This window comes from Amblyomma americanum, chromosome 1, assembly GCF_052857255.1.
Source record: "Amblyomma americanum isolate KBUSLIRL-KWMA chromosome 1, ASM5285725v1, whole genome shotgun sequence".
Classification (NCBI taxonomy): Eukaryota; Metazoa; Arthropoda; class Arachnida; order Ixodida; family Ixodidae; genus Amblyomma; species Amblyomma americanum.
This window is the reverse complement of record NC_135497.1, coordinates 498,479,300-498,623,478: the sequence shown is the minus strand read 5'-3', so window position 1 is coordinate 498,623,478 and position 144,179 is coordinate 498,479,300. Positions and strand designations below refer to the sequence as shown.

General features: G+C 47.7%; 1 protein-coding gene across 1 annotated transcript; it reads right to left on the bottom strand.

Moving 5' to 3' along the window:
• Nucleotides 1-75,073: 75,073 nt before the first annotated feature.
• On the bottom strand, nt 75,074-136,506 carry LOC144105466 (organic cation transporter protein-like; the record flags this gene model as incomplete). Its single annotated transcript, XM_077638591.1, has 10 exons — nt 75,074-75,281; nt 79,829-79,968; nt 84,549-84,733; nt 89,544-89,758; nt 103,231-103,319; nt 106,230-106,377; nt 111,417-111,585; nt 114,960-115,114; nt 124,142-124,245; nt 135,994-136,506. Coding segments are annotated over 10 exons (1,782 nt in total), but the record flags the coding sequence as incomplete, so codon positions are not given.
• Nucleotides 136,507-144,179: the final 7,673 nt, after the last annotated feature.

The window sequence follows — 144,179 nt, the reverse complement described above, 5'->3', positions numbered from 1 at the left end:
CGGGTCCAAACACCGACTCCGCTGACAAAGGAGGGCGGCCGCCTGCATGCTCTCTTTCAAAAGGCGGGCGCAAGTTACCTTGGGCTGCGGCCCACCCCGACCGTTCATCGACACGGGGAACATTTAGCGAGGCCTGTGACTACATTGTACGACGTTATTGTCTCAACTAGTCAATTTGAGCGCATTTGTTACTTAGAGCAGGCATCTACGTTAATCTCTCTGAATGGTAGACAGCAATAGTCGACAGCCATTAAGGCACGTCACCACATAATGCCTCTCAGCTATTTCATACTACACAGTACCACTTTGCAGTCTCCCACTTCAGCCAAACGAAGGAAGTCCCCCGGAGCACCCGCTGATCTCAAGCAACTTGTGTCGTCCCGGTCATATAGACCGTTTACAGTGCGCAGTTCTTCAGTTTGAGACCAGATGGCACCACATACGCACTCGGAACACGGCCCCATTACGGCCCTCGAAAGTAGCCAGCGTGTGCCCCTCGACGCGGTAAAGGAAATGTCTTGGGTGGCTGCCGCAGTGTTCCTTCTGCGAAGATGGGGGAAGCCAGAGGAAATACGTACTGTGTTGGGAATTGCAAGAATTGCGGCAGAGAACTGAAGGTTTGGGATGCGATCGTTTGTGACCTTGACGGAACCTAACTGCACAAGGACGTACTGCCCCTGTTCGCCATGCACCCTTTCCGAACGTTCGAACGCGGCAAGAACGTTCGCCAGCGCTAGATACCCGATATAGAAGGAAACGTTACGCTCTTGGAAAATCTGCGAGGGTAAGTGCACAACATTGCCGCATGAACAAGCTGTTACATAACCTAAACCATCACTTCGTGCTTTCAGTTGCTATGCAGTTGTGCCTGCGCGTGTAGCGAGACCCCATTGCTCGTAAGTTAAGGTGGGCGGCGATTATAGTAACAGCAACGCCAGAGGCCGAATTAGGAACAGAAAAGAAGGACGACTTACGCTCCTACATACCGCTACTGTATATCGAGCAGTGCACAGCCGTTCGAACGGACAACGCTTACCGTCCGTGTAATGTATGCCGTTTTTGTCCTAGTGTTGGGCCTCGCTCCAAGTAGCACGGTTTTCGTGGTTCACATTCGAAATAAAGCATTTGCGTTACTGCTACTGTGCTGGGCGGCTGCCACTTCATCGCTGTCCATGCGAGAGAGCCACTAAAAGTTACTCCGCATTCAGGCCAGCGCTCAGAGGGAAACTGATTACTTACCACCAATGAGACGTCAGGCATTTTTATGCCCGCATATCCAGCGTGGAGCGTTACGCAGTTTCATATGTGAGGCGGACATATTTATGAACTTCGTGTAGTGTGAACGCGTTGCCATGTGCGCGTTATAACAATTATATCGCGGAATCTTCCCAAACGATAGCGCGCCCGATCGTGAAGACTGCTTTGTGCATGGTTCTTCTACCAAGATAGTTAACATTTGTATGTATTAATTTTTGTCGCCTTTCTGTGTTTAGCAAACCAGTAGAAACTATTTTGGGGTTCCTAAGCACCGTTGACAGGTTGTAAACAAATGCGCACGATGTGCGTGTGAGCGTTTCAGAGCAATGTCTGCATGCATGTACACGATACTACAACGATCTGCGCTGCCATCGGAGCAGTAAACCTTGCCGTTTTAGTTAAAAACAATAAAAACATTTAGCAGAGACAAGCATCAGGCGATCCATCCGTTGGCTGGCTCCGCGACATGAAGCTTGACAGAGTTCTCACGCCTAAAGTGACCACACTAGGGCTCTCACACTTCCTTCGAATCTCTGGACAAACCATAACATCTTCTGCCCACTCCTTTAGAGCCGTATCAGCCGAAACACTGCCTTTCGAAATCGAACCAACAGACGCGGCAGCCGTCGCGACGAGGCCCGTGTCGAGCAGTAAGAAGGCGTGTAATGGCGGCGCGCTCACGTGATCAAATATGAAAACCCCCATGATACGGCGCTGTAAAGCATCTATACGCGGAAATATACGCAGGGTGTAAATATTTGCGCTGATCTCGCTTAAAATTTATCTCGAAGTCAGCACTTCCTGTCTTTGACGTTACCTTGCGTGTATTTCAACGCTCTTTGTAGTATACAGAAAATTGTGGATAATGTAAAGAGTCTTATTTTGCTAAGCCTGTCTTCCTATCTTTTGTCTTCCCCCTTTATTGTTTGTAGCAACCTCCTTTGCTGGCACAACAGGTAGCCAGGGAGCAGTGCCTCTCGTCAGCTCCGTCCTCAAAGAATGGAAGTACCAAAGGCAGATGGAGATAAATGAATAAAAGAAGCTTGCATACCACTGCCCTTGTCGAAATATGCAGCCATCGACTTTGTTCGTTCTTGGAAAAAGAATCCCGGGATATCCAGACTCGACACTACAGGTGATGGTGGCACGGAGGCCGCTACCCAGCGCCCTGGATTGTCGTCTCTACCTGGGCTCGGGACGTCGAGGCTCCTACTCAGCTTTTCTGTGTCGCGAAATGTGACGAGGGAGGGACTGACCTTTTGTCAGAACACAGAGCAGCGGATTGCACACGACAGTAAGCGAGTCGCTTGAGGGGTGGTGGCCGCAGAGCAAGAAAACCTGCCCTGTGACAAGCAATGCTGCTGGACCTTCGATGCCAGGATGAAACCCGTACGATTCGACGGGTATTTTGTTGCGAAACCGGTGCTACGCTGTAAAAAACAATTACCCTTTACGCCAAAAGCTGCTAGGAAATTATTTGCGAAATGGCATCAAAATTTTATATCCAGCAGCGTAATGAAACTACCTCGTAGGCCTACTTTACAAATACACTTTTGAACGATGCACTGACTAGTTCCGTTCGCAGGAATTGTTCAAAGGGGTGGGAAAGAGGAAGAAGGTAATTGTTTCTGATAGTCACAAAAATGTTTGAAATCAAAACTTTTATCCCTTTTCTGTTCATGATGAAGAATACTCGGGTGTTGCTTTCCCGCGTGCTTTTCATTTTAATTACCTGAGTACAGGTGAATAGCCACCCGATTCTTGGCTGATCCGCCAGTGTGGGTATATGTCATCTTTTTATAGGCTAATAACAACAACAAGAGCGTCCATCATTATTGCACATGCCGCGGTGCTGAAAGAGGCGTTATGTTTTGTTCCACCGAAGCTTCACACCCTGAATGCCATGCAAGCCACGCCGTTTCAACTTCGAAGCGCGCAGACGGTGAGGCGTCGGCGACTCTGTCTCAAGATATGGATCCAACAGCGGCAGACGGGGTGCCGCCGTTGAAGGCAGCGCCTCCGTCACTGCCTCCCTAACGTGTTTTCTCCGTACCGCCAGAGATGCAATGGCTGCGGCGCTGCAACGGTGAGCCCTTCGTACAGCCCGAGGGTGATGATGTGGATGTGCCGAGGTTGGAGCAACCCTAACAACCGTGACAAAAGGCGACCTAGAGTCCCCGGTAACCTCAGTCCCTGCACCAGCTGTGGAAGACCTACTGCGTGCATCGACCGTAGCGACCACTGTGGCTCCTCCAGATGATCAACGGGCATCGGTTCCAAGCGCATTCGTGGAATCGGCTTTGCCACATGGGCCATGAGACCAGCAACAAAAAGCTTTAAGCTCTGAGGCCACAGAGACAGGACACCGATCTGAACGAAATTTCCCGTCGCACACAAGGTTTCCAATAACCCCCCCATTCCTTTTGCTCATGAATAGCCGGAGGCTATGGAAGCTTCACCTGGGGATCACAACGCCATCTGCGATAAGATAGGACAGCTGAAATCAACGTTTCTGTGCTCTTGGAAGGGAAGTGGAGCTGACAGAATTGAGAATCCACCACGAAGGCTTGCCTAGGAGGCAATAATGCATAATGAGGCTCACAGCACCATCTGGAAGAAAGCCCCAGGCACTTCTGGAGATGAACAATCTGGGTGCAGCGATAACTGCTGCGGAGCGGCTGCCGAGCGGCGGCGGCAGCGGTGTGAACAAGAGGTGGAGACGCTGTGCGCAGAGTTGTACTCGATGATGGAGATGCTGGATGTGATTAGTTTAGGCAGGGCGCTGCGACGGTCAGTCTGCAGGCAGCAGGAGAAAGCCAAAAGGGCGGCTGCCGTTCATTGCCCGGCCGATGCCTTTGGTCGTGACGCAGCCTTCCTGGAAGAAAAGGTGAGTGGCAGTTTTGCGGTGTCTGGTATAAAACAAGCTTCGGAGGCATACTCCGGCGCTTATAATAACACCATCACGTGTGTCAAGCGCCATTAGGTAAAGTTATTGCATTAATTCAAATGAAGCATGCCTCCACCCCCCCCCCCCCCCTCTAGCTACGTGACTGGTTCCTGTACAGCCTTAGAAAGAGACAGCGGACAAAGGGTTTTGTTCTGCGGAATGCTTTGTGTTTTGCTTGTTGCGTGCGTTCAGCATTACAAATCTCTCAAAACTAGTAGCGACTCTAACCCTGCCTCCTGGGAAAGTAAACACTTCTCCTGACACTACAAAGGCCTCGATGCACGTCTCAGAAGGAAACCCAAAATGGTATTTATAATTTCAACAGAGAGAATCCATGATGACGAAGGAAGAATTTGAGGTTAAGCTTTACCGAATATTTTTTTCAAGAGAGCAGTTAGCGTTCTGCCATTCAGAACAGGAAAGTCGGCCAGCCGAGAAGTTGAACCCATGAAGCTTGCTCTGCGCCAGATGCACCCCGTGCGAGATGCACAGAAAAATGCATGTGCTCTGGGCTTCCTACGAGTGCGTCGAGGTCGGTGCCTGTGAGCGCACACTTTTCAGGTGTCTATGGGGATCAAGCCTTTACCATTTGTGCGCCGTTGGGCAGGCTGCGCACAGCAGTTCAAGACCAGGGCGTCACATTCTACTGCTTTATTTTTTATGAGCATCCGATGTGACTCGCTCTTCTTGGCGCCAGACGCATCTGTGAGCACGCCGGATGATGCTACGTGAACGTTATAAGAGGAAATTGCGGTGTAACGTTACAAAATTGTGATTAAGCTTCGTGGCGCGAGAGGCGAGATTTAATTCAGTTGTGATTTGGACTTCAGCGCAGACTAACACGAAGTACATTTAAATCCGATTTATAATGTGCTGCCACCTGATGAATAGAAAAAAACTGTTTCGTATAGTTCTTAGAGTTGTCACCTGAGGACAGAAATGTCAGAAGGAGAAAAACTGTTCGGAATTTCGCATTTTCCAATTTTTGCCCAAATGCCTTAAGCGCGCTGCTTGTTCTCAGACATGCTTGGTAGGTTTCTTCGCTTCCAGGGCTTGATATCAGTGGTTTCAAGTTTAACGAAAAAAATACTAGTGCTAGAAGGTAATCGGTACTGATAAAATCAGGATTACAGTTAAATTGGCGCGCTTCAGCAGACAACCTACATGTCTTTTCGATTGCTGCTGGGCCACCAGCTAATCAACGGGAACATATCTAGGCTAGAGCTATGTACTGGCCTCATTTCGAGGCCCGTGCCCGGCCTGAGCTCGACACTCAAAGCTAGAGCAAGGACGTGGCCTTGGTACACTGCCTCATGGCTCAAATCAGTCTTGGCACGGATTACCTAGCCTGACGTCATGGCCGGCCCGGTGCCGATCCCGCAGTGCCTCAATAGGTGAAATGCTCACTATGTGCAGGTAGACTGCTACGGCAGGGGTAACGAGATGGCCGGAAACTCACTGCAATCGCAGTAATGCTTGAAGAGATGGGTTTGATGGAAAAACAAAGACGAAAAAGATGCAAACGTAAGGCATGTTCAGTTATTCGGGTTTTTAAGCCGTTACCTTGTGTCTGTTTCAGCCAGACGTTCTGAAAGCCAAATAAAAATGGTTGCTCAAACCCGGAATAAACTGATTTGCAATACTTAAAGATTGTAAACCCGTCAATGTTTAAAGCCCGGGATGCTCAAATATTAAAATGGCATCGAAGTCGCGTAGCCGCGTTGTTTATTTTTGAGAGAAAACCATTTTACAATGTAAAATTACGGTTCTAGCTGCCGCGTTTCAGTGCATCTATTTCTAATATCTATTAAAAGCGTTGTTTTAAACGAACCAATGTGGATGTGTTTTCGGAAGGCGAAGCCATGCAATCAAAGCAAATGGAAGAAATGGAATGAAGGTCCTGGAGCCGTTCTTATGACTCATCAAATGATCGGTGGTTAGTGTTTCAACAATTCTGGGCAGACGCGAACCGCCTTTTGTTGAATTCCACGGCTTGTGTGCTCTCCGATAGGAGCAACAACCCGAGCCAGCAGTGCCGTGTGCGTCACTAGTCGAACAAACTCGCGCAAATGAGCTGGGTGGGAGGCATTACAACGCTCCCTTAAGGGCCATTCCACGCGGAGCATCGAAGACCGCAAAAGCGACCAGGGTAGATGTTTTTCTTTTGTGCTACTCGGCGAATACGTGAACGCAGTTTTAGTGATGCGTTTTTCTGCAAGAAAAGCGTTTGCTCACGTCAGCGCCGTTTGAAGTTCACGCAAAGAAGCAGAAGTTGGGTGGAGTTAAAATATTTGACATAAATGTAGTACATGTTACAATGTGAAATTTTATTCCTAAAATATTTCACGTAGTTTGTTCTTTCATGTGATTTGATTAATGAAGCCATTCAAGACTTTTTGTGTTTTTTTGGCTCAGAAAATAAGGCAAAAACGACACCGGGCGACATATTTGTGCGACATGTTCAGAATGGCCGTGGCTGGCAGGAAACATTTTTACCTGACATTATTTATGGACGCTAATTTACTTAAAATGTTCGTAATTGTACTTAATGTATCCGTTTACTCAGGATAATTCATGGGGGAACAATTTCCACAATATAGTTTTTATCCTATAGCGCTTTAGAAACAGTATAGCTGTTGTGGCTGTACAACGACTTCAGTTGATCGTTGTGTGAGGCAAGCATTCCACGCAGCGCCGGCTGTCTCAGTAAAAGCTGACAGGGACCAGTGTTCTCGAGACCAGGCTCGCAGCGCCTAGGCAAACAATCTCAAACAAAAGAAGGTGATGAATCGCAATCCTCTCTTGTGTAGGTTATTCGCGGTGCCATGCCATTTGAACGGAAAGAGCCGTGTCCATCGATGAAGCAGTTTGCGTAAAAACGACATGCGATCCTGAAAACGGAAAGATGCTACGAAGTTGGCGAGGGGTGTCTAGAACGCGTCCCGCTGCGGCCACTGGTTTTATGTGTGATGAGCGCGCCGTTGCCTTCACTATGTATTGATTATTAACTGGCTGCGGAATCTGAGTTATTTGCAGGTAAAACACACGTGTTCCGCCACACTTTCTTTAGCGTAGCTCGGATAGGCGGCTTTAGTTGTGTCTTTTTCTGTGCTGATACTCTTTGTGGTAGCTCAGGGAACACATGTGTGGTGGCCCATCGAGCTTTCCTTTCTTCGCTATTTCATTATTCGTTTCACACTTCTCTTAAAGAGTGCACTTAAGGAGGAGGATGATGATGATGATGATTATGAGGAGGAGGAGAGACTTCATGAAACAGGAGAGGCCTGCTTGACTGTTGGCTTGGCATGCTACTCCAGGTGAGGATGAAAGATTAGAGAAAAGGAGGGAGAAAATGAGAGGAAAAAGGAAGGAGATGGTGAAATCAAGAAACGCACGCACGCACACACGCACACGCACACACACACACACACACACACACACACACACACACACACACACACACACACACACACACACACACACACACACACACACACACACACACACACACACACACACACACACGCACACACGCACACACACACACACACACACACACACACACACACACACACACACACACACACACACGCACACACGCACACACACACACACACACACACACACACACACACACACACACACACACACACACACACACACACACACACACACACACACACACACACACACACACACACACACACACACACACACACACACACACACACACACACACACACACACACACACACACACACACACACACACACACACACACACACACACACACACACACACACACACACACACACACACACACACACACACACACACACACACACACACACACACACACACACACACACACACACACACACACACACACACACACACACACACACACACACACACACACACACACACACACACACACACACACAGTTATCAAAGAATGTCCACCAAACCCGTGTCTAATAAACGCTAAAATGAATTTGTCCCGTGCGCACCGGAAGCGGCATCACGTCAGGGTCGAAGGACATGGTCTAGGTGCACGTGGCAGTCCTGATGGAGTCCTGAAGCACTTAAAAGTGCCTTGCGATGATTGTTGAAGAATTGGCAGCGGCAGATCAAGCGTGGAAGATCCTCTGGCCCACCACATGTGGGACACAGAGGGCTTCTTGATGCACCAATTTTATGTACATAGGATTTAGTGAAGGCAACGTCCAGGCGAACTCGGTGGAGGCAATTTCTATCACGCCTATCTAAAATGTGCGGCATGTGGAAGTCACAATTGGAGTCGATACGAAAAAGGGGTCCATATTGACGCTGCGGATCACACCACGAAGAGCGCTGCGTCTCCCAGGATTTTGTAGCCGGAAGTCTCGCGCCATCGATGCGAGAAAATGACATAGGTAGGAGCAAGGAGGTGTCGCCATGCGCCACCTCGCTGCACCGTCAGCGTGACAGTTGCCTGCAAGGCCACAGTGAGCGGCTAACTACTGCAGCAGAAGAAGGTGGGCAAGCTCACAGGCCTCGGAGAGGAATCGGTTCAAGTCATCAACGATGTACGCTGGGCTCTGGGCGTTGTACTTGCGCTGCACGGGCGCTTTCCAATTTGAGCGAAATGGCCGGCCGTAATTCGAATGAACAGGAATTATGGACGGCAAGGACGACAATATGAGAATAGTTTCTTTTTTGTGCTTTTGATCATATATTCAAATATACATGTCGATTACTATGGATTTTAATTTTTTGTTGTAACAGTTGTCTGTGGTCTTGTGTTTAATGAAGCAAATATTCCCTTACCGAAGGAGAAATTAATGCTCCCAGGTGTTTGATTACAGTGGAAGCCGGATAGGAGATGGCGTCTTTTGGACCTTATTCACGTTAAAATTGCCGACTGTTCCCATCTCAGAAACACAAAGCCCTGTTCATGCGGATGATATGGCAATCGGCTGCTTATCAGGGAATGTGAAATGCAAAAAAATCGCTTAGCTTTCGCTGCACGTAAAAAAAACGTGGCGGTGTGAGAATTTATTGGTAGCTTTCAGCTACATCATGCCTCCAAGCCCACTGCGTTGATGTACCAGAGGAAGCACCCTCAATGAATCCGCTCAGCAAAACGATTCCTACATTAGTGCAATCCATGTTCATGGTACAAATATAGCTTTGTTCTCTATCGTATCAGCATTTGGCGCTGGTCGTAATAAGACAAGGCGCAGCGCAAAGCCTCAGTTAGCTTTCTTCACATTCCGATCATCAACCAGCACCGTAGCCTCAATACAGGGCAGTTTTCTCGTTTAACCCCCACCTAAGTGCGGGCACTGCTTCTGGGATTCTAACACATTGTCAGCAGTGTACGCAAGCCACTGAAAAGGCGCTGTAATTCGTGAATGTAAAGGCACGATGGCCATGATATGGCTCCTGGGAAGTCATTTAGCACCAACGCCCCTATATTGTTCCTACCCAGGACCTGTCGGGTTGCACCCAGAAGAGCAAGAAGAAAGCGTCGAGTGGACATATCTCCATGGGTGACTCAGCGGCTACATAAGGGCGTCAAGACTGCAGCATCGCAGTCTGTTCTAGGCTGACCATTCCGCGCCCGCACCCTCCCGGCATCTAGTGCCGTGCGTACTCTGAGTAGCCTCAGCCGCAAATAAATTCTCGTCCACTCAGTGGTTGAGCTTTAACGACTTCGTGGTGACAGTTGTGCTTTGGGGCCCGCCTGAGTAATGCGACACCGTGTCCTCAACTGTTGTTTACTTTTTACAGCAACATCTGTACAGGAAACCTGCGCTGTCATATCGTCGGGGGCGTCGTTCGCGCACATTGCCCTCACTCAACCACTCGCCACCGACCCCCATTGCTGCTTGGTGCACCAAGCGACTCAAGCACTGTCGAAATTGCACTGCCCCCTCTTCCATTTACTGTGCCCATCCATCTGGAAGGATGAGCTACCTTGTGTGCCGCACGCCTGCCTTACACATTACCCCTTTAGTTATAAACACAACGTCTACATAACCATTTCCTACCATTCCAGCTATGACTGAGGTATTCCTTACCACAGAAGCTAACGCTCGGTCAATTTTTGTAACGTTTGCAGAGTTTGCAACTACCTCTCAAAGAATTGTTAAAGAAAATGCCCTAAGATGTACCGCTCGGACATGCATTATCAGTCTCTTGCGGACCTTTACTGAAGGCCCCGTATGGGCCGCCAGAGAAATATAGACCATAGTAGATTCGAAATAGCTTAGTATACTGAGATATGAGAAATAATGCGAACATAAACTGACAAATAGTTTTTGGTGATAACGTAATTAATTTGTAATTAGATGTTAATGAAAGTACAATAAGCCAAACGGCAAGTTTATGTCATTTTGTGTCTTGTATCACCTGACCTGTTTTATTCCCTGCGATATCGGGAAGAATTTTTCAAGAGTGCTAGCTCTTACTGCATAGGGTTGCCAAGGATGCATCTGTCTGCATTGAAGCCAAATTTACCGAAAAAGTTACCGCGGGACCCCACTCTACCACATAGCAAAAGCAGGCGTGTAACAACTCAATTATTACCTGTACTGTCGATCCGTTATACAGTCATCACCATCGTCATCAGGCTGACTACACACACTGCAGGGGAAAGGCCTCTCCCATGTCTCTCCAATTAACCCTGTCCTTGGCTATACAGTATATATTCCCGTATAGCAGCCATGGAAGTGCGATCCCCCCGGGGACCACCATTTGCATAAAATTTAGAGCCACCCGCTTTTTCATTTTTCACTGTACGAGAACCTGGTATGTTTTACCGCCCGAGCACTCGCTGTGCTCCAGATGCTTGGCTAGTCAGGCGAAACGGTCGGGAGCTCTGAGATGCGCCGAGGCGTTCAGCTCATAGCGATAACGCGACCAGCACGCTGCTGCTGATGCTAATGATGCATATGATCGAATTTCAAAGGGCGCCATGAACCACCTCCCCCGCGTGTGTGGCACACCGCACGTTGGCGATGGACGTCAAGGTCGACGTGCAGGAGAGGTGGGGAATGAGTAGCTCCAGAGCGTAGGCCTCCGTGAGTAGCTGGACTCCCGCTTCAACTCAGGTACATTCAATCGGGTCCTACTTTCGCGCGGACGAGGCATGAGAGACGAGGCCGGTCATCCTCCTGCCTCACTGTACCATTTTTTTTGGAGGGGGGGGGGAAATAACGATTAAAATCCATCCACATGAAACTGTCTTCCTACCACCTCCCCTGCCAGCCCCTTTAACCGAAAGCTGCAATAAATCCAGACCAATTTGCATTTTTATGCACATAGGTGCTATAGCAGGCCTTCATGTAGCATCTCCAGCTTGTAAATAACCCGAAAAACGTTACCAAGGAGGCGGAGCCCTGATCTATCTCTGCGCGCGGAGAAAACGATGACTTTATTTAGCAGAACTTCGTTCAACATTTTATTTTAGCTCCTTTCTATACACTCCATTTTTTATGCACTTACAAATCGGCTCTTCGTCCTATAAAGACACCAAGGGCGCATTTTCTGCGCAGCATTAAAAAGACAGCGGCTTTGCTCATGCAGCCACCTGACTCGGTAGGGCATCCTCAGCCAGATGGCATTACTAGGGAGCTCTATAAAATATTTTACACTTGCCTAGCGCCTGTATTGATGGAGGCTTTCCAGGCTTGTTACGGTGTTAGTTTTTTGACCGCCCCCACCCACCCACTTTCTATTCTGGGCATACTGTATTAATTCCAAAAAGCGCAGATTGAAATCGGTTGGAAAATGTTGAGGAATATCGTCCAACTTCCCTCTGTAATGTAGATTACAAACTTTTTGCAAATATTCTTTGGAATCATCTCCAGGTAGTTGTTGCTCACTTAATAGGCACGCATCAGGTCTGCGGTATCGGAGCCCGCAGCATCCAAAGCCATATTCAGATTGCGCGTTCAGTAGTGGAAACAGTGCCAGATGAGTTCGGACAAGGAGCTCTCATTCAGATTGACTTTGCCAAGGCCTTTGATCAAGTTCGTCACGATTTCTTGTTTGCGATCTTAGAGCATGCAACTATTGGAGATCTTTTGCTTAGGGACATAAGACTGTGGTATAAAGAGTCCTATACAAGGCTAATTGTTAACCAAGAGCTAACGTAAAGAGCTAAATAGTAGTACCTAATTATCAACCTTAATATGCCAGAAGTAATTAGTAAACGAAACGTCTAAAAATTGCATGAATGTAATCACAATAGCAGTTTACTTGAACTGCAGGTATTAAAGGACTAATTAGTGACACCTATTTTCCAACCCCTCATTAGTGAAAAGTGACTAATGAAGCTGTGTACATGATCTGTAGGCCACTGTGCAACTGACGACTGAATTTTGGCACTGGCTCGGCCCAAATTTGGGTGCGGCCAATTTTGGGGTGTGGTCCATTATAGTTGCATACAAATTTTGGTGTCATTTGGCCAAGGTCAACTTTTGGGTCGATCGTGTCGAATTTCGGGGGTAGCCCAGGCCACCAAATTCCTAGTCATTGTCGGGTCATGACTGACCTCGGAAGTATCTATCATGTATAGGCAAAGTGTAATCACTATGCTTGGCTAAATGTTTCAGGGTTCCTATGCAACCGCAGCTACGCAGTTGTTTTACAGATAAGCAAGACAAGATTTTTCTCGGAGTAGCAGCCTCCGGATTTGTACTTTCGCTCCAAAAAACGGATAGAAATACTTTCACAACCTGAGTCGAAGGCTCCGTCCACTGCTTAGTAGCAGGCGTCAATTAAAAGCATCCGCGAACACTATGCAAATCTGTCAACAGAGTCTGTACCTCAGCCAATAGCAATTAAACTGCAACCACCACCCACTAATTAATGGCAGCGGTATTCGAGGCAAATGTAGCAATAGGAGATGTACAACGTGGAGTAGCTAGCGCTGATCATCCCTTTATTTCGCGTGAGGGATGCAGATATCAGAGAACAAGCTTGAAAAAACTCCTCTGCAAGGCATTGTTTGGGTTACAGTAAAAAAAAAAAACAAAAGCTTTCTAACATGTTCAGGAAAGGTGTGTTCAAGCTCATGTATTCAGATGCATGCTGTTCACAGTACAAATCAGTATCTACGGTGCTGCTACGCTGTTCGTCGTTTGCCGTTTGACGACGCCGTTTGCCTGCGTAAAATTTCTTACTTAGAAGAGTGGGAGGCAGTCGGTCCCCCCCCCCCCCCCCTTTTTAAGATAATCTGTCCTTGCTCAGACGCCATACGAATGCGTCAGCGTTGAGGAGCTTCAGTCGCAGAAAATCCGGCGTTGTCGTCGTTGACGGTGAGCGAAAAATCCACGAACAATCCTCAGAGTAGTAACCTAGGAGGCAGGTAGGCCACATGGGGCACGTGACCTTGTGGCATCATCTAAACCTGACAACCACAATTGTGAGCCAACTGCGCACCATGGCAGGTGGCAGGAAAAGTAATTATAGGTCGCGGCAGGTTGCCCTTCGTGGCCAACCTGGGTCGAACAACCTCCAACAATGCGCAGGGCACTGAAGCATAACTTAATTTACCGCTGCGCAACTTCTCCAGGAGGGGTCTGAGGACTTCGAGGGATCTACGATTGTTCTGTAGAGGATGACCAATTCTACATATATGGGCATTAAATCATAAACGCTAAATCATACCCTTGAGGCGGGCTTAATTGTCCACTCCATCTTTTTTTTTTGTTGTTCTTAACAATGGCTTGAGGTGCTGCTCTACTTGAAAGGTGCAACTCATTGTTTCCCCAAAACGAGCCATTGTTCGCATGCGCATGGAGGCAATTTTCTTAACAATTCTCCTTTTATATGCAAAAAAAATAGAAATTAAAATGTGCCCAGCTTGAAATTTTTTTTTTACTTTTTGAACATTGCGACGTCTTCACACTAGTCTTGGCAAGTCGCTAACATAGGGTTTCCCTTTTGGAGAGCAACGTAATCATTAAAGTCATAGCCGTGCAAATACCATAATCAAAGGGTGAGATCGAAACCGCAAAAGGTCTTCCGATACTAGGCGTCGCTGTATGTGTCCTAGAAAAGCTCGTCCACTGGGCGCACTGCGAAGCCAAAACAGCAGCCTTCGGGAAGATCACCTCGTGTACTGCAACGCTCTGGTGAGCCTTCGGTCTTCATACAGAAATGAAGAAAACATACGCCGGCAACAGCAAACCGACCACACTAGCCGTCATAAGGAAGTTTAATATGGAGAGAATCGAGCATGCTCTAAAGAACAGAGGTAGCATAATAGCGGTGAAGAGGAAACTAGGCATGGGTAAAAACCAGATGTATGCGTTAAAAGACATGGAGGGCAATGCCATTAGCAATATGAATAAGGTATTTAAAGTACCCGATATGTTCTACACAAATCTGTACTGTAGACAATGTAATCATAACGTTAATGAGACAGACAGTAGACACAGAAATAGGTCATCCCGCCATTAACGAAAGAGGAAGTAAAGAGAGATATAGGGGCAATGGAAAGGAGAAAAGCATCTGGGGAGGATCCGGTAACAGCAGATATGTTGAAGGACGGAGAAGAGATCGTGCTGTAAAAACTAGCCACTATGTATACGCAATGTCTTATGACCTGGACCGTACCAGAAGCTTGGAAGAATGCGAGCATTATCTTAATTCATACTAACGGAGACGCCAAGGACTTGAAAAATTACAGACCAGATCAACTTACTGTTCGTAGCCTACAATGTATTTACTAAGGTAAGCGCTAATAAAGTAAGGACAACCTTAGAGTTTAATCAACCAAATGATCGGGCAGGCTTTCATAAAGAGAACTCCACAATAAATCATATCCTCACTATCAATAAAGTGATACAGAAATGCGGGAATACAACTAACCTCTATATATAGACTTCATTGACTACGTGAAAGCATTCAACTCTGTTGGAACCTCAGCAGTGATACAGGCAACGCGTAATAAGGTATACAAGCGCCTTATGTCAAAATACTGGAAGATATATATAGCAACTGCACAGTTACCATAGTCCGCAATTAAATTCCAATAAGGAAGGGCGTCGGGCAAGGAGACACAGTCTCGCCATGCTATTCACCGCCTACTTACAGGAGGCATTCCGAGGCCTGAATTGGGAACAGTTGGGAATGAGAGTAAATAGAGAATACTTAAATAATCTGTCATTAAAAGATGACATTGCCTTGCTGAGTCACTCAGGAGGTGAATTGCAAATCATAATCCATGATTTAGACAGGCAGACCAGAACGCTGCGTCCGAAAATTAACATGCACAAAACCAGAGTAATGTTCAACAGTCAAGCGAGGGAACCGCTGTTCACGATTGACAGCGAGGGGCTGGAAATGGTAAAATATTACATCTACTTAGGGCAGGTAATGACAGCTGATCCGGATCATGAAAGGTAAATAACTGAAAAGATAAGAATGGGGTGGAGCGGATATGGCAGGTTCTCTCAGATCATGAATGGCAGTTTACCAGTATCCTTCAAAAGAAAAGTGTACAAGAGCTGTAACCTACCGGCATTCACTTACGGGGCACAAACATGGAGGCTAACGAAAGGGGTTCAGCTTAAGTTAAGGACAACGTAGGGAGCCATGGAAAGAAAAATGATAAGTATAACGTTAAGAGACCGGAAGTGGGCAGAGTGGGTGAGTGAACAAATGCGGGTTAATAACATCCTAGTGGAAATCAAGAGGAAGAAATGGGCAGGACATGTAATGCGAAGGCAAAATAACTTCTGGTCCTTAAGTGTAATGAAGTGGATTCCAAGAGAAGGCAAGAGTAGCAGGGGGCGGCAGAAGCTTAGGTGGGCGGATAAGATTAAGAAGTTTGCAGGAAAAGAGTGGATGCTGCTGGCAAAGGGCAGGGTTAATTGGAGACGTGGGAGAGGCCGTTGCCCCGCAGTGGGTGCAGCCAGGCGGATGATGATGATGATAAAATAAGTCTGTACCGGAGTAGAAATCGTTGGCTATACAAGGCAGTCGACCAGTTGTTCCGAATGAAGTCCAGATCGAAACGATCCCGGCGACAGAACTTTCAGGAACCCTAATCCCTGTGCACTGCGGCCCCTCGGTGGCTCTTTTTTGTCTTTCCTGGGGCGTCGTCACAATTCAACTGTATCCAGGGTGAAGCCAACTTCATGGAACCGCCCAGAAATGGGGAATGGCGACGTGGTGTTCCTGCTTTTCTCATGCTCATTAAAAAATCTGAATCTTTCCGTTGTCTTTACATGACTCGGTATTCGTTGTCGCACAAAATGAATACAAGACGTGACCCACCAGTGACTCAATAAAACGGAGAGTTAAGCTAGTTGGTACATTGGGAATAACAGCGCTGACACGAGGGTCAAAGAAAAAAGAAGACAACAGGACCGGCGCACGCGCTAACGGCCAGAGGCCAATTGTACAGGCGTCTGCTTAGAGATTCGCTTATAAGAGCTTTAACTGCCCCCTTCTCTCTCTGTAATCTTTACAGTGTCCTACAGACAGCTTCTACTCGGGGGAATTGCAGTGTTTAATGAAATTCTGCGGTGTTGTGTTAACCTTACTGCGTGCTCTCTTACACTCAGCAGATGCCCATCGGAACTGGCAAATCCGTCAGATAAAGTCAAAGTTTCCTCGCCGTGAGAACAACTAGAGAAAATTGTCGCAACTGCCCCCGGGAGCAGTCACTGGTGGATGACAAGACAGGCGCAACGCACCCAATATTTTACTTTTGCCTTTAAAGTGTGACTCGCCTAGTCTGTGGATAGGGAATAAAAGTTTTTTTTCTTTTTTTAACGCTGAAAAATGGGGCGAGTTATTACGTGCCCATTTCTTTTTTTTTCGTCACCACATAATGATGGCGTTGGTGTTCGAAGGTTCCCAACGGTTACGCAGGTGTGGCGCGTTTCAAGAAAAGAAAGCGCTGCCAATTATTCGCAAGTGTGCAGTCTCCACACACGGAGTTCATGGAATCTGAGCTTCTACAGTAAAATGGAGAGTTGAGCAAGGTTGTGCATACTTGAAGAACAAAAACCGCGCAGCAACAGAGACAAGAAATCGCTGGACAGGCTGCTAGACGTGTTTCCTTCTGATCGCTTTACGACGTAACAGAAACAGAAACAAATGCCGCACACTGACAAATATAGCCTTCCTACCGCTCACGGTATATTCATACTCTGTTGTGCTCTCTGATCACAGCGTGAACACCAACACTTAACCAGGCGTACTAACGGCGCATTCTATAGTATTCGAAAACACGAACTGCAGTATTCACACTGTCATTAAAATGTGCACCATCGGGAGCAAACGTAACAGAACCTCCTCCCTATCAGGTTCCTACCCGTGCCACTATGCGTAGGGGCGCCACCTGGGAGAACTTCTGTCAGGCCCGTCTTTGTGAACGGGCGCACTGCGCCGGTCTCGCACCAGAGGTGTTTTGTCAGGTGGCGCCCCCATGCAGAGTGGGACGGGCCGAAACTTGTAGGGGAGGGGAGGGGGTCTCTTACCATAGAGTTTCTTACTATTAATTGTAAGAAACTCTATGTGTGTTACGTTTGCCCAGTCCCGATCATACCTATAGCAAGCAGGCTGGGAGCTCTAATCAAAAGAGACAGAAACGCTGCTCACGGGCCAGGTATGCTTGAAACGCTTCCACTGACCAAGGGTCTCGAACAAAGATGGCCAAATGCCCTCTATGTCATCTTGCCTCCCCTATTTTTAACTCTAATAAATATCTTAATAAATCTTCAGCCCTCACTCACCCTCACCCTCATTTCGTGAAATGAGGTGGTCCTCCCTCACATCAGCAGTCTTAACGTTCTGCGTTCTGCCTCCCCCCCCCCCCCCCCCCCCCCTAGTGGGCTGCACGAATCCTTCGAACGAGGGCCATGTGCAGGGGAGTAGGCATGTAAAGCAGACATCTAAAGAAGATATGTAAAGCACTCACTCTAAGTCATGTTTCCTAGCAGAGCTTCGGAATGTGTGTCCCTGGTCACGCTGCTTGTGATCCTCCTCTCCCCAGACCACTTCGCAAAGTCGAACGCCCCCTATCAGGGGTGGGGGGAATTGCGTGTTTGAAAATACGTTTTTTTTTAGTAGCTTTTCCCCCTCAAAAGCCTTGCAGTGGACAAGGTGCTCGGCCTTTGCATGCTTATGCTTTCGCCTGGGACACCTATAGCCCCTTCTCGGTGCCTTGAGTGTGTGTGCCCGAGCCCTAGACTAGATGGCATGCGCCAGAGGACATCGCCACATCATCGGGACTCCCGAGGCCACCTGCGCTGGGCTGTACGCTACAGTGCCTGGAGAGCTTCGCAACTGCTGTTCGACTACATCGGCTGAGTTGGTTCTCAGGACCGACTCCCGGTCCCGTTGAGGATAACTCGGCCCCGGCGCCTAAATGCATCGCACTTTCTCCGGCGCCCTCTTGAGCACGTTATGAACCGTTGAGGCCGCGCGGACGTTTGCATGCAGCTTTGCGCATGTGTAAGATTGAAATGCTGCGTACTTGCACAGTGTATAGCTCCTAGTGACCCTTCTTGAAAATTTGTATATTGAAAATGCTTTCGTCTACTTCTTGCGTGAGATTCCAGCCTTTTCCGCACTTCCAGCCCTAGACACACTTATGCGACATTTCCAAGGACGTTACAGTTTGAAAACACTAAATATGCGACATTATATAGTGTCGCTTGTGTAGTATTTTCTAACCGTAACGTCCTCGGTAAGGTCCTGTAAGTGTGCTTAAAGATATAGAGACGCATGTTTAGCGTCTTCTAACTGTAACGTTTTCGGCAATGTGGTGTAAGTGTGTTCAAGAGCTGGAGCTAAGGCAAAATGCTGTAAGCTCATTGGAGCATGCTAGTGCAAGCAGTTTTGTGCTGTGTTTGTTCCGTGCGGCATTTTGTAGTTTTTAGTCCGCTATAAAAGAATATATTATACAAAAAGAGCAGAAATACACGCAAAAAGCTGTTTCTTTGAAGACAACCGCCCCATCGCCTAAGGGAGCTGAGCGAACGCCGCTGCTGCCCGCGATTGGCTGGGTCCGTCGTGACGTCATCCACGGGGATCTCCGGACAGCACCGACGGAGTTGCTGCGTAACGCGTTGCTTCAGCTGGCTTAAGAACTACGTTTTAGAAATTATGAATAATTCATAAAGTGTTGAGCAGTTTGAACTCTCACCATACGTGTTCGAGCAATCATCGGCTCCAGAAAACGGCGGAACCAACGAAGCCGCCGAGTGCGCCGGCAGCGAAAGTCAAGTCGCGACTTTTTCACGTGCTGGAAATCTCCATTTGCTTTGATTTATGGAAGTTTAACTTCCCAATGCGGCTCGTGTTCTGAGGGACGCCGTAGCAAAATACTCCGGGAATTTTGGTCTCCTGGGGTTCTGTAACGTTCACTGACATCGCAGAGTACACAAGCGTCTAGAATTTCGCCTCTATCTAAATTCGACCGCGACGGCTGGGGCCGAACCCGCCTTTTTCGGGTCGGCAGACGAACGCCATGACCACTGAGCCACCGCAGCGCTCGACTGATACATATGTTTTGCGTCGCTTCATGTGCGTGCATATCTTTTCTGCAGGTGCAAATTGCAATAAAAGAAAACGGAAATTGCGTCGAAACGTTGTGTGTGCATTCGTCAAGTTCACTAGGTTGATATTTTTTCTCATTGTGCTCCCATTCCCAAAAGTGCTTCTTGAATGTGCATGCGAATGTTTTGCTGTCTTATAACTTTTGTTATCAGTAAACGTAGAATTGAATCCTGGTCCTAATACTCGCACGGCTGGTTGATTCTGAAATTACTTGAAAAAAAAAAATTCGAAAAAAGCATTGAAAAATTTCACGAGTCAGATGACCCATTACGCTCAATACTAGAACACGACCAGTCAGTATTAGAGAAATTGAAATCACAAAACAGAAAAACTGGTAGTACATTAAACCTGGTTTAAAAAAAAAACCATCTAAAATGTCATGAAAATCGTGGCAGAATCCGATCGGTGTAGAGGCTGCGTGGTAGCAGGCGCAGATTTTAAACTTTTTATGGTTGATTGTTATCTGCACACAAACAAATTCTAAGGAGGTGGCAACATTCACATGAAAACGTTCGATGCATTCAGAGGCTGCTAGTAATACGCTGCCACCACTGCCTGCAGCGCGGTCAGAGCGAAATATCACGTAGTTTTTCTGCGAAGAAAAAAGCCCGTTGTAGCGTAAAGAACTGTGCAGCCAAGTTTCCGTCAGTCCGATTATGTCAGATGATGTAGTGTCGGATACACAAGACAAAGAAACGCTGTTATATATGACACCCTGTATGTTAATAAAAGGAATAGAGATATTTTTGGGCGTTCGTGGGCGTTCATGCGCATTGTCGGTCAGCTATGCAGAAGGGCTAGATTAGGAACTGTTGGTGACAGCACGTGCTCTATTTATGTCTCGGATACTATCATTGCTTGAGCAGTACACGTAGCACTTAATGTTCAGAATAAGTTTGTTATATCGGAGGCTAAATTTTCCTTCGGGAGCTGATTCTATAGCAAACTCGATAAGCTTTTTACGGGCATTCCTGGTAGATGGACAGGAATCTTCAGTGACCGAGATCTCTAATCCATTCAATGTTGACCTAGTGTTGAAAACATTTTATTTCGTTTTGTAACTAGCAAAATTGACTATTATCGGCCTCGGCTTTCCTGAAATGCTTGCACCTATCCTGTGAGCATGCAATGTCTTAGTCCTGTATATTTATTGACATATTGTGTATTGCGTTTTCTACCTTTTCTTCGGACGGCGCCCATGACTCATTTGGTTCTTCTGAGATATTGTAAAATAATAGATTATAACTACGGCATCTATCCTCTACATCACTAAGTCGTGCCTTGAGCGTCTCAGTCTCCTTCATTATACTTCCAGTGGTTTTTTCCACAGAGGCAATGATCTTTTGACATCATCCTAATACCTCAAGCTTATTTTCCACCGAATCTAGTCTGGCAGAAATTTTTGTAATTTTAGTTATTAATTGTTTGTAATTGGTTGACAAAGTTTTAATTGAATCAAAGATGCGCGCCTGGCCAGTTTTAATACTAGCAGTTAGTTCGTTGAGGTCACGAAGCATTTCAAAAATAGCGGTGATAACAGTTCCTTCCGGTAAATCATTTTTAGCAGTTATACGAGTATTAGGGCCAGGTTCAATTCTACGTCTCCTGATAACAAAAGTTATAACACAGCAAATCACTCGCATGCGCATACAAGAAGCACTTGCGGGCATAGAAGCACAATAGTAAAAAATATCAACTTATTATACTAGAGGAAAGCAAACACAACTTTTCGACGCAATTTTCGTTTTCTTTTATTGCCACTTGCACCTGCACAAGGGATATGCACGCGCATGCAGCGATGCAAAACATACGAATCAGTCGAGCGCCGCGGTGGCTCAGTGGTCATGGCGCTCGTCTGCCGACCCGAAAGACGCCGGTTCGATCCCAGCCGTTGCGGAAGAATTTTGATAGAGGCGAAATTCTAGAGGCTCGTGTACTGTGCCATGTTAATGCCCGTTACAGAACCCCAGGTGGTCGAAATTCCCGAAGCCCTTCGGCACAGCATCCCTCATAACACGAGTCGCTATGTGAAGTTAAACCTCCATAAATCACAGCAAACGGAGATTTCCAACACGTGAAAATGTCGCGATTTGACTTTCGCTGCTGGCGCACTCCACGGCATCGTTGGTTCCGCGGTTTTCTTGAGCCGCTGATGGCTCGAACACGTATGGTGAGAGTTCAAACTGCTCAACACTGCTCGAATTATGCGTAATTTTCAAAACGTAGTTCTTAAACCAGCTGAAGCAACGCGCTACGCTGCAACGCCGTCGGTGCTGACCGGAGATCCCCGTGGATGACGTCACGACGGACCCGGCCAATCGCAGGCAACAACGACGTTCGCTCAGCGCCCTCAGGCGATGGGGCGCGTTGTCTCCTAAGAAACAGCTTTTTGCGTCTATTTCGGCTCTTTTTGAATAAGATTTTCTTTTTCAGCGAATTAAAAACTGTAAAATGCCACAGGGAACAAACACAGCAAAGAACTGCTTGCGCTAGCATTCTTCAATGAGCTCTCTGCTTCATGCCGTAGCTGCGGCCCATAAACACAACTGTGGCGTCCTCGGTAATGTCGCGTAACTATGCTTAGGGCCGGAGGTTCGGAAGAAGGCTGGAATCTCACGTAAGAAGCTGACCAAAGCATTTTCAATATAAAAATTTTCAAGAACAGTCACTAGGAGCTATACACTGTGCAAGTACGCAGCATTTCAATCTTACACATGCGAAAAGCAGCATGCATACGTCCGCGCTGCCTCAACGATTCAGAACGCGCTCAAGAGGGCGCCAGAGAAAGTGCGATGCATTTAGCCGCCGGGGCCGCGTTATCCTCAACGGGACCGGGAGTCGGTCCTGATAACCAGCTCAGCCCATGTAGTCGAACAGCAGTTGCGAAGCTCTCCAGGCCGCGATGAGTACAGCCCCGCGAAGCTTGCCTCGGGAGTCCCGCTGATGTGGCGATGTCCTCTGGCGCATGCCACCGAGTCTGGGGCTCGGGCACACGCACTCTAGGCACCGAGAAGCGGCGACAGGCGTCCCAGGCGAAAGCATAAGCATTCAAAGGCCGCGGACCTGGTCGACTGCAAGGCTTCTTAGGGGAATAAGGCTACTGAACAATAAAAAAACATATTTTCAAAGAAGCAATTCCCCCCACCCCAGCAAGGGGGCGACCGACTTTGCGAAGTGGTCTGGGGATAGGAGGATCACAAGCAGCGTGACCACGGACACACATTCCGAAGCTCTGCTAAGAAACATGATTGGCAGTGAGCGCTTTACATGCCTTCTTTACCTGCCTGCTTTACATGCCTACTTCTCCCCACACGGCCCTCGTTCGAAGGATTCGTGCACCTCGCTTGGTGGGTTTGAGGCAGAACGCAGAACGTTAAAACTGCTGATGTGAGGGAGGACCACCACATTTGAAGAATTGAGGGTGAGGGAGGGCTGAAGATTTAATAATATATTTATTAGAGTAAAAAATAAGAGAGGCAAGGCGAGAAAGACGGCATTTGGTCATCTCTGTTCAAGACCCTTGGTCAGTTGAAGCGTTTCAAGCATACCTGGCCCGTGAGCAGCGTTCCTGTCTCCTCTGATTAAAGTTCCCAGCCTGCTTGGTATAGGTATAATGGGGGGCAAAAGTAACGCACACAGAGTTTCTTACAATTAATCGCAAGAAACTCTATAGTAAGAGACCCCCCTCCCCTCCCCTACAAGTTTCGGCCCGTGCCACTCTGCATGGGGGCGCCACCTGACAAAACACCTCTGATGCGAGACCGGTGCAGTGGGCCCGTTCACAAAGACGGGCCTGACAGATGCTCTTCCAGGTGGCGCCCCTACGCAATGTGGCACGGGTAGAAACTTAAAAGGTAGGAGGTTCTGTTACGTTTGCTCCCGATGGTGCACATTTTAATCACAGTGTGAATACTGCAGTTCGTGGATTCGCCTACTATAGAATGCGATGTTAATACGCAGGATCGACAGTTGGCGTAAACGCTGGGATTAGAGAACACAACATAGTATGAATATACTGTGAGCAATAATAAGGCTATATTTGTCAGTGTGCATCATTTCTTTTTGGTTTTGTTACCTCGTGAAGCGATCAGAAGGAAACACGTCTAGCAGCCTTTCCAGCGTTTTCTTTTCTCGGTCGCTGCATGGTTTTTTGGTCTAGTGTGCACAACCTCGCTCAAGTCTCTGTTTTACTGTAGAAGCTCAGATTCTATAAAATCCGTGTGTAGAGACTGCACACTTGGGAATAATTGGCTGCGCTTTCTATTGTTAAACACCAGACACCTGCGTAACCGTTGCCAAACTTCGAACACCACCACCACCATTAAGTGGTAAAAAAACGAAATGGACATGTCACAACTCGCCCCATTTTTCAGCGCTAAAAAACGTTTATTCAATATCCACAGACCAATCGAGTCACACTTAAAAGGCAAAACTAAAATAATGGGTGAACTGTGTCGGTCTGGTCATCGACCGTTGACTGGTCCAGGAGAAAGTTGCGCCAATTTCGAGTAGCTGTTCCCACGGCAAGGAAGCTTTCACTTGAATCTGACGGAGTTGCCAGATTTGGACGGCACCTGCAGAGTGTAAGAGAGAACGCAGTAAGGTTATTTCAACATCGCAGAACATGATTAAAACACAGCAATTCCCCCGAGTAGAAGCTGTCTGTAGGACACTGAACAGATTACAGGGAGGGAAGGGGGCAGTTAAAGCGCTTATAAGCGAATATTTAAGCAGACGATTGTACAATTGGCCTCTGGCCGATAGCGCGTCCGCCGGTCCTGTTTTCGTTTTCTTTCTTTCTCCATCGTCTCAGCGCTTTTATTCCCAATGTACCAACTAGATCAGTCTCCGTTTTATTGAATCTTTATCGCACTCAATGTGACGCCAGTCACTGGTGGGTCACGTCTTGTATTCATTTTATTCGACAACGAATACCGAGTCACGCGGAGACAAGTGAAAGATTCAGATTTTTTTATTCGCTCGAGAAACGCTGGTACACCAGGTCGCTATTGCCTATTTCGCGGTGGTTCCATGAAGTTGGCTTCACCCTGGATACATTTGCTTTGTGACGACGCTCCCTGGAAAAACAAAAAAGACTCATGGATGGGCCGCACAGCACAGAGCATAGAGTTCCAGAAATCGCTGTAGCAGGGAAAGTTTCATTCTGGACTTCAGGCGCAACAACTGGTACACTGTCTCATATATCCAACGAATTCTATTCCAGTACAGACTTATTTCATCACCATCATCATCCGCCTGGCTGCACCCACTGCTGGGCAACGGCTTCTCCAAACTCTCTGCAATTAAACCTGTCCTTTGCCAGCCGCATTCACTATTTGCCTGAAAACTCCTTAATCTCGCCCGCCCACCTAACCTTCTGCCGCCCCCTGCTACTCTTGGCTTCTCTTGGAATCCACTAAGTTACCCTTAAAGACTTGCGGTTATCTTGCCTTTGCATTACATACCCTGTCCATTTCTTCCTCATGATTTCAACTAGGATGTCGTTAACTTGCATTTGTTCACTCACCCACTCTGCCCACTTCCGGTCTCTTAATGTTACACCTATCATTTTCTTTCCATGGCTCGCTACGTTGTCCTTAAGCTGAACCCTTTTCGTTAGCCTCCACGTTTCTGCCCCGTAGGTGAATACGGGTAAGATACAGCTCCTGTACAGTTTTTTGAGAGATATTAGTAAGCTGCCCTACATGATCTGAGAGAATCTGCCATATGCGCTCCACCCCATTCTTTTCTTTTCAGTTATTTTCTTTTTATGATCCAAATCAGCGGTCATTACCTGCCCTATGTAAACGTATTCCTTTAATAATTCCAGCCCCTCGCTAGACTGTTGAACATTACTTTGGTTTTGTGCATGTTAATTTTCGGACGCAGCGTTCTGCCCTGCCTGCCTAAATCATGTATCATGATTTGCAGATCACCTCCTGAGTGACTCAGCAAGGGAATGTCATCTGCGAACCGCAGATTATTTAAGTATTCTCCATTTACTCTCATTCAAAACTTTTCCCAATTCAGGCCCTGGAATGCCTCCTGAAAGTAGGCGGTGAAAAGCATTTGCCAGATCCTGTCTCCTTCCTTGACGCCCTTCCTTATTGAAATTTTATTGCGTTCTATGGAAGCTGTGCAGGTGCTATATATATATCTTCCAGAATTTTGACATAAGGCGCTTGTATACCCTCATTACGCAGTGCCTGTATGACTTCTGAGTTTCCAAGTGAGTTGAATGCTTTCTCGTAGTCAATGAAGGCTATATATAGATGTTGGTTATTTTCTCGCATTTCTGTACCACCTGATTGATAGTGCGAATATGATCTATTTCGGAATACCCTTTACGAATTCCTGCCCGATCATTCGGTTGATTAAAGTCTAAGGTTGCCCTGACCTTATTAGCGATTACCTTAGCAAATACCATGTAGGATGCGGACACTAAGCTGATACGGTCTGTGATTTTTCAAGTCCCTGGCGTCTCCTTTCAATGATTTAAGATAATATTCGCATTCTACCAAGCTTTTGGTATGGTCGAGGTCATAAGGCATTGCGTATACAGGGTGGCTGGTTTTTCTAGCACGATCTTTTCTCCGTCCTTCAACATATCTGCTGTTTCCGGATCCTCCCCAGATGCTTTTCTCTTTTCCATTGCTTCTAAGGCTTTCTTTACTTCCTCTTTCGTTAATGGCGGGATGACGCATTTCTGTGGCAACTGTCTCTCTCATTAACGTTATGATTGCATTGGCCACTGTACAGATTTGTGTAGAACCCTTCGCCTACTTTAACTATCTTATCCACATTGCTAATGACATTGCCCTCCATGTCTCTTAACGCTTACATCAGGTTTTTACATATCCCTAGTTTCCTCTTAACTGGTTCTACGCAACCTCGGCTCTTAGAGCATGCTCGATTCTATCCATATTAAACTTCCTTATGTTGGCTATCCGCCCCCCCCCCCTCCTTGCGCTTATTTATTAACTGCGATAGCTCTGCCCTCATGATTTGGCGTTTCTTAATCAGATCTTTCGTCACCTGAGATAGCTTGTCGGTATGCTTTCGAACCGTCCTACTGTCTACTTCTACTGCGCACTTCATAATGATAGTTGTGAGATTATCTTTCATTGTATGAACATCAAGATCGTCCTCCTCAGTTACAGCCGAATATCTGTTCTGCAGCGATATCCTATATTCCTATACTTTCCCTCTTAACGCTATCTCGTCAATGGACTTCCTATTCTTTAGCTTCTTCCATTCCCTCTTCAAGTCTAAGCTAATTCAAGACCTAACCATTCCGTGGTCGCTACAGCGCACTTTTCCGAGGAAGGACACACTCTGAACAATGCGAGGTAGAGCTCATAGTATGAAGTCGATTTCATTTTTAGTCTCACCATTGGGACTCTCTCAGGCCCTCTTCCTGTTCTCTTGTTTGCGGAAGAAGGTACTCATGATCTGTAAATTATTTATATCTGCCAATTCGCATAATAACTCTCCTCTGGTATTTCTACAACCTATCCCATAGTCGCGTACCGCCTGGTCGCCCGCCTGCATCATGCCCACGTTCGCCATGAAGTCGCCCATCTATGCAGTATAGTGTGATTTTACTTTAATCATTGCCGATTTTACGTCTCATTAGAAGCTTTCAACGTTCTGGTCATCATGGCTGGATGAAGGCGCGTAGGACTGCACCCATTTCATCTAATAACTCCACTTCAGCCTATTTGCAATAGCTGCTACCCTCTCATTAATACTATACTATTCCTCTATGAAGCCAGCTATATCCTGATTAATGAGGTATCCCACGCCTGGTTCTCGTCAATCTGCTAATCCACGATAACACACTGTGTCCGACCTATAGTATTGTATATGCCTCACCTGTCCTCCTAATTTCACTAATTTCTATGACATCCCATTTAATTCCCGCTAGTTCCTCGAAGAGCCCTGCTAAGCTAGCCTCACTAGATAAAGCTCTAGCGTTAAACATTGCCAGGTTCAGATTTCAATGGTGGCCTGTCCGGAGCCAGAAATTCTTAGCACCCTCCGCTGCGTCACAGGTCTGACCGCCGCCGTGGTCTGTTGCTCCGCCGCCGCTGGGGACGGAGGGCCGAGGGTTTATTGGTTTGTTCACTGAAGGTTTATACAACACTTATTTGCCTGCTCAGAACTATGTGTCAGGAGCAAGAGCAGCAATGCAACTTTTTTTCTTGTTACAACTTGGCTATAAAAAACGATTTAACCATGCCACATTCACCGAAGAAGCTTACATGATAGCCACCACATCTTTTAGCCCGGACTTAAATTGAGAAGACCGCAAAAAAATTCCAAGTGAACGCAGGGATCTTGCAAAACCAAGCGTAAGCAATCAGGTGCCTCACACACATAAGCGTATAGCCACTGCGTGGAAAACAGCGTGATTTCTGATTGAATACCGCAACTGCAAACAGAAACATTTCCAAATCTAAACGATAACGCACGCTTACACCAATCGAAGCGCACACCTTTAGCTGGACCTTGTTCCGTCCCTTGGCCCCCTTGGACGGAGCGGTAGCTACACTTGTCCCTTGCGCCCCCGTGTCCAAGTCAGGCCGTGCTAGGTGCTGCCGAGGATTTGAGACTTTTTTGGGTGCCGCCGAACCACCACCTTTCGCTCGGGAGGCGTTCCTCAGCTCCTTCAAAGCGGAGCGGCCCGTGTCGGCGTCAAACTTCGGTTTCCAGGGCTTGCTGGCCTCCGACATGGAGTCATCCACCTTCTCAATTTCCTTCTTGAATCTATCCTTCTGCGACCGAGTACTCGGCGGTGAATACAGGTCGCCCGCTCCTGTCGGCGCCTTCCGAGGGTTAGTGGCGTTTTCAGAGTGCTTGCTGGTGTTCGTCGACTGCTTGCTTCCTACTGCTTCTCCTGCTGATATCGCTGTGGTCGGTTTGCTGTTGCCGGCGTATGTTTTCTTCATTTCTGTATGAAGACCGAAGGCTCACCAGGGCGTTCCAGTACACGAGGTGATCTTGCTGAATGCTGCTGTTCTTCTGCGCGGTGCGCCCAGTGAACGAGCTTTTCTAAGACACATGCAGCGCCGCGTAGTATCGGATAACCTTTTACGTTTTTGATCTCACCCTTTGATTAAGGTAGTTGAGCAGCTATGACGTTAATGATTACGTTGCTCCTCAAAAAGAATATCCTATGTTGGCGACTTGCCAAGACTCGTGTGAATATGTCGCAATGTTCAAAAAGAAACAAAAATTGAAGCTGGATACATGTTAATTTCTATTTCGCCTCCATCGAAATTCGACCGCCGCGGCCGGGACCGAACCCGCGTCTCTCGGGCGAGCAGCCGAGCGCCGTAACCACTCAGCCACCGCGGCGGCTTAATTAAGCCCGCCTTAAGGGTACTGCCCTATAGCGTTAATGGGTTAGTGCCCATATATGCAAAATTGGCCATCCTCGACAGTACATTCGCAGATCCCTCGAAGTCCTCATACCCCTCCTGGAGAAGTTTCGCAGAGGTAAATTATGTTATGCTTCAGTGCCCTGGTCATCGTTGGAGCTTGTTCGATCCAGATTGCCCGCGAAGGGCAACCTGTCGCGACCAATAATTAGTTTTTCTGCAACCTGCCGTGGTGCGCAGATGGCTCACAGTTGTGGTTCCCAGCTTGAGATAATGCCACAAGGTCACGTGCGCGATATGGCCTACCTGCCTCCTAGGTTACTACTCTGAGAATTGTTCTTGGATTTTCCGCTCACCGTCAACGAAGACAACGCCGGATTTTCTGCGACACGAGCTCCTCAACGCTGACGCATTCGTATAGCGTCTGAGCAAGGACAGATTAGCTTAAAGGGGGGGGGGGGGGGTGTACTACTGCCCCCCGCTCTTCTAAGCGAGAAATTTTACGCAGGCCATCTGCGTCCTCCCGTCACCCCCATTCTTTTTGTAGCTTTAGCTGCACTAGGCTAGCAGTTAGAGCCTTCAGCGTGGCACCCCTTGAGCTGCGATGCTGCCCTTGATCTCCGTGGCGGCGCCGTGGTTGGTCATGTGGTTGGTCACGTGGTGCGGAGCTGCTGCTGCGGCCGGCGGCGCGGCTCTGGGCGATGCCGAGTGTGGGGATGGGGGAGTGGGGAGGAGAGACAGGGGGAGAGAGTGAATCCACGTCCAGGGGAGACGATGAAAAATAAACGCCCAGCATATTGGAGCGGCGAAAGACTGAGTTGCAATTCTACTGAGCCAGTTGCACTAGGCCAGATGAAGCTCTCGCGTCACTCAAGGTTTAAGCATAGCTAATCCACAGCGAATTCTATTCATTTATTGTTTGCCCAAGGTCACCCTCAAGGTCAAGCATCACACAAACCAGTGAGCCAGTTTGAGCTCGTGAAGTAGTGCTCTCGCACCTAAATCCCCAGAGGAGCAACCTATGTGGGGTTAACCACGTAGATGGAAGACGTCGCCGAGGTGACGTGGCCTTGTGGCGTCTTCGCAACCGGCCCGCCGTGGCATGCGGCAGCTTAATTAATTATTGGTGGCGCCAGGTTCCTCGAAACCTGGGTCGCAGAAGCTCTACCGGTTGCAGCATCTGCCATCGCAGGGCAGTGTCGCATGCCTTAACAACTGCACTACTGTGCCAGGACTGGTATGGGGACTCCCAGGGATCCGTGTATGTTAAGTAGGGAATGACCAATGCCGCATATATGGATATCAACCCATTAAAGGTATCGCGTCATACCCTTAAAATGTAGCGTTATTGTCTTCTGCATTTTTTTTCTTACTGCTAATCGCAATCTGTAAGAATTCACTTCTCCTGCGGTTACACCCAGCTTTTGCTGGATACACCTGCAATTCTAACGCGATAACGTTAAAGGGCCCGCTGTCAAGAAAATACGGCACCAAATCACGAGCGTGACTCAAGCAGGCGGTGCTAGAGAACAACCTATAGTCGGATACAACTTAAAGAGTGCCTGACAAGGGTGTTTGAGGTTGTCTCTAAAATGCCCGTATTATGTAGAGTACAGGCAGGCGAGCGTTCACGTCACGTACGAGACCTCAAGAGCGAGCCGATAATTTACAACAAAATTTTTAGAGCTCCAAATTCCGCGGCTAGCGGCTACCTGCGGTGCTGGGCTTTCGCCCGAATCCGCGCTCGTTTCGTCATGTAGCGCTCGATACGGCATCAGCGCACTGCTGTCGTTGCCCATGGAAACGCGCGCCGCTTGTGTTTTTCCTCGTGATGTTCTTTTCGGCTCGCGCCATTTTTCGCCTGGCCTGGCCGCAGCAGACGTAGCACGCATTGTTTTCTGTGCTATGCGCTCGCGTTATTCCTGGCTGCTCTGCACTTAACTGCAGTAAAAGGCGTAAGGACGGCTTCGCCGTTTTTATGATCCCGCAAGGAGAGCGCGCTCGCTTGAGGATGAAGCAGTGGCTTCACAACACTCGCAGAATGGACTTCGTTCAGACGACGAACAGCGTAGCTGCACTGTAGATACTCATTTTTACTGTGAACAGCAAGCATCTGAATACATGAGCTTGAACACACCTTTCCTGAACATGTTAGAAGGCTTTTTTTTTACTGTAACCCAAACAATGCCTTGCAGAGGAGTTATTTCAAGCTTGCTCTCTGATATCCACATGCCTCAAGCGAAGCAAAGGGATGATCAGCGCTAGCTACTGCATGTTGTACATCTCCTATTGCTACATTTGTCTAGAATACCGCTGCCATGCATTAGTGGGTGGTGATTGCAGTTAATTGCTGTTGGCTGAAGTACAGACTCTATTGACAGATTTGCATAGTGTTCGCGGATGCTTTTAATTGACATCTGCTACTATGTAGTGAACCGAGCCTTCGACTCGGGTTGTGAAAATATTTCTGTGCATTTTTTGGAGCGAAAGCACTAATCCGGGGGGTGGTACTCCGCGCAAAATCTTGTCTTGCTTATCTGTAAAACAACTGCGTAGCTGCGGTTGTATAGGCACCGTATAACATTTAGCCAAGCATAGTGATGACACTTTGCCTATACATGATAGACACTTCCTGGGTCAATCATGACCCGACAATGACTTGGACTTTGGTGGCCCGGGCTACCGCCAAAATTCGACACAATCAACCCAAATATTGACCTTGGCCAAATGGCACCGAAATTGGCATGCAACTATAATGAATCACGCCCCAAATTTAGCCGCACCCAAATTTGGGCCGAGCCAGTGCCAAAATTCAGTCGTCAGTGCAATGTGGCCTGCAGTTCACGTCCACACCTTCATTAATCACTTTTCACTAATAAGGGGTCGGTAAACAGGTGTCACTATTTAGTACTTTACTACCTGAAGTTCAATTATACTGCTAATGTGATTACATTCATGTAATTTTTAGCCGTTTCTTTCACTAATTACTTCTAACTTATTAAGATCGATAATTAGGTATTACAATTTAGTTCTTTACGTTAACTCTTGGTTAGCAATTAGCCTTGTATAGGACTCCTTATACCAGTCTTATGCCCCTAAGAAAAACATCTCCAATATTTGCATGCTCTAAGATCGCAACCAAGAAATCGTGACGAACTGTATCAAAAGCCTCGGCAAAGTCATTCTGAATTAGAGCTCCTAGTCCGATATCATCTGGCACTGTTTCCACTACTGAACGCGCAATCTGAATATGGCTTTGGATGCTGCGGGCTCCGATACCGCAGACCTGATGCGTGCCTATTAAGTGAGCGACAACTACCTGGAGATGATTCCGAAGAATCTTTGCAAAAAGTTTGTAATCTACATTACATAGGGAAATTGGACGATATCCCTCAACTGTTGTCAGCCGATTTCAATCTGCGCTTTTTGGATTTAATACAGTATGCCCAGAAAAGAAAGTGGGGGAAAAAACCAACATCGTAAGAAGCCTGGAAAACCTCCATCAATACAGGAGCTAGGCAAGTGGGAAATATTTTGTAGAGCTCGCTCGTAATGCCATCTGGCTGAGGATTCGCTACCGAGTCAGGTGGCTGCATGAGCAAAGCCGCTGTCTTTTTAATGCTGCGCAGAAAATGCGCCCTTTGTGTCTTTATAGGACTACGAGCCGAGATGAAAGAATATAAAAAATGGAGTGTATAGAAAGCAGCTAAAATAAAAAGTTGAACGAAGGTCTGTTAAATAAAGTCATCGTTTTCTCCGCGCACCGAGAAAGATTAGGGCTCCGCCTCATTGGAAACGTTTTTCGGGTTATTTACAAGCTGGAGATGCTACATGAAGACCTGCTATAGCACCTGTGTGCATAAAAATGCAAATAGGTCCAGATTTATTGCACCTTTCGCTAAAACCGGCTGGCAGGGGAGGTGGTGGTATGAGACAGTTTCCTGTGCATTGACTTTTATTGATTATCCACCCCCCCCCCCCAAAAAAAATGGTACAGTGTGGCAGGAGGAAGACCGGCCTCGTCTCTCATGCCTCGTCCGCGAGGAAAGTGGGGACCGATTGAGTGTACCCGAGTTGGAGCAGGAATCCAGCTATTCACGGAGGCCGACGCTCTGGAGCTACTCATTCCCCACCTCTCCTGCACCTCGACATTGACGTCCATCACCAACGGGCGGTGTGCCACACACGCGGGGGAGGTGGTTCATAGTGCCCTTTGAAAATCGATCATATGCATCAATAGCATCAGCAGCCGCGTGTTGGTCGCGTTATCGCTATGAGCTGAACGCCCCGGCGCATCTCACAGCTCCCGACTGTTTCGCATGACTAGCCATGCATCCGTAGCACAGCCAGTGCTCGGGCGGTAAAGCATAGGAGGTTCTCGAACAGTGAAAAATGCCTGCTGTAGAGGGGCAATGATGTGCCATCATTCAATTACTCTTCTCACTAATAATGAAATATATGGCTCTTTCTGGCTAGGATGATGTTTGCCCGGCAGCAAAATACACATTTATTGCCCAAAAAGTTGTACTTGAAATATTTCCGCCACTCGATTGAAATTCGTGGCGCCGATGCGAAAGAGGACTCCATGATCGTTGTCTGAAAATGAGCAGCTATGTACCTTGGCCTCAGAGACCTGCGTATGAACTGACAAACAGCAGTTTGCTTGCGAAAACAATCCGCACTTGGTGATGGCTGTGTTTCATATCTTAATATTTTCCTTGTTAAAAAGGCTCCACTCTGAATTAAATTTGCCGATTTGTGATTATAACCTGGCACTCAATCGACCCTGGCCATTTTTAATTTTGGACGTAAACGTCCCTCTCAAGAGCGAATTCTGTTTGCGTTCTCCGCGAAAATTGTTCAAACACAGCCCTTGCGAAGTCTGGTTGCTCAGCGATATTCGCGATGTCCTCAGGGCGCCATGCGACAAACAGAAAGAAGCCGGAGTGTAGAACAGCTCTGTGCAAAGGCAGCCCTTCCTCATCAGGCTTCTCCACTCGCTGTAGGGGTGACAGAATAGCAAAGATACAAGCTCTGTGCATCAGATGAAGTGCCTTGAGATGCTGGCTTCCCGCATTCAACGCATCAGCGATGTCGGTTCAGCTGACTCCGCCAAGATGGACGCAAGTCTTCATGTACGTATGGTAGAAAATATAGGGTCGGCATGATTGAACTATAAATATTGTTTAGCCCCGGCTGAACTTTTTCAAACGCGCGTTTTGTTCTGGTGAAAAAAAAATTCGGAAATCTTTTTCTCCATAATTAGCACCCCTAATTTCAGAAAACAACATGAATCGCTAAAAATGTAGAAATCACTGACGAAAAAGGAATCGCACCCTTATTCTTATAATAAATATATAATTGCATGACGCTGTACAAATATTTAATTCGCGTAACATCTGAATAGCTTCCACAAAGAAAACTCAGATAACAATGTGCTTTCATGAAGTATTCCGCAGCGCTAAAATCAAAAAAAGAAGCGACAACACGACACAGCACTTCCTTGGCGGGCCGTAGAACTTTGCAACGTCTGTTTTATTCCTTGTTCTGGGAAAGCAATTCTTTTTCTATAGACGAAATTGCCCTGCCATGTATTCGGTTTTCAAATGTAGCCAAAATGACTCCAAAATGTTGCCAGCGTTACTCTCTTGGTGGTAACAGTGCTATACGCTTTGAGAAAATGTCACAAAATTCGCTTGCACAATCGTAGACGCCGTGCCGAATAGAATTATGGCCTGATAGCGACGCAGGTTCAGTGCGCTTAAGGCACAATAATAGTTTCCTGCGATGGCCAGAATTCCGGGGTAAGTGGACGGACGGATGGATGGATGATTGGATGGACGGACGGACGGACGGACGGACGGACGGACGGATGGATGGATGTATGTATGTATGTATGTATGTATGTATGTATGTATGTATGTATGTATGTATGTATGTATGTATGTATGTATGTATGTATGTATGTATGTATGTATGTATGTATGTATGTATGTATGTATGTATGTATGTGTGTGTGTATGTGTGTGTATGTATGTATGTATGCATGTATGTATGTACCGACGGACGGACGGACGGACGGACGGATGGATGGATGGATGGATGGATGGATGGATGGATGGATGGATGGATGGATGGATGAATGGATGGATGAATGGATGGATGGATGGATGGATGGATGGATGGATGGATGGATGGATGGATGGATGGATGGATGGATGGATGGATGGATGGATGGCGGTTTCCACCATGCTCAGATTTTTCCCCTTTCTTTTTGTTTAACTGTGTTATAAGTTAATAAAATTTGCAGTTTCCCTTCAATACGTTGTCTTAAACTTTAAACCTTATGTCGCTTCTCTACTTTTGACCCACCAATCTTCCAATAGCTTTTTGCTAATTTCCGCCGCAGATTTATTGACGTTACCATTGTTATCTCTAAACCCAAGGGCCTCACGAAGAGTGACTGCCTGCGTCGACATCTGAATGCATACCATCACATTTTAGTATGAAGTGTTCTTTTGTTTCTACAGATTTTTCACACACAGCACATGTGTCATCTTCTTCGTTAAATTTCTTTTTGTAGCTGCGCGTCTCTAGACACCCTGGCCTAGCTTTAAAGAGTAGAGCACTGCCTCGTGAGTTATCATCAAACGCTTCCTTCTTGATCTGGCTTTTCCAGTAACGATATAGTTCTACACTATGATTCTTTTCTAATTATTTATCCAATTTTTGCCTTCCGCGGTTTTGAACCTGTCGTCTAAAGCTCTTTCATTCTCCGTCCACGTGTCTGGTATAATTAAGGGTCAGCTTCGTAGTTCTTTTCCGCCAATGTGAGTCAACGCTGTTTCTGTATAAGTATTTAAATAACTTACCTATCCACCTGTTATCATCCAATTTCCTCAGGCGTTCTTCATATCGTATTTTACTATGAGCTTCCCGTGCTTGGAACGATGCCCAGCCCATAACCCTCTGCACTGCCTCCTTTGTGGTTTTGCCGTGGACACCTAGCGCTAATCCTCCAACACCTCTCTGATTTACTTCAAATCACGTTTCTACTTCTGCCCTCAAGCAGAGAAGCGGATTCCCGATAGTAAGCCCCGACACCTTTATTCCTTTCCAAATACCTCTCAGTACTATATTAGTTGTAGCCCCATAATGCCTTGTGTTTCATTATCCCGTCATATTTTCGCCCTTTTGCCATAGTAGACTGTTGCATGCTTTTCCGTTTACATCTGCCTTCGTTTACCCATTCCCCGAGATAGTTTCATTCGGCCACTCTGGGTATATCATGGCCTTGTATTGTAAGCACCTGATCACTTGTATCGTTGTAAATCATCACACCTGACTTAGTTGCGCTAAAACCTAGAGTGTCTCCTTCGTCTCCACAACAATAAACCAAAGTTTGCAAATCTTCCTGGCTATGCGCTAACAGTACAATATCGTCCGCATACAATAAAAACGGTAGTCTTTGCTCAAGAGCCTTTCCACCTGATCGGTACGGCAGATTGTAACCTAGATTCCTTCCTTGTAGCCTTCTTTTTATATTAATCACATAAAGCATGAACAGCAGCAGTGATGGAGGACAACCTTGTCTTAATCATTGCTGTACCTCGACCAGTTGTCGTAGTTTTAATCCCTTCCCTTGTAATCTCAACTTTGTCTTATCGGTGTATTTCTAGCAGAAAATCAATTAGGTCATAACCGATACCTTCATCTTTTAATATGTACCATAGGAGTTCCCTGTTAACGTTGTCGTATCCATCACTTATGTCCAGGAAGGTTAAATACAGAGATAAGTCTTTCGCCTTTGCTATTTATATGCATTAGGTAAGCAAGAACAGGCTATTATCTAAGCGCCTACCCCTCTTGAGCCCGTTATGAAGTTCTCCGAGTAATCTATTACTTTCTACCCAGGAGTGCATTTTTAAATTCACCGCCTGCATCGTCAGGCTGTGTATAACTGATGTTATCTTATTCGGCCGTAAGGATTTTAAGTGTATTGTGTCTGTTTTCTCTTTAAAAATCAAATTAATTTCACTCTGTTTCCGGCTGTGTGGAATTTATTGGTTAGTACCGTCTGCAATGTTTTCATTAGCGTTTTCTTGCCTCTTGGCCCAAGTTCCGTGCGTATTAGGCGCCATCTGGGGACGTACTAATTAGGAAATTTTGATTCAGAAAAAAGAATATTTAATAAACTTTCGCGTACTGTTTTCATCGGCGACTGATTGTAATCCTGCACAAGATTTCACTAGTTTCTTAAGCATTCAAGTATAAATGAGTAAAATGCATACTTTTCGTACGAGGTCATTTCACGACATTGGGGTCAGTTGCCTGAAGGGGCGAAATTACTACTTAATTCCAGTCTTGATGGACAGACCATTTTAAAGGATACCAGATAAGCAATTGTCTCGACAACAGGTCTTATTCAGTGAACGAAGTAACAATTTCTAGTGCCGTGCACGCAAGCAAACATTTCTCGTCGCAGCTGAAAATGATTATCCTCATAGCACGTACGTTGATTCTCTGCTTTTCCTGACAGTTTGCACGAACTATAGCAGAACTCAGAGCCCACTAAACAAGTTGTATTTGTCGAGTAGGGGACCTATTTGAACTTGGTGCTGCATAATCCAATACAAACAGTATGAAAACAGTGAGGAAGAAGGGACAACTTCACACCCGGCAGGCCCAGAAGCGCGAATCTCTGCCCTGCTGAGGAGCCCTGTCGCAGTGAATGAGAGTTCGCTCCTTCAGCGCAAAGGTTTCTCGGCCAAAGGAACAACTCTCCGCGCTCAGTGAGCGTAGGAAAAATCCAACCGTCCGCATCGTTGGACTCCTCAGAGATTGTGAAATCTTGCACGGCAAAATTTACATGTATTCAACCTCGTAGATTCTTCCTGAAGGCTACGTGTGTTTGTAATTGTGAGTTCAGGAGATTACTTTGGCACGGCCGCTTGATTGCATTGCTTATCAACCGGCTGTGACTATAGCCATATCTCTCAATGCATGCGCAGCCTTGACAGCAGTTGATATCCCCTTGATGGGGCGAACTGTATTCGACTTAATTTGAAAGCAGCGAATAGTCACTGCAACTCAGGCAAGTATAGTGGAATGTATACTTTTTAATGTTGATTAAGATGGTTGTTATTTGCGGAGTCATTTTAGTCGTAGTCTCGATATTACAACGATTTAGCATAGCGCAATCCGGGGCTGCTACCGCGATATGCTTTTGAGCTGCACCTGTGCGCACGCGCAGATTAGTCCCGACGCGGCTGGCGCGCAAGGTGCTGGCTGGCACCTGGCGTCATCTGGTAGCTTAAGGGCGATATGCGCATGCCATTAGCACCACGCGGTAGCAGAGCGCGGTAGTGGACTCGCATCGCGCTACGCTGAATAGTTCTGTTGTTTTTGAGATAGCAGAAGACAAGATAACCACGTGCCACTGATGCAATCGCACAGGGTACTCCACCAAAGAAAATAGAGCTACGCATATCGCCCTGAAGAAGTACTTGCTCAATGCATCAACATTACTGTGGCAATCAGTACTAAAATGGGAGCAGAAACAGTCACTCTCATATTCCTCAAAAATCATTAATTAGCCTAGGGTTTTCGGATATCGGTACTTGCATTTTGGGATTAATTTCGTCAGTAATATCGTTTAGCTTGTCGGATTAATTCTATTTTTCGCAAGCTTAAACTTCCAACACTATAACGCGTACTGAGCACGGCATTTGGACAGTGCCAATAGTGAACCTTTTTTTCGATTGCTGGCAGTATATTTGGTGGCATCGATTTGTTTCCAGCTTTGTGTTTGTATTTTTCACAGCGGACGTAGCTCCGCTTTGAAAAGCCTCGAGTAGTGTTAGGAGCAGTTGCTCATAATTATCTGTAGGCCGTACAGTCAATCAAAGGTTTCCCAGCGGAACCACTTCATTAGTTCGTCGAAAGGTTTTCTAGACACTATCGAAATTTTTTTTCTCAACTTGTATCACAGTGAGGTGTGTTCGGTTGAATTGAAGTACTGCACAAGGAAGCAGAGGTCCACAGTCTTTCTCACTAATACAGATATAGGATTTTTTAGCTCTGAGCATGAATGTAGCGTGGTCAATGCATGCCGCAATTAACTTGCGTGACAAAATCTTTGCCCTGTGTGGCTTCATGTATCGTGGTGTCATGTGTCTAATGGGTAATATGTTGAGATAGTCTCCAACCTCAGCTGATGAATGTCGCATTGCGTCTATATTTATCACCTAACTGACAAACATAATCATGCAGTGTAAACATTGACAGCGCAGAAAAAAATTCTGCGATAACAAGACGACGATTGGAACGTTGTGACATCTCAAAACATAACAGGGCCAAGGAGAGCAACGGTGTGTACAGAGACATAAGGCAGTAACTTCGGCTTGTATGAATAAAGCAAGTTCGGAAACTGACTAGCAATCTTGTACGAAAGAGCGGCGCCGCCGACCTTTTGCGCGGTAACATGCGGGAGAAAATGACAGACAACCAGGACTAGTGAACTGGCAGAAACAGCTGACCGGAAATATACCCCTGTTAGAATGAAAACGTCGACAGCGGGGCGGCAAGACGCTGCTACGAAGCGCTTCTAGATGCTGCGTATATTTAAATGAGAAGCACTGAAAGCATTTCCCTTTCAGGTAGAAAGAAGCTAAATACTTATCAAAAAGTGGAACAGCAACGGATATCAGCACCACTCATGTCCATACAATCTTCTGGATGCCATCCGTCGTTTACACACGGATAAGCAATGATCAGCTTTCCTGGCATCCCGGATACCCGAAAATTCCTCATCAATGTGCGAATAAATGTGTTTTGTGCCTAATTTTGTGAATATTCGAAATCACATCTCCTAGCAAGGCTGGTCTTTGCACTAAAATTGTTTGTTTCGCAAAATCTATACTGCGGCCGCAGCTGTTTAATAAATGAAAATTGGGAACTATACCGTCCCGAAGCTATACATGGGCTATATAGGGGAGGCCGCGGTGCAGTGCTCCGAATTAATTCAGACCACCGGGGATTCATCATTGTGCGCTGGCGTAGCACAGTGCACACGGGCGCCATTTGCGCTTCGACTCCATCTGAACGAGATCGCCGCAGACGGGAATTGAACCCGCGTCCTGCAGCAGAACAGCCCACCTCTCTGACAACTTAGCTACTCCGAGAGCAAAATTATGGAGGTCGCAATGTCTGTAAACCAAACAATTAGTGCTTGTAACGGCGCTATGGACCCTCGATTGTCAATCAGTTTAACTCTTCACTTTCCGAACGGCCTTCTACGTAGGCACGCTATATGCGAGATAGCATGCATGGTAGCGGACAATTTTCCACCGGCTGTGCATTTTGGTGCCATAATACACGGTGGCATGAATGGCAGAATATATGCCGGCAAAGTTTGTAATACAGAAGGGTAGATACTTGGGCTTGTTGGTTCATTTTAAAGGTAGAATTCATAGCGCAAAAAAAAGACAGGGACACAGGAAGACGACACCACAGAGCGCTATTCCAACAAAGATTTATTTCGTAAAAAAAGGGTGGTTTTTACATACTGACTTATCATACAATTACTATCAAACCACAGCTAGCAAAGCATATCAGACCGATATTAGAGCTCCTTTGGCAACAGAGCTACTGGAAGGCTACTGTGACGTTCCTTGTGTGTGCTACGAGGTTCCGCGTTCGACGGCGCGGCGTAGACGGAGACCCAGATGACAGCGGCATCATCAATTACCCAGCCATGCTCTTTGAGAGTGACGACCAGAACGAAGGGGTTTAAGCGCAACCGGACCCAACCGGACCCGCCGCCGCCGCCGCGGGGAAACGGGCTTTATCCTCCCCAATTGCCGTGGCGGTTCCAGGGGAGGCCTCCCGAGCACATCCCAGGACAAGGGACCACTTTCCCGGCCGGTGACCCGCGGGAACTGTCAGCAGGCCAGAGCGCGCCTTACCTTGAGGAGCGAGTGTCAGTTGATGGATGGAGAGCGGAGGCCGGTGACCCGCGGGAACTGTCAGCGGGCCAGAGCGCGCCTTACCACAGCCGACGCTATGCGCTACCTCGAAGACAACCTTCTTTCCCTCGGACTCAACATGTGAGGGGGGCGAGACCATAAGTGCGGTGGTATGTTTGTGCGCCCAAGTGAAAGCCCTAGCTCCCCTCCTTCCCCTCCGGCGTGGGCGTCCTCACCCTAGGGAGTGTGGAGAAGAGGATATAAAAATCGACAAGCAGTACGGAAGACGCACGCTCAGGACGACATCGTTCGCCAAGAGGGCCTTCAGCGCCGAAGCCCGACGGCGTGCAGCTTCTGCCAGCAACCGTTCGAGCCCAACTCCGGAGCCACTCGATCGCCCCCATGAAGTCGTCGGCACGTAAGCTCGGACGCCCCAGCCTCTGAATCTTAATCATGTATAATTATTGAATATATCTGTTTGTTTAAACTGAGCCATACGGTGTCTCTTTGCCTCTCCGTCCCGTGTGGACCTGCGCATTATGGGGGTCATCACACTGGTGTCAGAAGTGGGGTCTCAAAAGCAAATGTCCTCTGAATGCTGCGAGAATCATGACTTCAAAATTGTAATCAAAAGGGAATCACGGGACTGATTGTGGGACTTTTACCCCCATTTGAGAGGCTTGAGGCACCGGAGGGCTTGAAAAAAAAAATGTCTTTATCTGAGGGAGCTCCCACTCCACAGCCGTCGCTCGGAGCAAGCATGCTGGCATTAGGAAGCGTCATTCCGACGTTTACAGGAGATAAGACAGGGGTTCCAATCTGCGATTTCTTTTCCATGCTAGAAGAGATTGGGAAAATGGGGGGATGGTCCGATGCTCAAATGCTGGGAATGGCGAGGTGTAAGATGGCAGGAGCTGCTCATGATTTTGCATGGCGAGACGAAAAAGTAAAATCCACAAAATCATTTGCGGAATTTAAGAAGCTCGCGTTTGAGCATTTCGACACTGAACCACGTCACGTGCGGGTACAGAGGTTCCGTGACGCCGGACAGATGGTAGGGGAGGACGTGCGAACGTTTGCGTCACGGCTTCAGCGCTTAGCGCGCGATACGTTAAGCAGGGAGGAGGAAGGAGACCAGCTAAAGAAGAAATACGCGGAAGCGGTAGCACTCCCAGATCAGAAGGCAGACACAGTTGCAAGAGCATTTGTCGAACAGATCGTGCTCCGACATGGACCCCCGAGGCAACTCTTGACAGATCGGGGAACGAACTTCGTGTTGCAGCTATTGAGGAGAGTTTGCGAGCTGCTTAAGATCGCTAAGAAGCAGACAACACCGTACCATCCGGCTTGCAACGGCGCGGTGGAGCGACTGAACCAAACCGTGGCCGGGTTCCTGTCGCATTTTGTTTCGCGCGACCAGCGAGACTGGGACTTGTGGCTCCCGTATGCAATGTTTGCCTACAATTCCGCAGCACACGAGAGCACGGGCGAATCGCCATTCTTTCTTCTCTACGGCCGAGACCCGGACCAGCCTAGTGAAGTGCCAGAGGGCCCCCGTCGTGTCCCATACGCTTCACTGGACGACTATAAGGTTGAGCTAGAATCGCGCTTGCAAGTGGCGAGGGACATCGCAAAGGAGGCCTTAAAGAAAGCGGCGAAGCGCAGGAAGGAGGTGCACGATCGCAGTGCTAGAGACGCGCCGTTTGATGTGGGGGACAGCGTGTACATTGAAAACTGCCAAAGGCAGATTGGGCTAGCTCGTAAGTTCCAGACGAAGTGGAGAGGACCGTGCGAGGTTGTCGAGAAGCTTTCTCTGGTAAACTTCAGAGTCCGAGACGTGAACCGGCGCTTGATAAGGATACACGCAAATCGCCTCAAGTCGGCACCGGTTCAGTATTCACGAAATGAGGAAAGGGAAAGCGCGGATTTTGATGGGGACAGAAGTGAAGCGGAGCGCGCAGATAGTTCGCAAGAAACGCCCTCTCCTGCATTTGTTCGGCAGGCGCCAGAGGTGACGGCCGGAATGCCACCGGATTTACTTCATGCATTGCTAGAAGAAGAAGCGCGCGAGGTTGCCGCGCAGATAACGCCAGGAGAGGCTCCTGCCACGAGCCCTCGCGAGTCCCAAAGCACACAAAGGGTCACAGACTTACTTAGTATGACTCATGAAGGCCGATATCCGCTGCGAAATCGGAAAGCTAAGTCGGACTAATGGCGTAAACAGAGCGGAGTTGTGAACTGGTTAGAATTGTGTAATGCCACAGCTCATAACATTGCTATGTGCTTATGTGTTAAGTTATCGGAGTTGGTAGTTAAACCTTTCTGTCATTAAGTAACACCTTCACAGGAGAGCATGCGGAGCGCATGCAGAACCTGCCCTACTTCCTTTCGTTATCTATATTTTTGTCTGTGCCGTGATCGTGCTAGAAGTGGGAGCTCCTTTGTAACTGTGGTAAATTTATTTCGTCCAGTTTGGACTAGAAAGGAGAGGCTTGGGTGCTCAGTTTCATGTTTATCTGTAAAAGAAGATCAGTGCTGCCCCTGCAGACGCCAGTTATGACAGCGGAGGCATATGGTGTTGTGCAGTGGTGTTGAGTGCAGCAAAAAGTGTTTTGTCGGACGCACTGTGCGAGGCGATTCAGAAACACAAGGGGAGCTGCATGGACTCAAATGTTCGGAGAACATTCTTCTGGAGGGTGAGCGAGTGTGACGTTCCTTGTGTGTGCTACGAGGTTCCGCGTTCGACGGCGCGGCGTAGACGGAGACCCAGATGACAGCGGCATCATCAATTACCCAGCCATGCTCGTTGAGAGTGACGACCAGAACGAAGGGGTTTAAGCCCAACCGGACCCAACCGGACCCGCCGCCGCCGCCGCCGCGGGGAAACGGGCTTTATCCTCCCCAATTGCCGTGGCGGTTCCAGGCGAGGCCTCCCGAGCACATCCCAGGACAAGGGACCACTTTCCCGGCCGGTGACCCGCGGGAACTGTCAGCGGGCCAGAGCGCGCCTTACCTTGAGGAGCGAGTGTCAGTTGATGGATGGAGAGCGGAGGCCGGTGACCCGCGGGAACTGTCAGCGGGCCAGAGCGCGCCTTACCACAGCCGACGCTATGCGCTACCTCGAAGACAACCTTCTTTCCCTCGGACTCAACACGTGAGGGGGGCGAGACCATAAGTGCGGTGGTATGTTTGTGCGCCCAAGTGAAAGCCCTAGCCCCCCTCCTTCCCCTCCGGCGTGGGCGTCCTCACCCTAGGGAGTGTGGAGAAGAGGATATAAAAATCGACAAGCAGTACGGAAGACGCACGCGCACGCTCAGGACGACATCGTTCGCCAAGAGGGCCTTCAGCGCCGAAGCCCGACGGCGTGCAGCTTCTGCCAGCAACCGCTCGAGCCCAACTCCGGAGCCACTCCATCGCCCCCATGAAGTCGTCGGCACGTAAGCTCGGACGCCCCAGCCTCTGAATCTTAATCATGTATAATTATTGAATATATCTGTTTGTTTAAACTGAGCCATACGGTGTCTCTTTGCCTCTCCGTCCCGCGTGGACCTGCGCATTACGGGGGTCATCACACTACTCACACAGTCATCTTCCAAGAAGGAAATTCATTCCGCTTCAATTATCTCTCGTGTTAAGCGGTTTTTGTGCATTTTCAAGACCACACATTTTTTTAGGAGTGGTATACAATGACACACACGGCAATGGGCTGACAAACCTTTCCCACGCATATGACTAACGTCACGCCCATGTTCCCGAAGCCTATCATTCAGGCATCTGCCTGTTTGGCCTACATACTGTTTGCCACAGGAAAGAGGTATCTGGTAAACGACATTTTCAATGCAGTCAACAAATTTATTTTTATGTTTCTTAATACAACCAACCGCCTTTTTGGATTTTGTCAAATTTTTCGAGCACAAATAACGTAACTTTTTAGGGGCTGAAAAAACCACTCTGGCTCCCGAACGCTGGGCTATTTTTTTTTTAAGATTATGGGAAAGCCGATGAAAGTAAGAGATGACAGCATCTTTTTCTTTCTTAAGCTTAGCCTTTTGAGCTTCTTGCCTTTTTTTCTCTCTGTGGTGTCGTCTGTGGACACAGAAAGCGCTCTGTGGTGTCGTATTTCTGTGTTACTGTCTTTTTTTGCGCTATGAATTCTACCCTTGTTTGTAATAAATATGCTGGTGTATAATTTGCACTACTTTCGAATGGTCTGTGGAGCATTTTTTAGCAGAGCATTACTAAGGGCGGCAAGGTCCCTTCAGCAGGCGCATACTGCCATTCTTCGGAACTGACATCCACCAAGTCGAATAAGTTTAGAGCCTCAAGTATTTTGCCTTTTCGCGTGCATGCCGTTCCAGCTTTCCTTGAGATCGTCAGACGCTCAACAACGTCGGAGTCGGCGGAAAAGACGAACTCGGCGGGAGGAGCACCTGGGGAATTTTCGCACATCATTGTCACGTTTCTTAGCTAAAAGTGCGCTGCACTAGACACTCAAACGTCGCAAACGTCTCCACTAAACCGTCACACTGATGGTTTAATTTCGGTCTCGCCCCTCGCGCGTATAGCGACGGAGTTCTGCTTCCGAGCACGAGAGCGCCTGGAGGGAGTATTTGTGATGCAGGTGGAATGCGTAAACGCCGTTGAGATATCTGTGCACATCAAAGAACCCAGGCCATCGAAGTCAACTCTTTGCATTGTGGTTCAGATATCACCACAGCGTCGGCTGATTAGACTACTAAGCAATGTCAGGATGTAAGCGTATAGGCTCGTTGCCCCAAGTGGGGAGCGTGTGCGTTGAGGCCGACCGTGTATCTTTAAGAGGCGTAACAGTTAATCATGCTCTCGGCAGTCGTGCGGATGAAATAAAAACCTTGCAATGAGTGTATTTCGGCTCAGAAGCACCAAAGCGCCGCATCGTCGCTCTGTTCCGCCCATTCATGCAGCCCCAGCAAATAAAACACGAAGTAGCCCAAAATGATTCGATGTCGACAGCAGTTGCAGTCCTTGTTCCGTACACTCCGCGTCACCAAACGGTGGCGAAACATCTGGCGCCATCTCTCCGCATTTTACAAAAGCGCAAAAAGCGACGAACAAGGTCTTGGTGCGCCGCCGGGCGGAGTATCGACACCCAAATACATTCTTACATAATGACCTGCCCGAATCTGTGAGTTGGCGCCCGGCATGTACTTTTAATTTACACTGTCTCCTGATTTAGCAAAGATAGTTTTTCGGTAAAAATAACATTTTTTCATCAGTCCACAATCCCCTAACATTGCCCTTTACACACATTAAAAATTGTTCCCCGACAACACTCCCTCAGTGTTCAACTTAGGAGCGTTAGCTACGAGAGCTTCAAGTGTTTACATCGGTGCGCTCAGAAAACATGGAAAAGACCAAATCCAGGCATCCACAGATGTTTCCTTACCGAGAAAATCCTTCGAAGTCTGAAGCAGCGCCATCTACCCCATGGATTTTTCCACTACTATTGTGACTTTTAGCGACCTTCGCTAAATCCGGTATATTTAATTCTTGTATCAGTTATAAATTTTATAAACGTGTGCATCACAACACGGTGGATCGTGTGATTTCATCTGGAACCCCTGCGGCAAATAGTTCGGCCGTAGTGTCCGTCTGAAGGTCCTCGGAATGAACGTTTTGGGGGCGGAAAGGTCGTCGTTCCGAAACACGCACATATTTTGGGCTTCATCTCAATTAGGCATTGCTCCATTAAATCCTTCTCCTCCTCCTTTAATTTGTAATTTTACCTTCAGGAATATGCCAATTCATTTAACACCACTTGAAACATTCTGCGTCAAACGAGTGGCCCCCAAATTTTATGCAAATGGTGGTCCCGGTGGAGGGGGGGGGGTGAGGTCGCACTTCGATGGCCACTATACTGGCACATATACTCTATAACGGATCTACAGTACAGGTATCAATTGAGGTGCTACGCGCCTACTTTTGCTCTGTGGTAGACTGGGGTCACGTGGTAACTGTTTTGGTATATTTGGCCTTCACCGCACACAGACGCGTCCTTAACGAACTTAAAGGGAAGCTGAAACGGTTTTCAAATCGCATCAAACGCTGTGGTTGGGAAGAAAGGACCTTGAAAATCATGTGTGTAATTTTTTTCCCGATTCTGTCCGCAAACAGAGCTCCAATCACTTCTTAAAGCACGCCGCCGGCACGCCCTCGTCGCCTCCAGAAGCGCCGGGTGGGGGGGGGGACAGCAGAGAGGGAGATCTGGTGGAAGTTACGCCATTCACGGTGAGTCGGCCGGCCGTCCGGCTGCACTTGCTTCGCTGCAGATCAACGTAATCTTCTGCCAGTGCCGTTTACTTTCTCACGCTCGAGCGTTCCGTGTAATGGTTGAAGCCTGTATATAAACCAGTTTTGGCATGGTACTTTTTCGAACAGCGTCAGCACACAGCTTGGTAGAATTCGTTGGTTGTTCTTCTCACCCAGCCTCTTCCTCGTTAACCAGACAATCTGGTGGTACGCAGCATACCGAAACTGCCTGCACAAAATATGTGCATCATTATTTCTTTTTTGGTAATATTACTTTCTTACCTGTTTGTAAACTCTGCCTTTTCCAGCTGGTTCACATCCATGCTGAGCTAAGGCCACTTCCAGCACTGTCTTTGAGGCACAACTCTTTTAAGCTCGTTACGCACTGTGTGCCGTTTTGCTTTTTCCTGATTGCTTGCACGTCATGGCAGCACAAGCAATTCTCGAAATCTTTGATCAGCGCGCAGCAAACGCAGCTGCACCTAGCTTAACAAAAACGCGATTATATAAGCTTAGTATACTTAAGCAAAGCAAATATTTGCATTGATGAGCGCTTGGTCATAGTTGACGATCGACAATGGCGCCAGAATTCATGCTAATTTGTCCTTGAGTCTGAACGGCAAAGACTTCAGCCGCGTTACGCATACATGTATGTCATCCACAAGTAATTCTGCTGGTTATCTCGATACGCAGCAGCAGCAACTACATCTCGCAGCACACTAGTTTTGATGAGCAACACGGCGAGCTCCGAAACGCATTCATAATTATTCTTCAAAAGCGTGTTCAACATGAAAAAAAAAACAACGTACGTGGGTAAGTGCAGAAGTTTCATGGCTGAACAGTAGCCCGAACATGCGACAGGAGGATAGCGCACACGGGAGCTTCCGCCCGGTCGCCTCGTCTCTTCGCGCTGCAGTACAGCAGTGTACCCACTCCAACTGATCCAGTTTGGCATTCTTTTGTATTTCTAAGAGGCCTTCGGGAGTAATAAGGCAAGTAACTATAAATAAATGAACAAACTTATGTTTTACCTCGCGCGACTCGTGTAAGTGTGCCGGTGATCTGCTTTAGATCGTGCTTACAGGCGTTACAAGAAGTTCGTGAAGAGAAAAAACCCAGCGTAAGAAAGACACAGGACCAGGAGAAGACACACACAGATTGTCGCCGGAAAGAAGTTGGTGGCCAGGCTTTTATGCTGCAGCGGTACAGAACAATGTTTCAGCGCAAGTTCATTTTGTTCCATTGCTACTTGCACATGCACCTACACAAAAGATATGCACGCGCATGCACCTACGCAAAACATACCTATCAGTCGAGACTTGATTTTCCTGTTACCCAGGTAGGACGTGAAAGTACCATACTGAGTTAACGAAATTGCCGGCTTGGAAGCGCCGCGATGTGGTCGCTTCTCTATTACTTAGCTTCTTATACGGCGGTGGCACCACTTTTCTGTTTAGTCTGTAGTTCTCAACGATTCCGGAATGGGTTTGAGCGCATTAGTCCAGGTTCCGAAAGTCCGGCGGTTCCACGGTTACCCGGAAGCAAATAATATGGGAATGCGCTGACTACCCCGGAGTCGACGAAGATATTGATAGCCGAGAAAGCTGGGAACCCCTGCTGCGGAGCGAAGAACCCGCTCGGCAGAGGCAGGCTACTCCGCCTGGCGGCTGAGGCCGCGAAGAGATAAAATCTCTTCGTTAGCCTTTAGCCACGGAGGGTCCGGCCACCGCCCTCCAGGCCTGCGTGCCGGGTGCGGTAAGTAGTTAGGTGTCTCCATTTCCAGTGGAAATAAAAGCTGTCATCCATCCATGTATTCAGTCGAGATTTCCAACACGTGAAAAGGTCGCGACTTGATTTTTGCTGCCGGTGCAACCCTGGCCGTCATTGGTACCGCCGTTTTCTGAAGCTGCTGATGGCTCGATGTTGAAAGACTAATCTGTTCAACACTGCTTGAATTATCCATAATTTCTAAAACGTAGTCACTAAAAGCCAGCTGAAGCAACGCGCTACGCAGCAACGCCGTCGGTGCCAGCCGGAGATCCCCTTAGATGACGTCACGACAGTCCCGGCCAATCACAGGCAAGAGCGGCGTTCGCTCGGCTCCCTGAGGCGATGGGGCGCATTTTCTTCTAAAAAACAGCTTTTCACTTTTATGTCCGCTATTTTTGAATGAGATATTCCTTTTCAGCGGACTAAAACCTATAAAATGACGTAGAGAACTCATTTTTTACGAAAAGTTCTTCAGCTTTCTTTTAACCACTAAGAGTGAACTCTCTTGAAAAATTCCTTTCGCTCTACAAAGTACATACAAAATACATAATGCCATAAAAGTTGTTTCTCTTAGTGTACTTTCATGAACAACTAATTACATACTAATTACGTTATCACCACAAAATATTTGTCAGTATATGTGCGCATTATCTCCCATTGCTCTGTTTAGCCGGATTCTTCCCCTATTCAGCCGCACAATTTTCTGCAGCCCTCCAGTGATGAAGCCCAATCGACTACGGTCTATCGCTATGGCGGCCCTTAACGGGCGATCAGTAAAGATTCGCATGAGATTGATAATGTATTGCCTAGCTGTGCATCTCAGTGCATTTGCCTTAAGAGTTCTTTGAGAGGCAGTTGGTAAACCCTGCTGACGTTAAAAAAATGGCTCTGGGTTAACTCTAGCTAAACCTGGAGTGACGGGATAGCTCCTGGCCGAGTGGAACTCGCTCAGTCGAATTACAAAGTCAGTCTTTCTCAGCTGCGTCTCGCTGGGCGTTCCTTCTTTATCTTCGTACATGGACGTAGATTCACTCTGTCTCCCCTCTCCCTCTCCACTCCTCTTCCACTCGGTTTCGCCGGCGCGCCGAGCCGCTGGCAGCTGCCATGATGGCCAGGGCGCCGCCGCGCTGAAGGCTCAAAACACGCGACGCGCACACCAGCTGCGTGCTGTTGCGATTGGAGGCCCCGACAGCGGGAACAGACGAGCCCGGCAGGCGCCATCGAACTATGTTTGACCAAAGGTGCTGTCGTCCTGAGAAGAGGATTAGGAACGGCTCCTGGCGACGGTGAGCTGTGACGAAAGACCTCTCATTCCTTCGTCCGGAGTATGGAATGCGGCATTCTCCCGAACTGCGCCCTCACGTGGACCGGCAGAAAGACCCGAACAAAGGCGCCGGACTCGCCTCGCTCGCTTGCACTTGCGCGGCCAGACAAAGCGGGGGCGGACACGGCTGATTCATCTTACCCTCTGGAATGCCCGGGGCCGTCAGGACGCATCTTTCCACGGAGGGGATCACCGCCTACAAAGCCAACGACCTTATGCACATGGTCAACCCGTCGGAAACCACATTCCAGGACGCCTCTTTCCCACGGAGGGGATCACCGCCTGCTAAGCCAACGACCTTATGCACCTGGTGAACCGGTCGGAAACAGCATTCCAGGACCTCAAGGCGCCAGGATTCCTTATCGCCTGTGCACGTGTTTGGGGGGGCGGAGCGGTCACGGGGTTAGGGAAGAGACTATGAAGAGTGTGTCTGCCCATTGGACGCTTGATCAGCCACCGGTTTCCCTAGCTTCCCTATGTAGGTGCCTAGGGAATATCCACTGTATTTAAGCCGCGATTTGGCTGGTTTCACGGCACTTCATCACTGACTTTTGGTCTCCCTGCTTCTCTTGTAAATATGTAAATAAACCTTCAAGTTTACCAACCCTCCTGAAGGCTTCCCTCCGTCGTCTGCAGAGTTCATCGTCATGCGGTGAAGACCTCGGCCCCGATACCCAAGCATATCAACTGGTGGCAGCGGTGGGATGGTCTGCGCCTGGTCCTGACTCTGGTATGGTAAGTGCGCGGTCTTTCTCTTGGAGCATTGCCAGGTTTTACAACTTTGGAAGATTGTTAGCCTAGGTAATCGAAGGTTGGTATAAGAGGCAGCCGGGGCTCCTCTGACCACGTGAGTAGAGACCTGCTGTTGCTTATAGTCATGGACTGGAAGAAGCTGCGCAAACCAGACCTAGTTCTCGTATGCGGGGAATTGGGCATTGATTGTGGGTCGATCCGTAGAAAACCTGAATTGATTAGGGCAATTGAGGATTTCGGTGCGGACGAGGAGGAGATAGTAGAATGTTGGGAGCTAATTAAGGAGGAGTTGGAGAAGGAAAGGGAACAAAAGAAGCGAGAGGATGAAGAAAAAAGGAAGCGCGAAGAGCACGAAAGAAAGCGCGAAGAGCAGGAAAGGGAGCACGAAAGAAAGCGGGAAGAGCAGAAAAGGGGGCACGAAAGGAAGCGCGAAGAGCATGAAAGAGAGATCGAGAAAAAACGGCTCGATCTACAGATAGCTCAGGCTGCACAGGCAAAACGCAGCAGGCTAGAGGTGCCGAACACAGTGGCAAGCCAGGCAGCATCAAAAATAAAAATAAAAGACCTCTTGCAACCCTACAAACTTGGAGAGGTCATAGGGCTCTTTCTCGAGAACTTTGAGCGGGCATGTGAAAATTGCGAGTTCCCGACCGAGTCTTGGCCGCAGAAACTTCTGACCATTCTTCCATGTGAGCCGTCCCAAGTACTCGCTCGTCTGGCAAAAGAAGAGGCGGCAGACTATACTAACGTAAAGGCAGCACTCCTAAAAAAGTATCGCCTGTCCGCAGAGGCCTTTCGGCGCCGCTTCAGGGAAGCCAGAAAACAGCCTAATCTCTCATTTCCGGATTTTGCGTATAACCTTAAGGCAGACCTGAAGGAATGGCTAAAGGGAGAACAGGCTTACGGAACTCACGATAAAGTAATAGAGGTGATCTGCCTGGAGCAGTTTTTTGGGAGAAGAAATGCGCGTGTGGGTGCAGGACAGGCCGGGAAATAAAACCCTAGAAAGTGCAGCAGAGCTGGCCGAAGAGTTCCATGCCAAGCGCGTAGCAGAGGGTGCGCGTGCCCCCGTAAGCACCAAAGTAGAAAAAAAATTGCCACGGATCCAGACAGGAGGGGCAGCAAGCCGCAACTGGGAGCGGAACGAGGGCCACAAAGCAGAATCAAGCAACCCCACAAAGGGGGCGACCGAAAAAGAGAGGGATAAGGCTTTTGAAGCCAGAAAGAAACCAGTGTGTTTCCGTTGTCTCGAGCCCGGTCACTTCGCCCACGCTTGCAGGAAGCAGAAAATCGTTCTCTCCTTGGTGGAGGCGGGCGATGAGAACATGCGCCTGCTAGAGCCATACCTGAAAGACATGCAGGCTAATGAAAAACCGTGCCGGGTTCTGAGGGACTCCGCGGCCACCATGGACGTAATCCACCCCACGTACGTGAACGCAGCTGATTTTACTGGGGAATGTGCAGGGATTAGGCAGGTGGCCGAAGAGAATAGCGCGTGCTTGCCGATCGCACGAGTTAGAATAGCGGGCCCGTTTGGCGTTCTTGAAACGGAGGCAGCGGTATCACCGAATCTGCCGGAAAATTTTTCCGTACCTCTTTTCAAATCGGTCGGAGCCGATGCTCCAAGAAGAGGGTCGTAGTTTCGGCGATCGAACCGTCCAGGCGCTCACTCGTGCGAAGGCTCGCGAGATTGCAGCTGAAGTAAATCGTAGGAAGAACGAAGGCTCTCCCACGACGGGTCAGGCAGGGGCAAACCCAGGAGGCGATGCTTCTGAGACGAGCGGAGAGGCTCGCGGCAGGAACAGATGCAACGCCGAGTACAAGGACTCAAAGGGGGTCCAGTTCGATCAGCTCGTGGTGCCGCAGAAATACCGCGCAGGCATCCTTAAATTGTGCCATGGTGGGTGTTGGTCTTGCCACCTTGGAGTGAAGAAAACTAAAGCTAGGCTTCTACAGGAGTTTTATTGGCCTGGCTGCTTCAGGGATGTCGAGCAGTTTGTAATGTCCTGCGACACCTGTCAGCGCGTCGGAAAGCCAGGGGATTTAAGGAAGGCTCCGATGAAGCTAGTGCCCGTGATTAGCGAACCCTTCCGTCGTTTGGTGGTGGACGTAGTCGGTCCTCTACCAGTGACCCAGTCGGGCTACCGCTACCGAAAAGGGCGTGAAAACGGGAATGCCGACGGTCTCAGTCGTAGCTTTCCTGCACAATCTGGTGCAAAATGCCGTAATGCTGGAGAAAAGCTACCGTATCCTTTTTGATTTGTTTTTCTTGCTTCTCCGTACCTACCTCATTGGGGAAAAAAATTTCTTACCAAATTTCAGACGCATGTCTTTTGCGAAAAAGGAAAAACAAAGAGAAACTAGTTTTGGTTCAGCAGACTTCCGAGCGTGAGCTGTTGCCGAGGGTTAAGTCATCCAAAATTTGCAGCCATATTGCTCTGTATTAAAGACCTGGCAATGTTCTGAGGCTGGCCGCGTGCTGCCTAGCTGGAGGTAGGGGCTGAGCTCAAATCTGATCGCTAATGCTCCGTTGAGGACCCTTGCCAGCTGTGCAGGTCAAGTGGACTGACTACTACGAGGCCGACTGGGACTCTGACGCCCATTCGTGGTGCACCGACCAGCTGCAACCACTTCATGGCGTCTTCTTGGCGGCGGACGGGTTGTTGTGATCGGAGGCCCCGACAGCGGGAACAGAAGAGCCCGGCAGGCGCCATCGAACTATGTTTGACCAAAGGTGCTGTCGTCCTGAGAAGAGGATTAGGAACGGCTCCTGGCGACGGTGAGCTGTGACGAAAGGCCTCTCGTCCCTTCGTCTGGAGTATGAAATGCGGCATTTCTCCCGAACTGCGCCCTCACGTGGACCGGCAGAAAGACCTGAACAAAATGCGCCGGACCCGCCTCGCTCGCTTGCACTTGCGCGGTCAGACAAAGCGGGGGCGGACACGGCTGATTCATCTTACCCTCTGGAATGCCCGGGGCCGTCAGGACGCATCTTTCCAAGGAGGGGAACACCGCCTACAAAGCCAAGGACCTTATGGACATGGTCAACCCGTCGGAAACCACATTCCAGGACGCCTCTTTCCCACGGAGGGGATCACCGCCTCCTAAGCCAACGACCTTATGCACCTGTTCAACCGGTCGGAAACAGCATTCCAGGACCTCAAGGCGCCAGGATTCCTTATCGCCTGTGCACGTGTTTGGGGGGGCGGAGCGGTCACGGGGTTAGGGAAGAGACTATGAAGAGTGTGTCTGCCCATTGGACGCTTGATCAGCCACCGGTTTCCCTAGCTTCCCTAGGTAGGTGCTTAGGGAATATCCACTGTATTTAAGCCGCGATTTGGCTGGTTTCACGGCACTTCATCTCTGACTTTTGGTCTCCCTGCTTCTCTTGTAAATATGTAAATAAACCTTCAAGTTTTCCAACCCTCCTGAAAGCTTCCCTCCGTCGTCTGCAGAGTTCATCGTCATGCGGTGAAGATCTCGGTCCCGATACCCAAGCATATCAGTGCTATGAAGTCTCTCCGCGCATGCCCACAGCTGGCGGAGTGGTAGTGCAACGGCTCAGCGCTGCCGCGCTGACCTCGCGATGTAGCTGGCGTAGTGTATAGCTATCGCTACAAAAATTGATCGAAAGATAGCCTCTGCGGTAATATCTCAGTCACAGCTAGAATGGTGGGAAATGCTGATGAAGAAGTTGTGTTTATAACTAAAGGGGTAATGTGTAAGGCAGGCGTGCAGCACACAAGGTAGCTCATCCTTCCAGATGGATGGGCACAGTAGATGGGAGAGGGGGCAGTGCAGTTCTGGCAGCGTTTGAGTTGCCTGGTACACCAAAAAGCAATGGAGGTCGGGGCGTGTGTTTGAGTGAGGACTACATGCGAGAACGACGCCCCCGACGATATGACCGCGCAGGTTTCCTGTACAGATGTTGCTGTAAAAAGTAAACAGTTGAGGACGCGGTGTCGCATAACGCAGGCAGGCCCCAGGGCACAACTCTCACCACGAAGTCGTCAAAGCTGAACCACTGAGTGGACGAGACTTTGTTTGCCGCTGAGGCTACACAGAGTAGGCACAGGACCGGATGTCGGGAGGGTGCGGGCGCGGAATGGTCAGCCTAGAACAGACTGCGATGCTGCAGTCTTGACGCCCGTATGTAGCCGCTGAGTCACCCATGTAGATATGTCCCCTCGACGCTTTCTTCTTGCGCTTCTGGGTGCAACCCGACTGGTCCTTGGTGGGAACATGATAGGGGCTTTGGTGTTAAATAACCTTCCAGGAGCCATATTACGGCATTCGGGCTTTTACAAACAGGAATTACATCGCCCTTTCATTGGCTCGCGTCTGAGAGTCTGTTAGAATCCCTGAAGCAGTGCCAGCACTTAGATGGGAGTTGAACGCGAAAACATCCCTGTATTGAGACTAAGGTGCTGGTTGACGATCGGAATGTGAAGAAAGCTAACCGAGACTTTGCGCTGCGCCTTGTCTCATTACGAGCAGTACCAAATACTTATACGATAGAGAACAAAGCGATGTTAGTAGCATGAGCGTGGATTGCACTAATGTAGGAATCGTTTTGCTGAGCGGATTCTTTCGTGGTGCCTTCCCTGGTACATCAACGCAGTGGACTAGGAACATGCCGTATAGCTGAAGGGCAGGCAATAAATTTTGACACCGCCACGTTTTTTTTTACATGGAGCGAAAGCTAAGCGCGCTGATGTTTTTGCATTTCACATTCGTGATAAGCAGGCTTGATAAGCAGCCGATTGCCATATCCTCCACATGAACTGGGCTTTGTTTTACTGAGATGGGAACAGTCGGCAATTTTAACGTGAATAAGGTCCAAAAGGCACAGTCTCCTATACGGCCTCCACTGTAATCAAACGCTTGGGAGCATTAATTTCTCCTTCGGTAAGGGAATATTTGCTTCATTAAACACTAGACCACAGACAGCTGTTACAACAAAAAATTAAAATTCATAGTAATGGACATGTAGATTTGAATATATCCTCAACAGCACAAAAAGAAGATATTCTAAAGTTGTCGTGCTTGCCGTGAATACTTCCTGTTCATTCGAATTACGGCCAGCCATTTCGCCCCCATTGGAAAGCGCTCGTGCAGCGCAACTACAACGCCCAGCTCCCAGCGTACATCGTCGATGACTTGAACCGATTCCTCTCCGAGGCCTGTGAGCTTGCCCACCTTTTTCTGCTGCAGTGGTTAGCCGCTCACAGTGGCCTTGCAGGCAACGATCACACTGACGGTGCAGCGAGGTGGCGCATGGCGACACCTCCTTGCTCCTACCTATACCATTTTCTCGCATGGATGGCGCAAGACTTCCGGCTACAAAATCCTGGGAGACGCAACGCTCTTCGTGGTGTGATGCGCAGCGTCAATATGGACCCCTTCTTCGTATCGACTCCAATTGTGACTTCCGCATGCTGCACAATTTAGATAAACGTGATAGTAATTGCTTCCGCCGAATTCGCCTGGGCGTTGCCTTCACTAAATCCTATGTACATAAAATTGATGCAACAAGTAGCCCTCTGTGCCCCACATGCGATGTGCCAGAGGATCCTTTACATTTGTTCTGCCGCTGCCAATTCTTCAACAATCATCGCAAGGCACTTACAGGTGCTTCAGGAATCCGACAGGACTGCCACGTGCACCTAGAGCACGTCCTTCGACCCTGACGTGATGGGGCTTACGGTGCGCGCGGGACAAACTCATTTTAGTGTTTCTTAGAGACACGGGTTTGGTAGACATTCTTTGATAACCGCGCGCGCGCGCTTGTGTGTGTGTGTGTGTGCGTGCGTGTGTGTGTGTGTGTGTGTGTGTGCGTGCGTGTGTGTGTGTGTGTGTGTGTGTGTGTGTGTGTGTGTGTGTGTGTGTGTGTGTGTGTGTGTGTGTGTGTGTGCGCGCGTGCGTGCGTGCGTGCGTGCGTGTGTGTGCGTGTGTGTGTGTGTGTGTGTGTGTGTGTGTGTGTGTGTGTGTGTGTGTGTGTGTGTGTGCGTGCGTGCGTGCGTGTGTGCGTGCGTTTCTTTATTTCACCATATCCTTTCTTTTTCCTCTCTTTTTCTCTCTCCTTTTCTCTAATCTTTCATCCTCACCTGGAGTAGCATGCCAAGCCAACAGTCAAGCAGGCCTCTCCTGTTTCATGAAGTCTCTCCTCCTCCTCATAATCATCATCATCATCATCCTCCTCCTCCAGTGCACTCGTTCAGAGAAGTGCGAAACGAATAATGAAATAGCGAAGAAAGGAAAGCTCGATGGGCCACCACACATGTGTTCCCTGAGCTACCACAAAGAGTATCAGCACAGAAAAAGACACAACTAAAGCCGCCTATCCGAGCTACGCTAAAGAAAGTGTGGCGGAACACGTGTGTTTTACCTGCAAATAACTCAGATTCCGCAGCCAGTTAATAATCAATACATAGTGAAGGCAACGGCGTGCTCATCACACATAAAACCAGTGGCCGCAGCGGGACGCGTTCTAGACACCCCTCGCCAACTTCGTAGCATCTTTCCGTTTTCAGGATCGCATGTCGTTTTTACGCAAACTGCTTCATCGATGGACACGGCTCTTTCCGTTCAAATGGCATGGCACCGCGAATAACCTACACAAGAGAGGATTGCGATTCATCACCTTCTTTTGTTTGAGATTGTTTGCCTAGGCGCTGCGAGCCTGGTCTCGAGAACACTGGTCCCTGTCAGCTTTTACTGAGACAGCCGGCGCTGCGTGGAATGCTTGCCTCACACAACGATCAACTGAAGTCGTTGTACAGCCACAACAGCTATACTGTTTCTAAAGCGCTATAGGATAAAAACTATATTGTGGAAATTGTTCCCCCATGAATTATCCTGAGTAAACGGATACATTCAGTACAATTACGAACTTTTCAAGTAAATTAGCGTCCATAAATAATGTCAGGTAAATATGTTTCCTGGCAGTCATGGCCATTTTGAACATGTCGAGCAAATATGATGCCCGGTGCCATTAAAAGGAACACGCAAAAAATTTCAATTTGTAAATTACGTATCACCTTGTCTCTCCCTGAACCGTCAGCACTCCGAGCGTAGAATTCAATAATTTCCTCCATGAGAAGTTGCAAAGTGCTGGATGCAGAGCATGTCGCGGAGTGTTTCACGCTCGCAGTCGGTCTGTGTTTCCTTCCAAGTAGTGGAGCCCTGGCGGAACCTTTTCTTAACGAGTTGCGCTAGGCTGCTATTTAGAGCCTGGCTACCGCTCCGTATTTGTTCCTCCTGAATACAATGACATTTGAATTTGCTATCTGAATTAGAGCATTGCAGGGGCCCGGGCCGGCAATAAAGCTCCGGTCCGGAGCGAGGCACAGGCAGGGCGGGGTCGCAAAGGGCCGGTGCTTCGCCGCGGCTGGACTGGGACCGGGCTTGATTTTTAAGACGCACGCCGCTTCACGTCCGCACATCAAGAGCCGTGGCCCGACTCTTGATTCATTATTGCAGCGTTGAAGCACACTTGGGGCGTTGCAGCAGCGACACGGATGAAACAGGGCCATTACGTTGGCTGAGGAAACAGTTACTTAACTCTTAATTGTAATTGTTTCGTGTCTGCAACAACTGGATTTTCCTCACACAGAAAAATTTGTAGACAGTACTGTTTATCTTCTGGCTATTGCTTGCAACGTTTCGTAAGATATGGAATCCCGGTGATAAAATATGACGCCGAATAAGAAGAACCACAACGTCCTTTGTAGACCGAGTTTCATTAGCGTCACACTTCAATGTCCCAGTAACTTTGAATGTGCACGCCTAGCCGCATTGAACGATACTAGAGAAGTTGAAGGCCCGTTTTCAGTTGTTTACGAGAAGCAGGCTGCTCCCGCAGGCTCTTAACGATCAAATTCCAGCAGCCAATAGCGCTGCAGTGCGTCCCTAAGGCGTCACTCCATTCGAAACTTCCCTGACCGCCAAAGCGACCAGCGCCGATTCTTTTGAAAACAAAACTGCTACTTGCCGACCATGTAAATGAAGTTTCAGTGACGTGTTTTTCTGTCGAGAATATTTTCATCTCACGAGAGCGCTGTTGATGTTTCCGCGAAGAAGCAAAAGTTGCTTGGAGTGAAAATTTGTCAATTAAATGTCGAATACGGTAGAATAACATGTGCTATTTTACAATATATCATTTACGTTCTTCTTTCATCTGGTTTCATTATTAAAGTCATGCTAGAATTTAGTGCGGTTTCTTGGTTCCGTAAAAAAGCAAGAAAGGTTGACCAGTCAATGTGAAATATGAAATGAATTTTCTACATAAACGTCGAGAATGTTTCACCGACAATAATTCTTTTTTTCTCCTTTCACTTTATGATGTAGTTTACGCTAAAAACAAAAGAAAAATGTTAAACACAGAACTTCTTAAGGAAGTTACTTCCGATGTTCGCAAAAACCGACTTTTTCCTGATTCAGATCCCAATTAAGGATTAAAAGGCATCTGCATAAGTCTTAGAAATCGACGAGCTTATAAGGTTCGAGTGTATGAGGTTTTTAGGCAAAGCATGCGAAGTCTTTTTGGGCTAGCATTTGAAATGGTAATATAATCGCCGATTAAAATAACGACAGCCTTCAAGCTTCTTTGCAGCGCGCAGTGTCAAATGGGGGAGCACATTGTGACGTCATCGAAGGAATCGGTACATTTCCAATGTATGAATGCCTGCTTTGAAAAAACAAAGACCAGCGTCACCGAAGGCAAAGCCTGCCGAGCGTTGTTTGGCATCATCCAACGAGGCACGGCAGGGTGTGGCTGACGGCAGCAGTAATTTGAAATACCTTCCGTGACGTCATGCTGAACGTTCCCGCACTCTTCTGTTGCTTTGAGGAGAAGCTAAAAATTCACCAGTTGATTATATCAATATGTTAAATGCTAGTGCAACACCACTTCAGTTACAGCCTATATAGATTTCACTCCTTGAGTATTGCGAAAATTCCTAAAAGTATTGCAGTTGCCCTTTAAGGTCCTCCAGATAAAATTACATGACATGGCTCATAATACTGTTATGAATACGAAGAAGAGTGCAGTGGCGCAGGACGGAGTGCTCGCGCTAGGCCCTTGAGCCATTAAATCATATCTTCATTCTGTCATCATGTCGTTCTTTCCTTGGCTTGCCACCACGTAACATTTGGTGTGAGGTGCTGGGTACTCATCGTCATCCTAGTCCCCGGAGCATCGCCGCCTTCTGCTCGCCTTCGTCGTCGGCCGAGGAGACCTGGGCTCCGCCGCCCGGCCCAACCCCAGCTCGAACTGACCAGAACCGACCAGCCGCTTTCCTCCGCCCCGTCCCCAGCCCCGAACACAAGACACGACGACCAGGACCTGACGTACGATGACCCGACTACGACCCGAACCAAGACGGGACCCCCGCCCAGGCTGTGCGGCGATCCCTCAACCCTTGACCTTCGGCAGTGGGTGACCGACCGCTGGACCTGAAGCTCCGGGGCAACCGTCCACCAGATCATCTCCTTTATCTTTGTGGCAAGCCTTTCATATTCTTCTATCCTTCCTGATCATACTCATCGTCACCTCACCATTCGTCATTCAAGCAATCGATCGGGACGATGGCTCTGAGGACCGGGGTCATGTTATGAAGACGAAGAAGAGTGCAGTGGCGCGGGACGGAGTGCTCGCGCTAGGCCCTTGAGCCATTATATCATATCTTCATTCTGTCATCATGTCGTGCTTTCCTTGGCTTGCCACCACGTAACAATACGCACGAAATTTGATGCCTCTAATGTAGAAATTAATATCGAGTTATTTTTGTTTCAGAGGAGACAAAATTTATTGAAATCTAAAACCTGCACGCTCAGTAGACACTGTCGAACTTTCTTTTCAGTGCAGAACGCGCTCTGTTGTCCTGAATATTAATTGCAACGCACAAAACCTGATAGGAGCTCTGTTCCTGAAGCAGTGCGCGACCAATGGTGCTATAGAAAGCGATGGAGTCAACCCGAAATAAAAACAACAAAACACACTGCATCTTTATGCTGGCCGTGTGCTCTTTGACATGGGGCATTGATTTACCATAAAGGGGAAAACCTCAGTGTGTTCGCACCGGACGCGTTGCATGCTGTATTGAGCGCAGTACTACGTGCCGCCATTTGTAAGGCTACAATATGAACTCTGGATCTCTGATAAGCGAATACCAGGTGCAACACCTTTTGTATCAGTTCGGCAGTATGTACAGAGGAGGCTTGTTGAAGATTCGAAAAAAAGTTTTAATCCAACGAAATTTACTGGAATAAACAATTTCTAGAATACAAGCAACGAAATTTGTGTGTATTTTGAGCCACCTCATGCATATTTATGTCGAGCGCCCCTATCCTTAATTTTGGTCTGTATCTCAGGAAAAAGTCACTTTTTGCGAACTTTGGATGGCGGTTTCCTCAAAAGTGCTCTGTTTAACAGTTTTGATTTATTTTTGGGACAAACTTCAGCAACAGAAGTAAACAGAAAAAGTTATTGCGTCTTGAACGTTAATGATGTTTATGAGAATATTTTCTTAAAAAATCGCATTTTGGCTTTTTTCTGAGCCAAGAAATCACGAAACTTCTTGAATAGCTTCATTAATCTAGTCACATGAAAGAACAAACTAGGTGAAATATTTTAGGAAAAAAATTTGACATTGTGCTATGTATTACATTTGTGTAAGATATTTTAACTCCAACCAACTTGTGCTTCTTCGCGTGAATTTCACACCGCGCTGACGTGAGCAAACGTTTTTCTTGCAGAAGAATGCTTCACTAAAACTGCATTCACATAATCGCCGCGTAGCACAAAAAAAAAAACATCTACCCTGGTCGCTTTTGCGGTCTTCAATGCTCCGCGTGGAATGGCCCTTAAAGGTGCTTCAAAACACCGCTTGAACGGATGCCGGTTACGCTTAAGATCGATTCTTTAGGTCACGCAGATGCTGACTCAAAAAGAATTACGAGAATCGATGCATAGGAACGGGAGTTATACAATGAAGAAATTTCAAAATACAAGCAAACAAAAGTCTGCCCTCAACTCGATTTTCGCGCAGCTTCCCATTCCCATTTCACTCTCCCAATGACGACACCAAGAGCGGCCAATCAAAACACCCTATCTGAACACATGGCAGAAGTTTGCACTCTATGGTTGCCTGTTCTCTGTAACTCGTTCATGCCAATGCTGGCAGCGCCGTTTTGCATGGTAACAACAATCATGTGAACGCCCAGCTGACCCAGCGATGCTTCATCGTCACGTCGACGGCGCAGAAGGGAACACTGATCAGTGACGTTCCCTTACTTATGGATCCGAACTCGAACGCGAGATACTGCGATGGTGTGACAGCCTGCGCAAGATATCAGACACATTTAGCATAGCGCGTACCGCTACTGCTTACCGGCAACCATCGCCCGTCGCTCTACAGTCGCTCCTAGCGCGCTGTTGACGGGAACGTGGCGCCATCTGGCGCCACCGCCCGGTGGTTCTCCATAAACTGACGATGCGCACTGCCTGCTAAATGTGAAATGAACGCATCCTTCCATGGGACCGGAACGAACGCTTATACAGTGCAATGGCTCGATCGGATCGATTCCGCAAAGCCGCTCTCAGATACATAGAGAGTAGCCATAAGTGTTTAGTGCTAGGTCGTAGGATGTTTACAGAGAGGCGCAAAGTACTTCGATGCAAAAAGTGCCAGTGCCTCTGGTGGCGTGTTTTTGTTTTATTTGATTTACGGTGCTTTTATCTAGGGCAAACAAGCTTGTGCTGTTAATATAATATAAAACACAAAATCTTGACAAAACGTACCTCTAGTCATCAACCCAATTCGCAGAATATTTACTCTTTGTCCAATCATCAAGCTAGCTTACGGTGATGTCATATCCGCTGCAAAAACCGCCACTCTATGGTGACACCGTCAGCGCCACGAATTTGTTTTTGCGAGCTAATTAAAATATTAAAAACCACAGTGTACGCGGTACGACCGATGCTAATAGCATCACTATAAGTCATTCTATGCAACAAACAGGCAAAACAATGCACTGAAAATGTGTTTCGGGGCCCCTTTAAGGGAGCGTTGTAATGCCTCCAACCCAGCTCATTTGTGCGAGTTTGTTCGGCTAGTGACGCACACAGCACTGCTGGCTTGGGTTGTTGTGCCTGTCTGAGAGCGCACAAACCGTGGAATTCAACAAAAGGCGGTTCGCGTACGCTCGGAATTGTGGAAGCGCTCACCACCGATCATTTGAAGAGTCATAAGAACGGCTCCAGGACATTCATTCTATTTCTTCCATTTGCTTTGATTGCATGGCTTCGCCTTCCGAAAACACATCCACATTGGTTCGTTTAAAATAACTCTTTTAACAGATAATAGAAATAGATGCACTGAAACGCTACCGCTAGAACCGTATGTTAGAATTGTGAAATGTTGATCTCTAAAAAAGAAACGTCACTGCTACGCGTCTTCGATGGAATTTTAATATTTGAGCCTTCCGGGTTTTAAAAATTGACGGGTTTAAAATCTTTAAGTACTGCAAATCAGTTTATTACGGGTGTGAGCAACCATTTTTATTTGGCTTTCAGAACGTCTGGCTGAAACAAACTCAAGGTAACGGCTTAAAAACCCGAGTAACTGAACCCGCCTTACGTCTGCATCTTTTTTCTATGTTTTCTCATCAAACCAATCTCTTCAAGCATTACTGCGATTGCAGTGAGTTTCCAGCCATTACGTTACCCCTGCCGTAGCAGTCTACCTGCACATAGTGATCATTTCGCCTATTGAGGCACTGCGGGATCGGCACCGGGCCGGCCATGACGTCAGGCTAGGTAATCCGTGCCAAGAATGATTTGAGCGATAAGGCAGTGTACCAAGGCCACGTCCGTGCTCGAGCTTTGAGTGTCGAGCTACGGCCGGGCTCGGGCCTCGAAATGAGGCCAGTACATAGCTCTAGTCTAGATATGTTCCCGTCGATTAGCTGGTGGCCCAGCAGCAATCGAAAACACGTGTAGGTTGTCTGCTGAAGCGCGCCAATTTAACTGAAATCCTTGTTTTATCAGTACCGATTATCATCTATGGCTAGTATTTTTTTTATTAAACTTGTAAGCACTGATTTCAGACCCTGGAAGCGAAGAAACCTACCAAGCATGTCTGAGAACAAGCAGCGCTGTCGGCATCCGGGCAAATATTCGGACGTGCGGAATTCCGAACAGTTTTTATCCTTCTGACCTTCCTGCCCTCAGGTGATAACTCTAAGAACTATACGAAACAGTTTTTTTTTCTATTCATCAGGTGGCAGATAATTATAAATTGGATTAAAATGTACCTCGTGTTAGTTTGTGCTGAAGTCCAAATCACAACTGAATTAAATCTCGCCTCTCGCGCCCCGAAGCTTAACCACAATTTTGTAACGCTACACCGCAATTTCCTCTTTAACGATCGCGGAGCGTGGCGCCAAGAACAGCTAGTCACATCTGACACTCATAAAAACTAAAGCAGTAGAACGTGACGCCCTGGTCTTGAACTGCTGTGCGCGGCCTGCCCAACGGCGCACAAATGGTAAAGGCTTGGTCCCCATAGACACCTGAAAAGTGTGCGCTGACAGGCACCGACCTCGACGCACTCGTAGTAAGCTCTGAGCACTTGCATTTTTGGGTGCATCTCGCACGGGGTGCATCTGGCGCAGAGCAAGCTTCACAGGTTCGACTTCTCGGCTGGCCGACTTTCCGTTCTGAATGGCAGAACGCTGACTGCTATCTTGAAAAAAAAAATTAGGCAAAACTTAACCTCAACTTCTTCCTTCGTCATCATGGATTCCCTCTGATAGAAGTATAAATACCACATTCTAAGTCGTGCATCGAGGCCATTGTATTGTCAGAAGAAGTGTTGACTTTCTCAGGGGGCAGTATTAGAGCCGCTACTAGTTTTGAGAGATTTGGAATGCTGAAGATACGCAACAAACAGGACACAAAGCATTCCGCAGAATAAAACACTTTGTCCTCTGTCTCTTTCTAAGGCTGTACAGGAACCAGTCACGTAGCTAGAGGGGGGGGGGGGGGGGGAGGGATAGGCGTGCCTCATTTTAAGGAATGCAATAGCTTCGCATAATGGCGCTTGACACACGTGATGGTGTTATTATAAGCGCCGGAATGCCTCCGAAGCTTGTTTTAGACCAGACACCGCGAAACTGCTGCTCACATTTTCTTCCAGGAAGGCCGCGCCCCGACGACAGGCATCGGCCGGGCAATCAATGGCAGCCGCCCTCTTGGCTTTCTGCTGCTGCCTGTGAGCCGACCGTTGCAGCTTCCTGCTTAAACTAATCACATCCAGCATTCTCATCATCGAGTACAACTCTGCGCACAGCGTCTCCACCTCTTATTCACACCGCTGCCGCCGCCGCTCGGCAGCCGCTCCGCAGCCGTTATCGCTGCACTCAGCTTGTTCAGACAGAGTGGACGACGCCTCCTTGTCTGCGCTCATCGAATTTGTAACCACGTGGCTTGAATGGCTCTCAGGAGGCGTAGCTTCGGTGGAAGAAAACATAACGCTTCTTTCAGCACCGCGGCATGTGCAATAACGATGGATGCCTTTTTTTTTACTATGAGAAAACATTAACTTCGTCCTCTTTCCCACCCTTTTGAACAATTCCTGCGAACGGAATTAGTGCATCGTTTAAAATGTAGTAGTAAAGTAGGCCTAAAACTTGGTTTCATTATGGTACTGAATATAAAATTTTGATGCCATTTCGCTAACAATTTACCAGCAGCTTTTGCCGTAAAGGGGTAATTGTTTTTACAGCGTAGCACTGGTTGCGCAACAAAATACCCGTCGAATCGCGCGGGTTTCAACCTGGCATCGAAGGTCCAGCAGCATTGCTTGTTACACGGGGGGTTTTCTTCCTCTGCGGCGACTACCCCTCAAGCGACTCGCTTACTGTCATGTGCAATCCGCTGCTCTGTGTTATGACAAAAAGTCAGTCCCTCCCTCGTCACATTTCGCGACACAGAAAAGCTGAGTAGGAGCCTCGACGTCCCGAGCCCAGGTAGAGACGACAATCCAGGGCGCTGGCTAGCGGCCTCCGCGCCGCCATCACCTGCAGTGTCGAGTCTGGATATCCCGGGATTCTTTTTCCAAGAACGGACAAAGTCGATGGCTGCACATATGGACAACGGCAGTGGTTTGCTAGATCCCTTTTTTAATTTCTCTCCATCTGCCTTTGGTACTTCCATTCTTTGAGGAAGGAGCTCACGAGTGGCACTGCTCCCTGGCTACCTGTTCTGCCAGCAAAGGGGGTCGCTGCAAGCAATAAAAGAGGAAACCAAAGGATAGGAAGACAGGCCTAGCAAATTAAGACTCTTTACATTATCCACAATCGTCCGTATACTGCAAAGAGCGCTGATATAAACTCAAAGTAACGTCCAACAAAAGACGAAGTGCTGACTTCGAAATGAATTTTAAGCGAGACAAGCGCATATATTTACGCCCTGCGCATGTTTCTGCGTATAGATGCTTTACAGCGCCGTATCATGGCGGTTTCCATATTTGATCACGTGTGCACGCCGCCATTACACGGCCTTCTGACTGCTCGGCACGCGCCTCGTCGCGAAGGCTGCCGCGTTTGAAGGTTCGATTCCGAAAGGCAGAGTTTCGGCTGATACGGTTATAAAGGAGTAGGCAGAAGACATTGGTGGTTTGTCCACAGATTCGAATGATGTGTGAGAGCCCTAATATTGTCACGTAGTGGTGACGGCAGTCGAAGCAGCGATGAAGACGAACGAAATTGCCTTCTAAAAGAAAACTTTATTGGGCTGACTTGCACCAAAAATGGACTGAATAACTCGGCGGCGGCGAAGCGACAAGCGTGCTCGGCGGTTGTCGAACCAGCGCCTCCTCTATTTTTACAGTGCCTGCCGAATACGGCCGATCCGACCGTCCAACGTCCTCTCCTATCCTCCTTTCCTACTCTCCCCCGTCGGCTAGGCTTGGCGCGCGCTCTACATTTGTGAGGGAGAGTGACCATCTGAGTGGCGCCTGACGACGGAAAACGGACGAAGACAGTTTTTGAAACGTTGCCTCTTTCTTCCTGAGGCGGCGCTCTGCATCCCTCATAGTAATCAGGCTGCCTGTCAGGTAGGCGACCGGTCTCGAGGAGCGCGCGCCGCCGCCGCTACTCGAGCCCGGTCGTGTCAGGAATTGACGCGTCATCGAGCGCGCCGTGCGTGGCGCTGCTCATCGTGGAGCCACTGCAGGCGCTGGTTTTAAAAGGGGCCACAGAGAGTGGGGTACAGCAGTGTTAGCTACAAAAGATTGTGGCGACTTGTTCGAATCGTGTATCTATTTTAGCTACAGTGCTGAAACATTCCGGAAGAAGTACTGAAACTTCTTGGCGGAATTGTGAAATCACAGGGCAAAGGTAGTTAGTAATAGGTTTGCTATATTGGTTTGTGTTTCAGTCATGTTTATTAACGAATATGAGAGAAGGAAAAAAAACATGTTAAATGTAAATCCTCACGAGAAGGCATTTTTCAAAACTTGCAAGTAGCAACAGTTTCAAGCCGTCGCTCTAGTTTTCCCAGGGTAAGCTGTCATCGGTACGACGACATTATGTTTTTCTCTGTTCGTGGCATCTGTCCGCAACAGTTGTTCTAAGAAACGAAACGCGCATTCTATTCTGAAATGCATCTCGCCACAAGTGATGCCAAAGCACTTTCTGGCTGCCAGGTTACCGGCTTATCCTCAGTTTTATAATTATGCGATGATGAGATTTATTTGTCGTAGTATTCTTCTTAGCAGCGATTGCGTGTTCAACCCACGACCGTGGTGGCCTCATTTTGGTAAACAATGAATGGAAAAACGCTCGTGTATTGACACTTAAGCACACGTTAATCTGGAGGCCTGCATTATGACACGCCTCGAATACGGCATGCTCCAATTAATCAACCTATTACCGCCTAAAATGTTTGAATAAGGTTGTACACATGCAGTAAAGGCGTGCGTGCCATGGTGCTTTGGCAAATACAACACGCTGCTTCGACGAGAACACGACGCGCTACAGAAATTTTAAGAGCGAAGGGTATTCTTGGCCAGCACCTCGCACTTTGTTTGATACTGTGCGAACTGTGAGTATTGTTGCTATAATAACATACGCGCGTCGTTGCTAAATAGTCGCTGATAAATTTTCACGAGAAATAAGATAACATGCAGCAGTAGTGGATGTTTCATGCTTCAAAGGCGCGGTGCTTTCCGAAAAGATGTTTTTGCGTTGCTAATTTGAGCTCGTGTGCAGCGTATGCAGTGGCTCAGGTTTTCGCGTCCGTTGAGGTCAGTGCACTCGTCGGCCATGTAACAAAGCTCCTTAAGCATCAAAACAGGGGTTTGCTCTGTTTTCAAGAGTTCAGTTCGTCACCGTTTCCGCTTCCATTCCTTGCAGAAAGGTCATGGAGATTTGTGGGTCTTCCCCTGAAGCACTGCTAGATCAACATTCACAATGGCAAACGTACTGAACTTCCTACCACGTGGAAGTCTTGGTTACTTTCACCACAAACCAGCTATGGACGATGTGCCCTTTCGGGTATCTGCTCTTCTTCCTGCGCTGTTAAGTAAAATTTCTCGTCGGGTGTAAAAAACATATTGGCGACTTAGGGAGGCAAGAGGGGGGGGGGGGAGCTTCGGAAAAACCAGCGCCTCCTCCATTTTTAGAAATAGAGGGCGCGCTGGGAAAAACAGTTAAGGGGTGCGTACGTATGAAACTCACTTTCGGCGATCCACTGTACGGACGTTCTGCTCGGTGCTGACGGCAACAAACGGCGAGACAGCGATACAAAAATGAAAAAGCTCTGGTAGAAGAAGAGGCAAATAAAACAAAAACCATGTCCGCTTCAGCACGTGGTCAGACGCAGTCATCGTAACATCGATGAGTGAGCGTGACCAAAGCGAATTTTCATACCGACCGGTTCAGTAACTGCTCGAGATAAGATACGTGTTCACGTCTTCAGCTTCAAAGCTAAGAAGCTAGCTTTTACCTCGTATTCCTTGCTTCTTTTCCTAAGGTAATGCAGTGCAGTCTGCGGGATTTCATTTTTTGGTGCACGATGCGTTACTGCTGTGTGCCATCGTGCAGGTCGAGGACAGACAGCATCGATGCTAATGTCTCGTTTCACGAGATTCCCAGTGACGATGTGCTGCGTGCGCAATGGCTGAAAGTGATCGGACGCTAGGACTGGCCACCCAACTACGCGCCGTCTCGCTCCACCGTCTGCAGCAAGTATTTTCTACCTGAGGACTTCAGAGAGGGCTCCAAGAGGCGTACACTGAAAAAAGGGTCGGTTCCGAGTATTCTCACGTCATGTGCCCCGCAAATGCAAGCATCGAGCTCGCCTGGAAGCTGCACTTATATTCCGGCCAAACGTCTGTCAGAGGCGGGACACGAACTCGACGAGGACGGCGTAGCAGTCAAAAAGCCTAGCAAGGAAGAGCTCCAAACCACTTGTGATGAGCTCTCTGTTGATGCTGCGGGAGGCACGTTTGGTGGTCCTGTTCCTTACATCACCGGTGGACCATATGGATGTAACCAGCTCTGTAGCCTCTTCAGTACCGTCCTTGCACAGCATCTCACAGGATTTTACGTCGACGGCTGAAGGAGCGTCTACAGAGCCAGGAACACTCAACGTTGTGACCGTAGTTACACCATGCGCAGAAATGACCAGTTCGGCAGATGTATCTCGGCAACATAACCATGCACATCCGAGCCCGTTGGTCGTGGGATCACCTTCTGTGAACACGCTTTTGAAACCTACCACTTCTCTCATCCCTGCATCCCACCCGCAATTGATGTATACTGCAACAAACGCGCTTTCACTGCCTGGCAGTGGTCGGAGGGACGCCAACAGAGTGTCCGTGCGCCGAAACGTAACACCGTTACTGAAAAGAAGTTAGGGCTGTCAGATGGACCCCATCAAAACATGTTTCAGAATCGTGGTGGAACGCAGGAAATGGAAACGTAAAGAAAGAGCCCTTCTATAAAAGATAAACATCCTTACGCAAACGATGGTACGTTACAAGGAAGAGGTGCGCAAGTTGAAAGAAGATTCTGGAGTGAGCGCATTCTTGAGAATTGAAAAGCTTCCATGGGAAACGATCTGCAAGCGTCATTTATGCACGATCAAGTGAAGAACTACGGACGAAAACGGCCGTCATGGTCGGAAGCGACAATCAGATATTCGACCATCCTCCGCAGCCTCTCTGCAAAGGCATACGAATACCTGCGGGGTGAATCATTGGTGTCACTGGGTATTAGCTCTGCGAGTGTTTACTGGAGGCCAGATGTTCCGAAATAAATTCCTGGTGTTCGAACGGCCTCGGAGGAAGCAACGGCGGTGGCGACAAAAAAAACTCGATACTTTCATCAAACACGGCTTCCAAAGAGGAGGATGCAATGAAATGCAGCCTAGGGGCTAAGGCGAGGGAAGCAGATTTTAGAGCTTACGTCATATCCTTCATACTGGTTCGGCACACGGCTAGATGGAAGCGTCTTCTGACGCGGCATGAATAAACTACTTGCGATTTAAACATTGTGAGGCTGTTCTGCGACTTTGCTCCGATTAATTCATTTTCGTGCACAACGCGTATGACACCAATCTTGTCAACGTAAAATTCTGATCCTGTTGGCCTCTTAGTTCGGGAGCTGAGAACTAATTTACAGAACTGTTCAGTGGCTGCTGGTCTGAGGGAGGTGGGAATGATTGTTACCACTGGCACGACACTTGTACGTATCTTGTTGCTTTTTCACGTTGCATTCACGTAAAGTGGGCTGGGAGCTAGTATACATTTCGTTGATCGTTATCGCAGGCTGAAATCAATGCAGATAAAAATTTTTTTCATGGCCAGTAAGGGCGCTGCTTATTGAAGGACAAAAAAATACACCCCAGGCGGCCGTTGGGTGTCATCAGTCAACAGCAGCTGCCCCCTTTTAATAAAATTGTGAACGAAAGCTGCTGTTTCAGACGAATCGATCCGCCTCATTCATTCAAGTTGAAAACGCAGTTTAGAAAGCTGCGGGCCTGGAAGCGACTGTGGAGAAAACTAGGTACTCTGCTCACTCAGCTCTTTTGTTTGCAGAAGTGCATTCGTCCCGAGCTGATACCAGAAGACGAGAGAACGGGGCTGGGCGTGCTTCGCTCCCTTCGTCAAGGGCTGCTCTTTACGGGCTGAGCCGCCCGAAGAGGATAACACAATTGTGCCTTTGTTAAGCCTTTCAAGCGGCGCTCGAAGTTTCTGAGCAGGAATTGTAGTTTTCCGCTTAAATAGCTTCTGCGGGCCATAAGATCACCAATGAGTCTGGTTTGCAACGAAAAACACCAGCGATAACTGCTTCAAGATAATGTACGAATTTCTACAAAGTGACAAATGGTCGAAAATTTTTGCATCGAAACACCAGTATGTGTCTAATGAGTGCTCGAAACATCAAGAGATCCGTATTGTTTTTTAGGGTACACATGATGATAGGAATGTGTAAAAAAAGGTAACATTTTGGATGACGAAAATGCTTGACAGAGTACGTGATACTTTGCTCACTGATATAATAACATTAATTGTTTTTTTAGGAAAGGAAACGGCGCAGTATCTGTCTCATATATCGTTGGAAACCTGCACTGCGTCGTAAGAGAAGGGATAAAGGAGGGAGTGAAAGAAGAAAGGAAGAAAGAGGTGCCGTAGTGGAGGGCTCCGGAATAATTTAGACCACCTGGGGATCTTTAACGTGCACTGACATCACACAGCACACAGGCGCCTCAGCGTTTTGCCTCCATAAAAACGCAGCCACCGCAGTCGGGTTCGAACCCGGGAACTCCGTACCAGTAGCCGAGCGCCCTTAACCACTGAGCCACCACGGCGGGTGCTCACTCATATGAAAATGATTTTTGAGGATGCTCGCTAGTTGGCATAAAAAACACGCTATTATGATTTAAAGGGTGCTTAAGTCGTCAGAAAGAAATCAGGGTGAGTTAGCTGCGAATTCACAATATATTGTCACCGTCAAACGAAATGCGATCAAGGCAAATGAAAGGGGACCAGCAAAACGAGAAGTTTTAGTTGAACAAGAACAAATAGCTCAATTTATTTTCAGTTCGACAGCGCGAAGGCCGCTGCGTAGAAGGTTAAATATAAGTCTGCATGCATTTTTTTGAGCAGCTAATGCTTTTAAGTTTGAATTTTTCGGTCACGGTTATTCAGAATAAGTTCGCGTTTTATTTGACGCCGATAGTGCGCAGTTTCGTAAACACCGCCTTAACGGGTTTATTCCAAGTGATTGGCTTGATGAGAAGTGGCAGTATTTTTGGACAGCAATAGGTTTTTGATACCATGTGTCCATTCCTTAAACCACTAGTACTCCTAAGAGTAACCAAACCTACTTCTGGCGACACTGCCGCCGTGGCACAGCGGATTCGGCGTTCGGCTGCTGATCCAGGGTCGCACTTTCGCTGCTGGCCAAAAAATCGCCCGTATGCTGTGCGATTTCATAGCAGGGTAAAGAACCCCAGTTGGTATAAATTAATTCGGAGCCCTCCGCTACGGCATCCCTCGTAGCCTTAGTCGCTTTGGGATGTGAAACCCCACAAAAACATTAACCAATATTCAAGTACTCTTTTTTACCGTCTTCCTCGTGTGGTAAATGTGCACGTGTGGTTCCAAAACAAAACTTATATACAGTCGAGCCCACATTTAACGAACCTCACGGTCACGCGTGGCGGTCACGGTCACTCGGATCAATCAACAATGATTGGCCCTCAGCAGAACTCTCCACACTTGTTTTCAGTGCTGAATTCTGGCTTGTCCAACTGCAATGTGAGCTCAAGAAGGACTGCCAAAGGAAAACTGATGGCCCGCGGCCTCTGTGCAAAAGCCGTGCAATTTAGCCCAGTGCTGCACATCTTCGGCCCATTTGCAGCCACACATTGCTGTTTCTATTTTGGCTTTTCTAACGGCCTGAAAAACACGACAAAAATAAATCAATATTGTCGCGTTTTCACTGTTTTGTGAAATGCAGAACTGCTTAAGTTACCATTGATTTTGTATATTTCAAATGATTGTAAACGTCAAATTTTCTCATGTGCATTCGCATCAGTAGTTGAGAGCAATGTGCTAAAATGTGATTTTTTAATGCATGCACAATTCACAAACACGCACACTTTATACACTGAATAGATATGAACATATATTTCGCAATTAAAGTGAGTAGAGAGCTAGGGAGGAGGCCTGTTTACATATTAAAGTGACAACTACCATGCGTGGCTTCAGAAAGGCTGCAGCTATTATTCTCTTCTTTTTTGTGCAGTGTAGAAGCCCTGGAATGTGGCGTTTAGAATAACTGGCTAATAGTTTAAGATATGTAATCGTAGCTATTTGAAAAATGTGAGTATCTAGGTCGTAATCGCTGACTTTTGTTAGCAGGCTCTACCCTTAACTTGGCCACTCCTAGTCCGTGCGCTTGGTCCCGAGAATTCGGAACAAGAAGTGTGTCGTCCTTCTGAAATCAATATTGCACGTTTGGGCACAGCGTACTTTTTAGTGGAGGTACCCTTTCCTTATTTTGGGGCAGGAATCGCAGACCGCTGTGAGAGCAGGACTTTTAGCGACCTTACAAGAAGGTGTACGCGGTCGCTGTGGGACGAGTTTTTCAGTTCCTGGAATAGAAATGGTCTAAATACATATCGTTTCCCATGACATTACTTCAGATGTTCAGGTTCGCCTGCAACGTTGCCGAGTTTTTCGTGAATTGGTCCGTGACCGTCGAGGTCGGCTGCACCGAGATCCATAGTCATCACAGCTGTCGCGATTTTACCTTCGACCAAAAATTCCGCAGAGAAAAACGTTGACGCAATGGATGTCTCGAGTAATCCACAATTAATGCACGTAATTTGTACAACAATATATCTGCCTGTTTTGCTACAGACACATGCACGCCATTAGACTGGAGGCATTGCCAGGAGCGAGCCGATAGGCACGCTGGAACTGTCCAGCTCTCCTGCAAGGAGCAAAGTGAGCGCGCAACACCCCTTACGATACAAGCCCGCATGCGGACTGAAAACGTGCAACCCACACGCTTGCTAATGCGGCGGAAAAATCGCACAATGATCTTAACACGTTGAAACAGAGTCCCACGAATTACGGGTTAGGGTTCGTCCTTTCGTCTCCCTTTCGGGTTCATCTCCCTTTACCGTTCCTGACGCAGTGGAGGGAATGCATCTTCTGTTGCAAACTTTTTTTCTAAGTAGAAACAATCACTTTGGGCTTGGTGAAAATTTCACTGGTTTTTCGTGACGAATAATACGAGTTTAATAAACTTAAGAGGCTCACTGCATTATCTGTTTTATATTCAATTGTTCATTATGACTTACCTGTAAATCCTTTACTACGTGTGGTTTCACTGATGGAAGACATGGTGCATTGTGTCTGAGCTATCCTTATCTTTAGCTTGTCTATACGAATGTGAAGGCGCAGAAAAAGTCGTTAGAAGAGAGATGCAGGCGCGTGTCTCAAGTTTTCGTTACCACGTTCCTGACACCAGAGGCATTTAGACGCTGTCTGACGGACACCCGTGAAACGTGCATGTGGTACACGATGTTCGCGTTGTAGTGAACGAGAGTTTCTCTCGCTGACTCGAACGGAGAAAAACCCCGATTTGTTCCCACAGTTTTTGAGCATCATCCAGCCACTAAAACAGCGTAAATAGTGCGAGATTAACAGATGGTCGATTTTGTTGTTGACGACGAAGAAAACGCAGGTTAAATTCAAGTCGCACAAACTGATCCCAGATGTCACAAGTCTCACTAAGCTGACTCGGATCCTTCACAGAAGATTTATTCGTAGTTCTATCAAAGAGTTCTCTTTTTTAAGATCCAAAAAAAGACACGTTCTCTCTCCCTGCGTCTGACCGCCGCGACGATTGCGGTAGAACACACATGGACCGTTCACGGTGCCGCGTTGGCGATTTTATACTCTGCCAGCTGCTTGGGTGGCTTGGGAATCTTCTTCCTGGAAAGTTCAACGAAAATGGATTACTCACATCGTGCCAGCTACGAAAGTATAACGTTGCCAGCATTACTCAGAGATTAAGCAGACGAACATGAGGTTTGAAATTGCATAATATGAGCAAAGCCAATTTTTACGCGATATTATAATGGCCACACGCAGCGGTTGCTCCGTGAACCCTGCTTTGCACGTGCCTAGAAAGAGATTGAAGTTGAAAATGGATCAGAATATGCGCGGAGGTTCATTAAACTTGCAAAAGCATCCATTGGTTTTCTGTGACGTTCACAGCGACGTGATCAACAGGCGCCAGTGGGTTTTTCTGCTGCTAAGCTCTTTTTTTAAAAAAAATGGAGCCTTGTGGTATTACTCGAATGTATATATTAGCGTATTTAAAAACTTCTTACAGGCATATCTGAGCAATATTGGGTAATTTATCTACAAATTTCTCTAGTTGGCATGAAATAAGCTTTATAGACTGTTAAAGAGGATAGGAAGAAGAAAAATTGATGTTGTTTTTTCCAAGTAGTTTTAATACCTTTTATGTAACGATTTATTTCGCCACCAGCATTTTTTTGGAAATACACTGTTTAAAAACACCAGTTAAATAAATATGGTAATGGAGATGATATTCATTATTATCTAATTTAATTTGCTTAATGTGAGAATAGTCTCCCCTCTGTCACAAGCCGGACTATTAGAAAGTCACAAAAGTGTCTGTAAAACCTCAGCTTCATAAAAAAATGAAGGGAAAAGCTACCTTTTTAGAGAGTCATTGATGTATGGATAGGCATTATTGTTGCAAGACATATCTGTCCCGTATTTCTGTGGCGCTGTAACTGAGTATGAAATAATAAAGGTTGGCTACCGCGCTAAAGCATAACGTTTAGCGACCAGGAAGGAAAATAAAGGATAGTTGAAAGATCACAGAGGATGGGATAAGACGGCTGGCGAGTTCGCTCGCACGGGCCAGATGGGGCGGGGGTGGCACGTCAACGAGATACCAAGTCCACGGGGATCTGTTGCTTTCGCCAAGGGGCGCTGAAGGTCTCAGCACTCACTGCCAGCTCAAACACTGGGCTCCCATTAATCGCGGGCGTGGCCAAACTTCACAGGCGACTAGACGTGGGTGGACCAGAACAGACATATTTCCTGTCAGTGGTGTGGCAACGCACTATCACCCGGAAACTACAGGTGCCACTGCAGTTACAGTTACGTTGAGGTTATGGTTATAAGTTGGACAGATTGGCTGAATGAAGGAAATAAGGACAGTACATAGTGCTATCACAGGAATTCAAAGTTTTGGCTGCAGTTTGCGCCGAAGCATTTTCTGAAATGCTAGCAGTTTTTGGCCACGCAGAACCCGGCTGAGCACACTGAAACCATGACAGTCCTTTTTTTTTCATTGCTGCGGTGCGCTTATACAATCCTTGCCCTGTTTGTTTAAAAAAAAGGGGGGGGGGGATGACGTCTCCTTCAAAATGCAGCCCGAAGTACCAATATCGATGTTTTATTCTCACGTTCGTATCGACTGAGTGCTGCAGAGAAAAGCTTGTTTTCGTTTTTAGATAAACTCTATCTTTATAGCATGCACTTTATTTTTCTTTTTGTGTCGTTAAGCACATCTGATTCGCGATAATATTTTATCTGCCACAAAAAAAATTAAGCGTTAGTGTCATGCACTAGCGTTCAGAACCCCCCAAAATAAACTTTGTGATAGTGCGTTATGTCGGGCAGTGGGGCCGTTACGCCACACTTGACATGCGTGGAGGGAAGCCAAACTTTGAGAAAGACTGCGGTAAGCGAAGACGCGCATGCCCTCGCGCCTTGCGAATACCAAGCTGCCCTGTCGCACGGTGCTTAGTTCGCAACCTTTGCATGCTTGGTACGCATGTGGCAATGGTCACAATAGAAAAGAGCTAACCTTTCTCCCAATACACCACAGTAAGCCATGTGTATACGGCCGCTAGCTGGCTCAGACGTCACGACCGCTTCGGCCCAATTCAATGCGCAGTTGTGAACCATCCAAATTGAGAACGGCGTAGAAATGCATGTCAGCCGAGTCACAAATCTTTTCGCGCTTAAGAAAGTGCAGTTTAGGGCGTTTTTTCTTGGCGGCTAATTGCAAAACCTAACTTCACTACTTGTGCTCAACGTCCGCGAACATTTGAGATTTTTTTGGGAAACGTGAAAGATTTTGCTACACCACTACTTCCATGACCCGCGTTTAAAAATACCACCACTTTCCTACAACGAGTCGCTTGTTCCCACGACTCCATTTTATGTATGAATTTCCTCTCCTCGGCTCCTTAAGATGAAGCTGCCTAGAGAAGAGCAGCTCTGCTTGGATGCAGCCTAGAAACAAAGCAGCAGTTGGTAACAACAGCCCATGGACAACACTGTGCTGTACTGTGCAGAAGAAAATGAAATCGGCATTTCAATCTTTGTCTGTATTAAACTAGCCAGGGGCAACTAAAATTAGGCGTTTATAATTTCGCCTTTTGATTAGCTTTCTATTTACTTAACAAAACGCTTTGACAACCGATGATTTTCTTGGCGCCAGGAACTCACTGTGATGCGCATGAATGCGAGCGCATGTCCACTGCAGAGTTCTTGCAGAGATGTCCTTCCTTCTCACCAGCTTGAGGAAGTTAACAAATACGAATACCTAGGTGTTACTCTAATCAGTATTGTTAGCTGGAATAAACACATATCAAACAGATGTACATCATCTTTCAAGAAACTTTGCTTCCTCAGACATAAATTGAAAGCTGGCCCTTCTAGTGCAAAGCTCCTAGCCTACACGTCCATCATCAGGCCTAAACTAGAGTACGCATGCACCGTCTGGGACCCTTACACAAAACATAACATCGACATCTTAGAAATGATCCTGCGAAAATCTGTTAAATTCATTTTAACGAATACCGCTCCACTGACTCACCAACCGCTCTGATGGCGCAACACAACATACAGACACTGCAAACACGAAGAAAAATTCAAAGGTTGAAGCTAATTTACTTACTCAAAAATAACAAACTTTCCATTTGCCCTGATCCATTTATCAAAACAAGCACATTGCGACTAACAAGAAATCATCAGCTGGAATCACTAACACCGTACAACGGTAGGGTCGATGTTTTTAAATACTCATTCTTTCCGCGCACAATCACACAATGGAATGAACTCCCGACTGATCTACTAAAGAACATCGACGCCTTTTACAAAATATTTTATTGACAGTTGCTGAGTGCCTGTTTCTTATTCTGTGCCATTATTTATATTTGTTCTGCGATGTTATTTGCTGTATTTCTTTTATGCTTTTTTGCCCCTCCTCCCAGGACCCATTTAGGGTCTGCAGTATGCTGTAAAAAAATAAAATAACAATAAAAAATAAATAATAAAATGAAATCGTGTATGATTTATTTATTTGAACTACCTTACAGGCCCGTAGGGCATTGTGTAAGGGGGCGACAAAACATCAACAACAAATTTAAAAGGGGACAAACAAAGACAAGGGAACAAGGCACTATACGTGATCAGTAAAAAATTGGATACACTTCAGTATAATACAGAGCAGTTGACATAGGGGTAAGTTAATGTAAATTTGGCGTAGGAACACCGAAATAAATCCAGAAAAGAGACCCAGGGTACATCTAACAAAAAATAAAATTAGAAAGCACATGGCGCCTTTACTAATGTCAACCAAATTTGGAAACAGAATACGAACAAAAGGAGAGAAAAAAAATAAACGCAATGTGTAACAGAACGCGTAAAAGAGATTGCATTAACATGTTAAGATGGCTTCAGTGAAATGTGCAATGAGTTGGTGATGGAAGGTATCAAGATTAGACAGCGAGGCGATGTTATCTGGGAGGTTATTCCATAATCTGATGGCTCGCGAAAGTGCTGATGAATTGAAAGCTAATGTGTCACCATAGATGCGTGTAAAACTGAGATGATTGTGCAATCTTTTGGATGTGCGAGATGGGACATCTAGGTGAAATGACCATGACCTATTGGAGTGCACGTACTTGTGAAATAATGTTAGCAAAGCGATGTCACGGCGTATGCCTAAAGATTGCAAAGAAAGATCCGTTTTAATCTGAGTGACGCTTGAATGGTAGTTATAGTTTTTAGAGATGAATCGGGCTGTCCTGTTTTGAATGGTTTCTAATGTGGTGACCATGTTGTAATAAGGAGACCAAATGGAGGAAGCGAACTCAAGTTGTGGTCGAACAAATGTTAGGTATGCTAGTTTCCGAATATTAGCAGGAGAATTTCGTAAGTTACGGCGTATGTAACCTAATGACTTTGAGGCCACAGCGCATATGGATGTGATATCAAAAAAGACCATGAAAGATCGGACGAAAGGTTAACTCCAAGGTATTTGTAATGATATACATGGGAGAGTAAGTCATCTTGAATAAGGTATGTATAGTTAGAGTTGTTATGTTTCCGGCTGAATGAGATGTAGCCATTTTGCCCGTCTTGCTGCCGCGGCTTTATCAAAGCGCCGAAGCAGCGTCTCCCGCCATGACTGGTGGCCGACTTACCTGCTTATGCTTTCTGCCTCGTGGAAGGTATCGGGAAGCGGCTTATTGAGAGTTTCGGGCAACAGCAGGCTGATGCCAGAAGCGAGCAGTAAGAAAAGCGCCTGAATCACGTACGGCACAGAGGGATCGGTCGCCTCACCCTGCGCACATGGAATATCGGTAGCACAAGGGCTCATAAATTATCTGCTATTGAGCCGATGCATGCGGAACAAGACGGTTCTTCCTGAAAACAGCGCGAGCAAAGGCCTGTTTCTTCTCTCTCAACCAACCAGTTCAAGCAACTGTTGTTTTTTCTCAATAAAAGCGAAGCAGCAGAAAAAAAACAGCGCTTTGCAGCTTAACGAGGCTTCATTGGCCTACAGAGAACACTGAACCTAAGCAATGTCACTTCCTATGCGCGTCGAAGAAACAGCTTAGGCACGCGGACTGCAAGCTTGAAAACAGTCTAAACTACTTTAATCTTGCAGAATATTGCCTAATAGTCCGAAATACCAATTAAACTGCATGAAACCATCACTGTTATATCTTGCATGCCTAAGAGGAACCGCAACTAAGTACTAATTTTATATACAAAATAATTTGACAAAGCAAAAACAACAACAAAACACAACATGCCACGGTGGGAGCCGAATTAGCGACTCCCGCATGAACACGTGGGGTGTTGCGCCAACTGAGCTATACAGTTCTTCCATTTGCCTTACAAAATTAATGATCAGTTAATTGCAGCCTAATCTCTGCAACGCTCACTGGCGGCCACACTCATCTTTAGCGGCGTATGTCCTATACGTCGTATTCATGCGCAAGTTCCACAAAGAACATGGCCTGTAACGCAGCAAACAAAAATATGGACGGCGCTTACAAAGCCAGATATAGAAAGAGACGCACATGTCGACAAGACAGAGATGGTGTGTTCCTCGTTTTATGTCTGCGTTTAGTAAGTGCAAGTGCGTAGCGGTGCGCCATTAAAGATATGCGACTCAGGAGGCTTCTTGAACAGTTCTGCCCTCGAACTGCTCGTGCGCACAGCCCGCGCCCCGAGCCTTCATCTTAGTCGTGTTTGACAGTCGGTACTAACGCACCTTCTATGAAGGCCGACCTGAGCACCTTTGTGATGATGCGATGGAGGGTGCGACAGGGCACCCCCCCCCCCCCCCCCCCCCACCTAAACATAACGTACGTAAAATTGAGCTCATTGGCGTATACCTGCCGGCCCAGTGCTAGGCATGTTAGTTAAGACAAAGATGGTACCAGCAGGAAGATCCCTTGGAGGCGTTCCAAGACCTGGAGGGGGCTTTTGTTGATCAACGCTTACGACCTCCTCGCGGACTGCCAAATTACGGTCACACCTGCCAGTGGCGTCACTGAGGAGTGCGGGGGGGGGGGGGGGGGGGGTGCGGATCCCACCGGGTGTAGCGCTGAAGGGGGTGCAGCTGTAGTGCGTGGAAAGAGGATTCGGGTTGCTACGGTGAACTTGTAATTTGACAATTCGTGCTCCAAATGTTCCACGTGGCGGTGAAAACGTATTTGCTGTTCATTTTCGGGCCAGTTGAAGGAGAACCTTGGCACGCATATTGATACACGCGTTTTTTTCATGCTAAAACTTCAATTTCGTGCCTAATTATTCAGTCAGTTAACTTTTGCACTAGCATTCCAGACATTCATCCATACCAAAAAACGTTGTCAGTGTCCAATTCTTCATTAATACTCTTTTTGAAGAAAAAACAGCAGTGACTAGTTTTTCTGCCTTTTTTTTGCAGGAATAAACTTTTCAAATATTGAAACGACAATGGACGCAAATTCATCTCTCCATGCGCTTCTCTTTCTGGCAGATCGCTGCGGCTGACATGTACCGCGAAAGGCTGCATTCGTAACATCTTATGTTCAATCCCTTTGAAGTCATGCCATTTAGCCTGTGTATTGTAAGAACTTATTTATGGCTGGCAGTATCCTTAAATAATATTACTCGGACCATTTCGAGCGGTAGATGGACGCTTTGAGTGCACCTACTTGTCTGTGCTACCTCGGCGACGTCGTGGCCTCCTCGCATACGTTTTTTGTACACATCGAACGAGTTTCTACTACTGCTGCTCGCCTTCGTCAAGTGAGGCTTCAGCTAAATCCTGCGAAGTGTCAGTTGGGCCACCACCGGCTCACTAATCTTTCCCACGTGGTCGATGCTTTTTAAGCACGACCGGACCCGGGTAAAATCCGCATCCTTACGGACTGCCTTATTCCTTTTTAAAAGGAAGGATATAACGAGGTTTGTCACCCTTTGTTCGCATTTCCGCCATTTCGCTCAACATTTCGCCCACTAACAGAAATCCTCAGGAAAGACGTTCCTTTCACTAGGGCTTGCTTCAGTGCAAACTTTTTCGTCGCTGATCAAGTTGTTGGTCACGCCACCTATTTTAGCCTTTTTTCACGCATCAACCTCTGCTCAAGCTCGCACCAATGCCAGCAGACACGGGGCCAGTGCTGTGCTAGCCAAACAGCAGCACAATCGTGAACTTGTTTTTTCTTACGCGAGCAGCCGTCTCTCCGCCGCCGGGCGAAAATACTCCGCCACTGAACTCGATTCTTTGGCGCTTGATTGGGCGCTTGCCGAACACCTCCCTTACACTGATCGGTCGCCGCTTCATATTGGTCACGGAACACCATGCTTTTTGAAGGCCTCCTTTGCTAAAAGATACCATTGGCCAATTAGCTGGTTCAGCTTTGTGCCTGCAAGAGTACTCGTTCACTGCCACATGCAAGTCTAGGCGCCTGCGAAACGACGCGGACTCTTTGTATCGTCAACGTGCTGACTGGAGTGAGGTCACCGTTGATCGTTACCATTGTTAGGCGTTAGGCTTGTTCAACATCGCCGAACAGAACCACGACCTCTATTAAAGGTCGCTCATCGAAAGCCTTGACTCTGCAAACGCGAATGACTCCTGTACGACTATTTGTTCTCCACGATGACACTTTGTATCGCCGCGATGCTTACTCTGGCGGGCCTCAGTTGCTGCTTGCGGTTCCCCAGCGGTTCCGCTCGGCTGTCCTGAAGGAACTGACCTTTCCGCGTGTTGCGTGCGGAGAAGAGCGGTTCTGGCTCTGCGCGCCGCTTGCCTCTAGCACGGCCGCTCGATCGAACGGCCGTGCCTCTAGTTATTCGGCGGCGCCTCTGCAAGTGCCTTCCGCAGTGTTGCTCTAATTAGTATCTCACTAATTAACATGTCTATAGTTTACCCCCTTAATTACCACATCATTACGCTTCAAATTAAGCCAACCTCTACATATCACCCCTCTTGTACGTCAGCCAAGGCAGCGTGCCTATGAGACCTATAGTCGGTAGCGTTCCCGGCAGGCGACCCAAGGGTGGTTCGAAGTACGACTGAAATATATGGAAATTTTTCTTTAAGTGAAATCAATTACTTTACAAATTTAAGTCCTTGTAGGCAAGCGCCAGCATTTGAGTGACATTACAAGTCCTTTTTCAATTATTTTCATTCCAGACATACACGCGTTAAGCGGGTTTTTCGACACAGTGCCACCGGGACAACGCCGGGTCTTCCGCTGAACGGGAGCATTAACGCTGTCGCGTTAAAGACAAAACGGGATCCGTCCCTTCACGCCACAGCAGTCGCCTCGCGGCCCTCCGCTTCCTGCTACAGCGCCACGACCAGGGGCATTTTGACCGCAAAGGGAGCACCTTGTCGCGATGGTCCGCAGCAGAGCAGTTAAATGCCGCACAGAAATGTATCAAGTGCGATACGCACTTTCGTGATTGTGACGGCGAAGTTCATCGTCACTCAGTATACACAAGCAGCGATCGAGCGCCGGCGATACCAGCGCCGCGGTGCGGCCCCGCAGCTGTTTTTTTGAAGGCGATTGCACAAGTCGCTCCATAACGAAAGGAAACAAGTCTGCAAAAGAGAATTTTTTGGTTACTTCTCTATAAAAGTTGGAAATGTCTACTGCATATTATACTCCAAAAGATAAACTAGTTAGAAAACAGCAAAATATGCGATTAGCACACATAATTATTGAGTAATCAATAATAAAATACTCGTACCTTGTTCCCTTTGATATTATTGGGCCCTGTATATAAAAAGAAATTCATGGTATCCTAGAGCATGAAAAACAAAGTCAGAAACCTGATATTTCCAGAAGCCGAGCTTTCCTGCGAACACCCATTCAAAAAAAAAAAACTGCCTCCAAATCACGCTGAACACAGCCAGAAAGACCGGACAGTTTCACTTGCCGCATTTTGTCTGATTCAGCGCCAGTTTTTTGTGTTGAAATGCACCAACTAGTCCCCCCCCCCCCACATGTTCTACTCGAATACCTATTCCCCGTAGTATACCGATCGCAGATAACACGGGAGCCATCCGAGTTAGCGGCTTTTCGTTCACGATGATCACGATTTTCCGCGTTGCCAAGTTGGATCAGATGAAAAAGCCATTTAACGAACACTGCGAGACAGTTTCATTGCGGAATATTACAGCATCAAAAACTAAACATTGTAGCACTCTTTATTACTTTGAACTATGACAGACCTTAACCTCAGCCTCCATTTAATCCCAAGAAAATTTTTCTGAACCTTCAGTCTCTTGAAGTGACGCGTCACGCCCTGCTTACAGGCGCTAAGCTTGACTGTGTCGGTATTCTGCTTGCGCTGCGCCGCCGTAAAGTTTTGCTACCTGAGCACTTGGGGAAAGAAACACAGGGAGACCCTCACCAGGTCGCGGAGGAATGGCGCCACCATGGCTCCAAACCGGGAGCAGGTGAGCACACATGCGAAGCCGAAGCTGCGGGCCGACGTCGGGAACACCTCGAGCGCCATGATCCACTTGATGAAGCCCGCATTGAGCGCCAGGAACCTCACCAGCACGTTCGATCCAATCCTCAGCCAGCCGGGACTGTCTGCGCGAATGCGGCGTAGTCAAGCGTAGTTGTTCGGTTCTATACACGACAGCTTGGAAGAAACGTTGCTTGGGGTCTTCTTTTCTGGTCTAAAGCACCGAGAATGTAATACAGAAGAACTGAGATATCGCGCCGACCCAGCCCTCTGTGTAGTGCGCGTGGTCGCGAATGGTTAACCGCAGAAGCATTGATCCACACCATGATTAGTTCAATGTTGTCTTTCGAGCAGTACTTTTTTGACAGTGCGTGGATGTTATACTGAAATGGGCACAGTATTAGAAGTGGAAACCACGAACCTGTTTGGACCAATCACCGTTGGCCCAAATGAGGGCGAAAGTACACGATTGCGATGCTAGAATAAAATGGCTGCGCACTGAGCAAGAACCCATGTAGTTGTTCGTCATAGCTGGAAGGCATGTGGCACTCGCAAACCGTGTGACCTTACTGAGGTCGTACCAGTCTTTGTTCTTAGTAGCCGCTCTCCTGCCTCAACTCTAGCCTTTGTAAAAAGTATAATTGCTGCATTGCCTTCAAGTCAGCCTTCACCAAGAGCTGCGCTAGTTCTTTTCGGGAATGTTTGTTAGAAAAGAGCAAGGGTTACACCAGTGGCACAAAAGTGGAGCATGTGCCTTTTGCTCCTGAAGTACAGGGATCGAACCGTGGCGCCACTGTGATTGTGTGCCGTCTAAAAGGAAATAAAATATGTCTCGATGGATTTTGTACCAATAGCTGGAAGAGGCCGGATATCGGCGATCAGATGTAAGAGGACCAGAGAGTCTGTACTGGAGAAGGCAAAGTTATGGCACTACCACACACCGCACAAACAGCTTTCTGAGAAAGCTATATGGCTTTCCTTTGCAGTCGCAGGGATGCATTTGGGTGGATGCCAATGTGTAAATACTTCCTATTACAAGTTTACTCCACCTTGGCGGCTTCCCCTAAACATTTGACCAAAACTTTGATGGGAAGCGATGCAGATGCATGTTGACTACGTATTTCTGACGCGTGCGCCACCAAAACGCCGTGCGGACGTGATCATCGCCGCTATATTATATGTTTTGTCCGGAGCCTAGCAGTCTATCGTAACTGAGTTTATATGGCGGCAATTTCTTGCGATTACAGTTACAGTTGCGTAACCACCCAAAGAGATATATGGTGCATAAAAGCGAACTGGCGCGAGAGAATCAGACCAATATATGCAAGACAGGTGTGGCGCCAACTTACAACTGAGTTTATTTTGCTCAAACTAAGCTCTTGCTTACACGCAGTGAGAAGCTTTCAGCCCACCTAGTGCTGCTGGCTAATATCACATATTATATGCGTCTCCCTGCATTTCAGCTTTGTTTACATTATCGCACCTACGAGTTCTGGCCGCCTCCACTTGTCCACCGTGACTCCATGACCAGTATCGTACCCATTATCACCTGAATGCTTCCCGCAATCATATCGTTTCCTATGCCCATCAATAGTTCGAGCAAAGACCATAATATAATGTTCTGTTTCTTGACTTCTGAAGAAGGCACAAGCCAAAGTGCTACCCTTTCAAGACAAGTTTTCAATAGACAACAGGAATCATAAGTTTTTCTTTGTTAGATTGTTTCTTTTACAGATATGTGTCATAGATTTTCGTATTAAGCATGAAATCCTTCCAGCTCCCATTGTCGGAGCGCCTGGAATGACCTTGGCGCCAAAACGACGGATAATACGGAGGAGAACATGACCGAACTTTGTAGGGACTTTCCGCCTGTCCCCTGCTGCCTGCGTGCTAGGCTGCCGCCGGAGCAGCACGTGCGTCAACGACAGCGTTTCCCAACAGTCCTGTGGTGGGCGAAGCCAGGATGCGGCGCGAAGGATCCTATACTACTCTCTGTCCAGCGCACGCGCAGTCCTAGCGACGTGTGCGCGATGTGAGAACGCCGCACCTTTTGCGTAATCCTCGTGCCCGCGGCAATACCTTCCTCCGCCCTCACTGTTTACAACGGGTTCAGCGCCGCGACGAAGGATGGCGCCATGGCTCCACACGACACGTTGCACACTCCCGCCTGAGGGACGCTGCAGACGGATGGCTTTGTCTGGCCTCGTAACGAAGTTCAGTCTCTATATGTGCGATGCCGGCACTACAAAACATTTCATGCTTACGTGTACTCTTGAAAACGAGGTAGAGTACATTTTTGCTGCTTGTAGTTTCTTGATGACCCTGTACAGTAGATTCTTTGTTAGTTCACTCCCCTGCTTTGATGTTTTTGCGCTGTAGGTTATGATGCTAATAAGTAAAAAATATCGGGGGCTACAATGACCAATGAGCCCGGCACCGTAAGTGAAAGAAGGGCTCACCGTCGCCTAGTAGTCAGAGCACATGACAGATGTTGTTGTTGTTTGCCTCACAGAATGGCACATACCCACGAGAGGGGTTGGCCATAACCAGGTGGTGACTACTTGTATTGCAAATTGCATGCGGCAAATATAGGAGACCTAAAAAATTGACTGCACCACATAGTGCGGGCAGGAAACTTCTTTCTTTTTCTCGCCCTTCCTAGTATATGCACCACAAATGCGGCAAAGCGCCAGATAGCTGCAGTCACCATGTCCGGCAAATGTGCTGCAGGGGCTGGCAGTCACCGTGGGGCGGGGGTGCACACAAAGGTGGAGTAGAGAGCGTTGGAGTCCCCGAGAGCAGCCACCGGATCGTGGTGGCTATCCTTGACCGAGGGGCGGGGGTATGACGAACCACAGAGGTGGTAGGCGGCTCTCCATACGTGACCGCAAGGTTGCACCGTCAAGCAATCTCTGAACGCTGTGGGCAGACAACACACCACAGAGGGGGCGCAGTGCTGAAGGATTGGAATCCTCTAGAGCGGCCGCGAGTTCGTGGAGGATAGCAGCTTATGAACCGTGATGGCGCGTGACACAGCATGCAGGTGAGCCAGACCAGAGGGTTGGAACTGACCAGGGGAGTGCATCACACATCACCGAAGTCGCCCAGCGCTTGTGGCCTGGAGTAGCTTTGCGCGGCTACGAGGTTGTAGCGGCTAGCAGGGCGATGAGGGCGGGGAACATGATGACATGAGCTGCGGGGAAGCCAATATGTAACTTGCACCTCACTTCAGCAGTGCACAAGCTTTGATTTCGAATAGTTTATTCATGGGTGAGGCAGCGACTCGAAACAGCTTGCCGCAAACCACTCATCCCTACCTAACGGAAACTAGAGAGGTCATCAGGGGGAATCGATCGGAGCACAAATTTCGCCAGAAGCTCCCGCATAACTCAGACCATGCGAATGGAGCTCAGTTTGTGTTACAGCCGGCCGGAAGCCTCCTTGAAGGGGCAGTCTAGAACGTATGGAAGCCAACGTGGCTGCACTCCCACACAAGTACTGACCTTGGAACGAAGCAGCTGCGGTCGCGCGGAGCAAAACTTGTTGCTCTGCGGGCCACTCGAGCGCTCTACACGGGATTGATCGCTTCTGTACGCAAAACACGGATAGGTTAATATCCCACGATTTTACAGACCCTTTACATATTTCTCTGGTAGCATCATATTAGGATTTTTATGTGACCAGCTACACTCCAGGTGACAAAAAGGGAACAGCGCACACACAGGACGAAAGAGACGAACGACACAGGTGCTGTCTACTTCGTCTTGTGCTTGTTCTGTTCCTTTTTTTGTCATTTTACACAACTAGCTCACAACAGCGCCCTCGTACACTCCGGGCGATAAGGCTGGGTATGAGAGGCTGTAAGCTAATGTGGCGCAAATTTGGAATATGCGAGTCATAATACCTTAGCATACGCTCAAGAGCAGCCATACGGCTACGAAAGAAAGAGTATGCAGCTTTCACAGAAGCTTCGCAGTTGAATTTCAGTACGTACTTCCAAATGGGCAACGACGTTTCCGTGACTGTGTTTCATTTCTTAGAGTCTTTTTTTCTTGGAAATTTTCAGCGTTGGGTCGCCTTCTAGGTTACGCAGCCCAGGTGTCGTAGTAAATGCCTGGCATTCAAACATCAGATTAGGTGAAGAAAATTTTCTTCAGTCTCATTCGGGTCTGAGCACTGGCTCTACAATTTGTTATGCAGGGTAAAGAATGAATATTTTCTTAAACAGGAGTAGGTTGTTGCAATTATGCGCTGACGCATATGACGGAGTGTCTGTATGCGTTCGTTCAGGAAGTTGCGTTCACGGAAGATTGCATTTGAAAATGTTTACGCAACCTTCTTTATGGCTCATGGGGGTTTAACACCCCAAAGCGACTCAGGGTATGAGGGATGCCGTAGTGAATGGCTCCGGAATAATTTCGACCACCTTGGGATCTTTGACGTTCACTGACATCGCACAACACACGAGCGCCTTAGCGTTTCGCCTCCATCGAAACGCGGCCGCCGCGGTCGGGCTCGAAACCGGCTCCTCCTTATCAGTAGCCGAGCGCCCTAACCACTGAGCCACCGCGGCGACGATGCGCAACCTGCTCTCTGTACAGTCCGCTACAGCTTACGCGTAAAGCATCATGTCTGAATTTGCCGCACGTTGGTGCTGCACACATAATCTCTCTACCAGTAGTCACGTGTGTACTGACTGCGCATTTTGCATGCGATGATCGGCAGTGCATATACATGCTTATGTGCTCGCTATTGTGTGAGTCTCAGAAAGGCCCACAGGATTGAAAAATAAAGAAGTCATGAAACTCTCAGTGGCACATCTGGCTTCTGCCGACGCTTGGATTTGTGCTTGCGGGATTCAGTGTTCTTTACCGTTTTCCCCCATGCTACTGTCCCCGTGAGCTCGCAGCAAAAGCGCGGTGCCAGGAGGCGCACCTTTGGGCAGGAACGGCAGTGGCACGATGGCCAGCGCAGCCAGCAGCAGGAAGAGTGCCTGAGAGCGACGCCGGCTGCATCGGCGCGCCACCCATAGGCCCAGCAGAGCGGCGGGGATCTCGCTGGCCGCAGAGATGGCGTAGTTGAAGTACGGGTTGCCCGGAGCGCTCGTCGACGACAGCACCAGGTTGTAGTAGACGAACGATCCCATGAACCTGCGATGAATTTTAGGACAACGCCTTCTGGCAGCACCCGATTCTCTGTTCCTGAGCTTGAATTTATAAAGAAACGTCATAAAACCAATAGTATGCCTAAAGAAAATAAAATAAATATATACATCTCGACAAGTGCCGACAGGTGTAACGACCTTATTTCGATTGCAAAAGAAAACAGGGGACAGTTGTATATATTACTGGCACTGGTGAATAACAACATTAATCGCTCTCGCACAGGAAACATAACACGCTGAACACATGCCCACCACTATACGCGTTTCGGCCATGTTTTTTTGTAGATTTAGTTTTCAATCTTTTGGTCTCTTTTATCATTAATGTGGCCTTTTATTTACTACGTGACTTTTGGTTTTCTGTATTTTTGATTTGCACCGAGAGGCGACCGGAAACAAAACTTCAGTTTCTTCGCCAAAGCCACCAGCGTGGCGTGGCGCACGAGCTTCGTGCCGAGCAGCCGCCGAGCGGCTGTTGTTGAAGACGCGGCATTGCCCTCCTTCTCGGAGGAAAAACATCGACTCTGTACTTTAAAAAGAAGATAGGAAAAAGAAAAAAAAGAAAATTGAGTAATGCGCGGCACTTAGCCTCTACCTGTCTCGCGATCAGGCTTCATCCGCGCGACACGGGCGATCTCAGGTCTCTGCAGACGGCAGGTAGTCCAGAAAAACCCATCCGGTAGAAGTTCGTAAGTGACGTCAATTAGCCGACGGAGCACTCTCTAGGGACCGAAGCAATGCTTTAATAGTTTCTCTGAAAGCGCGGCATCTATTGGGTGTTCATACTCGCACTCTGTCGTTCGGAGCGAACGTGACCAGTCTGCGGCTGCGGCTGTAACGCCGGGCGCCATGGCCTTGATGGTGCTGGATGTCCAGCCTTGCAAACTGTCGGGCTCCTTCTGCACGAAGAGTGAAGCTCTCGGCGACAATGTCGGGGTCGAGGCCATCATGGGGCAGCGTCGCTTCCGACACTGTCGACAATTCGCGGCCACATAACAGACAGAAGGGCGTCTTCCGCGTGGTCTTTTGTTGCGCAGTGTTGTACGTGGTGGAAGGAAATTCTTAGACGGATGCTCAATGTAAGCATACGCACATGGACAGCATTTCAATGAGAGCTTTGTTAAGACGCTCAGTCAGACCATCCATCTGGGAATGGAAGACTGTTGTTTTCCTGTGAGTAGTGCCACTCAGTCACACGAGGGATTCCAGGAGTTTGGCAGTGAAAGCGGTGCCTCTATCCGTGATAATAAGTGCCAGGGTGACATGCCTCAGGACGATACATTCCACGAAACATTTCCCATGCTTGGTTACTGTGCCTCTCTGAAGTGCCTTGGTTTTAGCGTAGCGCGTTAAGGTTATCGTTGGCGACGATAATCCACCTGTTACCTGAAGATGAAGTTGGGAATGGGTCGAGAACATCCATGTCAACTTGATCAAACGAGACTCTGGACACTTGTACAGGATGTAAAAGTCCAGCTGGTTTGACGGGCGGTGTTTAACGCTGGTGGTAATCGTGGCACGTACACACTTAGTGTCGCACTGTCGCCGCAAGCTTAGACCAGTAATAGCTCCATTGGACCCGAGCCATAGTGAGGGCGTAGCCAAGGTGACTGGCGGTGGGCTCGTCGGGACACGCCTTCAAGATTTCTTCACGGACAATCTCTTGGACGACGAGGAGGTAGTCGCTCCCGGTTGGAGAAAAGTTGATTTTCTACAGTGCGTTGTTGCGCATGCAACAGGACCACTGTTTTCTTGAGAAGGGCCGGGCACCCTCGAATCTCCGGGTCCTCATGCTGCTGGTGGGAAAGAGTTGCTGTATCTACGGCTGCGATTAGAGGAAAGCCCAGTTTTTTGCCTTCGCGTGCAACCTTGACTGGAGACCTTGACAAGCAGTCGGCATCGTTGTGCTGGCGCCCTTATTTGCACACGGTGGCCATGTCAAACTCCTAAAGGCGCAAGCTACAACGCGAAAAGCGCCCAGAGGAGCCCCGTAAGTTCGTCAACCAGCAGAGAGGGTGGTGATCGCATACGACCAGAAGTGCGGGGCTGTACATGTACAGAAAATGAAGTTGGACGATTTTTCTTCCCAAGTTTTATACCATGTATATACGCATAATGTATTTAAATATTTGTTTCTCTTTGCGGCTCTACTTCATTGACCGCTTGTATAATGTATTCTCATATTTTACCTCTCCGCGGATTTTCATAATTTCACGCTGTCATACAAACAAATGACGTTTAAATTAGACGAGAAATGGTTTTACTCTTATCTTGTCCATTTTTTTTTGGTAAACCCGAACCTGCCATGTTCTGCAAGTGTGTGACTAGTGTAGTAATATGCCGTAAAGTGTGATAAGATAGGATAAATATTAATGATAACGTTGCGAATCTGCGGTCTCTAAATCTTCTATGTTGCGTTCCATAGTTTTTAGACCTCGCACCTTAGATGGATGTTGAAAAATTCTTGTTTTTTTTCGCTTGATTTAGTGTTCCATAGTTTTTACATCTCGTGTCTTAGCTGCCATAGTTTTTACATCTCGTGTCTTAGCTGCATGTTGAAAAGTCGTTTCGTTATTTTTTTACGGCTGATTTAGTTTGTTGATACGCTATACCATTACACGCGATTCCGCTGTGTGAGGGGCAACCGCAAGGCAGTGTCGATCAGTGCATAGTTTCCCTATTGAGCTGTGACTAAGGGGCTGATGCGAAGCGTTTTATTTCTCTCACGCCAAAACACAGTTCGTAGCGAGGAAGCCCAGCGTACGCGCGTGTGTTCGCGTTTCTAAAACAGGACATGGAAAGGGGCAAGGGATTAAGAGGGAAGGGTGGAGAAGACGGTGCTACGGCAAACGATGGCCACGGAGGTAGTGAAAAGGGGGAAAAGGTCTGATGAAGAAATAAAAAGCATGGACATCATAAGCTGACGCAGAGGTGGCGAGAAGGCACCGAGGAAAGCCGGCAAGGGTGGCTGCGCTATCGTGGGAGCCCCGTGATTCAAGGGAGATGATACGTGAAGATTGAAAAGCGAGAGACGTTGCCGCGGCGAAAGCTGCGATAGCGAGGAAGAGTGGAGAAGGCTGCGCGTACAATGTGCATGGCCTGACTCGGTCGCAGTGGCCTCGACGAGTTACGTCCTCACGTCCTCAGCGGTAAGAGGCGGGCCGCCACTGCGCTTCTCGAAGCAGCTGCCTTTGTGTGCAGTCAGGACAGAGTGGCTGGCCGAAGTTGGAGTGCAACCGCCATGCCACCGAAGCGAGCGTTGGATGGAGAGGTAGAAGTCGCTCGCAAGCCCCTATTGGAAGGATGCACACGGTGTTTCAATTTTTATTACCTCGCACTAGGGCGCTAACGACTTAGAGGTTGAGCTTCTTGCGGTGTCTGTGCACCCCGCGGTGTCAGTAACATCTACTGTGTGAACACAGATCGCGTGGCTCTTAATAGCGTCAAAGTTGTATGACGATGACGCGTGTAAGTTACTTGCAATGTGTCCTGTTCCCCGAGACACTCCTGCACGATCTGCGTCGCGCGTCCATTCCTACTCGTGCCTTATTAATACCGGCGAAGCTTCCCTGAATTTCATGTCTCGGCTTCCAAAATCAGTCTCAACCGCCGCACTGTCTCCGCTGAACTAAAATGTAGCTCCTTTCTTATTGTTTAGTCAACGCGAAGAGTACTAACTATAACTTATCCGCCTGAAGTGTGGTTTTGCATGGAAATGGCAAGAACCGGCGCTAGGAGGTACGTCGGAAAGTCGGGCTTTACACCTCATACAACAATATACTCCACACACAACGACTGCAGCACATGAGCCTCTTTCGCAATCTCGCCAAACTAACACAACAGCACAAGGATCAGGCAGGAAGCGCACTTATTTCATACCTGGCAGTAATGCGACATCCACACACGATCAGGAATTGGCCACACCAAGCTCACACCAATTAGTCAGGGCCATCTCCTACCACCAACCGCTACATTTCCGTGATCCGTCGTACATCATGAGCCAACTTGCCCCAAAGCAAGCGCTGCTAAAAATGAGGTCTGCTGTCCTGACAGGCAAAATGTCTCAGTGTGGCATGCGGAGACACTAGAAAATTGACTCTGGCTCTTCTTGTACAGCATCGCGAACTTGTCGACGACCGTTTCATCCCGAGATACAAAACAACTGTTAGGCCTCGCTTGATTTGTCGTGAGCTCGGGTTCGTGTCATGAAACCGGCGAGATTCTACGAACCAGCTTCAACGGGCCCCGTATGCTTAAATTTTGGGAGTTGCAAATATCATATGAGCTACATTTGCCATACATTACCAGCAGCAACACGCGCACTGACCCGATGTCATTATCTATTGCAGAAGAACGTATATTACACATCAACAATGCGCTGTTTCTATCATACTAACTACTGCAGCCTTGTATAGTAAATTTCAACGAAAGCCAATGCCACCAAACTACACCCGCCGAAACAAAACAATGTAATCAGACAGGTGGAAAACGCGGCTTACTTTCTTTCAGCGACACCTGCATTTGAAAAATACATTGTACTTCAGTGCTTGAGTAATGGCTCCATTATGTCTCTTATGATATTATTCTATCCTTAATGCCTAACCAAGACATGTACTATGGCGCCGAGGCGTGATTCCTGAAAAGTTTGCGCGATAACTACAAAATCGAGACTTTGAGTCTGACTTTTCACACATCCTTAATAAATTAAAAAACCGCGCGGAAATTCACACAAAAGTACGTTCAACTGCTTTTCCTAAATATGGAGTAAGATACTGCTGTATGCAGCTACAACTAGATTGCTCATTCTGCCTTAGTGATCCGGCCTGGAGGCATAACTTCTCTCGAGCCAATGGGCGAGTTTTATGATCGACGAGGCATTTTGGTCCCATGAAGCTTCTAATACTGTCCCATTAAAAATTTCCTACATTGACTTCATGGGATGCGACACTGCCTCTGCGCAAAGACTGCCCCCGCCTAAAGACCGAGCGGGCGGTACTGAAGCAAATGGTGCGAGACCATTCTACGCACAAAGAAGCCGCCGCAAAGGTGCGACAACGTCGTTCGCGCCGCCGAAGGTCGTCAAAGAAAGCAGTCACATTTGAGAAGAATGCCCCAAACGCAACTGCAGCTTATCCGCCTCCAAAATCCGTACCAAGGGAGCCCGGCGCTTGGTGATGCTGGACCTGTTGCCTCAGATGCAACTTGGCCACCACTGCCAAAGCCTTCTACGCCTACAGTGTCAGGGATGGTGGCGCACTCAGGGCAGTGTGCAGCGCCAAGACTGATCCAGCCAACAGGTACGATCAAGTCCATGGCCCAGATATGCAAGTGATTGCAATGCTAACCTCACTAATGAATGCCATGCTTGCTCTGCTATCCAGACTACGCACGCCAGCAGCAAAAAGCGCACTTCAAGTGCTGGACGCGCTCCATCCAGTTCTTGCCGCTCTGCAGTAGAAGGCATCATGGGTCCTTCGGACCTGTCTTTTCAAAAGAAAGTCAAGCAAGCTTTCATTTTCCAATGAAATGCTCGTGGACTCCAGTCCCGGATTTACGATTTACGGCACTACGTCTACGAGAATCACTTCCCCATTCTTGTGATTTGTGAACCGAAGACCGCGGCAATTTTGCGAATATCCGGTTACGAGGTATTTGCATCACCCACGCGCAACAAATACAGCAAAGTCATCGTCTACATTCGACATGAACTTACATATGTGTAACCTTCAGTTCCTCCGAACGAAGACAATCAGTACGTTTGCCTGACAGTGAAGAGCCGAGACCTGACGTTAACGCTACTGGCGGTGTACTTGGCGCCATCAAGTCGTTTCGAAGCCAGAAGGTTGAGTGGTTTGATGGCAGCTACACCTGCTCCGTGGGTCATTATGGGTGACTTCAATGCTCAACACACCATGTGGGGAGGCGTTAGGATGGACGTTAGGGGAAGACAGCTTGTGTCCTTCGCCTCTGTCCATGACCTCCAGTGCCTTAATGACGGAAGCCCTACCTATATTTGAGGGGTGACTTATAGCAGCTGCTTGGACTTGACTTTCGTTTCACAGTGCTTTGCCAACAGCGTCCGGTGGTTTTCGGATGTAGAAATCCATGGCAGCGACCATATCCCAACCTATCTGATTATTACCGGCCATTCTACATTTTCCGCAGGCTCGTGTAGGCAGCGCATTGACTGGACAGTTTTTAAATTACTTATGGAGGCTGCTTGCACAGAGGGCTTCTCTACCGGTCTTGAACAAAAAATTAAGGAGGCCATGGAACATGCCACCTGCCCCTTTAACCTTGTCGCTAACTACACCGATTTTGACTTCGAATTGCAGCGACTACGATCACAACGGCGCAGGGCAGAGCGCAGATAGCGGCGCACAAAGTCGCGCCTAGACCTAAGAGATGCTAGGCGCATACAGAAGAAGATTCAGCGCAGAATTCAGGCACTACAAACACAACGCTGGAGGACATTTTGCCAAACACTTGATCCACGGAAGCCTTTGTCACGCGTTTGGAGCGTAATTCGCGGTCTTCGCACGTCCCCTCAACAGTGCTACCCGTTCAAATCCGTAGCGCTCCACCAAAAACGCAATGTGGTTGAGGTAGCCGAAGATTTCTGCTCAAGAAAAACAGGCCCTCCGAACCCAGGCGCAACGCTGCACTGCAACAATATTCCACCCTCAAGGGATTCTCGGATGGATGGACTATTCTCCATGGAAGAACTTGATGCTGCGCTGGCTTGTTGTAGAAGGTCATCATCACCAGGGCCCTATGGTGTGACGTACTCCGCACTTGCCAACCTTGGCCAAGAAGCTCGACGGGCTCTTTTGTACATTTATAACAAGTCATGGACTGCTGGCATAGTTCCTCATGATTGGAAGACCAGTCGTCTGGTTCCACTTCTTAAACCGGGGAAATAACCGCTTGACCTTTCGTCATACTATCCAACTGCACTCGCCAGCTACGTCGGCAAAGTCGTGGAAAGAATGCTGCTCACACGCGTGGAATGGTACTTGGAGCGATATCAGATTTATCCAACCTTCATGTCTGGGCTCCGACGTGGCCGCTCTTCTATCGACAACGTGGTTGACCTTGTAACGTCGGTGCAACACAGCAAAAGTTTGAAAACATCGACCGTGGCATTGTTTTTGGATATCAAGGCCGAGTACGACAACGTAACGCATCAGGCCATTTTGGACGCAATGGAAGCTGCTGAGATCGGAGGCCGCACGTTCAGCTAGATACGCAGCTATTTATTAGAGAGGTCGTTTTTTGTCCTGACTGCGGACGGACCAACGTCCTTACACCGAAATTCGCTCGGAATCCCTCAGGGTGGAGTGCTGAGCCCAGTTCTCTTCAACCTTGCTCTCACCGCCCTGGTCGACATATTGCCTCAATCTGCTCAGATCTCTGCATATGCAGATGATATCTGTATTTGGGCATCAGGGGTGACCCGTCCTCAAGTTCGTGCAAGACTTCAAAAAGGCGGCATCGATATTGACATCTTATTTTCGATTGCAGGGCCTGAAGATTTCGGCCGAAAAGTGTTCACTTGTGGCATTCACACGCAAAATAATGTCACTCTACGCCATTCGCATTAATGGTGAAGCCATTCCCTATGAGAGAAGCCACAGATTCCTTGGTGTTGTCATCGACAGGAACCTCTCGTGGAGTCCACATATCTACGACATGAGAAAGAGACTAATTGCGATTGTCCACGTCCTCTCCTTCCTCGGGGGAAAGTCCTGGGGCGCATCAGTGCGCTCTATGCTGCAACTGTACCGTTCCCTATTTCTGGGCTACATGCGGTACAGTCTTCCGGTATTCAGTTCCATTAGAAAGACAAATATCAAGACTCTTCAAAGTGTGCAAGCGCAAGCTCTCCGTCTCTGCCTTGGACTGCCTAAATGTGCATCAACAGCAGCAACTGTTCTTGTTGCCCGGGAACCTCCTGTTACTACATACATTGCTGTTGAAACCATGAGAAGACATATTCGGCACCTCACACGGGTTCCCTGTCATCACCTCGCAACACTCTCAATAATTAGGCCGCGTACTGCATTCGCCAAAGTCATTGAAGCCCATCGCGCATATCTTCCATCGGAGTTCACCCCTGCGTCAAGACCGTGCTCACCCTTATGGTGTCTTCATGAACCTCAGGTTCACCTCTATATTCCTGGAATTACGAATAAAGCTGGTGTATCACTACCCGCTCTCAAACAACTGACATTGAATCACCTGCATTCTTACCACAGTCACCGCATACATGTTTACACAGATGGATCAGTTCACTCGACCAGTTCTGCGGGGTCGGTGGTGATACCGGCCAGATCCATCTTCATGAAAGTGAAGACGACCTATCCAACATCTTCAACTCTTGCGGAACTCGCAGCCTTACGGGCTGCGGTAGAGTTCATCAGTCAAGAACCTCCACTTGACTGGACGGTTTTCATCGACTCTAAAGGAGCCCTTCAAGCCCTGCAAGCTGCGCTACGCCGCGGGTCGCAGGAACAACTTGCGAAAATCGCAACTATCGCTTCGTTTGGCAGAGTGGCGGCAAAGTTCTCGTTAGACAGAAAGAATGTGACACAGACATTGCTATCAAGTCTAAAAATGACTTGATGACGCTTGCATAAGTGTTTCTACAAGTGTCGCGACCTATTTATGCTTATTACTCCTGACAAACTCCTGACAAAAGTCGCATCTTGGTAGTAAGCGTCTCAAAGGTTTAAAGGCTTTTCATTTGAATATTCAGTCTGCCAGAAATAAACATCAGTATTTAGATTTGTTTTTTGATAGTATTGGTTTTTCGTTTGATGTCATTATGCTCTCAGAAACCTGGTATACTAGAAATGACAATGTTTTTTCAATACCCGGATATGAGGTGTTCTACCTGAATCGCTCTTTACGCTGTGGTGGCGGCGTTGCCTTGTTAGCGAAAGAAAATCTCAGATGTGACCTTTTGCCTGATTTGACCTCTTCGAAATCTGAATGCGAAATGTTAACAATAGCAATGTGTAACCATGTCTTTTCTGTCGTGTACCGACCCCCTAATGGTGATCACGCTACATTCTGTGCTTCCGTAGAAACTATGTTTCAATAATGCACAACTAGTAAGCTTAACTTAATTTGTGGTGGGGACTTTAACATTGACTTGACTTCTAATACTCGTGAGTCAAAAGAAATGATATGGTTATACGAGAGCTATGACCTAAATAATGCTATTTCTTCTCCAACTAGAATTACTAGTACGTCTTCGACGCTAATAGATTTCTTTCTCATCAGCTCCTCCATCAAAAATTTTTGCATCTGGAGTCATAGCTTGCATTCTTAGCGATCACTTACCTGTACATGTAGTCATCCCACATCATGAAAAAGAAACTAGCCTTCCGATCCCTTCTAGAAATGTTTCATCCAGAAACTTGAAAAATTTCCGCCAAAAACTATCAACTGTATCTTGGGAGAACGTGCTTTCTTCATCTGAGGCAAACATATCTTTTGATATCTTCTTTAACTTGTTAAGAACTGCTTACGAAACAAGCTTTCCATTTTTGAATTCTTCCAAATCGAAAAAGATCAGAAAACCATGGATTACTCGATATTTACTTGCTAAAATAAAAACAAAGTATACAATGTACCCAGCATTTCTTAAGCAATGGGATCCCGAACTGCTTAAATCATTTAAGAAGTATCGTAATAAATTAAACAAGGAACTTAAGCATGCCAGAGATAACTATTTCAATAATCTTTTTTTAGGATCATCCAAAAACGCGGCCGTGACATGGAAAAAACTAAACTCAATATTTCAAAACGTGCAGGCATCAAAAAGAATTAGTGAAATTGTTGTGAATGGCACAACGATTTCAGGAACTGATCTAGCTAATGTTTTCAATGACTACCTAGTAAACTTGAAGTTTCCTGCACCGTCAGGAGACTGCACCCAATATTGACTGGCAGTTGTCTTGAGACAATTTACTTGACTCCAGTTTCAGAAACGGAAGTTTTCTCTGTTATCATGAAATTAAGAAATACTAGCTCCAGTGATATCTTTGACATTCAAGTCCGACCGATTAAGTTCACTGCTGAAATTATTGCTGTCCCACTTGCCCATATTTTCAATCTTTGTCAAGTGGAGTATTTCCAGCACAGCTACAGTGTGCAAAGGTTTGCGTTCTACACAAAAACGGTGACAAAAATAATTTAGCAAATTACAGACCAATTTCTATTTTACCAATTTTTTCCAAAGGGCTTGAAAACGCCATCCATTCACGTCTGGTTTTATTTACAGATAAACATAACATCCTGATTGACTGTCAATACGGTTTTAGGGAACATTGTTCCACCGAACTTCTCCTGCTTCATCAAAAAGAGTTCATTCTAAAAAAAACTTGAAGAAAAACGATACGTATTGGTAGTTTTTTATAGACTTTACAAAGGCATTTGATTCTCTTAACCGGGGTATTTTGCTGAGAAAATTAGAATTCTACGGAATTCGTGGTGTTGCCTTGAAGTTAATAGAATCATACCTTAGTACTCGCATGCAGTCTGTTTCACTAAACAACAGCACCTCCACATTTCAATGTACTTCGTTTGGTGTCCCTCAGGGCAGCATTTTGGGCCCTTACTTTTTTTTGTCTTCTGCTGTTGCCTGTAAAAATGGGGGCTGCGGCTTTGTCAAGCTGTATTTTTTACAGCTTTTTCTGCAGCTCCTCTGTCCATATACCTTTGAGGCAGAAATAAATTTATTATTATTATAAACGATGTTGTTAAAATTGATGGTGATACAAAAGTCCTGATCTACGCAGATGACACCAGCCTGTTTCTCGAAGGTGACGATTACGAAATACTTGTTAATCATGCAAACAACACTTTAAGCAAACTTCATGATTGGTGTTCCTGCAACGGCTTGGTTATTAAAACCCAAAAAACTAAAGCAGTCATTTTCCGAGCGAAGGGCAGAGGCATTGTTCCAAATAATATTCTTCAAATACAGTGTCAGCCGATAGAAATTGTGACAGAATTTAAAACTCTAGGCGTAATTTTTTCAGAGCACATGCTGTGGGACTCGCACACTAATCATGTTATCACGACCCTAGCTCGCACTATAGGATTAATCTACCGGCATCGAGACCTATTTCCTGTAAGCACAAGACTGCTAATTTATCATTCACTGTTTTTATCGCACATAAATTACTGCTTTTTAGTTTGGGGCAAGACAACCTCAACAAATATCAGGAAACTGATGGTAATTCAAAATAAAGTAATCCGGATTATTTCAGATTCTTCACCAGACTACTCAGTAGACAGCTTGCTTAGAAAGTTTAGACTAATTAGCATAGAGAACTTGTATAACTATCATCTTTGTAAAAAGTTAAGGGATGAAAAGAAACAAGGCATTAATCTCATAACTAATCTCGCAAACTTGCAAATGAATACCCATTATTATACAACCAGACATCCTGAGCACTGGGAAGTTCATCGTAACCGCACTAATTATGGTGAACAAATGTTACGACACACAGTACCAAGTGTATTAAATTATTTTTTTCGCAAAGAAATTGATGTGATGAGCATTTCGAAAACAGAATTCAGAGATTTATTTCTTTAGTTGTTTAGAAATAGGGTTGAGAAAAGGGTAATTACTTTTTTTCTCTTTCTCAAATGCTACAATTGTACTACCTATGCACTACCTTTTATAGAATTTTTTTTCTCAGGTTTGATCTGTATGCTCTGTGTACCTGTTAATTCTTCTGTTTGGTTTTATAACTGCTGTTCTTTCAAATCTTTGAAGTATTTTCAATCATGCATACTTACACTGCGTTTCGTACCTATAGATTTCACGGAAATTGTATTTTGCCAATTTTAGTGACGTATAAAATATCCATCAAAACGTGTTTTTGTGTGTGTGTGTGTGGGTGTATATGCTGATCAGTATATGTATATTGTATGAGCTGCTGTTGCCTATGTAGACAAAGGGGGTGGGACACTGTCAAGTTGCTGTTCAGCAGCTTTTTCTTCCATCTCCCCATGTTTTGTACAAACATGAAAATAAACCGTATTTGTAACTTGTTGCTGAGATCCGTCTACTGTACCAGGGCACCGTTTCCAAAGGTCATGACATCATTTTTCAAATGGCTGCCAGGACACTGTGGTATTAACGGTAATCACCAGGCTGATGCGGCTGCGCGTTCTGCTCACAACGACGCACTTCCAGTGAGGATCCCAATATCAATACCTGACGCAGCGTGCGGGCTTCGCCCTTTGGCGCTGGAGCTCACACTTTTAGCGTGGAACACGGGAGTGTTTTGCAACCTCCGCCTCAAGGCACTGGACCCTGGACTGCGCCTTCGTCTTCCACGTAATTTAGCACGTCGCGACGCAACATTGTTATGCCGTTTATGGATCGGTGTTGCTTTTACCAACAACTATGCTTTCCGGATAGGGATGGCCGACAGTCCTGCCTTTGAAATCTGCGGTTGTGAGGAGACCATCGCTCATCTTCTCTGTGAGTGCCCTGCATTTGCGAGGGCAAGACATACACTGTGTTGTGCCCTGGACCGCCTCAATCCTCACCCATTAACAGAGCAAAAGATCCTCGGTCCGTGGCAACAACAGTCGACTGCCCTCAAGGCATACAAGGCACTCTTTGCCCACTTGAGAGCGACTGGATTGAGTGACAAATTGTGACAGCGTTGTGCGTGTGTGTGTGTGTGTTATGCATTTTTCCCCTTCTCTCTTTCTCCTTTTAGTCCCCTAATCTCTCTTCCCCAGTGCAGGTTAGCCAACCGGAACCCCTTTCTGGTTAACATCCCTGTCTTTCCCTCCTCCTCTTTATCTATCTATCTATCTATCTTGCTACATTGATTGGAGTTAAATAATTTGGCGAATGCTAATATGCGTACGAAACAAGAGGAAGACAAATTTACATTTACAAGAAGTAAAAAAGAATATACACTTGTAAGAAAAAATTAGAAGCGTGAGATATAGCTTCAACAAACAAAAGCTATTGAGTTGATACTATCTAGGCTTTGGATATTGCAGACCATGTTTGTTTGCTCCTCTCGCGTGACACATTATCGCTGCATTTCATGCAATTTCATTCAATTCTAATTCTAATGATATTTGTGAAGCGGTGTCCTCTGACATCCCAGGCATATCACACCTTTATTCAGAGCCCCTATGGGAGTGACTTTATGTGCAGAGGCGGAGAAGTTTTCACAAGTTTTTCATTAATTCAAGGACGGACTCTGCCCTAGACAAGGGGCTCGCTTTGTCGCGCGTTAATTTCAATTTCTACAAGAAGCAATATACGACTAACGATTGCGACGGTAGCATGCACACTGAGGCGAATGTGATGGCATTCTCATCATCATGGCAACACCGTAAGTGATTCCCACTGCTTCCGTCTGTCGACGACCTGTTCAGCAAAGGATGGGCCACAACCATGCCTGCACTCACCACAGCGCAAAGAGAACCAGTGTGTTCCGCCTCAGTTTAGGCGTTCTGAAGAAGTCCACGAAGTGGAACGCCGTCGCCTTTTTGGACTCCTGCAGAGATAAAAACAGGGGAAGAGTGGACAAGCGCTAAGTATTGACCCAACCGTCTGCTTCAATGCGTCAGAAAACTTCATTTTGCATCGATTGAAAGGTAAAAGGCCATTTGGTTAGGTCAGCTTGAGCGATGGTCGGACACAGACGGCATAGAAAGGCTCAACCGTTTTGTTAACGTTCAGTCAAACATGCATAATTCTCCATTCTCTTGTGCAAAAGGAGGAGCTCACAACCACTCACTCTCTTCTTTGGTGTTGTGCATCGTACAGACCGGGGGGATGCATGCGGGAGGACCGGGGTTCGATCCCCTGTGCCGCTGGGTACCCACCATGCAGCAATTCAAATAGGCACAAGCTTTCCCTTGGCCTGGTACACCGCTTATTTAGGGTGAAATGTCTGGGAAATGGTTATTTTGACCCCGCCTTGAAAAGACGAAAGTCCCTTGTGTCACGGCGCTCTTTGGCCGCAGATGCCCTTGCGCCATAAATATTTCGTCATCATCATTAACATATACAGGCAGGAGGCTTTCACCGCACGCCCAAAAGAGCTTAGTAGAGCAAAAAAAAAACGTCAAGCGCAAATGCATTTCAGAGCGCATTGCCGTCCCTGTGGTTGTACGCCGCTAGTTAATGACACTATCGCCATGCACGCCAGTTCACCAGACCAATCGTCCACGTGCATCGCATCGTCGAAGCGAAAGACAGATTAATTAGGAGCCATTCAGCTGCGCTACACATGCGTTAGTACCTCTTATTTTGCTCCGTGTTGTATGCTGGATACGTCGATTTATATGAGCTTCTATATGCATTTTATGAGGTGTTTTTTGTATATTTACGTTTATGTTTCCTGAACAAAACGCTAGTTGCAGCTCAACGCAGATTTCTCTGATCTCGTCATTCGGCCGCGCTGTTAATTGCAACGAAGTCACTGCAGCTTCTCCAGTTCTCGTTATGCCGAATGTGGCTGCCGAACTGTTTCGCCGTCGCGTTAATTTAAAGTGCATAGGAGGGGTATTCAAGTTGGCGACTCAATCTCCGGCGGCCGAGCGCCCATCAGAACATGTTCCTCTTTCAGCTCAAATGATGGTCTTCTGTGCTTTGTTACTCATACTTCACATTTGTGATTCAAGCCCAGCTGAATTGTGCCTACGCTAATTAAGAACCAGTAAACAAATCGCAGTATATTGGCAAATTGGTACCTGCTAAATCCTGAGAATATAAACTGATTGAATATTTTCCACATGTAGCTAGAAAACATCCTCGAAAAGCACGTTCACATGCTCACTACGTGCCACACTGGTAAGGATATTCTTAATAGCAGCCTCCGACTGCAATGACAATTTTCTTGCAATCTTGAAAATAAAGATCCTGGATGTGTCCGCATACCTAGCAATTCAGGATAAAATCATATTTGAGCCGGAAACCGTTTAAGGACGCAAGTTTTTCATATAATGCAAGATTTCACTATAACAACCAATATATCCGCAGACCATTAGACGGCAGTCTTGTACATTTTTTTCTGTTCACGGTTTTGTTATCGTCAAAACCGTTCCCGACTGATTTTCTATGGTAGTCGTAACTGTTCGATGGAATCGCTGGAAATCCCTCGCCCACCCTCGTGCAGGGCAGCGAAGGTGTTCTCCCAGAGAGATAGTTGCATGCCCTGCACACAAATTTTTCCCACCAAACAGAACCACTTGTAAAAAAATGCAGGACTGATGTCGGGTGATCTGCGGATATATTGAATGTTATAGTGAAATGTTACATTACATGAAAAAAAATGCTTCAGGAACGGTTTGCCGCTGAAAATGCTTTTGGCCGGAATTGTTGGGCATGACACAGCAGGGCAATTAGGTGCACGCATTAAAAGCACCTGGACCCTTACAACGAGACTAAAACAATTCCATCTAATTTTTCTCATTAAAAATTGATTTTCTGGTTCTTTCTGACTAAGCTGTTGTTTGTCTGGCAACGAAAGAAGAGTTTTATTAGGGAGGAAATTGGAGTAAAAAATTTTCCCGCCACTCGATTCAAATTTGTGAGGACACAACCGAAGGGGGTCAACTCCCTGATTACACACTGCATGGAAGTGAGAGGCTGTGTGGTCTAGCCTCAGGAATCGGAGCCCCTGCCCCGACAGACCGCTGCCGGCATGAGAAAACGGCCGCTGATGGCGATGTCTGTACATCATTTTACAGCGAGAGCTGTTTGGCGTGTGGATTTTTCGTCGCTGTTGTAGTGATAGTAGTGGTCGGCGTAGCCATTTAGTGGTTACCACGGGAACAACTTGGAGGATGGCTACCGTGCAAGGAGGAGAGTACAGCGAGAGCGTAAAAAGGCGCAACCGAAGGGTGGAGGTAAGAGAAGGTATGGCGAGGAACGACCAACCGGAGGGTGGCTACCACGGGAACCACCCGAAGAGAGGTCAGCATGGGAGGAGGAGGGAGAGCAAGGCCGATGTGGAGGAGTGTAGCACAGTCTATCGGCAGCGGCTGCTGCGAACCATGTAGCCCGCCTAACGCGGCAGACTGGAGGGGAGCGCTGCTCGAAGAATGAGCAGGCGTGGAAAACTACAAAATACCGCTCATAACCATACGAATACAAAGTTTCTCTCATATTCTCTACCTCAATACATCGTGAAATATAAAAACATTTCAACTGCGTTCGCTCAACCTCGCGTTGCAACGTGGCAACCGTCCTATGTGTTTGTTTCTTTAACAATTCCTACCTTGTGAAAGCTCCCTGTTCAGTAAAACAAGCCTCTGTTTTGTCAGAACGCGGTAATTTATCAATATAAGACAACTCCGGCTTGTGCTCCTTCTCTCTTTGAAAGTGACGCCATAAATAGTTTCGAACTCGTGGGCACAACCAGCGCCGATTCGCCCGGCGTGAGATGCGTTGCGCTCACCGACTTAGCGAAGAGAACCAGGTCGCTCATGACCTGGTCCATGTCGGGCACGGGCCGTCGGTTGATCCTCAGTATGCGCACCACAGACCTCTCAGCACGCTTCATGCGGCCCTTGGTCAGCAGCCAGCGCGGAGACTCCTGCAGGATGCTGGGAAGAAAGAGAACGCGGGACCACCACGGTGACGGCGCATGTCAACACTGCTTCGTTACACGAAGAGTTTCGTTTGGGAACAGTGCGCAATCTAGCGGTGGCTTTTCTAACCAATAAATTGAGCCGCGCCGAAAGAATAGAGTCATTTCACTCAAATGGCGAATGAGTGCGCCTGAGTGGAATTTAGAACCCCACAATATTTTCGCAAAACTTTCATCCCAATTTGCAGCACTGGGACGGCGAAATCTCTAATATTTCGAGCCGCCTTTGCGTAGGAAGACGCAGTTACATGAAAGATTGGCTTCCATTAACTGCACAAATCCCACAGCTGAAAATCCATTGTTTTCAATGCATTACACCGTTCGGCTTCTCGCAAGGAGGCGGTTTTTCAATTGGGCAAAAAAACTGGCAATGACTACATAGCTCCCTCTTCTCCCGCTTCAATGATGTACGGCGATGGCGGAGCTGGCCCTAAATTACACAACTTCATCAATAGTTCGCTGATTGCATTGCTCTTGTAAGTGTATACTTTTAAGCACAAACACATTAGATGACACTCTTGGCAAACTAGGTGAACATCCGTTCATGAAATCACGGCGAAGCCGATTCCTATACTGAAGCTGAAAGTTTCCGCAATTGTTTATCCGAAGCAGAAAAAAAGTTACCATCTCCGCCCTATTAAACAGAGGCTCAACTTAGAGTCTAGTTCGAATTTTACTCCCAATAGCCCACCCTTGGGTCTCATCCATGGTTTTAAGCCTCCAATTTTCCAAACAGTCTTAGGAATGAACTCGTTTAGGATACCATTCTCGGCAAACTATAAGGTCGACAACGTCCTGAAACTGCTGCGGTCTTGAACCTAACGCTGAACATAAGGCCGATTTTATCTCGAATATTCCGAAACTTTCGGCCCGAATGGTCACGCAATGTGATGTGACAAATCGCCGTTAGCAGTATCGGTTGTTAATTTCACTTTTACATTGACCGCCTTCCAAATTGCATTTTGAAGTGGATTTCGCTGTCGCTTTTTCGTTCTGGTGCTGCGCGGGCTTCTGCAGAACGGTGATAGGCGAGTGGAGGTTCTGGAGGGTGCAGGTGGGTGGAAGCTCAAGTTTGGGAGTGGTTTTCACCAGTGGGTGCCCAGAGCTGCACCCAGCGGTGGGTGGTGTTACGTTTCGCCTACGACGCGCGGTATAGCCGGCGCGGATGCAATGGACGCCGGGGCTTCGTTCAAAGTGGCGGTCATTTTGGCCCGTTCAGTGCTGCCGCAACGCCTCCCGCCAAGCGCGTCCAGGCAGGTTTCAATGCCACGTGTCTTCGTGTGTGCGTGTGTGTGTGTGCATGTTGGTGCCCACGCTTGTCAAAGCGCGGAAGCCGGGGAGAGTAGCTCCCCAACTGGGAGGCGAGGAGGTCTGACCGGCGCCGGCCCGGTGGACGCGTCACGTCACGTCTCAACATGTCCGTGCGTCGCCGTCTCGTGCGCCTCATCCCGAGCCGTTCCTTCTTGCCCTCGACTCCGAGGGTATAAAGGCAGCTGCCCCGGACGCCAAAAGAGACTTCGATTTCTTCCGTCGAGTAACGTGGTCGCCCTGACCGGCTGCTCTTTTGCGATGCTAGAATAAACAAGTTGTTCTGTTGGCAGTCGACTCATCCTTTGCCAGGACCTTCGGATGTTTCCAGCTATGCCCCAGGCCGCCAGGCCAACGCTACCCTTGGGGCTTGCGACCCATTTGCAACAGTGGTGGAGTCATAAGCACGCGCACGCACGTACTCACGCACACGCGCAATGAACGGGAATATTTTAGGGGTAGAGGAAAAAATAAGCCCCGTGCAGGATTCGAGCTACCGGGGACCCAAGCAGAGCAGCTTCGTTTCTTAGTGCCTTTGTCCACAAGGCCATCGCCGCACGTTTTCGTTCTACATGAGAAGATGAAGCGCACAAAAGACACGGCACATAGGCAAAGACGGACACGACACAGGCGCTACTTGCAACTGTTTATTGGATACACGCACGGCTTATTTAAAGCCAAGAGGTAGGGGTGATGGAAAAAAAAACACAAGCAAAGGGTAAAAGATACTGGCGATGGTATGGATACTGCATTGTAGGGAACAAAAGTGGCTCAAATCTTTCTGAACTTATCTAAAAATATACTCTCATTGTTATGTATGACTATAGCGATGGGGTGCTGATGCAGGAACTCCCGCCTTTTTTAATCCGGTGGGCTTCTAGCAGTTCTCGGGCAGTCTTATCTTTACTTCTGCAAAGGATTTGAGTTTCCTGGAGCTTTGGTTGACAATTCTTCTTCTCTTCTTTGCCGCAGTCCTTGCAGTGATGCGGCAAATGTGACCCGGTACCAACTCTTAGTGACCGTTTGTGCTCGGTTAAACGTGCATTAATACATCGGCCTGTCTGGCCGATGTACACCTTTCCACAGGTCAGCGGGATGCTATAAACCACCCCCACAGCGCATTTCAGAAACGGGTTTACATGCTTAATTTCACATTCTGTTGATTTGGCATCATCATTTCCAATCTTTCGACACAGCGATGCAAGTTTTCTGGGTGCAGAGAAGACCACTGGTACTTTGTATTTTGCAGCAACACGCTTAAGATTATGAGCCACTTTGTGGGAGTATGGAATCAATCAGTGGCTCATAGTCTTAAGCGCGTTGCTGCAAAATACAAAGTACCAGTGGTCTTCTCTGCACCCAGAAAACTTGCATCGCTGTGTCGAAAGATTGTAAATGATGATGCCAAATCAACAGAATGTGAAATTAAGCATGTAAACCCGTTTCTGAAATGCGCTGTGGGGGTGGTTTATAGCATCCCGCTGACCTGTAGAAAGGTGTACATCGGCCAGAAAGCCCGATGTATTAATGCACGTTTAACCGAGCACAAACGGTCACTAAGAGTTGGTACCGGGTCACATTTGCCGCGTCACTGCAAGGACTGCGGCAAAGAAGAGAAGAAGAATTGTCAACTAAAGCTCCAGGAAACTCAAATCCTTTGCAGAAGTAAAGATAAGACTGCCCGAGAACTGCTAGAAGCCCACCGGATTAAAAAAGGCGGGAGTTCCTGCATCAGCACCCCATCCCTAGTCATACATAAGAATGAGAGTATATTTTTAGATAAGTTTAGAAAGATTTGAGCCACTTTTGTTCCCTACAATGCAGTATCCATACCATCGCCAGTATCTTTTACCCTTTGCTTGTGTTTTTTTTCCATCACCCCTACCTCTTGGCTATAAATAAGCCGTGCGTGTATCCAATAAACAGTTGCAAGTAGTGCCTGTGTCGTGTCCGTCTTTGCCTATGTGCCGTGTCTTTTGTGCGCTTCATCCACTCAAGCTATGAACCAACTTGCCCAAGAACGTGTTCTTCTTTCTACATCGCATAAAATAAAAAACAACACTGGGTCTCCTGATGTCTTATTTACTCACATTGAATACCGAGTTCCTGTTATACATTTTCACTGCAACAGAACGCGTCACTCCACCCGCACTTCAAAATTCTGAGATACACACATGCGTCAGAGCAACCAGTCAGGGGATTCACGTTGCGCAACGTATAGTCGCACTGTGCTCTGAGCAGAGACTTCGTTTAAAGCGTTTTTCTGAATGCCTATTCACGATTCGGCTTTTCTGCAGTCTAAACAGACCCATGAGCATGAAAACCTCGCACGGAATCCTGAAGTATTGCGTTACGCGCCGCAATCTTCTAGTTAGGGCGTGATTTCGGAGTCGTTCTTAAGAGTCCGCTGAAGAAAGCTCCAAAAGAAAACACACTATCAGGACACTACACGTAGCAATTATCAATATTTTCATATTTCTCCCACAGATGACAGTTCACTAAGCACGTAACAAACGTCCCCTTAGCGCAACGCCACGTGTTTGCTGGTAAGGCCGTGTGGCGATTAAAAAAAGTTTTTGCGGTGGGTTGAATAAAAACACGCCAAAGTCGCTTCAATCTCCCAAGAGACCATTTTTTTGTCCAAAACCATACCATAGTGGTCACTTTCCTTTTTTTTCCAAGAAATGGAGATATGCTTAGTCACAAGAGACACCATATTTTTTTTTTCAATAAAAAATCTCTGTTTGGACGGGAGAACTAAAATCAGCCTGCAAAACTAAAAGGTGTTGGGTGAGCCCTACTCGCGTTAAAGCAAACACGTAGTGCCATAAAAGACTTGCCATGCTTGACTGGTCGTAAGCCAAAAATTCTCGCAGCCGTATGACGAGCGGGACTCGATGAAATGCGCTAGGGCTTAGTACACTGGTGTCAAAAAAGCCTATACCCTATCAAAAAATCTCATATGAATGCATTCTTATATGTGTTTCATATGTGTTTCAAACGACTTATATGAACCACAAGTGAGCCTCGTATGAACTCATATAGACAGCGTTTGAATTCAACAAAAAATAAAACATTCCACCGAGGTCTGTCTAGTTGGAAAAGGAATTTAAGTGAGAAAAGAACGCCAACCGAAAATTATTTGCGACTACGTTTCGGTCAGAACCTTCCATAAAATTGCCCTCTCAAAAAGGATTTAAAAGAAGAAAAACAGAAATTAACGAGTGGGAGCTCGTACCAGAAGAGCTTTGCCGGGCTTGTAAAAGCCTGTTTGAACATAGAAGAAACAAACAGCAAAGTGCTCAAAAACAAAAATTCCTGTCAGGCCTGAGAAGAACAAAATGACGCGCCGCTGCTGAGTTTAGCGCGTAGTCCACGGTAGCGAGAATCGAGCTTGACCCCTCGACTCGACCAGGGATGTAGACTTCCCTGTGTTTCAGTGCTATATTGCCGGTGCCGGATTTCCAGACATAGACGAGACTAATTTCAGACTGTTCAAGGTCTGATAGACTAATGGAGATCCTGCAAAAAGAGAGGGGCACTCTGGGCGAAGTGCCGGACTGCGTGACCTTGCGAGACGAGCGCTGAAGCGCGGATGTCTGCGCCTAAAACGATGCATGCTTGATGAAAATCAATGGCAATTTAGAGTCTCGATGTCAGCGACCGCAAGCAGTTGTATGCACTTACAACCAGAAGGGCACCATCATGAGGGCCGACAGTCCCGTGGCGAGCTGCAGGTATCCCCAGTCGCGGATGTAGTAGGCCAGCAGCGGCAGCAGCAGCAGGGGGATAGTGTATCCGATGCCGAACCCCACGTTCATCATCATGCGGTACTGCGGCGGCATGATCTCCATCACTGGGCACGGGGAGAGACAGGGCGGAAAGCCTATAGTGTTCGCAAAGCCGGTGTTCGTTCGAGACGTGTGCTCGAAGGGAGTCAAACAGCCAAGACGTCCGAGAGTAAGCTCAACTCGCAAGTTATTTTATTACAGCGCACATTTATACGGCCGCATTGCAGCCTCTGCCCACGCATTGTGCGTCACTATGTTATATGTCAGGCGCGTGGAGCCCAACGTCAAGTGCGCGATTTGTGTTAAATAAGAGATCCCCATTTTTTGTGAGTGGAGAATGTCATTAAAGGGGCAATATAAGGAGGAAAACTGATTCAAGCTATACTGATAAATGACTGCCGCTTCATGACAAATATGCCATTTTTGCCTAAAAAAGAGCCTTGATACGGCATAACATGTCGAGAAAGCGAAGTATACGAGGCGGTACTCCTTGGTTATTCCTGCAACTGCGCTAGGTAGCGGGAACTCTTCGCCGACGAAAATTGGTTCTCTGCTTTCCCGCAGAACGCTATTGCGCCTTTAGAGGGCAATTACCTTCAAATACGAAGAGAACAATGCGGGGGGCCCAGCCAAGAATGCGAAGAGTCTTATAATTAAGACAGCGTAATCCAAACGATGAAAAAAGATCAGACACAAAACATGAGCGCTGAGCCTTTCGCCTAGCGTTTTGTGCACCCAGCCTGCGTGTAGCCGTTGTACGGATCAACTTCAGTACCTCAAACTACCAACGGCATTCACGTCGGGAAGCGGCCCGTCGAACTGGCCGGAGAGCTCCGCCAAACACACGTCGTAAAAGAAGTAACCTTTTCCGAGGTCAGAGTCACGTGACCTTTAAGGACAGTGGGAATTACATTTGTGATTTTTTCTGCAACGCAGTCCCTTTTACGCGCAGAAAAAACATAGGTAGTGTTCTTTAGGAATAATCTGTCGGCCCAGCGCACCGTCTTCCTTAGTTTTCTATTTCCCTCAGTGCACCTGTAACGAGGGATTGAGGAAGTACGCGTGAAGCATGAGAAAGAGTGAGGACATTTTCCGGCGCACTGCTCGGCCGGCATTTGTGAGCCAAACCTTTAGATGCAACGATTCAAGGCGGAATAGTAACAAGATAGCAGACGAACTCTTAAGAGCTTTTGTTTTCATTTGTAAAAAAAAAAAAAAACAAGCCGATGCATATGCAAGACTTTTGCGCCATTTGAGTCTTTTGCGAGCCACCAATTCAACATCTGAGGCTATTAGACACGGCTGCCTTTTGTTGTACAATTAAAACTGGATTTAACCAAGTGAACATCAGCCACGGATTATTTCGTTAAGTCGAGAAATTCGTAAAATAGAAGAAGGCCTTCTTACGGCCTTTCAGATCTTAAATTATAACGTAGCGGCACTCAAAAGCTACGGCGGCGTCGCATTTGCCGAGAGCCCACGCCTTCGCGTATAAAAAGTCCGCGAAAGCAGCCCAAATCGCTATTGCACAAAAGCGCCATATGACAGAGCGGATTCAAAGCCAAGGTGGGAAGCACCGCCGACTGCCGAGTCTTATGTTGCGTGCTGCAGCGCAGCATGAAGCCCCGTCAGAACAAAACCAGGGTCGTGACTTGGGCGCCGAGATATTACTGCTGCACGTTTCCAACAAGCTGCGAGACATCGTTGGGAGATTGAGTGAGAAATCGCCTTTCTTTTACTCACTTGTTCTCGGAAAAAGTTCGTTAAATCGGGTTTAGTAGTTGTTTGTTTCGTTATTTCCGGTTACTGAGAACACTGAACGCAACGGGCACTTGTAAAGGAACCAAAATTTGTTAGATTGGGAACTTCGTAAAACCGGGTTTCGTTAGATAAGTTTTAACTGTACTCCCAATTTTACATGACATATCAAGTGAATAACAGCGAAATTACCTGTCCCTTCCTGTGCAGATTACTAAAATTATCCATAGGGCACACTGGAGTTTCGGCAGAAATCTGGGCAGTGACAAGTTAGCAATCCGCCTGCTTTTTACTACCTCTGCTCGCCGCAACCGCCAATGCGCATTGGCGGCTGGCGGTCGTGGTGAGCGGCGTCATGGTTAAACTGATTACTTTTGGCGTAGAGGGGATAAAATTTGTAATCTCAGATTTTCTGTTGATGAAAGCATAAACGAAAGAACAGTTGTATATTACACCGATTCGTTGAACTATCGACAATAAGAACCTTGCAACATTAATAATATGGCTCGAGCACTTCTTTAAAGGTCGCATGCAGTTGCCACCTGCTAAGTCACAACTCGCCATTAACTAATCTAACGTCAGGAGTACCATGAGGCCACAGGTTTTTCACTACTCTGGTTCTTAATCTGCAAGTAGGACCTCGAAACAATACAGAAACAAAACTTGGACTTTTCGCGTACTGTTAATTACGACGGCCCTATATAATCCATAGTCGTGACGAAAGCACTACACCACAAAATGACGTTGAGAAAAACGTACGATGTAAAAAAACTAAGCTTACTGAAACTACGTTTTTCATCTTTCTTTGGTTAAAACTGCGAAACACACACGGACACAAGGAAGGTAGACGGCACGGAGGACCGAATACGTTCTTCCAAGATACTGAAGCAACTGAAAGGAAAATTACTTTTGCACTGTCAAGTTTGTCGTTCCCCCAAGAAGATATTTCATAATATAATGTGGAAACTAACCCTGGAGTTTCAGCGCTAGCGCTTAACACATCCACGCACGCACACATGCGCGCGCGCACACACACACAAACACGCACACGCACGCACGCACGCACGCACGCACGCGCACGCACACACACACACACACACACACACACACACACACACACACACACACACACACACACACACACACACACACACACACACACACACACACACACACACACACACACACACACACACACACACACACACACACACACACACACACACACACACACACACACACACACACACACACACACGTGGTAAGTGCATCAGATGGCCGTCCATCGCACTTCCAGAAAAAGAACACATGGTGTAGATTTGTAGGTTGGAGTACGGGAAGAGGAACGTCACATTGACTAACGTATTCTCGAGTCCTCTTCGGGCTTCTAACTTTCCATCAGTTGTTTGGGCCTGCTGACTTTCTTTTGACGATTGCTAGTGGTAACGTAAATAGCATGCAAAACACTCTTGTTCGCTTTTGCGACTAGAAACAGATGCTAGGGTGAGCGCCACTCGCGTTCGCTCAAGTCTTTCGCCTTCTGTGCTGTGAGAAGCGTGTATGAGTCCCACGTAACACAGCTTGCGCCCCTGAGCAACAGCTGAGCTGCTCAGTGCCGCGCACAGGTGACCTTTCCCGAATCCATCCCTGGCACTCGGACACAAGAAGGGTGGCCACTTACGCAGCGATACGGTGGTCGCCTGGGATCCAGCCACGCCCATGGCAACAACGAAGCGGCCCGCGTTGTACCAGCCGATGCCCGGTGCCAGCGAGGAGAGGGACCCGAACACCAGGATGACCAGCACGCAAGTGAAGAATGTCGGGCGGCGGCCAAGACTGCGCCAAGTCGTGGGCATTAGGAAACTAAGCATAAACACGCAGGTGCTCTCTTTATCCTACCACCACCCAGTTGAACATTGCGCATGGTCCATTTTTAAAAGCAAAAGCTTTTCTAGCCTCGTCGAGCCAAGGTCATCGGCGAGGTACATTTGACCTTCAAGTGGAGGTGTGTCAGCCACGTGATGTACCACGTGACTCGCCGCAGGTGGAGCGCGCGCCGCTGCCACCTCGCCAGCTGTCCGCCTGCCTAAAATGCCAGCAGTTGACAACCAAAGATCATATATTACAGGGATGTGAGGTCAAGCCTCTACTCCGTAAGCTCCTGCCAGCTCCCTCCGAATAGAGCGGGAATCAAATCCTGCTCTAGCTGGAGAAGACAATACAGGTCATCCCTGTATTGGGGTCATAGTGAGGTAAACTCACCCACCATCTACAAATCCTTGGTAATAAAGTTGGTTCTCTCTCTCTCTCTCTGCGTTCACATGACTAACCGCGTGACTCGATATTAACCGTTCACTCTTGCGTGCATACACACCACCGCCTCGCAGTTTCTCACTATGGATGAATGAATTCGGCCGGGACCGTCTGCGCCGTATGTAGACACGGCCTCGTAGACGACCGGCAGAGTCTGATCATCCGGCTGACGTGTCCTGTCATGCTAAGTGTATAGCTAGAGGTAGTGAAGTTAAACGTGCCAAGCCAGCGGCAGAGACCGACGAAGAACGGGAGCGTCGTATGGCGGTTGAAGGATACCGAAAGGCGGCTGGGAAGTGCTTTGGAGGCAGCCGCTGCTGCTTCCGCCTCTGCCACGACTTTGGCTTCGGCGACGGACGAAGAGGTTGAGTCTAAGCTCTCTTAGCAACACAGTATAGCCACGCATAACAAGCTTTTACTTGAAAAAACCAGACTCAGCCGAGCTAAGCCGCTGCCATTTATTCTCCTCCTTTTTTTTTTGGAAAATTTCTCACTGAGATAGAATTCAGTTTTTCTATGCAGTGGTTGTCCGAAGTTTGTCTTCCACCCGTACAATAATTACATTCCTCCGCCACTCGCTATCTCCACCACCACGGGCTGTGCCGGGTGTCTTGCACCGGTGTCCGAAACCAATAGATGCTGGCTAGACGGAAAAGATCAATGGCATATGTTCTTTCGAGAAGCGCTGTGCGGGCAAAGGTGGCTTAACTACTAAAACTCGCATATAGTACGGCAGTCCAGTTTTACAACTTTCTTTGCGGAGCACGCAGTGATGGCCCACTCTTTTTCGACCGAAGTTAGGCCTTGCTTATCTTCAAGAATGGCTAGCTGGGTGAGTCGGTACTGGTTCTTCTTGAAAAGTTTATTTTGAAGGTTCATCAGCACTACCTTTGGGCCTCTTCCTCCTGCTCCCCTCGTGTGTGCATTGTTTTTCTGGCTTTTGTATCAGATGCCCGATTCGGTTATATTTAAGAGCGTTCATGTTTAGAGATTCCGGGGGGTCTGCTACCACCCTGATATCACAGCGCCATCTGTGGCGGCAACTAGAAACCATCGCATATCTCACTGAGACTTGCAGCCCCAACTACAATAGCATTGTAGAAACAACCACCTCCCGCGTGCCAATGATGACGTCACGGTCCAATACGGTGCATAGATGTGGAACTGTGTGTGTATGATGTCAGGGGAAGAAATGAACGTATAGTTTTAGTTTCTCCTACCCAAGATGCGGCCACCGTCTGGAAGACGTTGAAGTAACGAGCGTTAGCTGTTTGGTTTACTGGAAATTATATGAATGACATTAAAGTGAGGCACACGAATGGAAATACAAATTTGGCCGCCTGGCTTTCTGGGTAGTGTCCGAGTATGTCTGATCTCTTGGACTTATTTCCCATATCTTCTTCCGCCACGGCGTAAGATGTCGATGGTTTGGGATCATCCATGTCCTTCTCAAAACCACAATGTGGTAGTGAACGTATTGGCGAAACGAGCGCATCTGAGAGGAGCTCCGGAGGGAGACGTCTCATTACGGAAGGATGGAACATAAGAACGTCACATTTGAAACGGGGTGGACTGCCACCATGCTCGGCTACGCGCGCACGCGCGCCGCCTAGCGGAACGATCGACGCCTAGCACCATCTATGAGATATTACCTTGCACGTCTACCCGTTGTCGAGTTACACCCCCTCATGTTACGTCCCAAACGAAATTAGCTTCGTTTGGGTGGTCAAGGTGGGTCTACAATTCGGCTTGCGGTGCGATATAGTAACGTTTTAATTATTAATTGGATGTATACAATGCATACCCATTATTTAATTGTGGTTTTATTAGTATACCACAAACATACGGTTTTATTTGACACAAACCTGTCCAAGTTAACAGCCGATTCTTCCAGTAGGATGGCTGAAAGCTGCCAGCATGTCACATTTTTAAACCCGCCGACATGCGCAGCCTTGTTGATAAGTTTTGTGCAAGAGCTTGGTTTTCTGGCGCGACAAGATTCTTTCCGAAGCAAAAGATGCATTGAGCTGGTATGTGTGCGCAGAACTTTTTTCAGACTTGCACACGCACGCACACATTTCGTCTTTAAAGAGCGTTTGCACATGTTCTACCACATCTTACGTCTGGAATGAGCAGCTTGTGCACGTTAAAGGCCCTCCTTTCTCTCTTCCCTTACGGCGCGGTTCAGCTGTCGGCCGAGGTGTGAGAGAGATACGGCACCATTTCCTTCCCCAAAAACCAGCTTTCAATTTTTCAATTTCCGCAAAGAACGTCATTCTTCTCCTCTTCCTTCACACCCTCCTCTATTTCTTCCCTTCCCTTACGCTGCCGTTCAGATGTCGGCCGAGATGTGAGAGATACTACGCCATATCCTTTCCCCAAAAACCAATTTTCAATTTTCAAAATCAGGTGCCGCCGATTAGTGATGGCAGATGCCGGGGTGAGCAAACATCTTTTACCTTCCTTTTTGTTATTTTAAATAAATAATCACTATATATATTTTCCAACGAGGCGAGAACTGCGCGCTCTGGCCACAAATATGCCGCGCGCTAGAACCCGTGCGTTTCGTATTTTTGTGTCCGTATTGCAAAAAATTCTCCTGCGCAAAGCCCCGCCGCGGTGGCTTAGTAATTAGGGCGCTCGACTACTAATCCGGAGTTCCCGCGTTCGAACCCGACCGCGGCGGCTGCGTTTTTATGGAGGAAAAACGCTAAGGCGCCCGTGTGCTGTGCGATGTCAGTGCACGTTAAAGATCCCCAGGTGGTCGAAGTTATTCCGGAGCCCTCCACTACGGCACCTCCTTCTTCCTTTCTTCTTTCACTCCCTTCCTTATTCCTTCCCTTACGGCGCGATTCAGGTGTCCAACGATATATGAGACAGATACTGCGCCTTTTCCTTTCCCCAAAAAACCAATTATTAGTCTCCCGCGAAAAATACTTGTCGCGAACAACCACTTACTAGAAGGTTGCTTACGATAGTCTGCGTTTTTGTTTATAAATAGTTCAACACTAGAACTTGCCTCGACTGTCCGAAATCGGCGAATAACTGCAGTCGTCTGCGCTCAGAATTTTCTTCGCGGCGAGCGGAGCACCACATTTGACACGCTGCGCCATCTAGGGGCTCCTAGACCTACCCCAGCTCCACGCTGGGAAAATGGTTCAGTTCGCAGTTCGCCGGATGGCGCAACCGCGCAGCCGCTGAAGCCACTGATCACTACGTGGCTGGATGCCGAATTCCCGCTTTCCGAAGCAGGCGCTAGTGGAGCCACCGGAAGTTGAACCGCATGTCCCAGAAATGCGGTGCCAGCTGCGCCTGCTGTAGCTTCTCAGTATTTCACACTGCAAAAAGCCGCGTCTTTTGCCCTTTTGGTCTGTTTTTTTAATTGCTACTGGGTAATGTCTGCTGTTATGTCGAAGGAATAAGGAATCTATACCCGAGAAACGCCAATACTGTTTGAAGAACAGTGTAATTTCAGAGGAACGGAAGAAAACAGCTATTATTATTAGTATTATTATTTTATGTTCACAGATGAGATTTTGTAGTAGCGGTACTTGAGGAAGTGTCTTCTCAAAACAGCTGGCCTCGCAGCAACTTTCACAACAGTTGTTGTTCGAGTGATGTCTCAGGGAACATTGCTGTCCACTGGGTTTTGCTGGCTACTTTCTTTGCGGCAGTTATTTTGCCTTTTCTTAATTTCTTAAATTGCTAGCGAGATTTATCCTTTTTTATGCTTCTATGTTGTATTAAGGACAGTTGCCGGGCCAGTTGGTACATGATCTCACCGAAAAACAGCGCGCTTACACGGGACACGAGAAAGGAGACACGCACACACACAGCGCTTACTTACAACTGCAGGTTTTATTGCATTGCTCACAATAAATACTAGAAAGGAAAAAACAAAAACAGTAGAAGGCGAGGAAGAATTCCTTCTGTCGCATCATGTCGTCATAGTTATTCAAGATATTGAATCTCTTTTCTTTTCAATGCCATCGATGGCGTGCGAATGCATGACGCGGCTTTCCTATCTATGATGAAAGCTTCAAACAGCTCGCGCTTGTGCTGGTGATTATATCGCCCCAAAATCTGACTTCGTCCAAAGTTAGGTGTGCAGTGACAGCCAGACACGTGTTTTGCCAGCGTGCTGCCGTATCCCGTGCAGATTAGCGTGCTCGCGTAAACGGTCGTTTATGCAACGTCCACTTTGACCCACATAAGAAGCCCCGCATGACAGCGGGATCTCGTAAATTACCTCCGTGTCACAGGTGGTGAACATTTGTTCATGCTTCTTACTGCACCGCGCTGGTTTTGGGGCATCTTCGTTCACCAATCTGCAAAGCAAATTGAGCTTTCTTAGTGCAGTTAGAATCAGATCAACTCCAGCACGCCCTATTATCTTCTTCAACGAGTGGCTGATCCCCTGTAGATACGGCATAACAGCCCTCTTCTCTTTTTCATTCCGTGGCTTCTTCGGGTGGCCAGATTGGCGGAGATCTTTCAGGAGCTTGAATCCGATCCCTGAAATGAGGGCATCCGGGAAGCCCGCTTCGCGTAGACGTTTCAGCTGGGAGTCTGTGCTAGTTTGCTGACGGTGATAGCACGATCTTTGGAGGGCATTCTTCAAGGCGCCCAAGGATATTGGTCGTTTGACGAGCTTCGTATGCGAGGAAGAGTATGGCAAAAGGCTTTTCTTTGACCTCGGAGCATAGCACCAGCACAGATGGTCCTCACTTGGAAACAACTGCAGGTCAAGGTACTGAAGTTGGCCTTCATCAGGCAGCTCTTTTGTCAATTCAAATTCTCCTAAGTTTTCAGAAAATATATTGAAAAGTGCCTCTACGTCCTTGCCTGGGTCCTGATCAGACGTTTTGTAGACGATGATGAAGTCGTCGACAAAACGAAAAACCCTTATTACTTTGGTGTTGAGCAACGCTTCTTTTAGCCGACGATCCGCCTTTGCAAGCAGGAGATCGCTGAGTAGAGGTGCGACACAGAAGCCGATGCACACGCCCTGCCTCTGTACGAACAGTTCATTATTGTAGGCGGATTATTGAAGGTGAGTGATGGGCTTCGTATACGCTGGCTTACAACACGTATGTTGAGGCGCTCAAAGACGCTAAAAAGAGCTGCCACTAACATCTACTGCCCTCTATGCTAACCACGAATGTGCAAAAACTCTGGCGTGTCATTAATCCTTCCACCGATTATAGCATCGCCTTATCTGACTTATCAGGTGACCCCAGTCCTTGCGCCATTTGCGCCACAATTCTTGACCGCGCATTCACTCACAATTTAACAGCCATGTGTGATCTACATATACGTACAACTCACGACTTCAACTATGCTTTGATGCCACCTATAGCTGTTGCTACTCCTGGTATCATTAGGCTTATTAATGGACTCAGTGTTGATTCCGCTCTGGGTTATGACTGCATGAACCCAAAGTTCTTAAAAATCACTTCAGCTTATTCTTCCATTATAATAACTAAACTTTTCCAGCAATCACTTCACTAATCAACGCTGCGTACTGAGTGTAAACTCGGAAAGGTGGTTCCAGTCTACAAATCCGGCAGCAAAGCATCCCGTAGTAATTATTCTCCCATACCCCTTGCCAGCACTTGGTGCAAAATGCTTGAACATATAGTATTCACTAACTTTGTTGACTTCCATGAATCAAACTAATTTTTTACGTCAGCACAACATGTTTTTTCGAAAATCTGACTCTTGCGAAACATAGTTAATGTCGTTTACACATGCATTGCATCTTATTCTAGACCTGTCACAACTATCTGACTGTATATTTTTAGATTTTCAAAGGCTTTCGACAAGGCATGTCACAAACCATTACTTCAAAAACTAAAGTGAATATTGACTGTACCTTATTGAAATGGATTGAATGTTTTCTAATTAATCGCTCACAATTTGTTTTTGCTAACAGTTATATTTTCAGTTTTACCGAGGTGTCTTCCGGTGTTCCACAAGGTTCAGTTCTTGGACCCATACTCTTTCTAATTGACATTAATGATCTCCCATCTCTTGTCAACTCTCATGTTCACCTATTCGCTGATGATTACGCCATTTTTAGAGAAAGAACCAACGCTAAAGACATTACATTACTTCAATCAGGCATCAACGCAATAAGGAATTGGTGCGAAGATTGGTTAAGGCAGCTAAATATTGACAAATGCAAAGTCATGCGTGTATCCAGGAAAACTTCCGCCCCGCCTCACTACTACATCGATAAAAATTCGTTGGAATCAGTCTCGTCACATCAATACCTCGGCGTTCACATTACTTCTAATCTTAACTGGTCTCCTCATGCCGAGAACATCATTAAAAATGCTAATCTCATGCTAGGCTACCTACGTCGCAACTTTTTAAATGTTGCTTCGAATTTGAAACTATTGCTTTATAAAACACCAATACATCCAAGCTCGAGTATGCAACACCTGTATGGAACCCTGCTATGACAGCTTAATTAATGATCTTGATATGGAGCAAATTAACTCTGTACGTTTCATCCTTTCTAACTGCAACCGCACAGCGAGTATAACTGCTATGAACTCGAATCTCTGCCTCCCAACACTGACATCGCGTAGAAAACTGTTTCACTTCGCCCTGTTCCACAAGCTGTATCATCATCCCGCTGTACTTGATCACCTCATCCCCCAGCCAATTTATGTATCCCGCCAAATTGATCATAATCACAAAGTCGGGATTTTGTCATGCAACACGAAATGCTTCTCGCAGCCATTCCTGCTGCGAACCTCACGTGACTGGAACCACCTTCTTGCAGAAGTTGCTGGCATTGTAAATTATGAACAGTTCCACGTAGCGCTAGCTAACATTGTATATTTAGATGATATACCGCATTCATGTAACTAACTGTATTTCTCTGTGTTCTTTGTATATTTACTACTCCCGCTCTGAAATTCCACAGCATGACGGGTAATGTAAATAAATAAATAAATAAATAAATATATAAATAAATAAATAAAATAATTCGGGAAGAGTGGGGCAAACAGCGCCCCAAATTCGCAAATCATTGTTTTAATTATTCGGAATTTTCAAAAACTAAAATTACAGGATTATTTACTACTGACTTGGCGTTGCACTCAGTTAATATCAAGACGCTAGCTTAAGCGGAACGCATTTAAATTTTATGATACTGCAAAGTTCAAAGCGTCGTAGCTTGCCCAAACCATGGGGCGCACATTCTTTGTCAGCCTATCCGCATGGTAAACACTGCATCCAGACAAAAGCGGGCACCGTTTTGTTCCGTGGCGCGCTATAGAGACAAGACTATTCTGCAGCCAGGCTTTCGTGTATGCCCTGTTTGTCAATACTTTTGAATTTACTGTCTTATTCGCAGCTGTTTTTGCCGTTTCCGCTTCACTGCTGTTGCTCTTTCGCTGCATTCCTATCGAATGTGCATAAGATTTGGTTCGATTCGTATTACGTGAACACGATATTTTGCACGAGATTGTAAGCCGCACCGAACAGAACTTGCTGCATTGTCAGAAAGTGTTGTGCAAGAAACCTTTCTTGCTACCCTGAAAGAATGTGAACATTAGGATACAAAGCAGCTCTGTGCAGCTGCTGTCCTTCATATTCCCCAGCTGTTTTACTGTTTCGTGGAGGGCGTCTTAAAGGACACCTAACACTTAATGTCACGAGCGCAGCTTGATGCTTGCCAGAACTTTCTTCTCGTCTTCTTAGCGTCAAACTGCAATAAGTGTTTTTCTTCTGCAAGTTGTCCCAGAGAGCGATAAAACAATACAAAGCTTCTAGGCAAGCAATGAGATCATTATCGATAGTTTAGGCCATGCAGAGCACCGACATGTAGCTTTTTGTTCCATGTGCAGCCTGCTGCTAAAATAATTCACTCCGAAGAACACGAGACGCAAGCATTCTTAAACTTTGCGTAACATAAGACCTATAATAAATTGTAACAATTATATACGGAAGTAAGTCTAGGACGCTTGGTCGGCTGAGCTACACAGCAGTGAAAAATGTGGTGTCCACAAATTCGCGGCTTTTTGACCGCTTCCTTGTTCTTCAAGGCTCCCGTCGCAATTTTTTTCTTTCTTGGAAAAGACCAATCTTGTCAGACTGAAGTGCAATAATAGAGAACATGTGACTTATTATGCGAGCGAAATATTTGATTCTGTCGCCTATTAAAAAGCTAGGTGGCGCCAAGTGCTAAAAATGTCGCGTTTTGCCCCAGTTTTTCCTGCGTTGAATTCTGCCCCAGCTGCGCAATCGCCATCGCGCGAACATGCAGTGGGTTACCGTGACGATGCGCCAGAACCAAGGACCTTACGCGAACCGCGGCTGAACCCCATCCGTCAAACCGTCTCGATGCTTGCACTTGGATTTCTTCGTAACGTCTTGAAAGACGGAAAACGCACAAGCATAGACGCGTGGGGGTGCCAATAATGCATTTTGAAGTGGCTTTCGTGCTATGGCGAACTAGAAACGGGCATGGCTCTTTGAGCGGCAGCGCGCAGGCCAACCGCTTGGTCGCTGTCACAGCGCGAGGGCGGGACTTACCGATCCGACATTTCACCGAAGAGGAGCACTCCGACGAGGGCACCCGCCATGACGACGCTCTGCGCGACGGATCGGTGATAGCTGCGGCCACACACCAGGTTCCACTGCGACACGCAGATGTTCAGTTTGGAGACACACTCAGCATGTTACAATAGTAGCAGTTTACGCAGCTCAAGCCTCATTTTCCAACTTCCTAGGAGAAACTGAAAATTTTATGAAATCAACACACAAAACACTGTGCGAGGTTGTTCAGAAGATTATACAATTCCGAAAAGCCTCTCACATTTTTACATATACGACGCTTCTCAGCAGTGCCATGACGCACATCATGTAGGCTGTGTTTCTGTATCTCTTATGTTTCTGTGTCTCCTATGTGGTTGTCCGGTTCACCACCGGCACATCGGATTAGGCAACACATATTGGTTAGTCATTTAAATTCTCTTCAAAGAGACACGCATTGGTCAAGTGCAAGAATAAAAAGAAACTAACAGCAGAACAGTAAGAATAAAGCCGCTTAGTTACGCAAAGAAATAAACACCACCCGCCTCTGTCCACGTGTTATAGTCACAGCTTATCAACAGTTATTAAAGGAATCATACAAATGACTGAAAAGGGTGCTAAAACTTTCTTCTACGCTGCTTCGAATCGCCATGCCGAAGAGAGCTGAAAAATAGAAATCTACCGGTGATATTGATACGTGGCGGCTAGAAGCAGCAGTAGAAAGAGCAGAGGTAACCTGCTACGCAAGGAACCGATGGCTTGGAGTAGACTCTCAGCACACAAGCGCGCACCTCAGCGTCGTCTTCGTTACCAACCACTTCGTCGTCCTCCCAGCGTCCGTAGCATGACCCCCCCCCCCCCTCGCGGCAAAAGAACCGTCCCGGTGCGCACTACACATGCCATCTAGACGGCGAGTTGTAAGGTTTGAGGCGGGACACATAGACGATGTCGGTGCGGGGTGCAGCGGCCGGAGATGGCGGATGTAGCGGGGTGATCTCGTACGTCACCGCGGTCACCGGACGTACGACCCGATAAGGGCCTGTATATCGGGGGAGCAGTTTTTCACAAAGGCCCACACGGCGGGAAGGGATCCAGAGTAACACAAGGGAGCCAGGAGAGTAGGTGACTTCACGACGGCGACAGTCATGACGTCGTTTCTGATTGACTTGGGAGGCCGACAGCCGCTGGCGGGCGACAAGACGGGCAGCGTCGGCGCGAGCGATGGCGTCCCGAGCGTAAGGACTCGTGGAGGCGGTGGCGGGCAGTACACTGTCGAAGGGCAGCAAAGGATCGCGGCCAAAGAGAAGGTAAAAAGGGGAGAAACCGGCTGTATCGGGACGCGTAGAATTGTAGGCGAATGTAACAAATGGGGGGCTAATATCCCAGTCGCGGTGATGGTCGGAGACGTACATGGAAATCATGTAGGTGAGGGTATGGTTCAGACGCTCAGTGAGGCCGTTCGTCTGCGGATGGTAGGCCGTGGCGAACTGATGACGGACGGAGCAGGAGCGGAGGAGTTCGGCGGCCACTTTGGAAAGAAAGCAGCGACCGCGATCGGTGAGCAGGTGACGGGGAGCACCGTGGTGGAGTATGACGTCGTGCAGGAGAAAGTCAGCGACATCAGTTGCGCAGCTGGTTGGGATCGCTCGAGTAATAGCGTAGCGCGTGGAGTAGTCTGTCGCGACCGCGATCCATTTGTTTCCCATAGCAGACACCGGAAAAGGGCCGAGCAGGTCGAGGCCGACACGAAAAAACGGGTCTACGGGGATGGGAATCGGCTGAAGGTGCCCGGGAGGGAGAACCGAGGGCGTCTTCCGCCGTTGGCACAGTTCGCAAGCGGCCACATAACGGCGGACAGAAGGGTATAGACCGGGCCAAAAGAAGCGGCGGCGCACGCTGTCGTAGGTGCGGGAGACTCCAAGATGACCGGCCGTGGGAACGTCATGAAGCTGTTCAAGGACGCTGCTGCGCAGGTGTTGAGGGACCACGAGCAAGAGGTCAGCGCCGTCAGGCCGCATATTGCGCCGGTAGAGGACGTTCTCATGGAGCACAAATGGGGCGAGGGACGCATCACAGCGGTTGGCAGTGAGGCGGTCGATGAGGGAACGTAGCGACGAATCCAAGCGCTGTTCTTGCCCAATGTTGCGGAAGGCCGAGATGGATAAGACGCAGGCGTCAGCCTCGCATTCGTTGGAGGAAGGCGGATCGACAGGGTAACGGGACAAGCAATCCGCGTCCTGGTGCAAGCGGCCGGACTTGTGGACGACACAAAATGTGTACTCTTGAAGGCGAAGAGCCCAGCGCCCCAGCCGGCCAGTAGGGTCTTTGAGCGAAGAAAGCCAGCATAAGGCGTGGTGATCCGTGATAAAAGAGAAAGGGTGCCCAAACAAGTAAGGGTGGAATTTTGCAATAGCCCAAACCAGAGCGAGGCATTCCCGCTCGGTGATAGGATAGTTGCGCTCTGACACAGAAAGTAGACGGCTGGCGTACGCAATAACGCGAAGCTTGTTGCGTTGCCGCTGAGCAAGTAGGGCACCAATTCCATGGCCGCTCGCATCGGTCCGAAGTTCCGTAGGGGCTGAAGGATCAAAGTGCGCCAACACAGGTGGAGCAGTGAGGCCACTGATAAGGGCTCTGAAGGCGTCAGCTTGGGGGGGTCCCCAAGAGTACGGGATGTCCTTCTTGAGGAGCGTGGTAAGAGGTCGGGCTATTTCCGCAAAGTTCTGGATGAACCGGCGGAAATAGGAACATAGGCCGAGAAAGCTGCGCACATCACCGGAGGAGAGCGGAGTAGGAAATGAACGCACGGCGCGGACTTTGTCGGGGTCGGGTTGGATCCCAGCAGAATCGACCAAGTGGCCAAAGACCTTGAGCTGACGGCGGCCGAAGGTACATTTCTTTGAGTTCAGCTGAAGACCAGCGCGGCGGAAGACGGCAAGGATGGCTGAAAGGCGATGCAGGTGGCTTTGGAATGTGGACGAAAAAACAATTACGCCATCTAAGTAGCAGAGGCATGTCGTCCACTTAAAACCGCGCAGGAGGGAGTCCATCATGCGCTCGAAGGTCGCAGGGGCATTGCACAGGCCGAAAGGCATGACTTTAAACTGGTACAGGCCGTCCGGGGTGACAAAGGCGGTTTTCTCCCGATCGCGTTCATCGACAGCGATCTGCCAGTACCCTGAGCGAAGATCGATGGAGGAAAAGTAACTGGCGCCGTGCAAGCAGTCGCGAGCGTCGTCAATTCGGGGCAAAGGGTAGACGTCTTTCTTTGTGACGGCATTCAGATGGCGGTAATCAACGCAGAATCGCCAGGTTTGATCTTTCTTTTTAACAAGCACGACAGGGGACGCCCAAGGACTACTCGGAGGCTCGATGATGTTGCGGGCCAGCATCTTGTCCACCTCTGCCTGAATAACACGGCGCTCTGCGAGGGAGACCCTATAGGGCCGTCCGTGAATAGGGCGGGCTTCGCCGGTGTCAATGTGGTGGGCGACAACAGAGGTTTGACCCAAGGGACGGTCCCAAAGTAAAAAATATCACTGTAGGAGGACAAAAGGCTGTGAAGAGAGGTAGAATCAGCAGAGGGCAGATCGGCCGCGATCATCCGGGAAATAGAGTCCTCACGGAAGGGTTGCGATGTAGGGACATTGGAGACGGCAGTCGTTGGGTCAGGAGCCAGGACAGAAACTGTGCAATCGGTCAATGGGGACAGATCAGCAAGGGAAATGCCGGTCGGAAGTACCTGAGAGGACAGGCTGAAGTTGAGGACAGGGAGGCAGGTGCAGTTGTTGGTGATGTGGACAATGGTGTGGGGAAAGAGGACATTACGATTCAGAATCACAGCGGTGATAGGGCAGGCGACGTAGTCTCCATCAGGGACGGGAGTAGAAGGCGACAGAGGGATGTAGACAGCAGTTTGTGGCGGGAGACGAGCAAACTCGGTGGATTGAAGGCGAGGTGAGCTGGTGGAGTCGTCATTACACAGGGGCAGATCCAATCGAAGAAGGCTTGAGGAACAGTCAATAAGAGCTGAATGGGCGGTTAAAAAGTCAAGGCCAAGGATTATGTCCTGAGGGCACCGGGTCAGGACGGTGAACAGAACGGGTATATGACGCCCGGCAATGCTGACTCTCGCAGTGCACATTCCAATCACGGCAGCGGGGCTGCCATCGGCGACGCGAACCGTGGACATGGCGGCAGGCGTTAAAACTTTCTTCAGACGGCGGCACAAACAAGAGCTCAGGACAGACACTTGGCCGCCAGTATCAATGAGGGAAAGGACCGGGACACCATCCCCGAGAACATTCAAGAGATTACGTTGGGCAGCGGGGGTCGAGAGGATTTTCAGGCCGGGTCAATGATGCAGCGTCACCTCCGGGGGCTGCATCGGCTAGTTTTCCGAGAAATGGCGGGAGGTCGAAGGAGAAGGGCTGCGGCGTGTGGGAGGAGAACGGGAGCGGCGGCCTAATGGGGAAGGTGAGCGGCTGGACCCACGAGCGTGCGGAGCGGGCTCGTCAGGGAGCGGATCGGGTCGTGGTGTGAAGCGGTGCGGGCCGTAGTCGTTGCGGCGGTCGACGAAGGAGTAGGGGCGAGGTGGCGGGGACCAACGGCTGCGGCAGTGACGGGAGATGTGTCCGACGCGAGAGCAGGTAAAACAGATCGGCCTGTCATCAGAGGTACGCCATTCAGCAGGATTGCGATATCGGTACCGAGGCGAGAAGCTGCGACTGTAAGTGGCAGCTGCGATCACTGGAGGGTCCGGGCTGGCATGAGCGTTGTCCACGACGCGAGGAGAAGGGACGGCCAAGTTCGCAACCTCCTGGCGAACAACGGCTTGGATGAGGGCCAAGGTGTTGTCCGGCAGTGGCAAGGAAGAAACAGCGGGCGTCATCGCCTCCAGTTCGCGGCGCACGATCCGGGTTAAGTTAGCCGGGTCAGAAGGCTGCCGCAATGTTGGCAGATCTTCACAGGAGGAGCTAACAGCAGTGTTCGGCAGCCGGTCAAAACGGTGAGAAATGCGCCGGTGTTTGGCTTGCTCGAAACGGCGGCACACCTCAAGAACAGAAGCGACCGTGGAAGTCTTTGCATAGAAGCAGATTAAAGGCATCGTCGGCAATGCCTTTCAGTATGTGGCCAACTCGATCTGCTTCGGACATGTCTTTATCAACTTTACGGCACAAGACGAGGACGTCTTGTATGTAGGCTATGTATGGCTCGGAGGAAGTTTGGGCGTGGGTCGCGAGTGCCTTCTTGGCGGCGATTTGGCGGCCGATGGGTTTTCCGAAGAGGTCACGGAGCTTCTGCTTACATATGTCTCATGAGGTCAAGTCATCTTCGTGGCCGGTCAGGTAAAATATCACATTAGCGAGCATAAGCGTTGGATCCCACCTGTTGTGCGTGCTGACGCGTTCGTAAAGGGCCAGCCAGTCGTCCACATCAACGTCGTCTGTGCCGCAGAACGTGCCCGGTTCGCGGTGGTGGGCGACGAGGACCGCTGGCGGTGTTGACGGAGAGGGAGACGGCTCGGACTCGGTAGACATGTTGGCGAGACGGCGGCCACGACGGAGAGCCAGCTTGAGGTCGGGGATCGAATTTAGCAACCTCCACCAAATGATACGTGGCGGCTAGAAGCAGCAGTAGAAAGAGCAGAGGTAACCTGCTACGCAAGGAACCGATGGCTTGGAGTAGACTCTCAGCACACAAGCGCGCACCTCAGCGTCGTCTTCGTTACCAACCACTTCGTCGTCCTCCCAGCGTCCGTAGCAATATGTTTGAGCGTATCAGGTTGGCAATATATCAACAACCAATTATGCTGCCCTCTCCACCTATTCTTGAACCTAAAAATAGTATTATATGTCGGTTCCCACCTCCATACCTGGAAATTCTACTCTATACGGCGGAAGTCCCGCGTCAGCCGAGTGTCAGTAAGCCTGTAGACGAGAGAAGAGTACGATGCGAAACAGGTTGCCGAACGTTAAAGCTGATGCGCCTGCAGACATTTGCGCGGAAGCAAACGTAATCGTAAATGTACACCGCGAAGCACTGGTGGCCGTCGCGCACGGCACAGCCTAGCCTGCGGGAGATGCTGGGTCTTCCTCGTGCAGATAATAAACAAAATCGTCGAGCTGTAATGCGAGAATATATTTTTCCTTTTTGTGCGATTTAATAGTACATGCACACGATACTTTGAAGAATTATACCCCACTAAATGCCATAATTGTTATAACTAGACGGTTACAGCGGTACCGTCACAATTTTGACTTACCTATTCCACTAGATGCTCAGTGAATGGGGTTGTAATTATGTTTGGAGAATAATTATTTTTCTCGATTTATGCTTTGCTTTTCTTTTTCAGGGTCGACAGAGGATAACAAAACATCAACATCAACAAACATCAACCCGACCTCAAGCTCACAATCTGAGGCTGTGATGAGGCTTAGTGAGTCGCCAGTAGCCTCTGGAAAAGTAAGGCAAGGGCGACTGTGGAAAACACGACCTCAACTAATCAGGTTGAGGCTGAGTGAGGTCGCCAAATTTTTTTTGAGGTCAAAGTGAGGTCGAGGTATTTGACGTCAAATGCCCTAATTTGGTGGTGATAAAACCGCAAGCAAGGACAGTAGCACATCACTTCGGTTGGGCGGAGGCTTATTTTTCTGAACTATCGGTTTGGCTACGAGAAAACCGTGAACGTAGCCGAGAGGGAACGTTGTGCTCGGAACGCTGCACGTGTGCGGGAGGCCAGAGCCCACAGACGTGTAGCGGGTGGAACATAGGTATACAGAAAGCAGTCGTGATGCGTCCCACGCACATGCCGTACTGCACGAACCGCCAGTGTGTTCCCGCGCATTTCTGACACCACAGAGCAGTCAGTCTAGCCGTCCCATGACATAAATATACATGATCGACGTAATCTTAAGCGCCATTGTGTTAATCATTACGCCATCCAGCTCGCGGTCATCGTCCGTCGGGCCCTTGCAGTTAGAGGGCGCTCATTTTTAGCGACGCTTCTGCGCTGCCATGCTTCACCACTCTATCTGCCTTCAGGTGATGTTACTTCGATTCGCGGTGTAACTTAATTTTCTGGTCTTTATGAAACTCCATTGATATCGGTCGTCCTACCTTTTTCTGCCTTAGCCATGCCACTCACGTGCCGAAAATTCGGCGTCGACTGGCGTGAGGGCCGATGCATAATCTGCTCTATGTTATAGTCAGTTCATGTTCTTTGCCTTGTCGCAAACAGCCTGCGTGATTTTTGTTTTCTCTCATCACTTTTTGGACGCGGAAACTACACGCGAATTTTTTACGTGACCCGAATAGTGCCCCGACAGAAACAGGCACGCACTTGCAAAGAAACCAGAGTTTGTTCTTAAACTTCCCTTTCAAATATTTCTGCCATCTCCAAGTAGTAACATTCTGCGCAATGATGCAGACGTTTTAGCACACAAGCCTCCTTAAGTTTCTGAACTACCTTTTTTGGAACATAATATGAGTTCCGTCCGCATTACGCAAGAACAGTTCTCCTGTGCAACCATCAAAAGCCAGTCTAGGCTCTATTGCAATATGTACTCAACGAAGAGCTCCAGAAAAGGAGGAAGAACTTCCTCATACATATCATGCGACATCCCGCATGATATGCGGGATGTCGCAGTGTCACCACTTCGCGCACTTTTTCATGCGCTCCCAGACACCCTTAGAGCGTGCGGGGGTGGCCGTCTCGGTCACAAAGGAGATGCACTCGACTCAGCTTGGCAAGCTCAGCCGGAGACCAGATACCAAGTGACAAGGGGGTTGGTCGTTTGGTGCCCAGCTTTCGCTGGTCGCAAGCCTGAGAATGGGCCGGAGCCAAAGGTTCACTAAACAAAACAAAGTTTACACAGCAGAGACGACACAGAGGATTTCACAATCACTCGTACGAGCACATACAAAGTGATTTATAAATACAATGCAACTCATGCAAAGTAACAATCGAGAGAGATGACAAGTTAACAGAACCTTTGCACCAAAAGCGCACTAACACAGAGACAAACCAACAAAACACAATTTGTTCACCGTGCGCTGCGACAGTCCGACTACCTGAGGAGCACGACGGGGCCGATCCGCAGACTGGCGCACGTTGCCTCGCTGGTCGGTGGCTGGGCTCTGGTGTCCTCCCGGGAGTCGAGCGGGCGCGCTTCTCAGAAGCTTAAACGGCGACTCGGGCTCACAGACAGCGGTTGAAGCCCCTCATCTATAGGCGCGGTCTGCGTCTGTTCGTTCTTCGCGCCAAGGCAGGCGCGCAAATACGCGCAGTATCAACTGCACTAGCTCCTTCTCCTTCTCGCGCCGGGCGCGCGACCCCATTGGTTGAGAGTGGAAACCGCCTTCCGGAAGATTCTGGGGCCTTCTCGCGATGCGTAGCCACCGGCGGGAGAGCGAAGGGTAGAGGGTTTCACTTTAGCGCAGCCATGGTTACCCCCTCTCCATCGACAATGACTAGAAACTACTAGGATGTTCTAGAAAAATCGATGGCGCGCGCGGCCATGTTTCCTTTGGCGCCGCGTCGGCGAGCTTGGTGTAAAGGGCAGCAGCGCAAGCAAAGTTACGTGCTCTCCGCTATTCCTTCCCCACTGTTTTTTGTTTTATTTTACCACGCGCGGGCGCCATTGCTTACATGCAGCGCCGATTTTTCGAATATGCGCCAAATTTTGTGACACTGCCCCTTCCTTTATTAATATTGTGCAACAATATAATAATAATAATAATTGGTTTTTGGGGAAAGGAAATGGCGCAGTATCTGTCTCATATATCGTTGGACACCTGAACCGCGCCGTAAGGGAAGGGATAAAGGATGGAGTGAAAGAAGAAAGGAAGAAGAGGTGGCATAGTGGAGGCTCCGGAATAATTTCGACCGCCTGGGGAAACAATATTCACAAAACACAAAACTCGTGCGAACATTCTTGCGCTCACAAACCTAATGGGGAATGCCAAAATACACACAGCAATACAATGATGTCTACGCGCACACAACACTTGACAATTGGCAAAATTCAATACAAAACGCCACACGGCAATACATTAACAAAAAACAAAAAGGGAGCATTAAAGTCCGAGGTATGCTTGCGCCTATACTCCCAGATTCAGCCTACAGAGTGGGCACGGAACAGGACTGTTTCCCTCAAGTTTTCGGTCGCGCTTTTGATTTTCTTTCGCACGCGACTCTGGCCGTTCCTCCTGTCTCGAGCTCTGCTCTTTCGCGTTTTACGGAGGCTTCTCTTCCGAACGCGGTTCTTACACCGCTTTCTACTCCTACTCCTCTGTGTGTTTCTGCTCGGATTTCGAACCCTTCCTCTTTTCCCGCGGCTAGCGCGTCTGTTGCGAACAGATTTTATGGCGGTTCGGTCATGACGGCTCCACTTTTCTTGTGCTTCTTCTCGGCTTGCGCTATTCTGTTTGCGCGAACGTTTCCACACTGAGTCCTTTCTGAAAGATGGGCTCGTTCATTTCAGCATCTTTTTCACTTTGCCGCGATGCTCGTGCAGCTTGCTTGCACCCGATTCAGCTGTCTTCAGCTTGGTTCTCTTTTGCCCTGGTTTCTTCCTGACCTTCTTCCGAGGTCTGTCTTGTTCGACTGCAGCTGTGTCGGTTTGCACGATTCGTTTCTCTTTCTATTTACTTTCTTCCAAGAGATTCTACGGGGCACGCACACCTCATTTTCACTTGCATAATCCGAGGTGGGGTCTCGCGATGAAGCTACTGGTTAGGCTCCTTTAAGTTCTTTGAGCATTGAACTTTCTTCCAGTGTTCCTCTCTTGAGCTCGTCAATTTCAGATCACTGGTGCTTCATTCCTTACACTCTACGTTCGCCTTTCTCACAGGCAAAATTTTCATGACAATCCCCATCGGGAAAGGCCTCCTCGCTGCTCGAGGATTCACTCGGAACAGATTCCGGTTCTTCACAGAGGGTGCTCTCCTCAGCTGCAAGTGCTTCGGAGCTTTCGTACTCTTTGATATTTGACCAATATGCATCATGCTTGCGACTGCAACAATCAGCCGTGCAGCACTCTGACTTCTCGGTGAAGCTCCTGCTTTCTTCCTCAACTTAAAGCGCATTCCTTAAGGTCCCCTCTGACTGAGGTGTCAGGTTGGCCGGCTCCTCACTGGCTACTGCATTGGTGGCAGCTTCCCTTTCACTTCCCTGAGGAAGCGACACTCCGGTCTGATCCTCACTCTCTTCAATCTTAGTTTTAGGAACTCGCTGTTCCACAACCACACTCTCACTAGTGGAGCTAGTTGCAACCTCTTCCGTGGTTGCCAACAAATCAGACTCCTTAGTCTTCCACCCGGCCTCTCCGGGGGTAAGCTCCACTGGCTGCCTGACGTTGTTCAAACGCCGAACTTCAGCAAGCTTCTTAGCAAGGATTGCATATTCTCTGTGAAATCATTTTTCTCTTTCTTCTCGTTGTGTTTGTATCTCTTTCTCAGCGGTTCCTCTGGCGCGCTGTCTTTCTCTCTCTCTTTCTTTCGAACCTCTTTCCATTTCTGGTCCACCAGCTGAACAAGTTCACCTCCCTTCTGACCTTTCTGAATGCCTACCTCAGCTATCTCCTTGAGATTCATTCTGAGCTTGAACTCTTCAGATGCAGCACATGTCTTCTGCTCTGTGAACCTCTCCAACCGCTTCAGCGCGGCACCTCAAAATATCCCTCTGCTGCTAAACACTCCTTTACGGCCTCTTCATAAACTCCTTCTGACTCTCCGTTCTCTGTGCTTACAAAGCATGAAACGTACTCTCGCGGGCGCCAGAATATGTCACCACTTCGCGCACTTTTGGGTGCGCTCGCGGACACCTTTGGAGCGTGTGGGGGTAGCGGACTCGGTCACAAAGGAAATGCTCTCGACTCAGCGTGGCAAGCGCAGCCTGAGAACAGCTATCAAGTGACAAGGCGGTTGGTCTATTGGTTTCCAGTGTTCGCCGGTCGTAAGCCAGAGAATGGATTGGAGCCAAAGGTTCACAAACAAAACAGTTTATACAGCGAAGAGGTGATGCAGAGGATTTCACACTCACTCGTATGAGCACAAGCACAGTGATTTACAAATACAATGCAACTCGTGCAATGTAACAGTAGAGAGAGATTACAATTCAACAGAATCTTTGCATCTATAGTGCCCTAACAGAGAAAGAGGCAAACAAACAAAACACAATTTGTTCACCGGGCACTGCGACAGTCCGACGACCTGAGGTGCACGACGGGGCCGATCCGCAGACTGGCGCTCGCTGCCTCGCTGGTCCGTGGCTGGGCGGTGGTGTTCTCCCAGGAGTCGAGCGGCCGCGCTTCTCGGAAGCGTAAACGGCGGCTCGGCTCACAGACAGCGGCTGAAGGCCCTCATTTGTAGGCGCGGTCCGCGTCTGTTCTTCGCGCCAAGGCAGGCGCGCACATACGCGCAGTATCAACTGCACAAGCTGCTTCTCCTTCTCGCGCCGGGCGCGCGACCCCATTAGCAGAGCGCGGAAACTGCCTTCCGGAAGATTCTGAGGCCTTCTCGAGATGCGAAGCCGTCGGCGCGAGAGCGAAGTGTGGAGGGTGTCACTTTAGCATGGACAAGGTTACCCCTCTCAGTCGACAATAAGTAGGAACAACTCGGACGTTCTAGAGAGATCGACGGCGCGCGCGGCCATGTTTCCTTTGGCGCCGCGTCGGCGAGCTGGGTGGATAGGGCAGCAGTACAGGCAAAGTTCCACGCTCTCCGGGTTTCATTCCCCGCTGTTTTTTTTTTTGTTCTATTTTACCGCGCGCGGGCGCGATTGCTTATGCGCAGCGCCGTTTTTTCGAATATGTGCCGAATTTTGTGACATGCAGACGACGATGGCTCACCTCGTTAACAATTGTGCTCTGGTAGACGGACGTGTCGTACTCCCAGCGATTGCATAGAAGTGTCTGGTTTCTGTCCACTGTCCAGGAACCATTGGCATCCTCAAACACCCGGTACAGGTGGCATTTGGAAAACCTGTTGGCGAACTCGGGTACGGCCCACGACTTCCATTCGTCTGCGCTCATGTTGATGATGCTGGAGGGAGCGCCTTCGGGCCGAGCGCACCAATGGTCCATGTCTGGAGCCACGATGGGCGTCATCATGTTGGTCCAGGCAGTGGGGAAGGCTCGCAGAACCACCAGAAATACCGTGAGGACGTGGTACAGGCCAAAGCCTCCCAGTACATCAAGGATGTCCATGGCTGATCGCAGCACTTGTTCCCGCTGCCGCTCTGCAAGAGGAAAGAGAATTGCCCAGATGTACAGGGCGTATGAATAATTAATCTGATATAGTTTTATGCAGGGGCGAAATCCAGAGAACCTGCCGGGTTCAAAGCTTCGCCAGTGATACGTTGCTCAGTGGGGACAGCGAAGTTCTACTTACGGTCAAAACCCTTAGCAATTTGTTTTTTTCTTGTATTTGCCGTCCGCGGCCTTCTCGCCGGGGACCCACCAGCAACTCGCCTAACTTTACATTCTCAAAATCTGTTTCCTCGCACATAAACACTTTAGAACATCCTGGAGCAGGTAAACTGGGATGCGGCTCCGTGGAAGCGGCCGAATATAATCGCGATACTTCCTCTCGATGTTGCACCGTTCACTAGAGAGGAACCAATCATATCCCAACACTGACGTCACTGCAGTGTCGCGAGCAGAGGGACAAGTGTGCGGCCTGGAGGAAAAAAAATTGTAATGCTTCCTAACAGGGATGGCAATTGAACCAAGTTCGACATGAGCTCCGTCAACGACGGCGGCGAAACGCCGACGCAAGCTTCTACAGACTCAACAGGAAGCTTCGGACTTCTTCTTGTGGCTACATGAGGGGAATGTGCTCGATTTCTGCCACCCATATCACGGGGGCACAGCTTGGAGCGGGGATGGGGAAAGGGGATGTGGGGAGGGGGATGTCCGCTTGCAACGCGCGCTGGTGGTCCGTGATGTCCAGGAAGGCAGGTCCCCGCAGCAGCAGCAGCAGCAGCCGCAACTGGGGAGGGGAGGGTGAACGGCACGCACTGGGAGTGGCGCGTGCACGTCGGGGGCTTGCAGGAGGCAGGCAGCCCATTACCCCGGACCGGCCGAAAGGCTGGGCGGAGGTGGGCGATGACTACAGCGGACGAGCGTGACCGGCTGCTGTGCCGCCACAAGCGCCGTCTGTCAAGTCAGCGCCTCCTGTTGTTTTTACAATTCCTGTCGAGTAGGGCTGATCCGAGCGTCCAAGGTCCGCTCCTATCCTGCTTTCCTACTCTCCCCCGTCGGCTAGCCTTCGCGCCTACTCTACGTCTGTGGAGGAGAGAGCCATCTGATTGGCGCTGACGACGGAAAGCGCGAAGACATTTTTTGTAACGTGCTCTCTTTCTTCGTAAGGCGCCACTCCGCATCCCTCATGGTCATCACGCTGCCTGTCAGGTATGGACGTGTCGTAGCGCGCGCCGTTCGTGGCGCTGCTCATCGTGCTGCTGCTGCAGGTGCTGGTTTTAAAAGGAGCCACAGAGAGTTGGGTGCAGCGACGTTGGCATCGCTACGAAAGGCTATGGTGGCTTGTTCGAATCCGGTGTGTATTTTAGCTACAATGAGGAAACATTCCGGGAGAGGCACTGAAACTGCCCGGCGGAAGTATTTAATCAGAAGCTAAAGGTATTCAGTATAAAGTATTGCTATATTGGTTTGCGGTTCAGTCATGTTGAGTAAGTAAAATTGGAGAATGAAATACAGAAGGAATCATATATGTTCCTAAGAAGGCATATTTCGAAACTGCCAAGTAGCAGTCGCTTTCAAGTTGTAGTGGTTGTAGCTTTTCTTTTGCCAGGATAAGCTGCCATCATTACGATGACATTATTAAGATTTTACTCAGTCCTTGGCAGCCTGCAGCTACGATTGTTTTAAGAAGCGAATAGTGAACTTCACTCGTAAATACACGGCGCCGCATCTGATGCCAAAGTGTTTTATGGCTGCCAAATTATCCGCTTGGCCTCAGTTTTGTAACTGCGGCGCTGAGGGGATTCAGTTGTTGGGTCTTCTGCATAGCGGGGGGTTGGATGATCAATCCACGGCAGTGACGTTCTCGTTTTGGTAAAGACTGAATGCAAAAACACTCGTATATTGACACCTGAGCACACGTTAATCTGGAGGCCTGCATTGTGCAACGCCTCCATTACGGTACGCCCCATGCCCCAGGATCCTGCTTTGGCAGGTGAATTTCATCGACCAATAATGCCAAAAACATTTGAATAAAGCCGCATACGTGTAGTAAAGGCGCGCGTGCCACGGAGTTTTGGCAACTTCTCACACTGCTTCGACGAGAATACTGGGCGCTCTAGACACTTTAACAGAATGGCTAGGCGAGCGAGCCCGGTTACTTTAACAGAGGAGTGCATTGTTGGCCTCGACATCGTAACCTGAGCGATCCTGTGTGGATTGTGAACCATGTCCATTGGTTAATTGCTGCTGTAATAAGGTACGTGTGCACTGCCATCGCAGGGCAGTGGCACACTGCTTAACCGCTGCACCACTTCGCTGCACCACTTAGCAAGTGTTTAAAGAATACGGAGTGCCGTAGCTGAGTGAAATCAATTGAGTACAGTTGAGAGTCATATTTGCTGTCCGCAGTATTTTTATTCGTGCAAGTTAATTAATTAGTTAAGACTAACTAGCGAATTTTTTAAATATTTGCTTCGAATAAAAATAGTTCATTCCAAAAATAAGCATCACCGTGAAAAACAGCCTGCTGAAATGTTTGCAACAAGGTACAGTTTACCTAGTATTTTTGCCTGCTGTAGAAGAAAGCACGCGAGACTCAAAAACTGTCACATGATGCCGGTGCTATATACATGGGCGCACCAAAACGCGCTCTCAGAAAAAAAAATCGCTTATCTCCGGAACTTTGTCCCTTCCAGGACTGGGCTACAGAACTTAAGCAGATGCCCTGCACGTGGCGCATGACATGCGTCAGCAGCTGTTGACGAGTCTGCTAAGACTGGACGTCACCGTAAGGCTTAATAAATGTAATAAGTAGTAACAAGAGTCGTTTATGCACTGCGAAGGACGCTGATGTACAGCTTCGTTCGCACCAGTGTCAGCTCCAGCTACGAGAGACGCACGCCTAATTCATAGCGTCGTTCTCCACTGTGCCCAAACCACGCCCTCTCACGCACGCGGCACACTGCGCGTGGTATGCACCTGTCCTTTTTTGTTTTTAAGTGCGCTAGCTCTTAATACTTAACGTTTGTCAAGGACGCGTCTGCCTGCAGTGAAGGTCAGATTAACGAAAACAGTAACCCCGCGACCACACTATATCACATAGCAACAGTGGGTGCGTAGCTCCTCAATTATTACCTATACTAGTCTTTCGATTCGTTATACTAAATGTGCCAGAATGCCGGCATTCGAAGTGGGACCACTCCCCTCCCCCCCCCCCCCCCCCCACAACGTAACCACCATTTGTTGCAAAAAATCTGGGGGCGCCCGTTTGACGCATAATATTCGAAGTGGTGTCAAATGACTTGGCATGTTCTTGAGGATAAAATTACTAATTGAGATGAAGCCCAAAACATGTGTGGGATTCTTTCCGCCCCCAAACCGTGCCCTCCGAGGACCTTCAGACGGACATAACGGCCGAAACGTTTGTCGCATGAGGTTCCGGATGGTGCCAGCCGATTCGTCATGCTGTGGTGCACACGTTTCTAAAATATATTAACTAATAGAACGAAGAAATATACCGCATGTAGCGAAGGTGGCTTTATATCGCAATAGTGGTGCAAAATCCCTGAGGTAGATGGCGATGCTTTTGTCCCAGAAGGGATGTTTTCGAAAAGGAAACATCCGTTGATGTTTGGATTTGGTCTTCTCCACGTTTTCTGAGCCCACCGATGTAAACATTTGAAGCTCCCGTGGCTAACGCTCTTAAGTCAAAAACAGGCATTCTTCGTCGAGAATTTTTTTTAAAATTCTGCCCCTGATTCATTCCTTAATCCCTTTACGGCTTGGTCCAGGTGTCCGCCCACTGTGCGAGTGCTACTGCGCATTGCCTTTCCTTATCACTACCCTTAACCCTTACGCAGACGCGCACTCATCGCCAACGCGTCAGCAGCTGCTGGCGCATATTCTATGCGCCCAGTGTGAACGAAGAGCCTTGCCACTTGACAGCGTTGCTCAGGTGGCACTGCTGTCAAGTGGCAGCTTTGGAACTCCGCACGCTTTCTTTAAGGCTGGTAAAAAAAAAAAAATATGCTTAAGGTTGGTACAACAATTAAAAAAAAAACACCACGAAATTTCGAAGCGAATTTCATCAGTGCACAATGTTTCTCTTCTCCCTGCAGTGATGACGGTCACTTTCAAATAAATCGAATTTAACTTCCCTTGCAAACCATGTAGAACTAGTTGAAGAATTGTCGCTCGCGTTTTTCTTTCAGCTTGACCTCTAACACTCAACGCGTTCTGCAAACCAACGTTACAGACTTTACAGATGCCAGCGCCCTGCTTCGCAAAGCCGATCAGTCGTGGTTTTCTTCCTCCGTCTCGCGGAAAGGATCAAATCAAATCAAATCAATTCAGATTTTATTTTCCTTTGTATAAGGTACAAGGATGGAGCCGATGCAACAAACTACTGCTACCACCAGCTTGTCGAGAAGACTGCCCCAACTCTTGACAACAGCAAAGCCAAATAGTCTCGTTCACATGCTAACAAAACAAAAGCAGGTATGCATTTTAGGGGAAAGCACAAAGCACTGAGAGGTTTCACCACAAGAGAGAAAATCAACACATTGAGTGCAAGATGATGGCTCACTTCATTCACATTGTTACAATATTTGCATCCCAAGAAGACATTTTTCAACATTTCTTAGGCAACCTGGTAATATCAACAAACTCGTGAGTATAATTGTTGAGGATAACAGGAAGAATAGGTTAATAGGGCTGGAATGTAACCCACATCTGGATTTCGTGTGCGGTATCTGAGAACGATTTTCTTCGATGTGGAGACGTGGTATGAACGATTATTGTTTTCTACAGATGTGCAGTACGAGACAGTAAGTCGGCCATTACACTAACGACCAACCTAAACAACGGCAGATCTTTTAAAGTGTTCTGTGTGGGAATCATATATTACGTTAGCTATTATTCCTACAATTTTTTTTTGTAATAACAATAGTTTGTTTAAGTTTGAGTTGGTCGTCGTTCCCCATAATAAATGGCGATACGTGATTCGAGGAATTTTCATCACAGTTGTAAATCAGTATCTAAATCTTATGAGGTAACACATGCATATAATTGTTTATTGTACCAACAATTCTGCAAACCTTCTTGACGCTCCCTTAAAATGCAGTTCCCAAGTTAGGTTGCAGCAAAAATGAACACCGAAGACCATCACGCTCTCTACTACTTCAATCGGGCTCTCACCAAGCGCAACTTTTGGCTAGCAAGCGCGTTAGCTTTTTGGCCGTAATAGGATTCGTTAGTTTTTTTTTACTGCGTTAAGAGATAATTAATAGTGTTTTCTTCATGCGGTGAACAGGAATAGTGACTCATCAGGTACTCTGTCTACCTTTTGCGTTGTTTTGCGGGTGATTAATAAACATTTGTCGTCTTCATAATAAATGAAAGAAACCTTTTGGTTCGGAAAGAAATAATGCAAATCTTTTACACACAAGCAGAATAAAGTTTGCCCTAGTATGCTTCCCTGAGCAAATCCTGTTTATATGCCTTTAATGTCTGAAATGAATTTGCCAATCGATACCAACTGCATACTTTGTCTTAGATAAGAGGATATAGTAACTCATAAGCGACGCACGTATACTGTATGATCTTAGTTTTAAAAGGTTATTTTCATGCATGCCTCAAGTCATCGAATATATATATATATATATATATATATATATATATATATATATATATATATATATATATGCGTGTGTGTGTGTGTGTGTGTGTGTGTGTTATGAAAGCACGTTGCGTTGGCTCCGAAGGATAAAGGTTTAAGAGCAGTGAGCACTTCTACCGAGACACATTTATTTATCAACCTTTCGACCGCGGTGTGGTCTTCTTCAGGACTGGGACCGCGGTGCGGTGTATACAGTCCTGAAGAAGACCGCACCACGGTCCAAACGTTGATAAATAAATGTGTCTCTGTAGAAGTGTCCACTTCTCCTAAACATATATATATATATATATATATATATATATATATATATGTGTGTGTGTGTGTGTGTGTGTGTGTGTGTGTGTGTGTGTGTGTGTGTGTGTGTGTGTGTGTGTGTGTGTGTGTTTTAAATACTAAATTACTGTCTCAAAATCTTCTCAACGGTTTGTCCGACAGCGTCAATAACGCTGGTTCCGTCGAAAAATACTTGAAAACACCGCGCTGAAAATAGCGCAGCACTTAATACTTAGTGAGGTAGATCGATAATCTCGAGTGCCTCAGCTTTCCCATTGCCTTAGAAAAAATAGGCAAGGTTGAGATAGGCCTGAGGTTTTCATTTATACTTCTGTCCCCACGCCTGAAGATGGTAATTCCATTTTGAATTTTGCTTTTCCTGTGCAAAAACACCGCTTGACATTGACAAGTTGAATACGTGCGCTTATGGGGCTTTTATAGCTGCTGCGACGGACTCAAGAGGTTTTATTTGTGAATTGTCGGCTTCGCACACACGGATGTTATTAAATCTACTACCGTGGAGGCGACCTCGTCTTCATTCCTTGGGCTAAAAGAAAAACACGGTACTTTCGTTTGGTAAAATATCCGCAAGTGCGAGGCCCGTTTCTTGCAGTGAAATATTTGAAAATGAAAATTAGTTTGTTAAGAAGTCATTAAAGAGGTTTACTAGATTGCTTTCCGAGAGAAGTATGCCGTCATGAAAAATTGACTCGATTTCGTTAGAGCCATGAGTACGGCACAGCACAGCATCTAATTTTTTCCAGGTCAAATCATATTATTTGGTATCATGCAAACTAAGTTAGAATAGTAGGCTGATTTCGATGACATTTAAATTCATCTTTGATTAATTGTTTGAAGGAAGTTTTTTTAAAAAGAAACGTTTTTGGGATTGATTTTATGTAGGTGATCCTTCGTTATTCAAGGCTTTTAGAGTTTGCAGAGGCAATATCTCAATATAAGCAGCCTTTACTGTACTTGGAAAAGTATCATAGGCCTCCTCAGCATCTGCCATTGAGTATATATCTTCCCATGTAAGGTTGTGCAAGGATTTATTAAGCCCCTCTGGATTTACCTCTGAAATGTCCCGAAGAGTTCGTTTTTCTTTAATTATTTTTAAGGAGTCATTCTTTTCACAGTAATATAAAATCGCAAGTGATCACTTAAACCTTCAGCTATCATACCTACGGTTATTAATGGCGATAAGTGATTAGTTTAGAGCAAATACAGCAAAGTTCATGACGTGTCAGTGACATTTATCGCAGCTGAATAACTTCACTGCCGTAAATGCTAGTCATACTGGTTAATAATGTCTGTCTTCAGGCACATTCCAGCAAACTAAGAATAAAATCTCCGCCAACAACAAACTTTTTCGGTTTCAAAACAAAAAACACTCTCAAAAAAGGTACAGAATTAGCCAAAACACCCATAAGGTGGTATATATATATACCAACGAGCAAATGCTCACTGCAGTATATTACAGCTTCATAGTCGTCGGTTAAAATAGTGTAATCGGTTTCAACATAGCAATGAAAAGACTTGCCTACGAGTAGAGAAGCGCCATCGCCTATCTTAGTATTTCGAGCAACAAAAGATGGTAGTATACTCTTGTGCGGTGTACATTTTTTAATGATTATCGTACCAGGTTTCGGTCAACATGATAAATGAAAATGTAAATCTGAGGATGTCAAAAAGCATTTCTAAATGTTTACCGCAGAATGACCGTCAAGATCTAAAAAGAAAGCTGGATGTAGATCTTTTATTTCTGCGAGAAAAATAAAGGTGCAACTACCATGTTTAATTACATGTCACTATCTAGCTTATACTTCGATTTCCTGAAGCGCCATTTACGACTTTACGACGACCAGTGCATCCCCAACGTCTG